This window comes from Hippoglossus hippoglossus, chromosome 5 (genome assembly GCF_009819705.1).
Source record: "Hippoglossus hippoglossus isolate fHipHip1 chromosome 5, fHipHip1.pri, whole genome shotgun sequence".
NCBI classification, from domain to species: domain Eukaryota; kingdom Metazoa; phylum Chordata; class Actinopteri; order Pleuronectiformes; family Pleuronectidae; genus Hippoglossus; species Hippoglossus hippoglossus.
The window spans coordinates 27749260-27893438 of record NC_047155.1 but is presented as its reverse complement, the minus strand read 5'-3'; the positions used below and the strand labels follow the sequence as shown (position 1 = coordinate 27893438).

The 144179-nt window shown below is 40.9% G+C and overlaps 6 protein-coding genes across 20 annotated transcripts; 4 read left to right on the top strand and 2 right to left on the bottom strand.

Annotated features, from left to right (window-relative positions):
* Window positions 1-8706: 8706 nt before the first annotated feature.
* LOC117760933 (endothelin-3) lies at window positions 8707-20079 on the bottom strand. Its single transcript, XM_034584360.1, has 4 exons — window positions 19816-20079; window positions 18577-18820; window positions 10496-10657; window positions 8707-10009 (listed from the first exon to the last, which is right to left on the bottom strand). Exons 1-4 carry the CDS (start codon window positions 19883-19885, stop codon window positions 9916-9918), a joined length of 570 nt encoding a protein of 189 aa, XP_034440251.1. The 5' UTR covers window positions 19886-20079; the 3' UTR covers window positions 8707-9915.
* A 14454-nt stretch (window positions 20080-34533) lies between these two features.
* znf831 (zinc finger protein 831) lies at window positions 34534-50009 on the bottom strand. Of its 6 annotated transcripts, none has more exons than XM_034584320.1 (6): window positions 49852-50008; window positions 49306-49481; window positions 44887-47792; window positions 43517-44856; window positions 41826-42109; window positions 34534-35582 (listed from the first exon to the last, which is right to left on the bottom strand). In XM_034584320.1, the coding sequence occupies exons 3-6, from the start codon at window positions 47742-47744 to the stop codon at window positions 34701-34703; spliced, it is 5364 nt and encodes a 1787-aa protein (XP_034440211.1). In that variant the 5' UTR covers window positions 47745-47792; window positions 49306-49481; window positions 49852-50008; the 3' UTR covers window positions 34534-34700. The 6 variants fall into 6 exon arrangements, with proteins under 6 accessions (XP_034440211.1, XP_034440209.1, XP_034440208.1 ...); XM_034584322.1 differs by adding an exon at window positions 41204-41310 and having other exon boundaries at window positions 35480-35582; window positions 43517-47792; window positions 49852-50009; XM_034584318.1 differs by having other exon boundaries at window positions 43517-47792; window positions 49306-49663.
* cstf1 (cleavage stimulation factor, 3' pre-RNA, subunit 1) lies at window positions 48904-59789 on the top strand. Of its 5 annotated transcripts, none has more exons than XM_034584352.1 (6): window positions 48904-48923; window positions 53440-53658; window positions 54578-54855; window positions 54941-55138; window positions 55373-55763; window positions 57981-59771. In XM_034584352.1, the coding sequence occupies exons 2-6, from the start codon at window positions 53490-53492 to the stop codon at window positions 58238-58240; spliced, it is 1296 nt and encodes a 431-aa protein (XP_034440243.1). In that variant the 5' UTR covers window positions 48904-48923; window positions 53440-53489; the 3' UTR covers window positions 58241-59771. The 5 variants fall into 5 exon arrangements, with proteins under 5 accessions (XP_034440243.1, XP_034440239.1, XP_034440241.1 ...); XM_034584348.1 differs by lacking the exon at window positions 48904-48923 and adding an exon at window positions 52990-53084 and having other exon boundaries at window positions 57981-59789; XM_034584350.1 differs by lacking the exon at window positions 48904-48923 and adding an exon at window positions 53019-53084 and having other exon boundaries at window positions 53443-53658.
* An 817-nt stretch (window positions 59790-60606) lies between these two features.
* Window positions 60607-73628, top strand: cass4 (Cas scaffold protein family member 4). Of its 2 annotated transcripts, XM_034584337.1 has the most exons (7): window positions 60607-60735; window positions 68476-68889; window positions 69545-69628; window positions 69746-69862; window positions 70931-72244; window positions 72342-72425; window positions 72619-73628. In XM_034584337.1, the coding sequence occupies exons 1-7, from the start codon at window positions 60733-60735 to the stop codon at window positions 73033-73035; spliced, it is 2433 nt and encodes an 810-aa protein (XP_034440228.1). In that variant the 5' UTR covers window positions 60607-60732; the 3' UTR covers window positions 73036-73628. The 2 variants fall into 2 exon arrangements, with proteins under 2 accessions (XP_034440228.1, XP_034440229.1); XM_034584338.1 differs by lacking the exon at window positions 60607-60735 and having other exon boundaries at window positions 68753-68889; window positions 69763-69862.
* Window positions 73629-84223: 10595 nt separating this feature from the next.
* LOC117760917 (constitutive coactivator of PPAR-gamma-like protein 1 homolog) lies at window positions 84224-109623 on the top strand. Of its 2 annotated transcripts, none has more exons than XM_034584335.1 (17): window positions 84224-84984; window positions 86716-86962; window positions 87049-87131; window positions 93211-93339; window positions 95026-95116; window positions 97395-97483; window positions 97584-97834; window positions 98297-98390; window positions 98489-98710; window positions 98875-99046; window positions 100020-100269; window positions 100447-100561; window positions 101227-101436; window positions 104176-104359; window positions 104888-105026; window positions 105123-105219; window positions 107998-109623. In XM_034584335.1, exons 1-17 carry the CDS (start codon window positions 84511-84513, stop codon window positions 108307-108309), a joined length of 3159 nt encoding a protein of 1052 aa, XP_034440226.1. In that variant the 5' UTR covers window positions 84224-84510; the 3' UTR covers window positions 108310-109623. The 2 variants fall into 2 exon arrangements, with proteins under 2 accessions (XP_034440226.1, XP_034440225.1); XM_034584334.1 differs by having other exon boundaries at window positions 104176-104374.
* Window positions 109624-111392: 1769 nt separating this feature from the next.
* Window positions 111393-142134, top strand: phf2 (PHD finger protein 2). 4 transcript variants are annotated; one of them, XM_034584333.1, is made up of 22 exons: window positions 111393-111881; window positions 125454-125539; window positions 125689-125803; window positions 126223-126383; window positions 127857-127998; window positions 128119-128305; window positions 128539-128701; window positions 129095-129182; window positions 129487-129593; window positions 131427-131518; window positions 131620-131709; window positions 132544-132888; window positions 133109-133225; window positions 134844-134959; window positions 135177-135355; window positions 135679-135746; window positions 136843-137009; window positions 137915-138234; window positions 138960-139055; window positions 139142-139251; window positions 139333-139648; window positions 140742-142134. In XM_034584333.1, the coding sequence occupies exons 1-22, from the start codon at window positions 111784-111786 to the stop codon at window positions 140843-140845; spliced, it is 3267 nt and encodes a 1088-aa protein (XP_034440224.1). In that variant the 5' UTR covers window positions 111393-111783; the 3' UTR covers window positions 140846-142134. The 4 variants fall into 4 exon arrangements, with proteins under 4 accessions (XP_034440224.1, XP_034440222.1, XP_034440223.1 ...); XM_034584331.1 differs by having other exon boundaries at window positions 111397-111881; window positions 125454-125527; window positions 140737-142134; XM_034584332.1 differs by having other exon boundaries at window positions 111397-111881; window positions 137936-138234; window positions 140737-142134.
* Window positions 142135-144179: the final 2045 nt, after the last annotated feature.

Sequence of the window (144179 nt, the reverse complement as noted above, 5' to 3'; positions counted from 1 at the left end):
CGAGCTAAACACTCATCAAAATCACGACTGTTTGCTGTCCTGGCTCCTAAATGGTGGAATGAGCTCCCCATGGACATCAGGACATCAGAAAGTTTACACATCTTCCACCGCAAACTAAAAACACACCTCTTCCGACTATACCTTGAATAAAAAATTTTAAACTAACAATTTAGTAGCACTTAAATGGCACTTACTTATAGCACTTTGTAGTTTTGCTTTTTTGAAGAAACTGTACTTTCTCGATTCTTGTTGTTCTGGGTTTGTACCCTCATGGTTGAATGCACTTATTGTAAGTCGCTTTGGATAAAAGTGTCAGCTAAATGAAATGTAATAATGTAATGTAAGTACAAAAGAGACAGAAGAATGTGAATGATTTTTTGCCATATCAGGTGCAAGAACAAAAATGTATTTTTGAACCTAAGGAGAACTTTTTAAAGGAAGAGGGAGTCAAAGCTGATAAATGTTTGCTGCAGTTTTCAGTTAAAATTCAGAAAGGTCTAAGCAAATGTCCAGAGCATCATAATTTCTAGCATTATGGTTTAATTCAAAGGCTCATTGGAATTCACAGATGTGATTGGCCGAGTGGCATCACGCGAGATGCATTTGGTCCAGGAATCCCACACATTCAGGAGATACTTCATGGTTTTGGTGGAAGCACATGACTCAACACAGTGGACCAAGCAAAAGGTTTGCAGCCTTTAGGAGTCAATGTGGACAGACATTCATTTGTTCTCCCAAAAACACCCTCACCTTTCCTAGAAGACATCCTAGAATGTGTAATGCACAACACGTGCATTCGACACATAGCCCATGTTTCAGTCCACAGCAGAACATGCACACAGCATGCTGAGGCTTTGGGTCAAGCACAAATATCAGCAGGACTGTGGAATGTTTGAAAAGGATTCTCAGCTGAAGGCTACACGATTGAGGGTAAAGAAATATCTGTAGTATGGGCGCAAAAAGCAAACTCCCCTACCAACGTTAAACACCTGCGTCAACTTTCTAAGCTAATACAGTAGTTATATGCAAGATTTCTCACATCATGTCAAATGCCTGTATGATTTACTCCTGTAGTCGAACTTTTGGTCAGCTAGAGAAGGACAGCCTCCAAGACACTAAAGACATCTTGCTCTGATCCAGATCCGCACAAAAATGTAATGGGTTCTTTCCTGACCAATACCGCACCTTTCCAACAAGTTTTCATGAGAAAAAGTTTCATTGTTTTGCGTGATCTTGCTTACAAACAAACCAAGAAACAAACGGACAGGGTTCAAAACATAACCTCCTTGGCGGGGCTAAAAAAACACAGAAGTGGGCTGTTAACCACGTCGGTAATAGTATATAGTGATATTAAGAAGGGCAGGACTTTCATGGCCTCTTCCTCTGGCTGTAACGTCCACAAAATCATTGTATGCCTCCATGGCCTTTATGTCTTCATATGTGTTGAAATCTCAAGGTCGCTTTAAAAGCATAAGTAGAACGCCAGCAGTCCTGCAGCTTGGGTTGGTTGTGATTAGGAGCATCCTAGCAGCACACATCAGGCTGAATTAAAAAAAAAGAGGCTAACTGAGAAAAAGAACCAACAACTGAACTACCTATATGCAGGTAAGCAAGCAATGGCAGCTTGTTGTCAATTGAGAGCTGATTTATTCAGAGCTTAGTTGAATCAAACCCTCCTGTTTTTAGAACCACTTAACGTAACGTATGCTGAGACTTGACAGCAATTTACAGTGTGGTTACACTTGTCTGGTTATTGCTTATCATGCGGCTAAGACACACTCAGACAGCCATCCTCCACTCATCTCCCTCATCTCAATCCCCCTCCACTTAAAATGTGTCTATTTTTTTTCAGGAACATACAGTTGAATGTTTGAGCTTTTTCACTATTATCTAACTACAACCAGTTTAATATTTAATAATTCAGAATCTCATTGGCTTTAAGGAAAACAACATGTTAGACACAAGTTAGGTGTAGGATATATTTGATGATAGTTTCTTACTCGAAGGTCAAGTGGCCTTCGTGCCCCTAAAGTCACAGAATTCCATGCCTGATCACAACAACCCTGTCACAGTGTGTCCTGTATGAGCACAGCTTCCTGTCTTGCACACCTGTGAGTCTGAATTCCTGTATTACATCAAAGTAAAACAGCAGGAGTTACTGCAGGACTCTTCCATTACCCAATTACATTGTTTTCCCCCTGAAAAAGTCTGAAAACAGAGCAGGGAGGATGGTCATCAACATGGAGTTCATGGAGTTTAAAAGCTATGCAACTGTGACATGAATGGCAGAGACTGCAAGTGGAAACCCAAACCAGAAACATGTACTTAAATTGTACAAACTGTGCTTCCTGAGTAGAACAAAACTGGGGTGAAATAGATTAGTATAGACTAGAACAGGTTTGACGGCCTGTTCGGCCCTGTTAGGGTTTTGTTGCAAAAAGACATTGTGTTTTTTATAACTCAAGTTAGTAAAAAAAGTTTGATGAGAAAGGATGTAACTTTTATATACTATCATTTAAAAATTATAAAAAATAAGCTCAAGAGTGGCAGCAAAAAACGAAAAAAGTATATGATTACATCCAAAACCAAAGACTGCAGCAAAATCCAAAACTAAAAACCTTATGATCAAAAGGGTTCAGTTCTTTTACCATGTCAAAGGGTCCATGTGAAGCATATGTCATATTATAGGTTGTGTGTGTATTGGGAAGATTAGATACATATCCTGTTCTACCAAAAGAAATTGAGCAGCCCAGTCCATCAAAGAGAGATAATATGTTGATGTTAAGGGTTGAGTAGCATTTATTATTTGATTAAATTGACCAGGAATTTAGTATAGGTACCCAACTGGACTTTTTCCAGTACTTGTAATGGAAAAAATTGTAAAATGTAATTTCACCTCCCGCAGTTGAGCGCGATTTGATAAAACAGGTACAGTAGGTGGCGCTATGCACCTTAAAGTTGTTTGCGATCTGCCAGTAAACCGAGAGACGTTGACTGCAGGTGTGCCGCTAATGTTAGCTGCAGCTGCTGCAGGGGGACTTGGCTTTCAGGCTTCCAAATAAACTACAGTGTTTAGGTTTCAGCTCTATTTTATATTTTACCGGGGGTCTCATCAAGTTTTGCCACGGCCAGGTTTTCATTTCACATTCCAAATACTGCAGACAGTGTAGTCTCCGTCACCTTCTGGAAAGTGCGACCACACTTGAGAACGCTTTCGGCTCACCATTGCCTCCAATTACCAACACTGATGCACACCTTCCCTGAAATGTAGTGTTGCTTGCTACAGATGCAGTTGCGCACAATTATAAATTAGTGGGCCACATGCGGATGTTCTCCATAGATTCTTCTTGCCCTCTCGTGTTTGATGTCATGTAATGCCTTGTCAATTGAGGAACTAGCACTGTGGTAAAACAAGCATATATGAAGATAAGGAATACGCCATACAGATACTAAACCAAATATCAGATGAGGAAGAAGATTATTTGGCTCATAGATTGAATTGCCAAACCCATCCTGTCATATCTAAAACTCTTTAACATAACAGAAGAAACTGGAGAATTAAGTGTTCACTGCACTCATCATAACTCATCTGTAAGTCGCAAGGCATTTTAACCATGGAGAAACCCCCTGGTGTCCCAGACAAGGACATTCCACAGGAAAAACAGAAGAGCCAAAAATGTTCCACTTATCTGAGTCATAAATCAGTCCGATCTCCATGCAAATATATGACAAGTGACTTCCACTTAACAAGTATATCATTATCTCTGTCCGTCACATCCTTCACAAATAATCTTCACTTCAGAACATGCCATACAGTTTCCATACATGTTTTCTTCTGTCTTGTGAGCCGAAACAAATTCTTCTGCTGGAAAAAACATACAAATCCACTTTAAAATACAAACACGTACGTTCATCTCAGTAAGTATTTAAATTATAGGAGAACCAATCATTTTACAGAAAATCATGAATTGTCATTACAATATTATCATAAGGTTGATTTACAGCTACAAATTTGGGAATTAATTTTGGAAAACCCTAAATGAAGCACATAAAAATCACTGATCAGTGCAGGTAATGTTAAAAACAGCCAATCTCATGTGTTATTGCACAGGGAATCTTACAATGCAAAAAAAAAAAAAAAAAAAAAGGTTTTCAATGAAATCATTCCTAAAGGCCGTTCAAAAGACTGAGACTCATATAGGTTTTATAAGCACTGCTCCTGAGACTGCTGGTGTTGCTTGAACATCATGTACAGAATAGAAAGACATGTTTAACCTTCCTACCTCACAAATCCATTTTCTTGCATGTTTGTTAGTTGGTACTTAGGTGGTGGCCATGATCAACTAGTGGGGTGCATGGCAAAAGTAAATTGAGTGTTACTACTGCTTAGGACTGCTATAGACATTAACAAACTGTGGAACCTCTTGAGAACCTGCTGAAAAGATAACAAAAACATTACTCTAGATCTTGTAGAAAAAATAACTCATGTCCAAAAGAGAAGTAAATCCCACAAGCACAGCTCACTAGAGAGGAAGTAGAAGTGACATATCCAGGACCCAAACTGTTGGCTGTAAGAGATGTTTGAGTTTGATTGATTTTCCGTTAGCTCCAAACGTCATATATCCACATGCTGTTTCTGGCCTGCTTTGGCTTGTGTTGCATTGTGATGTAATTGTGATGTGAATTGTTGTCACATGTACAGCACAGCTCCCAGCTTCTTTCTTTCACTGCAGCCATTATACAGACTCTTTATTACTCACATGCTTATGTAAATCAGTTCAGACTGTGGTCACATGGCCACTCATCAGTTACATGTCAGATTATTCTGAGGGTGTTTTTCTTGAACTTCACTCCGTGCTAGTCTGTGTCACACTGAGACAGCTCAAACCTTTGGCACTGAATGTCAGCAAATGCTTTTGGCACATGCAGATGTAGGAAACAATGAGGTGGCCTGTGTGGATATATTCATCCCATACCCCCTCTTTTCCTCTGGTTTATATTTAGTTTTAAGGGATGCAATTTGCTTGGAAACATACTCTGGTTATTATATCATACGTTTTCTTTTTTATTTAGAAGGACAAACTAAAAGGCAGACGTTCCTCTCTGAATTGGGATCAAATGCAGCTGCACTGTTCCTTCAAAGTTAGAAATAGAGAGTTGTATGACAGAACATCTGGCTTTTCACATTTAAGGCTTTTAGTTATTGTTTTAAAAAGATGCTACCATGCAGGGCAAAGCAGTTCAGACGGTACCTGAACTCTCGGTGGTAGCAGAGAGAAAGGTCAGAGTGGGGCCATGACAAAGCCTTGGGTAGGAAAGGATTAGACTGTAGACTTGACTTTGTGTCTTCTGTGAGTCCAGATGTGACATTTGGTTCAGCTGCACATGCAACACAGTTCATCAAGCATGTCTGGTTCAGAAATCAAAACCAATGTGAACAGTTAAGTCTTTAATAGTTTTCTGTCAAAACATCCTTGTGATGGGGCAGTTGCAATACTTTCAGTTTGATGAATACAAAAGAACTTGCCAAAGGGATAAGAATTGAAACTATAGCTGATGGTTTCCATTTCTTGGCATGCCCCGACATCACTGATCTGGTAAATCATAGAATCCTTGTTCATGTTCTTACACATACAACACCATGTGTTATCCAGGTGGGGCATTTTGTCCCTTAACTTTGATCGTGTGCCAATCACCAATCACTCTCATTATAGATATTTCCTCTATGGCCAAAAACCTATGCAGTAATGGATGGTGGAGGACCATCATACTGTACACATGTATCTGCAAAGGCTCAGCATCCGTTAGGGCAGGATACCAATGAATAGCATCCACATCAAGGAGGTCTCCAGAACAACCACAGTTTGCATACAGTGTAAACCTAACGAAATTATATTTAGGACGGATTGTAGAAGCTACCCTGACCTAACGTGACTACAAGGATTAAGATTCTATTTCCAATGCAACTTTGTTTGCAGTTTTACTGAAGAGCATGTGTGTTTTTTCCAGCACATTCCTTATAACAAACAATCCCATTTTCATTATGCCTTCAAACGCGAGACTCGTAGAAAATGAAAAAATAATGAAAAAGCTCAAGAATGCTCAACTTGATTCGATTTAATCCACGACTGACTCAAGCATTTTCCCAGGTGTCTTAACATACTATCTGGGTTAAGACGGTTCTGAGTGGATACCAATATCAGGAACAACCACAACGAATAGTATTTTTTTTTATAGTCACATAATATAATTCATCATTGTTATTTAAACATTTCTGGTCTAACTTTACAACCCCTTGTGGGTAAAGTGGGTATTTGAGAGTTTACATGGGACAATCTTGAATCAGTTCCGTTGGCAGCTTTTCCTGAACGATCACCAACAGAAAATGAGAATTAAGTGCCTGAAGTTTCCTCAGGGCACAATGATCTGCCATGCTGAACTGAAACAGCAAACCTGAGATCAACCTTCCTGCCAGACAGAACGTCAGGACAATTCTGTCATGGATTATGTTAATTGACAATGTTTCTACCAATTGGGTTGGGCAACTAAACATTGGTGTGTGTTTCAGAGATTGTTTCTCCTGTCTGAAAATTGTGGCATTCCCCTCCCTCTAGGCTTAACCTGGATACAGCCCCTGCCCCGACAATTCTAGCTCTATTCCGTCGCTTGGGGGTCATAGATTATTATATTTAACATATTGGAGCATTGCTAGAAAACTGCTAGTAAGGGGGCCTTACCAAAAACCTGTTGAAGAAGACCTAGATCAAGAAGGTGACAGGACCCAAAAGATGAGAAGCGTCTGTGTTTCAATAGATCAAAATGATCTACTTAGTTTTATTGAGCAATGAAGCAAATACAAAGTCATAAAATATATGAAAGATTAAATATCAATGTAAGTGAAGCACAGAAAATAAAATAAAATAGATAATTCCTTGCTAAAACAAGATGTGATTCTTGCTTAAATCCTCTTAGCTATTCTCCCTCAGATTCTTCAGTCCTCTGCATAAACTTCCTCTGAGATTTACCTCAGATCCTCGCTCTCAGGGTTACATCTCCTTTATAATGCTGGAACTGAGAGGAGGGCTTCACTATTCCTTTCTTATCACCAACCCATACATGGTATATATTTGAACAATCTCAGCAGTTGATTGGTTTAGACCCAAAATGTTCTGTGGCTATATGAATCATGCATTCAGTGAACCTGACGGTGGATGATACAGAGAGGTTCATTACATCCTTAGTACATGTGATCCTGCATAAACAAAATCCAGATTTTTTTTCTGAGAGCTTACCCAGACCTCTGTTCTGAGAACAGGGCGGATGGAAAGTACTGTTCTTCTCACCACTGATAACCTATATCTGCGAGCAGTATATTAACAACAGACTTCAAAAGTACATAACACATATGCAACAACTTAAATAAAACTCTAAAATGTCCCTTGAGTTTATGGATGTCCTTCCCTTCCTTACTTTGAAGCCTCTCTTGTGGAAGGAGCATTGGTAGAATGCACTCTTGACCTTTGCTCTCTCCTAACATGGGACACTGACGCCTTCTTGACATTACAACGTGCTACACAACCAGGCTACATCACCACTACGTTTTCATTTGAAAATGGTGTTTTCAAACTAAAACGATCCCTGTCCACATTTTGGCTCCATATAAGATATAATCCCCGTTCATACTAACACGCCTGAAAATACATATCATGTGGCCACCCACAAACACTGGGCATGCACATCCCAGTGTAAACAGGAAGGAATGCGCTTCCTGCTGGACGCAGTAATTGTCGCAAATTGCTCAAATAACAGCTCCTCTGCTGCATGGGGCCACTAGCCTTTTCAAATTTCTCAGATTAGGTGGCTCCAAGTTATGAGGACACCAGGCTTATCCGTAGAGTTGATGTGTCTCTAAATGAAAATGTAGAAGTGTGGCTGTAGCCCCAGTCACATCGCCCAAAACTCTACACGTAACATTTTCTTATGATTTGAGGGAAAAAAGCCCAACATTAACTGATTTACTGGGGCTGCAAACTCTTCTTTACTCCCTTCATAAAGCCACAATTGCTACTGAGCAATGCCAAAGACGGTACATACGATCGTAATTCCTTGGGACACTCTGCAGTTTGAATCAAGATGATAAACTTCTCCAGATTGCTACAATCCTGGTAGCCCCAGAGCAGTGGTATAAATCTGCCTTAAGTGCTCACAATATACAATACAATACAATAAACTGTTGTGTGATGATTTCAAGCCAACAGTTTGAATGCAGTGCATACAAGTATACAGTATATAGTTTTAAATTTGTACAGCATAAAGACATGGATGCATTAGTGTTATCCTGCATATCTACATATTGTGTGTCACGTTATAAGAGTGGTGTTAACACATGCTGGCATCATTCAGGACAAATAGAGGCTATAGCTACAGACAGGTGACAAAGCAATGGCAAAACCCACTTTGAGTGTGATAGTTACGTTGGGCGCATACTGGGGAAATGAACATCATTCTTCCAAAAGATATTCCCTCATTTTGTGTTTTGATGATGGTGGTGGATAGAGATATCTGTGAAACGTTAGTCGAAAATCTCACAGGGCCACATCATTCCGTAACCCCTAGTTATTGCTATCATATTTCTCCACTCATTTTTCAGGTTTTTCTATTTTGGTCTGTCACAAGTGTGTGGCCAAATTCATTGTCTCATGATATTAATTATGTGTGAATGTAAAAGGAACCGGGTTTGAACTTTAAATACTCTTAAATAAGTAAGGGCAGAGGATGTCACACATTGTTAAAGCCCTATGAAACAAATTGTGATTTGTGAATATGGGCTATACCAATAAAATTTGATTGATTGAATAAATCCAGAAGTCGGACAAAGTCTTTCAAATATCCTTGTCCTTCCTTTTTTCTGAGACTGAAGGTGAATCACATGTGGCTCTTTTTCTGGGGAAGTCTTCATCAGTCAGAATTGCTCAACTTCCAACAACCCACGCTCTGTAGCCTGAGGTTTTCATTCTTAACGTCTTTCTTGCTCAGTTGGTTGATTCAAAAATTGATTGATGTCCAATCATTGAAAGACAGAAGATAAATAAGATGAAACCATTAATGGACAGCAAGGTGCACTATTTTTTACTTGACTGGGTTCTTTACCACAGAGGACTGGTGATTAGCATGATCACGTATATAATTTGATATACAATATCTTATTATACACCTTTATTGTACAAAAATAAAATTCATAGTCTATTTATACTTAAACACATATATATACGCAAGCCTTCACAAGATTCAGCTTAATTGAGTAAATACTGTAAAATGAGTTTTGAGTATTTTTGCATCCAGTTCGTTTACCTCCTAAAATCTCATGGAAAAGTAAAACCAGTTCACCCAAATGCTGCTGATGATATAGCTCCATTCACGATGGAGCCACCTTATAACCAAAATAATATACAATCAAATGTAATTTATTTTTAAAATAATGCTGATTTACTGGGGGTGACAGCACGCTGACACAGACAGGCAGGCTAAATGTTTGCCCTGTGGAGTAAACAGTTTTGTAAAATGTGTTTTGTGTGATGTTGTAACAACACCAGCTGATATGGTGGAGTCACATGTCAGCAGCTCTTGAAGTTGCCTCGACATCCGCGTGGCACAAACATGTGTGAGCAACACGCTCTTCCAAAGTCTTTTTACTGCCGACACAAACTGGCCATGTAAACCCTCCTCAGTTGTGACAGGACAATGGAAACCATCATCCGCACCAGCCAAACAGACAGAGGCAGAGAGAGCTGTCTGTTAGCATCCCTGCTCACTTCCAGTTTTTGTGCGAGCAGCTCTTGCGGCTATTCATCCATCAGTCTGACGACGAGTCACTGAGCGCACTTCAAACACATGTCCGTCTGCAGAAAGTCCGCTTCAAATGCTGTTCGTTCGTTTCATAGTTGGGCCACTGCGCAGAGCTGCTCTCCTCTTGTGTATTTTGAGTTCTTCTAGGAGTTGTCTCCGCTGCCTGAAACAAATAGAAATAAACATATTATAATGTAATATAATATAATAGGATGCACCTATGGCCACATCTGATCAGGTGAGGCTCAATTAGCCATCATTCACAACAAGTTAGAGGTTAAGTGTGTAGAATTTAGTGACATCTAGTGGTGAAAGTGCATCTTGCAGCTGAATAACCCTCACCCTCCCCTTCCAAACATGAAAGAGAAACTGTGGTAGCCTTAAGTTGTCCTAAAAACTCAAAAGGTGTTTAGTTTGTCCAGTTTGAACTACTGTAAAAAACATGGCAGCCTCCGTAGAGAGGACCCGCTCCTGATGTAAATATTTAAATATAAAGCATTTTAATATAAAGGGCTGATTCTAGGGTAAAGAAAACAACAATTTGAACAACTGCGCTGAATTAGAACACATCTCACTCAAAAGTTATTTCACATACTCCTGGGAATTGTTTGTAAAGATTGCATTTGTTCTTTTCCTGTGGCACAGTTACCTGTTCATGCAGAAGCTGCTGCAGTCAGAGTCGTTCCGCCGTGCACACACGCAGCGCTGGGCCTCCGCGTCCCTCCTCCTCCTCCTCTGCTTCTCAGTGCCAGCGGAGCGTCTCATACGCAGTGAACCCTGGTAACTGGACATACCATACAGGACAGTGTGCCTACAAAAAGACACATTCACAGGTGCTGAGCGATCATTAGACTTCTAGGTTTTGTTAGCACACCTGAACTAATGAAATCTGTAGTCTAATGCAATCCAAATCAATAAGACTGTGGCTCACAAATAGCTTCTTTATTCCCCTCTCGTTGAAAAAGATTTAAAACACATTTTAAAAGGCTGTGCCTAGTGCTGGACTGAATTATACTGAGGGGTGTTTCTAGTTTTTGGACCTAAACCATTTGGATACAAGATGGTTAAAGACCACCAGCTTTTAAGAAACACATTTCAGTGTAATGGAGTCCAGTGAAACACCATCAAAGGCTGCAGCCTCAAAAATAACCATAGTTAACCTCTGTGAAAAGTCCAAGCCAATTGAACACGATGATTAACTAAAGAACTGCAATAGGCCGTAAACATACAACATAGTAAACTGATAAGTCTGCTTATCTCAACGTCAATACATGAGAGGATATAAACCAAGCAAATCAACACCCCCAAGGTCACTTTGGCAGATGACAGGAAATGTTAAAGTACATTTGAAGGCTCTTTTTGTTTGTGTGTGAACAGTCCAGTATATTTCAGTATTGCTGTCTTTAAATAAAAATTAAAAAATCAATCATGAAAGTGTAAGAGAATAGTGAACAAGGATGTGCTCCAGACCATAAAAATACTAAGGCCATGCTTTATAAAAACAACGTTTAACAGATCAGCTGCATGGAACTGACATCTCTTTGCACCTCTCCTTTTGCACCAGGCACATTTCGCCGGATGTGAAACCCCAAACCACACGGCATCTCAGGGTCAGGAAAAAGATAGAGGCACTACACAAACAGTAAAATGTGTTGATTCAACTCTTAAATGCCCATGAGGGTTGATCCTGCCAGACTCCCATGTTCTCACCTTATACATGTGCGCACATGCTATTTTTTTAACCAAACTGTTTAATGGGGCATTCCAACATCGACTCATTACAATTTAACTACACAACCTGGTTACATTTTGCGGCTTAGTGGCTCAGGAGGAGCTTTGTAAAATCTTAGAACATTGGTGGTATCACCACAGAAAAATGTGGTTGAGGTCTACTTTATGAATCTCTTGGTTATCATCAACCTCCTTATGCAACAACGCAGGTGATGGAGGTGAGGCTGCAGGCCATCGAAATCGAAAGTGACCATCGAAGCTATTTTTTTAAATGTTATCTATCTTTCACATTGATTTAAAGTTACTTGTAGTAAAGCCTGAGCCACACTGGATGAATGTGCATCACTGAACGTCTTGCATCTCATTTCAGTGCCCATGTGATCAGGATAGAGCTGCCAGGGTAAAGAATTTAACTCTGTGTGGAATAATTAGTGCATAAAAGTAACTGATATAATAAATTTTAAAGTATTTTATAACTTTTCGTATCAGCATTCAGACTAACTTTTGCACCAGTACATAATTTAGTTGCACCCAAAAGTTTTCACTGCGTCTTTAGGCACCGCAGTAATACACCTAGTATTTATTTTCTTGAAAGTTCCCATATGGATCGGTAATTTCTTAACTTCTCATTCGATTTGTTCGAATATCGATTCAGTGTTCAATAACTTTGCCTGGACATGAAAGAAATTATCAGAGAACGAAAGCTGTAAACTGAACAAGGAAACCTTTGTGCATTCTTAAAAGTATTAAGGTAGGTCCCTTCACAATAATCAATGTCAAATTTTCAATGTGTGTAAATATGTGTCTCATAAACTCTCCAGCGAATCAAACAAACACAAAGTAAACTTCAGTACTGTTTAGGTCTTAATAACTTGGCCAGCCTGTGAGTGTGAGGGTAAGCTCTGCAGAGATGAGATGAGGAAGCGACACGACTCGATCAAATACAGACACACCAGCTAAATGTTTGGCAAACCAGTGCATCACTCTGGACCCCTGTGGTAATAGAGTAGTATTGCAGTAATAATATTGTAATAATAATGCAATAACAATTTGGAAACCGCTGCTCTAGAGGGTCGAGGTTTTGCCTATTTCCCCACATGCCGTTCACAGCGAAAAAGACAAAGACAAAATGATCTTTCATCACAATTTCAATGTCTATATCTGTCGAATATATCACAAACAAATAGTTGAAACACTTCCTATACCCGTTTCAAAGTAAAAGCACTTCTGTTGATTAAATCCATTAATTTGTTTTAACAAGGTCATTATTGTTACAGCAGGACCAGAAGATGCACAGCTTCATACCGCACAGTCCTAGTATTTTGTTGCGTATATAGCTGTACTTTTATTGTAGAAAAAATACAGTGATCATAACAGAAACCTCAGGTAGCAGACATGCTCCCTTTGTGAACAACAAGATGCATCAGATCAGAAAGGTGACGCACACTCTCCCAGTGTGTTATCTGCACTGACCATTTCAAATCCTTCTCTAAAATCCTTCTTGAAGGTGGGGGCAGCATATTTAAAAGCTTTTTATCCAAGTTCTGTTTTAATGTTGGGGGACCAACATTCTTAGAATATTGTGAGAGGCATGTGTGAACGCAAAGGTCCAAGTGAGCGCCTCCACAGTTTCCTGCCCTCCTGGTATAAAATCTTTATAAATCCAGGAGAAGTCGATGTGTGAACACAGGAGGGGATCCCCCGCTTCACTGCCAGCGAGTGGGGGGGGGGGGGGGGGGGGGGGGGGGTTGATGATGCTTCTAACACGCGACAGATGCAAAAATACAAAAAGAAAACAAGAGAGGGATGTCAAGAGAGTTTGAGGCAATAAGAGGCGACACCGGTGTCTGTAAGTTGTCAAGAAACTCAGGTGATCTCCGGAGCGAAGTTAATAAGTTACTTCCTGCGTCTGCCTGCTGCACCTTTTGCCTGAATAATGTGGAGGATTTGTTGCTGTTGTGAAATCCTCGCTGCAGAAAACCCTCAAGCTGTTATTTTGCATGTGTGAAAGGCAAGTCCATAGTCAATTCTCCAGATTTTACGTGCAGGTCATGTCAACGACTATTGTTTCCACATGCAGCAGGCAGGTGTTTTCTAATGCTGCAGAGCTGAAAGAGTTTATATTGGAATCAAATCCAACAGGTCGACACAAACACAAATCTAAATGAACGCTACTGTTGCTTTGTGTCTGTTGTGTTTTAACAGTCTATAGTTTGCTAACATGCCATATTATCTCCATTATGCTCGCAGGCATCTTCTTTATTCACTTTGTTGGCACATCCCCATGTTTTTTTCATTACTGCTGCCAACTGTCAATCGGTGGATGTGAAAATAGTGTAGGGTTTCCCAGTAAGCTTGTGCAGGTACATGCAAAGTAGGTTTCCCGGTAAGCTTGTGCAGATGCGTGTAAAGTATATTTAAGAGGGACATACACACGCACTAAAAAACTGCTTCCGAGACCGAAATACACACGTGCACAGGGTTACGTTAAGGACTTGAGATGCTTTAAATCTGTTCCAGCTCCACTTCGTGACTAACAGTAGTTTGGTAAGAAGGATCAGGATTCATTTAATAAAATCTTTTAAAGAACAGCTTTAACCCTACAATAACCTGTCTCCTATGAGAAGAAGTTTATTTTCCTGTTGCGGTTGTTCCCTGAACTACTCGTATATCTTCTTCATTGAAATGACTCATCTTAAATAGACAGTGCTTCACAAGGCTCAATGCCAATTTCATCCAGGTTTAGGTTTTAAATTTCTTCCAACTTTGCCAAAGATGTTTCAAGATACATATTTCTGTAAGTGAGGAGATGAGACGAGGTAAGACGTTTGCGGAGAGCCCACATCACAAAGATCACCCCACAACACCAGTTACATGTTGGAATGCTGTTTTGTTCATTCTGCATGTGATTTAAAAGACTAAAATTTATAGTTTCAGTTATTTCTCATGATTTCACAGCTTGTCTGAGCCAAAAAATAAATTAAAACCACGGACCTGCCCCGAAATTAACACCAGTTACCTGATTTAATATTGTGGATGACAGGCATATGTCCGAAGTGAAAACCTGAAAGCACTTACTACTTACCGTGCACCGAGGGTGTTGAACACAGCGAAAACTGAACCTGTTTCAATTCATTGTCTTCTAGAGCAGCATCAATCACATTTGGGAATTTTTGATCACCAGCTGCTGAAACGCTTCACATCTGAGAACATGTCCGCATCTGAACCTGATGATTGATCGTCACGTTGTAACTTAGGATGGAGGTTAGAACTGTTTCTGACATGACTTCTGTCAGAGGAAATCAGCGTGAAGCAGCGGCTAGGAAGGTGACAAACCCCCATAGCTTTCATGATTTCTTACTGCAAGGATTTTCCACATAGTAGCAGTATTAAAAAATGGGTGCAAGTCGAATTAGTTCAAATCTAATCACATTTTATTTTGACATAAAACACCCTGTAATATTTCCTGTGTTTTTATTATATCTGAAAAGTGTTGAAGGGCTGTTTTTGCACAGATCGGTTTCGTTTTAAAGAAGCATGAAAACCTAAGAAGTCAAAAGGTCGACTTCGGTAACAGCTGCAGCTTGGAAGCACTCCGCTGACACGGATTAAACCCAAGGCAATTAATTTCAGTCACACTAAATAATTTCACCTTTTCACACACATGATCCCATGAGAACTGTCAATCACGACAGCTGTTCTCCGAGTTTGTGTCCCCTTGAAATACAAGCTTCTGTCTGACTGACTGTCGAGATTATTTAGCCACATATTATTATTCTGTGACAAATGATTGTGAGGAGTTTTTTGTTATTGTATGACTTTAGGGACTATCTGGAAAACAAAAAGTTTCCATCTCCAAAGTCAAACTATCTTAGTTCTATAGAGTTGTGAATCAATCCCCCTTTAAATGCACACAAGAGGTTCAGAGGTGACTGCAGCTCAAATGTGAGAGAGGACACAGAACTGAAGATGAGAAAATGTCATGCAACATTGGGCTAATGAGAAAGGCTCCAGATATGAGAGCTGTCGCTTTTTCAAAAGTTCACATGCCGTGCAGCTTCTTGGAATGAATGCACCTCAAGGAAACTTAAAGCAATGGCTCCTACTTCAAGCTGACCTCACCACTGGATGAAAACATGTAGCACCTTGACACTTAACCCGCAAAGTTCGTTTGTATGAAAATTAATCGAAAATAATAAATTCAGCTTTACGATAAATGAAGACACTTTCTTAAAGCAAATTATGCTTTGTGTTCCTTGAGAGTCGTAGTTTTTTTCACATTTTGCAAAACAGAATCTTTGTCTTTTTTCAACTGTTCCCAATGAGGAGAGAGTGTGACGGCTGAAGGAAAAAGAATGCTGCACCCAGCGTCTTTTTTCAGAACTCAGGCTTTTTTTCCGCGGCTGCTCTAAATGCTTCTGGTGGAAAATCCCTGCACGTTTCAGAAATCCACAACTTCACTGTAGCTGCGTTTTAGATAATTAAGACTCGTCAAGGTAGGAACTGTTTCTGTTTGTCCCGAGCAGCATAAAATGTCACACGTAACAGCACACATAGCTGTGTAGTCAACACAACATGACAAAACAAGACAACAACACAATTCTTTGGGCTGTGGCTCAGACTTAGTGGCGGCAAGCTCATCAATACGAAGTACGAGGCCAAGCGTCCTCTGGCTGGTGCTCATGGTGAACAAAACAATGTCAAATAGTGATGGACAGCAAAGGGGCCAGTTGGCCTATTAAACAACAGGGATATGTTGTCAAGATCTTGTTGTCATAGGAACAAAACTCACACTCAGCACTTTTTTGTTGAGGCGCTGTGATGAAGCGTTCCCCCCACGCCCTGCCAGTGCTTTTCTGCCAGAGAGAAACACTGTGGACACACGCCCACAGTGAGATCTTAGGATTACAAGGTTCTACCTTTTCTTAAAAAAATAAAACATTTACAATTTTGAAAGGATAATTTGTGTCTGTCATTTTCATATATAACATACACTTTTGCAGTTAGTTATTTGAATTGCAAAAACTCAATATCTGAAATCTGCTTCGAAGGCAGAACCATGATCCCAAATGATATTTTTGAAAATGAAGCTTCAATCCTAAAGGAAAATAATAAATTCTGAGCCCATGTGGTAACAAAAATGTTGATACCAATCACTAATGTAACTTGAAATAGAAATAGTTAATATGGAATTATATTTAAGAAATTATATCACATAATGGACAAGGTCCACTATGTACATTTCACAAAGAAATGTACTGATTTGACTTCAGTCTATGCAGGCGCTCCCAAACAAGACAGACCATTAACATATCTGCAAAACATTAGCACACCGAACGACTTCAGAGGAAAGACCTTCCGGCTGCAGCTTGATTCGCTCCACACATTATAAATCCTCGCCTACAAAAGGAAGATAAATCTAGAAGGCAGTATGCAGCCAATTTTAAAACTTCATCTGTTAGGTGTTACTGCAGAAAAACAGGGCCTCTCACAGTGCAACAGCTTTGATCTCATTGCACTGATTCCTGCTGGACAAATATTTTAATCTGTATGAGTTGTTAAACAGCGATTCCACGCCAAGACGTGTCTCCTGTGCCAGAAACATATTTGAATGATTTAAATTAATTGATTTGCACTCAATTTCTAAATTTTTCAAATGAAGTTCTGAATGTGCTTGTAGAAAAGATTCGCTGCACTGCTCTGTGCAGGCTGAAAACTTTAGCTCTCTGCACCTCTCTCAAAAGCTTTTTAACCAAAGAACTGATAAAAGATGGAAGATCTCATGTCGCCCCACCTCCCGACTCACTGCCATGCCCCAATCCAACATTTTCTCACATATTCCTGTCTGAGAAAAAGGCACACCAAATTAAACCAGAGCCGCCCTGAAGCCCATTGTTTGGACTCAATAAACCAGTAGAATTAACTGCACTTATCTTCCCCATGCTGCAGACAGTTGGTGTCAGCTTATTCGGATGATTATCTTACAGTGTTGTCTTTTTCATGCCAGATACCAACACATTAGTTTCCCGTCTGGTACCAGTCAAATGTAATATTTTGAGGTTTTTACATTTGCTGATTGGGAAGCTGATTCGATATAAAAGCACAGGAAGACAAAAAAGAATGCTGAACAAGTGAATGACAGATGAAGGAAAATAGTGGTGTTGGCAAGTCGAACCCTCTATTTTTCTATAAGATATGAGCTTTGGTAAAATATTATGAAGAGCCATTGCTGTTATCTTGTTTCAATTTAAAACTGGCCGCAACAGGAATTGTGTGGATTTGTGTAGATTTCAGTCTATTCTATCTGAATTTCAAAGCCTCAATAACAACCAGGTGGACCCCTCCCTGCTGCCTGTTGGCCACTGTCAGAAATCCTCCGTGGAATTAAAATACCTGAGAGCTCAGGGTCTAAACCACCTCAGATTACATCAGGTTTTCACAGTTCACAAAGCCACAGGAAATACTGACATATGAGAAAACGCCTGGTGTGTTTGGCTGCTCACTTTGCAACAAATCCTTTCATGAATTAATAAATGAAGAGAATCTCCTTCGCACTTTGTTTTCTACATAACTCACATGTTTTTGTCTCCTGCAGTACACCTGTACTAATGTGATTATCGCTCCAGCACACACAACATGCAACTAAGAGTCTCAGCAGGAAGGTCTGTCTTAAGACTAAGAGTAGAGACTACAGTGAACTAATGAGCGCTTATGACGAGACACTACACCGATTAGCCATTAAAACTGTTAACTGCTTTTAATGTTGGGGAATTTATGGTGTGTATGTTGACTTGGTCAAAGAAAACAAGTGAAACCACAAAAGTTTGAATCTTGTGGCAGGACTGATACTGAGGTAGGTACATATGTAATAGACATGATGCCGTGTCGCAAAGTATGTCACTATATACTCATCAGCAGCACAAACACATTCTAAGTCTCTGTGGGCTCATCAAAGTAGCCATTTAAAAAGTGAAGACGTTTGGAGAGAAGGACTCTTACTCTGGCGTGTTGATCCAGATGATGTCTAGGTGGCAGTAATACACACACTCCTTGTCTTTGTAGGTGTAACACGTGCATCTCTTCGCCCGTTTCCTGGGCCTGGGTGGCTCACAGGCAGGGCACGGATTCACCTCACTGGGAGAGGGAACACTGGCGAGGTCGTCCACACCACCGGGCACAAGCTCGTCCAGCTTGGCTGGCTCCACCTCCTTCCTCTGGCTCACATCGTTGCTCGAAGAAGAACCTGCAGGGGCACAGCAATGGGTTGTGCACAAGCTTTTCAAGTTATGACCAAATTAGATTACTTGAAATCAATAAACAATAATAATAATAACAATAATAATTATTATTATTATTATTGTCTACAATTATTATTTTAAACATTGTTAATGTTATTGTATGCTATTATTATTATTATTGTCTTCGGTATTAATATTGTTACTTTAATAATAGTAATAATTATTATTAGTAGTATTATTGGTGTTATTGTTATTATCATTATTATAATAAGTATTACTACTTTTGCTATAACAATAGTAATAATTATTAATAGTAGTATTATTGGTGTTATTGTTATTATCATTATTATAATAAGTATTAATACTTTTGCTATAACAATAGTAATAATTATTAATAGTAGTATTATTGGTGTTATTGTTATTATCATTATTATAATTGGTATTAATACTGTTACTATAATAATAATAATAACTTTCAATAGATAAACTTAAAAAATACTTGATTATTACAGGTAATCTTAAGTCTGTGAATGTAAATTCAGCACTGTCTGCGATTAAAGTAAAATGTATTAGTTCTCGAGTTGAATGACAATTAATTATCCGCCGCAATTTTAAGTATGGATTCATTATTTTTTGTAATTTGAACACGTCACAACTACACAACAATCATCAATTATTACAAATTGCTGGATAAATAAATGAAGTCAATATAAATTAAAATGCCAATAATAGTAATTTGCAGCACAAATCCTTATAATTTCATTTTCTATAATGTTTTGAATATGTAAGAGTGATTTTGCAGTGTCCTGCTGCAATGTGTTAACATATAGAAATGCAATGACAGTTTTCATTGCACAATGCTCACATTTTTTTCAGTGAGTCATAAAATCTGTGTGGCATCATAAATTGCACAAGTTGTCTATGTCAGAGCATTATTTATCTTTGAATGCCTCCTCAGTAAAAAAGACCACCCACTAGTTTAACAGTAGCTGCTACTCACCGTTTGCCAGAGATGCTGTAACCACGATAAGAAACAAAACTCCCACATCAACTGATGAAACATTAGCCATCACACACAAAGCATGAGAAATCAAAAATGTAGAAAAAAAAAAATGAAATTCACAAACAGGAGCGATAAAACCTCCTAAAGTCCAAAGTGTCTTCTTCAGTTGATCTCAGTGCCGTGAAAGTCCCGATGGAGACGTCACATGTGTGATTCCACTGATACCTGCTGACAGGCTGCACTGTTGCCACTCAGCTTTTTCTCCCCTCACTCCAACTCTGCTTCATTATAAACTGAGCTCAGTGACAAGTCAACTGTAATATACAGCATGCTTCCTGCTGCACCGTTCAAAGTAAAAGTCCTACCATCGAGGGACTAGGGAGGACTTTAGAATGTAGACTTACTTGAGATATTCATTTTTATCATGTTGGCCCCCAAATCCCTCTATATTTTTTAAGCTATTATGTAGGTAAAATGTAAAAACTGCCCTTTTTTGTTTAAGTTTAGTTCATTTATTTGTTAGAAAAATCAACTGGTACAAAACAACCCTCTCTGTTAAACTGAGTCCAACATTACATGTCTGCTTATAAAACTTTTGTAAACCTGAGATTACAGAATGATAAACCATTTATAATTTGGTTAGTCGTATGGAAATGGTTGTTCACTACTTTGATTGCCTTGTTAGGTTCATGTATGTGAAACGCGATCATCTCTCAGAGCAATTTTCACGTTTTCCTCATTCTTCTTTTATTTTGAAAGGGAAACCCTCCCACTTCTACTTTTTCTCAGCTTCTGTGTCTGTGCTTTGGATTTGAGGCTGCTGAACCTGCAGAGCACCTCCCGCTGGATGCAGTGGCTCAGTGATGCCAGAGGGCTGAGGACAGCGACGCTTATACGATGCAGTCAATGACAGTGGTTCCTGGGCTGTGGTTCAGGGATCTGCAGGGGGCACACAGGAGAGACGCCTGTAGGGTTCACACCAAAATGACAAACAGGCCAGCATCATTTCTCTCATTTGAAGTTAGCAGATCAAAAGGTCTTCAGAGGGCAGTCTATGGCTGGACCTGGAGGATTTGTTGTTTAGTTTTTTTAATTAATAAACAAGTGATTGCAAGGTTAGTTTACCAACCAAGGCAGCGCACGCAACTGTCGATGAGGAGCCAAAAGGTCTCAGGTTCACTGCGTAATTAACCCTGACTCAGACGTGGGTTTCACCCCTGTCCATTTGTTTGTATGTTAGTTGGTTAATGTAAACACTACTGAACAGATTTCCACGGAAAAAAACACATTTATAACACATCTTCATTGTGATATTTTCCCCCATTTCCCGGGGAATAATTTAAGGATCTTGAGGAAAGAAATCAAGCATATTAAAACGACCAATATCTATGAGTGTGCCGAATTTGGTGCATATCCAAATAAAGTTCTAGTGAATTTAATGTGGTTTCATGAGGGGACTGGGGGGGTATACATCATACTGAGTGAACCTTCTCGTTTGTAACAAAGCAAATTTTTGCATTTTCATGGTACCACATTATTCACAATACAATCCCGAGGTTCAACAGCAGGTCCTAGTGTTATCTGGTTAAGAAGAAAACTAAAGTCTTTGTTCGAGCTTTCGTCTGCTTTTCATTGTCCTAATGAGCAGATGGTGTTTGCTCAGTTGTCATGGCGATGGCTCACCTTCACTTCAGTAATGTACTATTAATTGTAAAAACATTTTTCTATTGCAGTTGATATTCTTCTTAATGTTCCTGTACAATTTTGTGTTTAAAACAAAAAAAAAAACGTTTTTAATTGTGCGTATATACTGGTTAGTTTGTGGCTCCAGCAAAAGGAGGTTTCTGCGTGTCTGCTGTGTGTTCTATAATGGACGTCTCCTTGAATATGACATTAAGCATTAAAACATACAGAAGACAGAAGAATGGGGAACATTAGGGCCCACATTTTTGCTCCAAGGCCCCATAATGCCTTAATCAAGTCATCTGGTATACAGTACATGTAGTAGAGCACAAGGTCCACAGGAAGCTCAGCAAACCATACTGTTATGTAATGAAGACAGAAACTCTGACCTGAATATAGCTAAACAACTGGAGGGACACAATCAACAGACGGCTCTAACTGTTGACCTGTCAAATGATAGACATTAGAAATCAAATCAGTCTATCAAAAAGAATGTACTGTTTCATATGTTCACGAAAACCACATTGTGTAAATTACATATTCAGACACACACAAAGATGCCTCACAAAACAGTGCAGGAACAGAGGCAGGAATGTATTTGCATCTATTCAGGGAAACAAACCAAGAGGTTTATATTAAATGAGTTCTGAGTGTACGATCTACTAGATTGGAAGTGGCAGGACTGAGTAACTGTGGGGTTTAGTTTACAGGATGTAGCGCAGCTAGTGGAGCTGATTGTGGCACACCAGCAGGCAATCAGACACACTCACACAGCCGTGTCTCCGTGACTTCAGAGGACATTACTTTGACTTACATTGATTTCCTGGAGACTTACTCGAACATTTATTACCTGACTGACCCTAACTTGAATCCCTATTTAAACCTAAACCTGACCTTGAAACATGTCTTTCGTGGTTTACATTGTGGGGGGTTACTTTTTGTCCCCATAATGTGACAGTGACAGATTTAGGTCCCTACAACATGAGGTCCACACACAAACAGGTTTGCAAAGCTTCCTTATGAGGACCTGACATTGACTTCCATTCATTGTGGACAGCCTAACCCCAACCATATCCCTTAAACTATTTACCTAACACTAACCTTAACCCAACCACAACTACCTCTTATAACAACTCACATCTTACCTCTAACCTTAACACATGGAGTGGGCAGAGAGGCACTCAGGGATTGACATCAGGTTACAGAGGCCCCAAAGTGGAGAGAATGGTAAGATGATAAGTTATACAGTAACCACAGGAAACATTGGGCTGATGAAAAACAGGTGAAGTAGTGTAAGTGATTGTACCTGAACATCTTTCCATCGTTTGCTGCTTTCATTGTATTTTTATGACTGTGTCAGTCAGTTTATGTTTTAGGACCTTGTGAGTGAATTTTCTTTTGAAAGGGCTGAATAGATTTGACTCCAGAAGCCAACTGTTGCCCGACAAAGTTTACAGATAACTTTGGAGAAATATGTGACTGTGCAGGGCTGAACCACTGCCTCACCACTGCTGCCGAGGGCTTTTTTAGTGCAAGCTCCTCATCCGCCATGTTGTTAGATAATGCTGAGTGGTTCTTCAAATACAATATGACACTATGATAGAGACGTGTGATATAATTTCACAATCAGCATAGCTAGTAGACGATCATTCTGTTGGTTGGCGAACGTAGCGTGGATCCTTGTTGAGGTATATCCAGTGTTAATGTCACCAACACAGATTTGCTTAAAGTAGGCTGTGGATGTCTTCAAGATCAATTGTGATATGAAATCATGAGAACGCCAAGCCCAGGGAGGAAGAATGAACATTTCCTTTCAAGTGACAGAGATGACCTCCTGTGAGGTCAGAGGCAAACAAAGAGAATCAAATTCCCCCTTTCATTTAATGTATCAAACTCTTTAACGACTTCATTTGTTTTTGTCATTATTTAAAAAAGAAAAATCACTGAGGGAAAACTCAACAGCTTCATGTTCCAAGCCCAGGGTGAAATACTGTCAGTCTGTCTGTCTCTCAGTGTATGTGAATGATGTCCTAAATGAGAGTAATGAGAACCCAATTTGTTATTGTATTATATGTGTTGTTGTTTTTTCTGAAGAAGCAAGAAAAATATGTGGTTTAATTCTACTGATAGCTATAGCTCCTCTGCAGTAGATGACCTCACTTTGTAACTGTGCTTTGAATTACAGACTTGGAGCCTCAATGTAAACTTAATCGTCCAAACTGTCAGAAAGTTTCCAGCTGGCCCTCGGAAAATGTCACTGTGTGAAATCAAGTTTAGAGATGTTCAAACCAAACAGGTTATAACTGGACTCCCACAGTCATTTGTCATTAAGAGCTGCACCTTCATCAATGGTTGATTAGTAGATTTTATCTTGCATTTGTTTTTCTGCTTGCAGCTGCAGTCATACTCAGGAGCCAGGTGCTATTTTGACGGAAAATACACAAGCATAATGGAGTGCAGAGCTGTTTGGCTGGTAACGTGTTTCACAAGTTACCTTGAAAAGCACTGGAATGCATGGAATTCCACATAAATCCATAGGGACAATAATAATCTTATCAAAACACAGTATGGAACAGGCCAGGTCTTCCCACCACTTGTGCCTTGTTCTGTGGCTCTGTGACGTCATTAGTTAGAACCTGTGTGGTCTCGACCACAGCGATCCGGACAGGACCAGGTTATAGCCCAGAATAAGGTCCCATTTACAGCTGCTTTAGATACTGGGGCATACAGGGTATCATACCTCAAAATGAAACAGAGTTATACCAAGGCTCACACAGACTCACTGATTACTAATCATCATGGTATTTATCACAAGATTGGTCTTGCTTAGGTTTTGACATGATGGCTGTGTAAAGTGGAGATCCGGCAACTTTTTAAAATGAGTCATATGACTCACTGAATGAAACCCACTTTTCAAACCTCATCATCGAGCAGCGTAAATGCTCATGTGGAGGAGCATTCAAGTTCACAGGTGGCATGAGAGCAGAGAGCACTAAATGTTGATTTTCAAAAGTCAGAAGCTGCACACAAATGAGCAGTGTGTGTATTGTGAAGGGGATCACAGATGACAAAACCACAGAGGATTTCCCAACAATATAATTTAATGCCATAATAATTTCAATTTCAAAACCATCGTTATCTTAGCAAAGTTATTTTAATTTGTTGGCATTTAAAAAATAAAAAAAACGGTTTCCATGAAATTTTATCCGTGCAGCAATATATGCACCTACATCATTGTGACTCAGTTTCTACCATTGTCGTGACATTCACCAATGCTGATGTAATTATCCAACATGTTAGCTAAAATGTACACACTCTTCTGTTGGTTTTATAGGCAAGTCTGGCCTCACCACAGTCTGCAGTCTGCACTCTACTTTGTTTTCACAGATTGAGCAGATATTGTGTTTCCTAAAGGCCACTTAAAAAAGGAAAACCAAACAACAGTTCATTGTCAGGCTCGGACTGTGTTCATGTTGCATGCACGTACATCCTAATCATTTTTCAAAGGAAATTTATTTTTAAAAGTTAGATTTAACTTGTTCTGAATATCAAAATCTATTGAATCTAGTATTTTGAAATGTGTAAGGAAGTTAAGTTGAACAATTGACTCGGTCGCTTGATCCATTTTGTCATTATTCCCTCACATCATAGAATGAGAGAGCAGACTGATTTCAGCACCATATACACTAATTGGTTTCGTCCAGACTCTTGTGAATCAGATCCTGTCTTCATTCAACTAGGGATGAATAACATTTAAGTTATTTTATCCATCTTCATTCTGCAGAGCAGCAGTCAGTGCTTCGTCACTCTGAGGAATGAAGTTCCTGCAGCTGAGACATTAAGTCAGTCTGTGACTTCAGGCCACAATCAACAGCTATTAAATACATGACTGGACTGGGAATTTAATTCCAGGCAAGAAGCTTGAGATTTGTGTGAACTGAGTCAAAGTTGGTGTCAGAATTAGTGTCAGATAGTGGGCTCAATACTTTTAGTTCATTTTCTTTTTACAAAAAAACCTGCATGTGTCAAAATCACTTTTACAGACTGTCCAGGGGCTCACTGATGCCCCGATCCAGGTCTGGGAGGAGGTCCCCCAGGCCATACACACTACGGAGCCACATTTTGATCTGAAGATCAAAACCATGATTTGAAGATTCCCAAACCTCCTACACACACAGAGTGAGAGAGCGAAAAGGAGAAGGAGAGCTGGGTTCAGGCACAATTGATTATTATCAGCCCACAAACATGCACGACCAATGGAAAAATGTTTTAGTCACATCCTGATTGTATGAGGTGCCAATTCACCAAAGCAATGTGTGCTCGATGTTCTATACTTCGGCACACCAAGGTACTATCTGTTTAATTGTACATGCAACCTGAGCAATTAATCTGGAATGTGCAGGTATCGCAGCTGTGTACGTAACAGGTAGTGCTACGATGGTAATGCTTCGTCTAACAGGATTAACTAGTAAACGTTTAACTTGGCTTGTAGCCGTCGGTTCAACGAGGTATTTCCTGAACTTGAACTAAATTGTGGTGCTTCTCTTATATTTCCGCTGCCTCGGTCAAATAAAATAAGAACGGAAGAGTTTAATCCATTAGTTCTTTGTTAATTTGCTACTGCTAAAAGACGACAGCACTGTGGCAGAGTTTGGTTAATTACATTGTGTCAACCACATGAAATATCTGCTCTTATACAGGTAAAACAATACAAATATTCCTGACAGTGTGTTTGATAACAGATTGTAATTTATAATTAGCCCCTACCCTTTGTGGTGTTAATGTTAGCTTAAACAGTATAATTTTTCCCAGGCAGACATTTTGACATGTAGACAGCAGCAAAAGCATAAGTGTAATTAATACCACATGGCTCTGCTTCCATGTTGGCAGTGAGCTGCCATCATTATTTATTACACCTGTGATTATCCTGCAAAGAAAAATCCAAGTGTGGAAAAGGCCAACAGCAACGTGTGCCAATCCCCATTGATGCTGATAATAACAACTAACTGTTAAATAAGAGGCCTCTGTTTCTTCATTATAAGAATTTCACAAAGACATTTTTTTAAATGGAACAGTATTTCAGGTAGTTATGTTTCCGTCAGGACAAATGGACAAACCTTGTTAGTGTTAGCCTAGCTAGCTTTAAAACAGCATGCACCATTAAAACTGAGTTTATAATGCTTTAGATTTAACAATGCATTAAAGTACCGGTGTCATGCCAAATGGTTTGAGTTACTGTACCTCCAAATGTAGTTGTTCCCTTCAGATATGTGGCAGCTCGGTTTTCCGTCCTGTCACCTGTGCTCACATCATTTGTCACCAGGCTGCTGTTTTCACTGTTACCTGCCCAAACAACAGGTGACAACTTGATGCACTAGGGAACAAAGTGGAGCCTGTGGTTGCTACATGTTTTCTCAGGAGTTGGTGGATACCAAAACAGAGCTAAAAGGAAATGTTGGAAAGAAATGGACAGGAACCACATGAGTACTAACGTTGGTCAGTCGAAAGCACAGATGGAAAATAATACAATTAATGATGACTGAAATCCTATTAGCAGTTTCCGTTTCAGGTGGTGAATTTGTGCATGTTGACTCACTCTCACTTACTGGGATTAAAACAGAGCAATCATTGATGTTATTACTCAGGTGCCAGTCATTTTATCACTAACCACTGAGCTTTTCCTCCCATAACAAGTCAAAAGGATAGGTGTGGAAAAAAGCCCTAAAGGTAGCCTGGCTATTGTAATAATAATATGATTGAATTCACATACAGTAGTTTCTGGGCCAAAACATAAGCAGCAGCTGTCCTATCTTGGCCTCCCTCTATGCAGTGTTCAGGCCAGGCTTGTGACAGCTCTACATTTCACTTTTACATTCAGCATACAGTTAATTACACAGTGGGCCTGGTCAGACCGATGTGTCTTCTACTTAACAGCAATGCTGTGCTGTATGTTTGACTAGTAAACGATCCATTCCTTCACCTCTCTATCTGTTTATCCCATTCAGGGTGACAGCGGGCTGGAGCCTGTCACAGCACGCACTGAGCAAGAGGCAGTTGCCACCTTGGACAGATTGTCTGTCACAGGGGAACACATGTAGGGCAACTTCACACTCACACATACTGGAGTTTCCAGTTCAAAAGACTTGCCCGCCTTTTAAGTGTGGGAGGAAACTGAAGCACCAACTCACAGCTCCAATCCCTGACTGATCTTAAGGCAGTTACACTAACCACTGAGCCAGCATGCCACCCACTGAACAATTCAGATAGTAGACACAAGCTGTTGCAACATTTCTCATTTCCCATACTTTAGTCACTGGCTTTAAAATGTCTGTTATATCATAACAATTGATTGACAGGTGTTTTTGTCGCTTCTCTCCAGTGTCTTATCATCTTATCACACAGTGTTACCTCTGGAGTGTAGTGTACGCAGGAGTTCACTCTTTTGTTCGTGTGCCAGATTTAAACTAGAAATAGTTTGAGAGTCAAAGCCGACCCCGAGCTTGGTTGTATAACTATAGTCTAGACATAGTCTCAAATATAGTTTATGGTCAAACTATAATGACAGAGTACCTACAGTTACCTCATCTCAACATGAGGCTGGTCAGTCCTGTTTAGTCATGTAACTGTTTTGGCCAATGCCCAGAATGCTACCTCGTGCCTACCCATGGAGTATTAGAACATGTGTGAGCATGAGAAACAGAATGCTGACTGCAAAGTCATTAACATCAAAGGTTTTATGAATGTTACACATACAACCACTAATGGGATATTTCCTACCAACTGCTGGATTTTGGAAAGCAAGTTAACCTGAAGTCATGAAGGTTTAGATGATACGATAAAATGCCTAATAAATACATTTCCAAGTCATGTATTTAACATTACAGTGGAAACCGCTTATAGTGATCACATTTGTCGCAGCCTAAAATGACCACTATAAGCTATTGATTATTGTAACCGCATTGTGTAGCTTCTGTATGATAGTCCCGGAACTTGAGGGAAAGGTTATACACGCACACACACACTGTGACTCCGCTGCTCACTACTCTCTCTCTCTCTCTCTCTCTCTCTCTCTCTCTCTCTCTCTCTCTCTCTCTCTCTCTCTTAGACACAGACACTCACTCAGCTGATGTCTCTGACTCGCTACAGTTTAAACGTCAATTTGCTTGAAATGACAGCACAATATCAACACTGATCACCACATAATGATCAATACTTTTCTCTCCCCTCTCTCATGCGTGTGCTGACACTAACACACACACACACACACACACAGTATCATCAGTCACATTTGTTTACTCAGACTGGGTAAAAACAACTGAATTAGTAAACTTAGACAATGGATGGAGAGCTGGAGGAAATGGTTGGGTAGTGCGCAGTTTGAATGATATAGAGACACAGAGAGGAGCAGTAAATTACTGACACAGCCAGTAAAAACTGTAAAAAGTAACTTTTTACGGTCCAAACATGTATGAAAAGACCCAAAATGAACACTAGGACTACCTGATCACAATAACCAAATTATTTAAACACCATTTGTATAGGAACAATTCTGTCCCAAGCTTTTTGATCCATAAAGGCTATTCCCTAAATCCATGATCACTATAAGCGGTTTCCACTGTATTTGTTTTTTTAGAGTTTTTTTAGGTATTGAGAAAAAGTAAAAGAGAAATTATTCTGTTCACTTTATCTCTCGTGAGGAAATTAAATTTTTCATGAAAAAATTATTTCAAGTACATTTAGTGAACCTTTTAAATGATCCACACAAAGAAACAGCTGTTCCCAGTAAACATCTATAAAAAACGAAATTTCTAAATAAAATCTGAAAGTATTCTGAATATAAATAATACAATGTCTTATCTCTATACAAATTGCAACTGCTCCCAAAGAGGACCTAGACACCCCAGGTTCCATGTCTGTAAACCTTTTGTTTGGAATATTCACTAGTTAATAGGAACCTCAGGGTGGCTCATGTGTACACCTGACCCTGGAATGGGGGACAGGGTCAATAACGGCCTCACTGCTCATTTCTCCATGGGGTCCACTCGTTGGATAAAGCAGCCACAATGTATTCCTTTAAACCTTCAAATATTTCTACAAACTGAGCTGAATGTAATGTGCTGAGGCATGAAAATTTGTTATTGACACGCCAAGACAATTTTTAGTTTTCTTTGACTGAATGTGTACATGAAGACTTCTCAGCTCACAGGAGGTCTGATATACAGAGACGGGCATTCTGAGGGATGGAACTGATTAGAAAATAGCATAAAACCTCAGGAGAACAACTGCAATTGATTATTAGATACCACAAACGGAGACAATGCCATATTGTAGCTTACAAATGACTGATGCTTGTATTTTCATGCAGATTGCACATTGCATTGTTTTGCACATTTCCAGCTGTTTGACTCCAAACAACAATAACATTTTTAACACTTCACATTCCATGTTTACATGTTTGTGAGCATTTAGTCCGATGCTCACAAAATCAGTGGTTATGGGAAGTAGCTCAGGTATAAAACAAAAGGGCAAAAGTTGTCTTGTACAATAGGTATTGCTCACTTTTTAAAGAGGAGATGTCAAAAATACAGGACACAAGGAGTATGACACAACCAACAACAACCAGACATTTGTATTGACCTCAGAAATTCACAAAAATAAAGAAATCATAACAATCTATAGATAAAGTTTGGTATCATCAAGTGGAATGACACAGAAAACTGTATTGCACTCTAACTGAACCAAAGTAAATTCTTCAACATGCTTCTGGGTGAAGGACTTCAGGACTCAAAACCCAGACATGACAAGCAGGTGCAGTGAAAAGTATTATATCAGAATAACAGGTTACAGAGGCTCCACTCAACAGGTAGGCAGACAAACATTCAAAACTCAAAAGACTATAGGAACGGGGCTGGAACGGGAAACACTCGAGGACGGCAACCAATTTACGCCAAGAATGTTCAGGACCATAAGGGGAAAAAATCCTGATTCATCCACCTCCAAACGTCACACAACAGGGACTTGTGTTACTTTAGAACTTGACTCGACTCGACTTAGACTTGATATTTGTGATTTTGACTTGTTTTGTCTTTGAAACATAGTAGGGTGATTTCTAGTGCTATGTGGCCAACCTTCTCGAGAGGCTATTCCAAAATAAATATACTTTGGATTCAAGGATTTTGTTGATAGCAGGAAAAGGAGAACATGGTATTTAAGGTATGCGAACACAACAGCATCTGTCGTAATTTTGTGCTATTTCTAACAATTTTTTTTTATTTTAAGTCGATTAAAATCTTGCCTTACACAAAGTATTAAAATTTAGAATTAGCATTTCAGTCAAACCTTCCAAAAATATTTCATCTTGTTGTTGTGTATATATATATATATATATATATACATATATGTTGTGTATATATATATATATATATATATATACACAAGGGAATTAAAATATTTTATAATCCATAAATGTGTTACTTTTTCATTTCATAAGTTAAACTGTCATTTGGCTCAATAGGTCGCTCTCATTCTAAAGACATATTCAACAACTTAACCCGGAAATTAAACATCAAACTCAGTTTCTGCTACAGGATTATATATTCTCCATCAATCTGAAAAACTATTGTCCGGCCTACCTCCATGTCAGTCCTTGACTATGGAGATATTCTATACTGTCACACAGCTCTCCAGCAGTTAAACCCAGTGTATCACAGTGCATTAGGCTTCATCACAAATGACAAGTTCTGCACACATCATTGTTCTCTGTATCACTCGGTTGGATGGACTTCATTACAAACAAGAAGAGATAGTCAGCTCATTAAAGCTCCTAATTACCTAACCTCTCTTCTCTCATTTAAAACCAGCACATTCAGCACACGATCCATTAACTCCTTTCCTGATTGTGAATGTTTCTTGTTCTCAGGCTGCTCTTGGAAAAGAGATCTTGATTTCTCTGCAGCCACATTTAAGTATGTTTTCTTTTGTTAGAGTTTAGATTTCTGATTATTTGTGGACATTATTTTAGTAAAGAGTGCATATTTACTGAAGCAAGAAATTATAAATAATGCATTAGTGTTAAGTAAATGCTCTTTTAGGTTCAATTATTTTGTCTCATTTGTTATTATCCTTAAATTATTATATTTTATCAGATACAAAAAATAAAAACAACATATTATTGGCATTATTTATTGGATGTTAACCCTGCTCTCCAGACATCAGCATTGAAAAACCCTAACTGGTAGCTTTAGCAACCATTAAGTGGCTTTTGTATGTCAATTTATGACTCTATATCAGACTTAAAAGCCAAAAATACCATTAACATGATAGTCACATTGGGCTTTGTTCCATGTTATTCAGTTTATGTAGAGTGTGTTGATTACATTTCCAACACTCCTCGCCTGAACGCTTCAGTGATTTCTCTGTAGTTGAGAACGTGTCCCAGCAGAGCATCTCCCCTGTTGTGATGTTCATGTGTGAAAGGAAAACTCTGGAGTTCATTCCTGAAAATGGCTTTATATGTCTAACAGGTGGAGCACTTCTTTGGTTTTTATCGGCATAACCAGATTGAATCAACTGTACAAAAGAGGAAAGTTAGAAAAACCATTAGAAAATATATACATGTTTATTTGGTAAAAGGTTGAACACAATATTGGGAGAAAAGTTAACTGTTAAGTCCAAGGTGAATTATGTAAAGAAACATCCAATCACTGGACTAAAAACCTTGTCACACGTTGCACCACTAATGACAAGTGGGAGATAACATTAACGTGACAAGAAAACATACAGCTTATGTTAGTTCACTTGGATTCTGGGAAACTTCGGATGAATTCAAAAGCCTTGTTGCTCCGTTTTGCTCAGAAAGTCCACGATGAGCCATCATTAATTAGTTACCAAGTTTGTGATTACCTTGATTTCCATAGAAACAACAGGCAAAGGTTTTCAGACCCCTTGAGGCTAAAAAGAAAAGAAAATGAAAAGAAATAAAATATTGAATCTATAAGCCATCAGTAGCACATTTTTAGTTTTAAATGAACAGTAGAACCACACACAATCAGACCAGGGAAAGGGTTTAATATACCTCTTCTTTTGTTGACATAGTTGAAAACAAATTGTGACGAGAAATATATTTGAGATGATTTCATTTGCTTTGTCAGTTTTTCTTACACATACAATCTGTAGCAAGAGTGTAAAATTAGAAAATGAAAACAAAATAAGAAAAGACAATGTTTGTATTATAATATTAAAATAGCTTTACACAGTCATTGTAAACAGCTGTGATTTGTGTGCCCTTGGCTTTCTTCTAACATGTCAACAGGCCTGAACAGATTCACTGCACATAAACCTCATTCAGCACTATTACACACATACACCTGTCCAGTCGAAAAGGGTTTATGAACACTAATGGGTTGAGGACTGAGGATGAGCCATAGCTTTGGATTTATGTACAGAAATGTTCACATCCGCCCATTTCCTGTCCCGTGAGCTCCGGTGTCTTATCATAGCTGCTGACTCATCGCCAAATCCAGACTGAGAAAAGGGGTCATGCCTCTCCAGCCAATGTCTGAGTGATCTGATTGGCAGCAGAGATCACCCTAATGGGTATCTGGCTGCACGTGAACATAAATCACACACACAGGTGTTGTCGGGGAAGGTTAGAATAGTGTTACAGGCTGCAATTACTGAGAGAGAGTGAGTGTGGGAAGGCAGACACAATGAATGACAAATGTGTGTAAGCATGCGTGAGGCGAACAGAAGTCACGCAGTTTGGATGAAATAGCCGAAGGAGCTGCAGTTTTTGTGTCAACACTTGTGAGGCCAAGCAACAAAGACCTGATGTAAAACAGGAAGGAGCTCGCACACAGAAAAAAAATGGCAATCCTGAGTGATCCGATCACAAGTGTTCAGCGCTAAGTGCAGGTGTGAACGCACCCAAATGCACCGGATCTGATCCCTCAGGGAGGAGGTTTGGGACACGTACTTTTGGCTGTGTGAACGCATGTGTGTCCTGGGCCACATAGGAGATCTGATCACAAGTGGTCACAGAAGAGACATTCAGGATGCATTTTACTGTCAGGTGTGAACATACCTAACACTGACCACGAGAGATCAGGTCACTCAGGATGGATGTTAATACCGGATGTCTGAGATTTATCAGTTTGTATTATCATGAATCAACAAACAGTAAGTGCAGGACAAAAACTTTTGTGAAATGGGGGCATTCATTAAAGCTTGTCTATGACTAAACTTTTGCTCAGCTAGGTTATCTACTTTGGCAACATGTATGCTGCCAAACCAAGAGTTGTCTTCTTGGTGTGCTATTTAGATAACATGCTAAAACAATATATCATTTATATATTTCTAATTTATTTTCCATACGTGTCATACTTCCTATCGAGTCTGGTTACTTGTTGTAGGGCCTTTTTATTTGTCATAATCTACTGTATTAGTTATTTAATTGTCATTCTGAATTAAATTTGGTTTCTGTCAGAAATGATGCAGCGGTTTTGTGACTTGTTCACTGACGTCTGTGGCTGTTTTTGTCTTGTAGGAGCTGTTGTGACCTGAAATTTCAACTAGGAGGCTGACGTGAGTAGTTTTTCCTACTTCAGTTCACAAAACACTTTAGTCTCAGGGGTAAACAGCATTGCGGCTAAATCCAATACAATTGAAGTAAATTGGACCACTTCTTTAAAACGAAAAAAAAAAAACAACGGAAAAAATACATAAAAATCCTCCATACTGCTCCTGTGGTGTCATCCAAGTCTCCACAAGCCCCGACATTCAAATTTGACTCGAAATGAGGTCATTTACACACATTCAGGCTAAAAACACGATGTAAATGACGTCGCTTCAAGTCTAATTTAAATGGAGGGACTTACAGACACTTGGATGTCAGCACGAGAGCAGTATGGAGGCATGTTATGTGTTTTTTCTGTTGTTTTATTTCGTCTGAAGAAGTGGTCCCATTTACTTCAATAGTATTGGATTTGGCTGCAACACTGTCTACCCCTGAAACTCCAAAAGTGTTTTGTGGACTCAAACACTTCACCCATCCCTCCATCGGCATAGTGGTGAGCAGACAATGAGTGAATTTTTCATTTTTCGGTGAACTATCCCTTTAACGTAACCATTGATATCTCTGCCTCCACAGCAGATTTGCTTGTGAAACATATAAATCAACAGCAAATAAAAATTCAAATGCCCTAAAGCTCAATGATAAGCTTCCCTTCATCATCACTGCTGCTGGTGTCTTCTGAAAAGTCCTGGCAGCTCTGCACAGGCTTCACTCCAGCAGTCAGGCTCTCGGCTGACCCTTGAAGCTGTGCAGCCAAGAAAAAAGACTGGTATTTGTTGGTCGTGTCAGTTCTCCCAGAGTTACTGCTGTGTGTTATGTACTCATGTGGTGCTTGATCCTCGGTGTCCAGCTCAGGCTCTTGGTATGTGAAGGGCTTTAATCGGGCCCCAGCATTATAACCCAGCATATTGGTGTTTGACGTTTGAGTGTTTCCCGTCCATCCAGCTGAAGCTTGACTGACTTGGAGGGAATGAGAGACTTGGCAGTGGTGTGTGGCGCATGAGGTTTTGATATCCGTCGAGAGACCTGAGGTTTTGTTACTTCCTAATGTTACCTTAGTAGAATGGCTTACTGCTGTGCTGGTGTTACCTGCAGTGTTTCCTTGCTGAACAGATAGGGTCTGCTTTTCCTGGTGTGAAAATGTCGTTTGCTGAGTGACTTGTGAAAAAGCATTTTGTGTCTCTTTGAATTGGACCTGTGTTTTGATCGGTTTACTTGAATTTGACTCGCAAAAGGTCTGTGTTTGTTTGGTACGGGCGACGCTGCTTTCCCAGTGTTGTTGTGAGAAATAAAAGTTGTTCATTTCCAGTGGGGGCTGTGGAGAATTGAGAAGGCTAGTCTCACTGCCGCTGGCTGGTAAATTAAGGTTATTTGACGTGCTCAGAGCTTGCTGAGGCCTCTGTGGAGGATACTCAGACATTCCTGAGTACGTCTGGGAAAGATGCTGAAGATGCTCCTCAGATAGCCAAGAGTTTTTAAAGGAATCCACCTTCACCTCTGTGTCTTGTCCCTGTTAATAAAAGAAGAATATGAGAAGGAATATTACCATCACACACCACTATAATACAGTCATTGTCCTCTCAACTTTGAAATCATGTGAAAGCAATCCTTCCTCTTTGGCACATACTGTCAGCCGCCTGTAGTCCTGTTCTTGTTTTAATGGATTGCTGATGTTTTAAACATGAGCAAAAAGCAAATAAATCTTCATAATTGTGTGAGTGTGCGCAGCAGTCCACATGTAAGATGATATGTTTGTTTTACGCAGCTCCTTTAAATATACAGTTTTAAAGCCTCTACAACTTTTGATCTCATGGGAATATTCATTGTAATTCATGGTAATATTTTCACTTGCTCAACTAGTCGTGCTGACACAGCATAATGTTTTAGTTATTGGGCAATTACACTTGAATTTGTATATTTTAGTGCAGTGCCCCTTCTAAACCTGCCTGTTTGGAATGGTTTATTGTCTTTAGTGAGTCCTCCTCAAACAGTTGTACTATATACTCTTTGTATTGTTTGTGTGCTGGACGTTGTGTGCAGAGAAGTTTATAAACAGTCTATGATGCACAGTGAAGTTAGAAATCTTTGTGTTCATCCTAACTGGTTTATCTGCAGTGACGATTTTATATATATATATGCTATATATATATATATATATGTGCTATAAATGTCATTCAAACATTTAATTAGCTCTTTGAGACAGTGTTGCTATTTTGTGATATATAAAAGAGATTTTATATAAAGTTTTGAAAACCATAATTTGAGTGAAGTGTTTTCAGAAAAAAACTGCAATATCATGGTATTGACTTAACGTGTTGATTATACATAAAGATGTATAGCTACAAGCCCTTTCTCTCTCACAATTTATACTTCTAAGCCTTATTCACTGCCATTATTACAGTTAACAGTGCAGGGTGACTCATTCCTTGCCTTCCCTTTTCTTCACCCTAAAGATTTTTACATTTGGTTAGCAAGCAATACATGTTTATACTCCACTCTCACCAAAGCTGATTGTTCGAAAAAAATATATTGGGCCAAAGCTTTACAATTATTGTTGGGTCAAATTTCTCCTCAAGAAAATAACAATTTTCTCTTGGACGAGGTTCAATATCAGGGTCTTAAGAGTCTTCTGAGTTCAATCCCACCACTTTTCCAAACAAATCTGCCAAAAGTAAGCAACATTCTTCCTTGCACAGGGCAGTTTTGATATTTGCTACATTCTGATAAGCTGGTGGATTGGAAACAACCTCCATCTTCCACGAGACTGTGCGGCTCGCACAGATGTATGAAGTCTGTCCCTAAGTGTTTTCCAAGGGAGGAAACCTTTCCACTCAGACACATGTTTTTTAAATTTAATATATTTTCATACACAACAATAAATAACATGTTGCTCAAAGACATTGCTGCTTATATCTGTTCTTTTAAGTAATGCACTTTTAAGTTTCCCTTCCTTCAACTTTAACTTTAACATGTTGCAACTAACCTATAAATTATTACACTCAATTATATCTGCTAAAAGCTTTAGTTGAATGACTTAGCGTATGAAGTGATGGTTTGCACAGCAGTCTCATCATCACTTTTCTGTGGAAAACACTTTTCTGTCTTGACTCTGTGTATGGCTCAAAATAAGTATATTTCTCATGAAATATAATTTCTTGTGTGGTTTGACTCATCGTAGGGATCATGTATTAAAGATGCTGTAAGTGTTTCACAACAAAAAATAAAAAATCTGGCAATGGTGTTTCTCTTTTCTTGGTAAATTTCAAACAATTGTGTCTGAAACCTGCTGCAACACAACCTTCAAATCAATATGTTAATGTGATAATGATTTGTGGAAAGTTTTATCAGTGTTTAAGAACAATCAATACATTTTTAAAAATTCCTTGTGATTGGGGATCGTATAATATTCTTGATTTGTCTACACAGGCTTTTTAGGATTTTGATATCAATCTTGAAATTATTTACTGTGTGCACTGTGAAACCCTGTGGTGCTAAACCATGAAGCAAGATTCTGTGGTCTATTATTTACATTGATATGTCCTGGTTATGCAAACGTTTGATGGAAATGTACTGCCAGCAAGTGTGTTCAAAGATCACCACTCTGTTTTTAAGTGCCAAAGTAATGGACGTGTGGCTATACTGTATATGTCCAGCAGGGGATACTGTGCAAAGTGCATGTAAGACCATCAGCCATGGGACCCTTCCCACGGCACGCCGTGTGACTCTGTCCCAAATAAATCTTACTTCCATGCTTCTTCTGTGAAGTGTCAACTCTAAAACATTGTAAAGGTGGAGGATGTCATAAGGGTTTGTGAGTTTGTCAGGTAAAAGAAGAAGAAGGAGGAGGCCAGAGATCAGCAACAAACCTCCTATGCAGAACCCCACCAAACAGGTGAGGGGGTCCAGTAACTCCTTTGATTTTGAAAGGATTCCTATTGACTGGATCATTGGTGTCTTAGTAGCCAACTGCTGAAGCTAATCAAGAAATAGTGGTAATCAACAAGGAAACCTTTTTTTCATTTCTAGTTGATGTGTTGTATGTACTAGGGAAAATAAAATAAATCAAGGTCTGATATTTGTGTCTGAAGCAGCAGTCAGGTTCTTGCCATTTAAAGAACCATGCCCCTTAGTCAGTGCATGAATTTATGAGAACAAGTCAAACAAAGACACGCCCCTCTGAGAGGGGGGTTGGGATACGAGTGAGGCTGAATTCTTTGATGATTATGATGATTGCATCCTTCATTGGAATCCAAGGAGTCTTATTGCCAGTGGACAAGAATTTAGGAAATGAGTTGTCAGGCTTAACCAAGCTTTGATTTTGACATACCAGGATATTAATGTCTGTGCAAAGGTAGACCTGGTTGGCAGGTGGCAGCTGTGCTACTGTGTCCTGAATGCTTGAAGGGATAGTTCACTCAAAAATGAAAATTCACTCGTTATCTAATCACCACTTTTGGAGTTTCAGGGGTAAACAGTGTTGCAGCCAAATCCAATACAATTGAAGTAAATATTGTTGTTTTACTTTTGAAGAAGTTATCACCAGTTACTTCAATTGTTTTGGATTTGACTGCAACGCAGTTTACACCTGGAACTTCAAAACTGTTTTCTGGATCCAAACACTTCCCCCACCCCTCCATTGGCACAGTGGTGTCATTATGCCATATTTTTAATAGTTGGAAATTGGATTCCCCAGGGCAAGTGCCCTCAATTTCAATAATATGTGTAAACCTAAGTTTGACAATTTACTTACTGGGTGAGTCATTTTAGAGATCATAACCCCTTGTGGGGAAGCCAAGAAAACTATGTTGTGATTGAGGAACTCATATAGAAACACAAAGATTGTGCTAAGACCTATGATAGTGTGGTAGATAAAGCAAGCATGTAGATATCGATGTAAGAACCCTATTCAAGCAGAAGAGGATGCAAAAAGGAAATGTCAAAAGGCATTTTGTGGGACACTAGGTCCGGATACCTGTCAGTTAGATATGGTCCAGAATCCACAAAATGTCTGAACAGGTTGTCAAAACACGAATTTCATTTCTGAAACATGACTGTCAAGAAAAGAAATGCAGATGTGCGTGTCTAGATTTTTCAGTACATCACTTCAGATAAGTGAGGAAGTCTGAAAAAAAAAAAAAATGGAAATGACTATGAAGGAAACCACTAACAGTTCAAACATTTAGATAAAAGATATAAGAGATAATAGATATTTGAAACTTTATCTGTATATATATTCATATTCTATGAAAGGTAACTGAAAGAAAAAGGTAAATGATTTTTGAATTATTGCTTAAACTTTTTCTGAATTGGAAGAAGTACTGTTGATTCCAATTGCAGTTTTAGACCAGGATAGTAGGAAAGCTGTTGTCAATAAGGAAGCTCTAATAATAGTATTCTGGGATGGAAAAAAAAGCATGTGGCTCTATATGGAGGGAGGCACGCTTATATGCTTATAAAACTCCATGATGGTACAATGTTTTACGGTATAAAAGATTTCCTTAATCACAGGTCACATGAGGTGAAGGTTTTTTTTTTCTTCCTGAAACTATTGAAAGTGATGCAACACCCCAAGGCTCAGTGGTTAGTCTAGTCCTCTGAAAAGTCATGATAATTAAAATAATTGTTTCTTCCTGCGGACAGATAAGAGGGGATTTAGGATTTCCAGGTCTACAGGTATTCATTGGTTCAGTGTTAAAGTTGCTGCACTCAGTCTTTATTTAAAAATCCTTATCTCCAGGGACACTAGCATTATGATTTACAGTGTGCAATCTGCTGTAAATTCATTGGATAAAGCATCAGTTTGTCTGTCTGATTTTCAAGCCCCCTAACCCAGGACCCTTGAGTGCAGAACGTTCATAAATGCTGATTGCATGCACTGTAGTTGTTTTCATCTGGATGGGGACAATTATTTCAGTCCTTAGCACCTTAAGTCCATTACTTTGGCACTTAAAACAACGGAGGGGTGATCTTTGAACACCCTCTCTGGCAGTACATTTCCATCAAAAGTTTGCAGAAACACTGCGTTTTGTCACGTTTACCTCAGGGAGGAAGGAGTAGGCCTCCTGGAGCTCTTACGAACAGATTGACTGTCTTTTAGTCGTGACAGCTTACCATTAGCCCCCTGACAGGTGCTGTAAGACAGAACCACTAGGCCTTTAACCTATGACACTTGCCTATGACTCAAAGCATCTGTCTTTACAAAAACACATTGATTGACTGACAGACGTACTGAGCAAACAGTGTTGAATTCAGACATGTGGTGCAATGTTTTTACCAGAGACAGCTCAGAAAGGAGAAGCCTCACCACTGACACACCGCAGGTCCGGAGTCATTCACTCGTGAACGTGTGCATAGTAAATACTAGATCCATTTCTCACAAGCCACAAATCTTCTGAACATTCTGGCACCGAAACAGCATTTTGCAGACAGTTTGAGAGGTTCCTCTGTCTGAGTAACACTCTCTCGCCAGATCTGACCACATGGTTTTTTTTCTTCTCTCTGTAGGTTCTGGCCTGGTTTCACTGCAGTGCTGCCAACATCGTTTTCCAACCGGAAAAACAGAAAATTTAAAGAGGCTATGAATCAAAAAATTTAACTGAAATAAAACTTTCAGTTAAACTCTTTACAATACTATTGACTGAAAATGTATTCAAATGTTTTCGAGGGAAAAAAGATAATTATTATTAGACTGACATGATCCTGTACCGGGAAATTTGTATTGTATCCATTGTGATGAATTATTGTTTAATTTTGACATGGTCAAGCAATAACTCATCAAGTTTGGACAAGCAGTAGGCTGTAATACCGAAACAATGACCAGTGCACACAGGAAGTTTATACCATTTAGTGCCACTGACAGAGCTTGTGTCATTTATATACTGTATATATATATATACTTATCTGCAGTGGCATTAAGGGCATGGGCCCACAGATTACTGTACTATATTACTATATTCAGAGGTTATTGTTTTTTTTTAGAGATGATGAAGAGCATTAGCAGGCTATAACACTCTCCTACACACAACAACACACCAGAGGGCCTCTCATTGCAGAGCCACTAGCTCAGCTCAACCCAGGTATTCACACAGTGACTCTCTCATAGGACTTGACTGTCCTGACTGTCCATATTACCGGACCGTGGTCAGTCAGCCCACTGTGTCTCAATTCAGGGACTGCATCCTTCGGAGGACACTGTCTACCTGGCCCACGAAGAAGGTGGTCTTCATAGACTGCAAAGGCTGAAACGAAATGAGACAGTCTGGTCAACTGCAGCTTTCCGGGATCGCCGTCACAAGCTCAAGCTGAAGTTTGACACAACGAGAGAGTTTCAATGCCTTTTTAAATTTATACTGTTATCTGTTCTGTTGAGTTGAAGTGTGATACTCAAGCAGTGGACGTCTCATCGTTTGTCAGTGCCATTAGCTCTTTAAAAAAAAGTTTGTCACTGAAGTGCAGTGAATCTTGGGATAGAATTGGGCTGGGAACCATTTGATGGCCGCATTTGAAGGAGCCTTCGAAATGGGACAGTCTAATCTGGCTGCTGTGACGCAATCGGTCTTCAAATGCAGAAGTAAGACACAGCTGACATAGCCACACATTCTTGCAGTCATTGCTACCTTCCTCTTAATTTTCTTAATATGCTGGAAGAGAGGCAGTCAGCAGAATTCAAGTGCAATTACACTTTAACACTGAAAATGCCAGAAAAACAGACATGTCGAATAAACATGCAACCAGTGAAGAAGTTCAATCTCACCTCTAACTCTGTCATGTCTGGTAAAGCTGTGTATCTGCAGTTTGACTCTGTGTTGGCCAACTGTCCAGGGGCCGTGTCTGCCTTGATTCCTCCGTTCTTATCCTCCCTCATCACTCCTCCACCGCTCTGCCCATCTATTCCTTGGTGGGTTGTCTCTCCGGCCTCTTGGCTCAGTTTTGGCCTCCAGTCGGTGCAGTCTGACTGTCCAGGTACACCTACATGTCCCCATTTCTGTGGCTCCTTCTGGACTTCACATCCCACCAGGCAGTCTCCCTCCATAATCCCTAGGGGAATCAAAACAATTAAAAAGCAGTTGTTATCTTTGGGATGGTGAGTCCACAAACTTATATGTCAGTTTTAATTTGCCTGAAAACTAAAGCAGGGGAGAGTGGACTTTCGCTAAAGGTTTTCTAAAAGTGACTTCAACAATGCTGTCATGGTCGAGTAGCAACTAACCTGGCAGAACTAATGATAATCTGCTGATCAGATAATTCAGGAAATTTTACTTTACGGTGAGTGTGTCTGATCCCCAGTGTGAGTGACAAGTCTTTAAAGGACAACTAGAAACTGTTCATACCTGGTTGTTGGTTGAATTAAGTGGACAGACACATTGAGATCTGATATCTCCGACAATATTTAGAAGGGATTTTGGCCACATATGGCAACACACAGTCTCCCTCTCTCATGCCAGCGCCTTAGTTTGTTGTTTCAGTTTAGCCAGGAGGCAGTAGATGGATGTCTTTCAGTGGCAGTCTTTTTTTCCTGTGCTACCCAACATGACCTTTTTATCTCTGTTATTGTCTGTAATCCTCAGCTCCTTTAAATTACAGAGTGAACTGCTGTTTTGTGCCGTGATGGGGATCAAATTACATTTTCAAATGCTGCAGGACCTTTCTCTGTGAAGACTTAGGAGGCAGCTTGCATGTTATCATAATGAGGAAAATCAGGGTAAAATTTAATTAAGGCCACATGGATCTTCAAACTTCTTATTTTATTTCACCAAAGTGAGGTTTGAAGCAAAATGCCATTTAAATATTTTGTCTATGTTTTAACCCTGAGAATTTAAGTTCTGTGATTCTGTAATACTCAGAGGTCAAGATGAGGGCTTCACTCTACAAACCAGTTATCATTTACCACCATCTTGTGGTGGAATTGGGTTTCTGTCTTGAAATCTTTCTCTGATGGAAAGTTGTCAGTGAGAGCAACACTGCATTTAAGTGTACAAATAAACTGCATTCTCTTAAAATTAAGGGACTATGTGGAACTATATATGATAATCCACCACAATATAATCCACCTGGTTTCAATTCCCACTGAAACCAAAATTCTCCTCAACCTACACACACACACACACACACACACACACACACACATATATGTATATATAGACAAACGTTCACCTGCTAATATTGCCTCATCAGCACCTTAATCTTCTTTTTGTACTTTCTGGTTAGATGTAAAACTGCATTTTGTTGTACTTGTACTATTTGCAATGACAATAAAGTTGAATCTAATCTGAGGTGGGATCGCCTTCCCTAACGCTAGCCCCTTCACCCTCATTGGTATTATTTAGATTTAAATCTAAAATGTGTTAATACAGAGTCAAATCAATAACATTACACAATGGCATCTGTATCCTTCAGATCCTACACAATATGAATGATTTAAATGATTAAAATAGTAAAATATACCTGCAGTAGGGCTCTGAATACTTGTGAGCACAGCTGGGATGTCTTTGGTTCTTTCCACATGGATGTTAGAGGACTCTGAAGTAAACAGTTTTTGTGAGTGGGCTAAGCTGATTACATCCTGTGAATCACAGAGAGTCTTTTCCGGTAAAGTGACAGAAGTGTCTGAAGGTCCCACCCCGTCACAACCTGTGTTTTCATGTTTAGATGGATCCACAGTCTCTGATAATGCAGGATCTGAAGGTTTGCTGCAGCAGATGGATGCATGTGGGTTCAGCTTTCTTGGAGCTTTGCAATTATTGACAGAAAATGGAGACACTGACCCAGAGAGTTCATCAGCACTGGCCTTATCAAACCTAACATGCATAGAGCAGGGTGTTTCTCCACTTTCTAACCTGCTGCTTCTGTATGCAGAGGCTTCACACTTGGTTTTCATTATGCTTGCTTCACATGAAGCTCCTTGATTTTTAGGTTTTTGTTGTGTTTCTTTGCCCAGTAGTTCACTTTTTCTATTCTGATTTACTGAATTGGGAGAAAGACCAGAGAGTGTTTGCAAAACCAATCCACCTTGACTGACCCTGCTGCCCAGGAAAGGTTGCTCTTCAGGAAAGGAGTTCAGAGAAAGGGCACGTTCCTCCTCTGAAGTTTGGTTTCTTCCTGACCGTACAGCAGCAGTTGACATAACATCACTTGCAGAGCTCAGAGTCTCTGTGGCCGTGTTTACATGACTGCATTTGTGTGGGTGTAATGTCAAGCCTGGAGCTTCAGGGGGCTTAGATTCAGCTGATAGTGTAGCCTGTCTGGAATTTCTGTGTTCAGTCATGTGGGCAGTCAGTGGAGGTTTTATTCTCTCCACATTAAGTGTGGGTAAAGATTCATTTTGGTCCAACTCCTTTTGATACCCCTGCAGTCGATGGTCCGTTCCCTCATTGCTTCTTTCCATGGCTGCAGAGCTTTGAGCTTTGTTCTGGATCACTTCTGCGGCCTGTGCTTGCATGTCACGTCTCTGTGAGAGGCTGCTATCCTCATGACGCTCAATCTGTGGTTCAATGAGAGCTAGCTGCTCGTCGGATATGATCTGGAGGCAGATCTGGAGATCTGCTGTGTGAACATGAAACACATTCTGACCTGCTGGTTGCACCTGGTCAAACGGTACAATGTGACATGGTACTTTTGGGGTGTTTGGGCCAGTAAATGCTCTGTTTACAAAGTTCGACTGGTCTGTTTCAGGCAAGAACTGTAAGTGTGATAGAGGAAGGTTAGAGTTAAGTCGACACTGTGAGATAGTTGTAATAGAAGTAGCAGATGTCTGATTGTTTTCTGTGCTTATGGGGGGTATAGCAGGGAAGTTTGCAACCACAGGTGCAACAGGGGGGGGTAACTGCACAGGTGCAGATTTCGATGGCTGTATTGATGTGCTGCATAATCCTTCCTGGTAATCATGAAGACAGGCTGTGGTTATTGTGGTTGCTGCAAATTGCCTGTGCACCACAGGGAGACTAGATGTCATATTTTCATTGAATCTTGATGTTTCAGCTTGACAAAATGTTGCAGCTGTGCAAGGCAAGAAAAGCTGGGCTTGTTTGGAATTAAGAGCATTCGTCTTTTTGGAATCACCAGTTTGCATCAACGCTGACGTGACAGAATCACTTAATTTGATTTCAGGATAGGTGACTGAAGGTGAGGTTTGCTCAGTTTTAGAAGATGATGTAGGAGAGGTGAAGGTGCAGCCACCGGTTACTGTCGGTTTATCCACAACATGCAGTGAAGTATTTGAATCATGTTCCCCAGCGTTAGGCAACTTGAGCTGGTACTTGGGCAGGAAGCTGGTCTTGACAGCTGAGGGGATGGAAGTGACAGGCAGGGTGCTAACCGATTGTGCACTTGCATTGATTATGCATGGTGAGAAGAGAGCTCCTTTGAGTTGAGTGTGCTTTGGGGTTTTTTGGAGGTTGACATAACTGAAGTGTGCATCCTGCTGAAGTGCACTGCCACTCACAGAGGGAGGGGGGTAACTCAGTGTGTTTGGGGCGATCTCCATCTCAAGTTGGCGAATTGATTCATCATCCGTTCTCTGCTTTTTCCTATCAGAGGGAACATGGGCTCCACAGAGCTCAGAGATGGAATCACTGTGCTTTTCTTTAGGCCCAGCCCCTGTGCTGCTCATGCTGTCTGCTTGGTGGCTAACCAATGATCCAACTGAGGGTAATGGCAGTATTGACAAAGACAGGTTTCTCCGGATTGGAGTCTTGAGAGAGCTGCAAGGCGAATAAAGCTGGGTAGTTCTTACATTAACATCCACAGTAGAGCCGAGGGACGTCTTGGCAGGAGAGCAGCCTGGATGGCACACTGTTGCCCTGCTGCTTGGGATGTTTATCACTGAGCCTGTTGTGACTGTCTCCTTATGAACGGATGAAAGCCGTTTTTGTGGCGCCTGAAAAGCCTTGTGCTCTGTGTTCATACATTTCCTGCCTTTGACAACACTGTTATCACCATCTTTCTCTGTGTTGTAGAGCTTCTTAAATGTCCCGCCCCCGTACATGTACCACTTGTTGTAGGCAAACTTCTGAGCTTTCTTCCTCCGGAACTTTCTGTTGCTTGGCTCTCCGCAAATGTTCCCATCGCAGCTGAGACTGCCGGTGCTCGCCTCCTCCACAGATGAATTCATAAAGAGACCGTCTGTTGCGTGGTTGCAGTCTACGGCTGTCTGTCTGACCAGTGGCCGGTGGGTGGATGACTGTTGGTTCACAGGCTTTATGGCAAAACCTGCTGGGTTGATCTGGCCTGAGCTTCCCCTGCGAACCAGTGATTCATAATTGCTCTGATAGGAAGAGGTTGAGCTGCTCCTCTCAGGCTGCAGGGGTGTGACGCTGAAGGGGAGGGAGTTGCTGCGGGTTAAGAGGCCATGCTCCATGGTGGTTGACTGCTGAGTGGGCACAGAGCTGTACAGTCCAGGCTTCCTGTTTCTTTGCAACCCAACATTCGGAGTCCTACTGATCTTCATGTCAAAGTGAAAGGAGTCCTTGTAAGTGTATGGCAAAGGGAGGTCGATGCTACCCTGCTTTGAAAGAGCAGTCTTTCGAGGCCTTACATTCTCCAGCTGTTTGTCCTCTACAACAGCTGTATTCTCAGATATCAGCTTAGATATGCGCTCCTCCAGTGTCTTCTGCTCCTGCTCCCTTGCACCTTTGTCTGGTTCTGAAGACGTGTGTGTGTTTGTTGTTTCCTCAAGATGCTCTTTATTAGATTCAGTAAGAGAATCCAGACTGTGGTCGTGTAAAACACTACCAGGACTTGGGTAGTGGTCACTGCTCTCGCTGAAACCTGAGTCTGTGCTCTCGTGGTTCTGTGATGTTCCTCTGGATACCGAGCTCTCCCACTGCTTGGAGAACACAGTGGCCTTTTGTCTCTGAAGTGGGAGATGTCGACCAACAGTCGAAGGAGGTTGTTCATTTTCCATTCTCAGGTTCTCCTCTACTTTTCTTACCTTTGCACTTTCATTTGAATCTGTTTTATGTCTTGCAGGGGCCAAGTCTCTCTGCTCACAGACGGAGCCCTGTGTCGTTACAGAGAAGACCTCTGTAGTATTGGCTGGACAGGTAATCTCAGCAGCAGGTAGTGTGGCATCCTTCTCCATGCTGCCCGTCTCCTCACTGTGCTCATCCAGAGACAGACTGGAGGAATGAGTCTCTGTTGAGCTGGACATGCTGTCTAGGCTGCCCAGGCTGCTCTGCTCTGACTCGGATGAGAGGCGGGCATGAGCCTGAGTACGTTTATGTTTGTAGAGGTTGCTCTGAGTCTTAAAAGAAACTCCGCAAGTGGTGCAGGGGTAGGGCCGCTCCCCTGTGTGGCAGCGGAGATGTTTCTCCAGCACACTGGGCTTCATACAGTCCCGTCCGCAGTGAGGACACACATGCTTTCCTGCCGATTTGGGTCTGGCGGTAGGAGCAGCAGCTGCCGGACTCAACCCTGGCGAAGAATGCAGCCCACCGGCAATGTGGAGCGTCAGAAAGCGAAGGGTCTCCTTGGAGTAGAGCGGCGGCATGGTCAGATGGAGCGTGGCCGGTTCCCGTGCAGCAGCAGGAAGCTGTGGGAAAGGCTGCGCTGGTAGAGCAGGCACTGTGTGGATGTAAACAGCCGTCAGCGGGGCCTGGACATCCATCCTTTTCTCTGTCTGCGCTGCAGCTGAGCTGATGTGCACTGGAGCACATACTGGCTTGCCAGTCTCCATGGTAACACTGCTGCTGTCGTGATGTACCAGTGCCAGGTCTCTAATTACCTGTAAGATAAGAGTTTTCATTAGACCTCATCTTTGCTCAGATTCAGAACTGGTAGATCAGTGTATCTGAGCAGGGATGTTTGGCTTTAATTTTAAAAGGAGAAATTAGACTTAATTCCTGAAGAATATTTTGTTATTGCACCATTGGAACAGAGAAAAACAGATAATGAATGTGGAATGAATTAGGACAGATGGCCAATAAAGGAATTAATCCAGTCTGGTTTTTGCATGCTGATAAAATCCAGGGAGATGCATTTTTCCACAACAGCACGAAAACAAAAACACATCTAGATCTAAGTTATAATGGTGTGGTGAGTAATAATACCCATGGCTACCAAGCAAAAAGAAAAGTAGAATCAATTGAATCTCTGCTGATTCCTTTCTAGAGCAGGTGGTGTAGGGACACAACTCTGAGGATATGTTTTGTATGCAGGCAGTGGAGATAGATGAGACAAAAACATGAGAAATGTGAGGAGAGAAGCAGGGGGTGATGTAGGAGAGTGACTCACACCAGGAGAGGGCTGAGGGAGGGAGATCAGATACTCATATCAGAGGCTTTATCTTTCCAAATGAAACGTGTCTGCTGACATTAGCTCTTGCCTCTGTCACCAGTCTGCACCAATTACATGGCACAACTCTTGATTCACCGTAGCATGTAGCAGCTTTGTCTCGTGACAGATCATCATATTTATGCAGAATCAAAGCGGGAAGCCAACTACATGAAGAGATAAACAACCTTATCTTAGGGTGAGCAAATTTCATTTTCTGTTGCTATGATGCTGCCTCTACATGTATGATGAATTTGCATAATTCACCCACAAAGTCACCGATGGCACGGAGCATAATCTTTGTGAGCTGTACAGCATGAGCACGCCCACGTTAGACAGTGTTTGCGGTGCTGTTATACCCAGGAAAGTTTGCTCCTATTCAAGTTCAGTTCTCGATGAAAACGAGAAGAACCGTGTCAGAGCGTTTCAATCTTTTTTTTAACATTATTTACTCTGCAGATCTGCCCTCTTACTGTAATGTGCTTTCACTTCCCTATAGCTATGTAAATATGTCATGCTGGGACGCCATGGACCTGTAATGCAGAGCTTTGGGGACCTTTTCACCTACAAGCACTTCAAAATGGTGAGTCTTGTATTAAATGGGTTCAAAAACAATTTAAACTGCACGGAAATACATCCGCTTATTGTACAATAGCAAAATTGACGAGCATCAAAATGTTAATAAAAAAGAAGATATTTTAGATTTCTCAGATTTCTTGCAGCACTGCCTCAAATTAAAATCTCTGTCTTGTTTTATTTTATCTACTCTATTCAACTCATTTCCATTAGTTGCTCTGACTTTGTAAAGGGTGCCTTTGAAAAGAGGAAATAATCTGTTGCCATCACAAAGTGTTGTTAAGATTAACATTACAAGAAACCAGAACATGCTGTAACTAGGCCGAAAGTCAAGGGCAGATGTTTAGAAAAACTGAAACTTTCTCATAAAAGATATTAAAATCACTTACCGTCTTGCTTTTGACTTGAATTAGTTACAATTATCCAGCTTAGACAGTCTTGTACCTGAGCAGCCCCATCTTCGGAGTACCTGCTGTGTTTAATCTGTTCCGTCATCCAGGCCGTGCGGCTCTCTCCCATCTGATATTCTCACACAGCTCTTTTGACATGAACTGTCACAAGGAAGCTGAACAAATGCAAATGAGAGAAAAGATGCACTATGAAAGTGGTGAGGCAAAGAGGAGGAGAGTGAGGGAAGGAGAAGGGCTGGCTGGGTGGCTGAGGGGGGTGGTGGCTGTGAGACAAAGACTTCCGGAGGACAAGTTGAAAACACAGAGTGATCTGGAGGAGTGGAAGAGACCAGAGGCCCTGAGCACAGATGAAATGATTGAAGACACACACACACACACACACACACACACACACACACACACACACACACACACACACACACACACACACACACACACACACACACACACACACACACACACAGTGCTGTGCAGAAGTTAAAGTGGCTTTTGTTGGAGGAAGTGCAGTGACAGAGGCAGGCTTACCTTCAACAGTCACGTTGGATGAATTACTGACTTTACCATCAACAGTTTGAGCCAGTACCTGTCTTCTGGCTCACTTAAATACTCGCTCCCCCATCCACCTACTTCCTCCCACACACTGTATTTCATACACCCACATAGACAAGGGCGCAGCAAAGCCAATGTTGATGTGGCCGCCTGGCTGCATGTGCAATGCTCTCACTCTCTCATGCAGAGAACGAGAACTGTGAGTGGCTGGGGTGAATTTCCCAGCTCCAACCAGAGCCCCCATTGCATTCAGCGGGTGTACACCAGTTCACACTGCACATGCTTACACTCATACAGTTGCTTTTTTTGAAATTATAATGTCTCATTTCTATTCACAATATTGCTGCATTTACTGTTGCTGGATTTGATGAGAAAAACTACTGATTTCGTACACAGTATACATTCAGCCAATAAACATATGATCAGTTTCTCTTGAACAGTACAGTGAGATGTATTATTGACCATAAGATAAAACCCAATCCGACATTCATCTTTATAGTTTGATTCTGATTCTATTCTTATAGATCATTTCTATTATTTATAGAAAGACATACTTTTTACACACATATTTGTCCACATAGCCTGTGTAATGACAGTGCCAGCACCACCATAGTTAAGGCATCGTTCTGTGTCTGGAAAGCTGCAGATTATAAGATCATAATAACCTGAGACAGTTATCGAGGGGTTTCTCACATATTGCATGGGGCCTCAGAAGGCCTGTTACAGGGTGATTCCTAAAATACACATTGTGGGCGTAGGTACACCATTTGATATTTGATATGACACACATCTTGATCATGCACACACAATACTGATATAACATTATTTCATGAAATGGAAATTGTTTGCTAACATCTTGCGTTATCAACTTTAGATTCCCAGCAGATACCGAATAAGCTTTCATATGAAGTAGTAGCTCAGACCAATAATCACTTTTCTTTTAGTCTCCATCTGCTCCTGAGATAAATGTCTATAACGTAATTTTTTTCTTTTCTCTTAATTCTAGAGTGTATGGTGATACTAGGGCTTTCAGCCAATAAAAGACAAATAGGCGAAAGTCCCTCAACTGCTCCACAGTTACATGAATGATAATTTTAGTGGTTTTGTTGCTTCAAGCAAACATTTGAATGTTGCAATGGATCATAAAATATATAGTTAATAAAGCTGCTTTAACTCTTATCTGTGTTTTATTTTTCTAAACAAATGAATAGAACAACATAATCTTACCCTCAACACCACATGATGTAAGTGATGTTTCATAGCTCTACAGTCATTTTTGAACAATATGTCATCGTGTGGGATCGGCTGTGCAATTCTCAGATGACATCTGCTGAAAGAAAACAAATAGTTTTTATATCTTTTCACTGCTACAGACTCTTGCTGGTCTCCAAGGCAACTGCAGGCTGATCTGCTGAGAGCATGGTTAGTGTTGACATGGTAACGAGACACCTCCTACCATACATGTTTTTTTGTCTTTACATAGCTGCACTCCTGCAGGAGGGACACACACTTTCAGGCATATTCACATTTGTTAAGGCAGAGTCAGATTGAATGTTTGCAAATTGAAGCATGTGCGTAGTTAATGCCAGTTTGCACAAATGTCTTCACTGAAACAGTCAGCAATGTTGTTGTTAGATGATAGATATAAAGAAATATATTATTTGGATATTTATCCAAGTGGGTACAGCTGATTGATTGTCAGACACACTACACATTTGGAGTTCAGTGGTCACGTGTCTTAATACAATGCTAAAACATGCTAATTTCATCATTTTTTGAGGACTATGAAGTTCACTGCCTCTTCGCACTGCCATGGACAAAGTCATTCAATATGTCTAAGGACTGAAAGAGCCCAAGGGAAATATCCAGCTTACTTTATTAGAGTCTGGATGAGTATTTTTGCATGTTGGATGAAAAATGATAGATGTATTATTTGAGGAGGCTCATCTCCAAAGCAGGCTGAGCTACCATTATCCATCTGAATGTATTACACTTCATTTCCGTCTCTTTTTGGCCACAATTCAGGAAGTGACAACTGACTGTGTGGGTGGGTGTTGAATTGCTGGAGGCCTATAACCATTTACATGTTCCCTTTTACCTTTTAGTGGTTGAAGAACAGCGGTTTCTTGCCCCACTTTTGCCTTCAACACCAATACTAATCTCATCACTGCTACCTGCTGCCAAACACTGTGCCTTTACCCATCAGCCTAAATAACCATAAAGATTATTATTCTTATTTATTTTTCACGTTTAACACTGTCTTAGCTGCTAATGTCAGAGTGTAGCTTGGTTAAGGGTATTTTACAGTTTACAACTTCAAGCTGAGAGTTCTATTACTTTAACAGAGCAGAGATTAAAACCTGAGCAGAAGCTGAGTGTGTTTTCCTCTTCATGTCTTTGAGATGCTGTACTTGTGCACCCTCTGCTGGGTCATTAGTACTGGCCGCCATTACAGGGGTAAAATAAGCCTTGCTCACATTCATTTTATTAATACAAATTATTTATTATTCAACATCTGACTCACTCACAATTATGTCCCTCTTTTTCTTTTTTTATTGTGAAGCAGCCAAACCTCTCAGTTTAATACCCAGAGACAAGACGTATTTAGCATTTTGTTTGAAAAATATCAGCCTGATTAAACTATGAATCACCTATTGAATATTTCTTACAGATTTTTACTTGCACTAATTATAGGCTTTTATTAAGGCAATAGGTTTTGCATACACTAGGAAAGAAAGAAGATATTTTCCTTTGTTTCATTAAAAAATCAAGTATTACAAACTAAATTTGAAAGTCCTGTTAACCAAGAGAGAATAGAATTGTGTTCTGTTTTTATAACATGCAGCATCAGGCATTTCTTTTTCTATCTTAGTGAAAATATATTTTCACAAAGACGACAAAACTGATAGTGTTTCATGTGACAGGGTTTTTTGCCATTTCTTTCCTCTTATCGATACATTTTTCCATTTGCTTGTAGCTAAACATTATAAAGTATTCAATATATATATAATATTATTAGTATTGCACACTTATATTAACATGTAGAACGTTTAATAATAAATATGAATCCCTTTTATCACCTAGAATGAAAACCCTGTTCACCACGAGGGAGCCTCCTCTCTTAGCGTGGTGACGTCGGACGCACGTTACGTACAGCGGGACGCACGCTTTGGTTGAGTCCAGGAGCGCCATTGAATCCGAGAACAGAGGTAGATATGTTTCATGCTTTCATGTGAATACAGAAGAGTAACGTTCCTCCTCTGCGGGTAATTAGCTCATCGTGTTGTTTGTGCACAGCGAGCACACTGCGCCACTTCCGGGTTTCACCTGCGTCTAACTTAAGCTGTGTTAACTCCGTCTCAACTGTAGCAGCAGAGCTAGCGCTGTTAGCATCACTGCTAAGCAAAAGTTCCATTCATTCGCTGTACAGTCCGAGCTAAGTAGCTAACGGGGTGTGTTAGGAGCTTATGCTTGATGTGGTAGCAGCTAACTGTAGCTGACGCTGATAACGAATTAGCACTTATCACAAATAAGCGTCTGCATGGTTTGTGTGTTTTCTCGCAGCAGCTAAGTTGTCCGCACTGACGGTGTGGTCCTGGCCCCAGTGACCCAGCATGTATCGTCCCAAGCCGACCCTGAAGGACCGGCAGCACCTGTACAAGCTCATCATCAGCCAGCTCCTCTACGATGGCTACACCAGCATCGCCAACAGTCTCATCAGCGAGGTGAAGCCCCCGAGCGTCGTGTCGCCCTCTGAGCAGCTGATGCAGCTGGCGAAGACAGGTGAGAGGGCTCCTCCGGGGCTGAGGCTGCTGGTGGCCCTACGTCCAGGCTGGGCGACTAAACAACAACAACACACACTGCCATAGGAAGTTCATTCATAGCAATACATCAGAGGGGTTTAATCCTAACTGGAAAGCAGTGTATCATTAATAACATCATCCCATGTATAAACCTCTAATTATTTTCATTGTAACAACCAGTCTGACAGAGCTTTAACGTGATGGTTACAAAACTGCCCCTGGTCTCCCTCTCCTGTCTTCCCTCCCTCTTCTCTCCCCCTCTTTTTCACTCTCCTCTTCCCCATTTTCTCCGCTCCTCCCAACCACTTCTGCCAGAGGTTTCTTCCTCTTCATAAGGGACTTCTTTCTCCTCGCAGTCGCCCAAGTGTTTGCTCGTTGTGGGAACTGTTGGGTGTCTCTATAATCATGTCAAATCTTGACCTAACTACGTAAAGTGCCATCAGATATTGCATGTTGTGATTTGAACACTATACAAATACAATTGAAATGGAAAGAAAAAATCATTTCACATTTATCATAAGTGTTGGCATGGTAGTCACTGTAATCGTGTTGCACGGTGTTCAGACACATACAGATTACATAACTTGCCTGCTGCCGCTGTTTCATTTCTTTTAAAACTTAAAACCTATTTATTTAAAATAATATATATATTATTATATATATTTTTATATTATGAGAAGTTGAGTCTAGGTAATTAATGGGAAATACTGCAGATGACTTTAAGTGCAGCAGTAGAGTAAGGCCGCCGGCGCTGAAATCTTGTTGAATGTCCGCTGTGGTCACACCATTCCTAATCATGATAATTATCGATATCTAGAGTAATTTGATCATTGTTATCTTGATACATTTTTGGCCATATTGCCCAGCCCTACCCTAAGTGCTGTTGCAAACTCTTTCAGGGATGGAGAATGACGACAGTGCGGTTCAGTATGCCATCGGGCGCTCAGATACGGTGGCACCAGGAGTAGGCATCGATATGGAATTCGATGCTGACATGCAGTCAATGTCTCCAGAGGCATCAGAGTATGAGACCTGCTATGTAACATCTCATAAGGGTCCCTGCCGGGTCGCCACCTACAGCCGCGATGGCCAGCTGATTGCCACGGGCTCTGCTGACGCCTCCATCAAGATCCTGGATACCGAGCGCATGCTGGCCAAGAGTGCCATGCCCATTGAGGTGAGGCGGGTTGGAGAATCTGGGTGCACTGTCCTGAAGTCAGCAGGCTCACTCTCACTATTCCCTTTGTTTCTTTCTATGTCAGGTGATGATGAATGAGACAGCTCAGCAAAACATGGAGAATCACCCCGTGATTCGGACACTGTACGACCACGTTGATGAAGTCACCTGTCTCGCCTTCCATCCGAGTGAACAGATTCTGGCTTCCGGCTCCAGAGATTACACCCTCAAACTGTTTGACTACTCGAAGCCCTCAGCAAAAAGAGCGTTTAAATATATACAGGTCAGAATTTGTTTGCAGGATGTCTCAACTTTATCACTTGTCTTATGTTTGGCCAAATAAAACTGCTCTAATAAATATGATATGAAGATGCTTCATTGCATAGACGTTTCCTAAGCAAATGTAAACAAGGCTGAATTTGAGAACATTTAAATGTTTTAACTGGTAATCTAAAACTATTTATTTTGCTCGAATCATGTTCCAATCTAATCCTGTCCTCAATCTGTCTCGCTATAGGAAGCAGAAATGTTGCGCTCAATCTCCTTCCACCCATCAGGTGACTTCCTGCTGGTGGGAACGCAGCACCCCACCCTCCGCCTCTATGATGTCAACACCTTCCAGTGCTTTGTGTCCTGTAACCCGCTGGACCAGCACACAGACACCATCAGCGGTGTCAGCTACAACCCCTCGGCCAACAGCTACGTCAGCTGCAGCAAGGATGGGAGCATCAAGCTCTGGGATGGTGTCTCCAACCGCTGCGTGACCACCTTCGACAAGGCCCACGATGGCGCAGAGGTTTGCTCCGCCATCTTCTCCAAGAACTCCAAATACATCCTGTCCAGTGGCAAAGACTCCGTGGTGAAGCTGTGGGAGATCTCTGCAGGCCGGACGCTGGTCAAGTACACAGGTACAGATGACTTCTGTTTTACAATGTTACTGTTACAACCCTCACTCTTTTTTTTTTTTTGACACAGTGACGGATGGCATCTATCCGATGATTCAATGAATATGTGTTAAGATTCAATGAGTAAACAGTTCCTTTTTTATTAGTGAGTGATTCATGGCTGGTTTGATATGATTCAGTTTGGCTCAGCTTGATGTTCAATTAAACTTCAATTCAATACTTCTTTAATACTTTTTCATTTAAAGCTACTACGTTTTGAGAAAATTATTTAGACAAATATTTCCATATTTTTTCAGCCAAGAACTGAATACAGAATATAGAGACAATTTAACTGTCACAACAAAAGTAATACTATTATGGGCAGACAGAGTAACTTTTTGGGCAGTTAAAATGGGGATGAATAATCATCCTATAATCTTGTACACAGAGCAACTGGAAAATGCAAATTATAAATAGATCAGTTACTGTATTATAGATAATGAGCTATGATATGATACCAATCAACAATGTATTTGAAAAAGAAAACAAAAAAGTAGCTTGGAGCAGTCAGAATATATTATCTCTGCTCCCAATGCTATCCATACATGGGCTCACTGCTCGTGCCTTTAACAAGAAAAACACTATCTTGTTGTTTTAAAACAAAATGATGATAAGAAACTATTAGTCCCATGCAGGAAAATCATCATTGCAGCAAAAGAACCACGCTAACAGATATATAGTATAGATCCCTTATATCTGAAAACTAACCACATTGTGAGTATCTACTGTACACAAACTGAAAAATAACTGTAAAAATGGATACTGTGTATAAACACACACACACACACACAAATGGTAAATGTATAATGTTGAGACAATAATCACAATTGAGGAGACGTTGAAAAATGCAACTGAAGTCAAAAAACATTTAAAGGCAACAGAATCTGATGTGTCTTGTGTCTGCAGACTGTAGTATTGGCAGCACAGAGCTCAGCTATTCCACCTGTAGCACAGAAAACAGTGTCTGAAAACCTCTAAATATATAAGCCTGTTCATAACATGTTAGTAAAGAATCATTCAACATCATGCAACATATAAGCTGACCTTTCGATCTAAAAACCTTTGCTGAACCCCATTTTTTATCAGTTTCCTTTATACTGACCCGTCCTCACCAAACTGACATTCAGGGTTGATGCTCTGGATGTTCATTAACCTGTGTGGACAAAGGTAGAAAGCAGTGCCCCCTAGCCAGTTAGTGAAGAAGTGCTTCTATTTAGTAGCATCACCTGCCACTTATAACATATTATTAAACATCAGTCTGTAGAAGAATCAAACTAACAGATCAGAAAAGCTTAATATGGATAATTCAATAATAATAATAATTATTATTATTATTATAATAATAATAATAATAATAATAATAATTATTATTATTATTATTATTATTAGCTTCAGTATTTCAGTTTTCGTTAGAACATGGCAGTGCGGATGTGGTGCATTTTAAAGTTACCACAGGTTCCATTACACTGCATGTGTTATTTCCTGTAGGTACTTTTTACTGACACTGCTCTTGTCATGATGTATGACATAGCAGTGTTTCAGTGATGGAACAAAATACTCATGTTTTCTCTAGAAGCCACAGCTAATTTGGTTGTGGTGGGTTTGGGTTAAAGTACCTGGCCTCAGCTGTCCTGTACCTACTAAGCCTACCGGTTAATTACCCAAAAGATAACAGACTGTTTAACTCTCAGAAGCAGTTATCTAGTCATTGCGTAGTAATGAATCGACTTTTCTCTCTTGTATTCCAAAATGTGTGGTTTTCCACTCAATTATAACTATAGAGACACTCAAAGGTTAATCATGTACAACATAAATAGAAAGTATAAGGGAAATGGGTAGGGTAGTAAAGTTGCGGTTTTACTCAAAACCATTTAAGATGGAACTATGCAGGGCTTTAGGAATCCCTCAATGCTAATCACTGTCAGGAGACAGATGATGGATGAAGTTACAGATTTGATGATGGATGTTTTCCCCCTGGACCTGCAGTCAGCACCTGAGTTGTGGAAGACTGACAAATGAATGCTCTCACCTCATACCAGAGGCCGTGTTGTCAGATACCATCTCAGAAAACCATCAGTGCTATTTTAGAGAAGCTCTATCATGATCGCTGAGCTGTAATAAAAAGAAAAACCCTCCTTGTAGTGGTGAAGTGACGTGTTGTCTGTCTTTCTGCTGTTACAGGTGCAGGTTTGAGCGGACGTCAGATGCATCGCACGCAGGGCGTGTTCAACCACACGGAGGACTACGTGTTGCTGCCTGACGAGCGCACCATCAGCCTGTGCTGCTGGGACTCACGCACGGCTGAGAGGAAAAACCTGCTGTCTCTGGGACACAACAACATCGTGCGCTGCATCGTCCACTCGCCCACCAATCCCGGCTTCATGACCTGTAGCGATGACTTCAGGGCTCGTTTCTGGTACCGCCGCACCACCACAGACTGAGACTTCCATGTTTCCACGTTACTGATGTTCCTCCCCATTTCATACTCCCACCTGAACAGAGACCCGATCAGGATGTTGGACTCTTCTGCAGAATTCATAACAACTTTCTGTTGATCTGTGTCATCTTACATTTTGATTTCATTTGAAACTGCAGTGGAGTTTTGGCGACAGATCTTTATAAAACAGTTGTAATGTTCATCTGAAGTGATAGTCAGTTGCCTGGATGTGCACTATTGAGACAGTATTTGCTTTAATGAATTCTACACTAAAAAGAGCACGCCCACTTGATTTGATGAATCCATTTAGACTTTGGAATATAATTTTTAAGAATCTATTGGCATATTTCCTATTTTTATTAAAGAGTGTGACCTTTCATTTTGAGAGCATGTCTTATCAATGACATTTTGTATTGCTCTCACTCAAAACCACTCATTAGCACTCAAATATACCTTGCTTGTGTTTAGATTTCATGCACTCCAGCTTCAGCTCTTCTCCCCATGCTCATGTTTCTGCAGCATATGGAACGTCTGCTCCCAGATTCTTTTTCTGCTTTGATTATTTATTATAATTTTTTTGTGCAACCTGTCTGTCAAAATACCCATCCAGTAGAAGGCCAGGTGTAGTGATGACAATCGATGTTTGTTGGTGCTGTTCCCATAAAATACAGAGGGAAAGAAACAGGGCAGCATCTATTTTGATTTCATGGTTGGCAGCAGCAGTTTTCCCATATTGTAAAAACTTAAGCTTCTTGATTTTGCTACTCCTCACTGACCAGGGATCTGCTGGACTGGTAATTTGTCTTCAAGTACACTGATGGGAAGCCAGTGTTGTGATAAAGCTGTGGAGGGCGTGAGTGCATTAACTTGGTTAAACTTACTACCTGTACAGGACTCTCAATGACATAAAGCTAACACATCCATAATGAGGGTGAGACAATTTCACTCATCAACACTACACCCAGTATTCCATTGGTTGTGAAATTTTGACACATGAAAAATCAGAGAGCAGAGGAGAAATCTGAGATGTTTGAGCACACAGAAGCACGGTGAGCGTGAGTGGAGCTGGAGCTGGAGCGCAGGAAATCTAAGCACAAACGGTATATTTTGAGTGCGAGTGCAGGGTTTAGAGTGAAAGCATTACAAAAGCTAAATGTGAAATCAGTGCTCTCAAACTGTAAGACCACACTCACAGAGGAAAAAACCTCCATAAGAATCACAATGTACATTACCTGCTGATGTTTTTCCCTGTGACTGTAAGGCCAGCAGGAAGATGAAGAATGATTAGAACAAGAAATACCTGTTTCTGTGTCCGTATGGGGACCTGACTGTTTTAAGTCGAATTTGAGTGTGTAAAGAGAATGGAAACACCTTGTGAATGATGCACTGAGCTTTAGTCTGACTTCACTTTGTGGAAACTTCATGTGTAACCCACATATCTCAAACGTTTATGTCGTCATTTTGAACACAGAGCTGGGTTGTTATCTTTTCCACTTTTATACAATGTCCTTGATTTTTCTTTTTATTAAACTATTAAAACAAGAAGCCCCTTCTGTTAATTTGACGGTGAAGTTGCCCTGAGACGTCACACAACTAACTGCAGCTATGGTAATATCCTGTAGATATTTTAAGACCACAGTTGTTGCACAAAGAGAGGAACCTGCAGGGAGCAGTTTGTGTCTGAGAACTAAATTCATAAGCCAGTTCCACTCAGGACGGTTTTATTAAAATAAGTCCAAACTTACTGGATTTATTTATATATATATATACAAAAATATATATATACACACACAATCAATCAATCATTAGTTTAGTGACAAGTTAAAAAAGAATGTAAAACGTATCAAAGCTCCTGATTTTGCGTCCTCAGACTGAAAGTTCACCCTGACCCTGTCACCCCCTCTGCATTTCCCAACCCCCAACACGATTCTCCCAGACGCCACTGTCTGTGTCGCCCAGACAACAACGAGGACATCAACAAGAATTTCTAAATCAAACAAACTTCCACCTCCCTCCCCAACCTGCTTTATAAACCCGTCACTCATATGAAGGAATGTGTCAGAGTTAAAAGAAAAGAGGAAGCAAAGAAAAATTGTCACAGAAATCCCCTCAGTTAGTTGGAAAAGTAAAGAAGTTGGGTACTCATTTGCACATTTCTCCTTTACCAGAAAGATGAAGGAGTATGAGAAAAATGGAAATGGGGGGGGGGCAAAAAACATTGTTGGGGTGGGGCAGCTGCAGAGAAGGGGGGGTATCTCTGGCCAATGGGGCTGCAGAAAGCAGCTCAGTCAATGGCATGGACCCTGGTTTCCCCGCCCAGGGAGTAAAAGAGTCTGCCTCTCAGTGACAGCTCAGACAATATGAGAAACGCACAGAAGGAGTAAATCCCCAAGAGTTCTCACACACACTGCCGCTGGAGATGGCTCGTTGAAAACGGACCCTCTGTGGACGCACTCATTTCTCTGTGTGGAGACTAAAAAAAGCCGCTCAGCAAACATGGTGAGTGCTGCTGCCACTCCATCAGCTCAGACTTCAAACTTTCACCTCAAAATGCTGTTTTCATTTTATTTAGAATGAGTGATAATGCAGTTTTTGAATTTATACCTTGAGGTCTTTTGTATGTGCTCTGCTGTCGGCTGTTGCCCATGCAGAGGAATGTCCTTGTATAGACCACCTGCTTGGATTTCACTTTAACTTGCGGTGTCAGCTACCACCTATTTCTACACACAGCCTCTGTGACCCGCTCTACTGTAGGCTGTAACCTGAGAGGCCTGATCCTGACACAGAGCTGAGAGGGAAACTTTATGAGCCTCATTAACACAAAAGCCTTCAGAAGTGAATTTAACATCTCAGTCTGCTCAGAAACAAATAATTGAGACATTAGTGGTGAGTTTCACTTCTTAAATGTTGCAATTTGCAAGTGTGTCTTCAATATTTTGGTTTCCTACATTTTAAAAAGATTCTGACGTTAAAACACGGCTGAGGAAAATGCCTTCGTGTTTGTTTCGAATCTTTAATACCTAGTGCACATCTGTTGCATTGCTCCATGTGTACCTTTGGTTTGACTCTGCTCTGGCTCCTGCACTCTCCTGTTGCAATCTCCCTCCAGCTGGACAGCTCTGTAACCTCAGCTCACTAACCAGGCTGGATGCTGCAAAAATGCTCTGGAATTTTGAGTTGGTACAACTTAACGCTTCTGCAACTAAATCTGTTTTGCAGCTTGACCAAGACATTAACAGTGGGATGCATGTGCACCATTTCACCTTTGTAAGTCAGTGTTGGTCACAGGACTCCCACAGTAACTAAATGGGAATACACTGGCAGCCAGCAGCAGCAGATGGGGGAAGCATTAGAGTTATCTCTCAGAGTGGGGCCTACCAGACCAGTCAATATTTGGTTTGGGGGTCTTTGCATAAATGTGGTAAATGTAAAAGCGAAGCCTAATCTTCCCAGGACCTGTCTGTAGAGGGAGAGGGAGAGGAAAAGGAAATGCATCATCCTGACATTTTTCCATACAAACAACTCAGTGAGCTCATCCTATTCAATGCTTCTTTAAGGGTAAAAAAACGAGTTATTTGGTTGATGACTAACAGTCAGATTAAGCAATCTCACTTCTGCTCTATAAGGTTATTCCCTAAAGGAATTTATCTCATAGAGCTATTTTGGGATTCCTCGTGTGCTGTTGATGTGTCTGTTTTTGTCATCTGAGAGCAGGAGTCAGACAGTCATGAGGCCATAGGCAGCAGGAGGCTGGCATGGAGAAGTGGCAGCATCCTCTTCAAATCCCACTACAGGAAACTGGGGGGGGGGGGGTCAGTCCGTGTCATTAGTCATTGACTGTTGAGGGTTATTATTTTTCGTCACACAGGAGAGGCCATCATAGTTCATGATGTCAGCAAAAATCATTTGAAGAGACTAAAGAGAGTACGAAAACAGAAATTAGAGTCCGTGGCAGTACATCTGAGACATGGATCAAATTGTAAGTCATTGATCGATGAAAAAATAGATATTATGAAAAAATAATGGCTTGCAGCAGCTGTAGGACTTCCCACAACCATTATTGTGAATTCTCATTTAGAAGATTAAGATGTTTGGTTTGTTTGGAAGTTTAGCTGAAAAGCAGGCCTGTATTTTAAATCTGCAGCTCTATTCAATATATAATTTTATATTGATTCATTTACAATGTAATGTGTTGCTCATAGCAACAAAGCCACCGAGAATTATCAGCCAGCGCCAACAGTTTCCCCCGAGCGCAGAGGAGCATTTTAATGTCTTTCAGCTCATTGGTTTTCTACGACCTGCCACTTTAATGTTTCGTTCTCACCACTCTCATCATGTGTCATGGAGGCCTATGCATTTCCTTCCTGTAAAAGCATCTGAGAAGTTTGCATATTGTGAGGGCTACAGTTTCGGTCCTTCAACAATAGTTTGACAGACTTAAAAAAAAATACCTTTCATCATCAGCAATTGCTAATTACTCTGGAAGTGGCTTGGGTGTCATCATGTGCATTTGCATTATCAACACTAAAGCAAAACAAATTGTATTAAAAAACTGCATAGGCTCAGTTCGAATAATCCATCCAACAGCCCACAGTATTAAAAAAAGTGTAAAATAAAGCATATGTTGGGTTGAGATACATGGGCTATAAGCCTTGAGCAGCAGGTCCCTGGTTGGACTTCCAGCCGGCTGGACCATTTACTGTGTCCTATTTCAATTTCATCACGTCTGTCTTTTAAAGGCAAAAATGGTAACAATTAAATCTATTCAGGTTTATCTAAAGAAAAAGAGTAGTTTGTCTTCAAATGTTTTTTGCAGCACCTTTAAATCACGTGCTGAATAAAAATGCAATTCATTTTTGTACAGTCAAAGAAAGTGTAAATAAAATCGTATCATTAGTCAAAACTTCTTTCTCAATCTTAACCCTAACCCTAACCTCTCGACTTATAAATATACTCTATTAAAGTGTAACAGCCACAAGTTAAGCCATGGAGTGACCCCATAGAGCATATACACACACACTGACAAAAGGCAGAGGACAAGATTGAGGAAGTGCGAGTATAAATAAAGTGTGAGCAGTCAGATAAGTTTGTACCGCAGAGCAGTGAGCCTGTTATCTACTGCTCCTCATATTGTCCCTCAACCACACTCACTGTTACACCTCTGGGAAACAAACTGTCAGTGACTATTACTGTAATTAAAATCTGTTAGTTGTATAAGATATAACTATTGCTCACAGACAAATATAATCAGACATCCAAATGAAGCTGAATAAGCTGTTTGTTTCATTTACAATCTTCATATAGCTGCACCACCAATCTTGTCTCCTACACTGTTGTATTTGCCATCTGCAGTAGAAGTACAACAAGGAGAGAAGAGCCCGAAAATGACTTAGTAATACCAGTTTCCCTTGTAAGGAGCTATGGTTGGTGAGAACAAGTTACTAGTATACAAAAAGACAGTAATAGGACTCATTGTACAGAGGGTATATGTATTTCCATTTTCTTTGACACCTGTGAGATAGATGCCATGGGTTCTCGGCATCCTAATCCAGTGGTTTTATTACCTAAACCTAATCCAGTGGTTTCATTACTTAAACCTAATCCAGTGGTTTTATTACCTAAACCTAATCCAGTAGTTTTGTAGCCTAAACCTAATCCATTGGTTTTGTAGCCTAAACCTAATCTTGTAGCTTTGAAGCCTAAATTTAATCTTGTAGTTGTGTAGCCTAAACCTAATCTTATAGTTTTGTAGCATAAACCTAATCATTTAGTTTTGTAGCCTAAACCTAGTCATGTAGTTTTGTAGCCTAAACCTAATCCAGTGGTTTTGTAGCCTAAACCCAATCTTGTAGTTTTGTAGCCTAAACCTAATCTCCTAGTTTTGTAGCCTAAACCTAATCATGTAGTTTTGTAGCCTAAACCTTACCAATCCAATTGTGAAAAATGAAAGTAATAATGCAGATGAAAAGGTCTCCTGGGTGGTAGTTTGACCCAGTAATCTCCCACAACTTCCTCTGTAAATTCTATGTAGCTCATTGAAATACCTCAACTTGCAAAAACACATGGCTGCAAACAGTGTACCAATGAAGCTACAATAAGCTACTGGTCATACTAGACATAGTGAGGGTGCATCCTGTTGCTTATGAATTCAACCTTTCATTTTAAATAGGAATATTTTGTGGGTTGTTGTTGCAAAGGTTTCATTGACTTGCTTTAAAGGTCAACCCCTGTCTTTCAAGTGAGAAATCCAACAGATGTCTTGCACTTGTGGGTCCTCAGAACGCATCATGTCTTACCTGTCATCATACTTATCACCTATGCCCCATATATTCAGTTGCACAGCCAATTCAATTACTTTAACACATAAAAGAGTGAGGTAGTCAGTCAATCCAATCTTGAGCCTTTTTTGTTTAGTTAGTAATGAAATATATGAAGTCTTCTCACTGTTTCCATTGCCTTACATTGCTGTGCTGTTTATGTGGAATGTTGATTGGCCACTAAAGGGTCCTTGGAGGTTCTCATCAGTTGTGTGTTTGTGTTTGAGATTTTGACATAGTTCTCACCAGTTCCAATACAGGAAATTCCAAGGCAGCTCCAGTGAGTCAGTGTCACTGCCACAGAGCCTGAATCAGTCTCCACAGCCTCTTTTTGAATTTATTTATTTTGGACAGAAGGTTGACAAAGGTAATTTTCCATGGCGCACATCTGAGGATCGTTTTCAGATGATAAAATTGATCGACCAGGAACGAATTCCCAACATGTGGACACTGGAATACCAAATGTCTCGTTCAGTGTTTTTCCCTCTGTTTGTCTGTCCCTATCTCTCCTCCTTGTCTCCCCTGCTGCCCCCGTCTTTGTATCTAAGAAATTGTGGGAAAGTCTAATAAGTAATATTTATGGGCAGACTTCCTGTCCAAATTAAAAATATAAAAATAGATTATCTCAATATGTGCTCTTACTCGTCTTGAACACCCTGCTGCCACTGCTCTGTAAAAAAAGATTTGTCTCAACTTTATTGAAGTTTTAGTCCAGTGTGCTGGACCTGGCATGTGTGTGAATGTTTAATGGATGAGGTGCTGACCTGACCCCAGGCTCATGACCTGGCTGTCGAGGGGCAAAAGGTCTTAGTGAACCAAGAGGGTTTTATTCCCACACTGAGAACTGCTTCCTTGTGTTCCAGTGGTTCTCTGGGACTTGACACTCGATAGATTATCTCTACAGGTAATCTTTCTGCTTATATGGGGAAAATAGTGCAATTATCGAAACTACATCACTCTTTTAAAAAATAGAGATATTTAATCCATAGCACAGTCATGAAATACCTGATGAATGCCTGTCTATGGCTGCAGTATAGTTAGATGAAATATATCGTGTAGAAATGAACATCTACAATCATCAGTTTGAATAGAAATGCACTGAGACTCTGTAGCTTTTAATATATATATATATTATACAAGAGAATAGGTGAGTGCATCACTTCTTGGATTATCTAACAATTCCTTCCAACAGAAAAGTACATGTCTGTTTGAATGCCCCCCCCCCCCCCTTCAGAGTGTATGAACATGTAACAATGTGTGTCACATGTGTCAAAAAGGCATCACATACTATTAACACAATCAACACAAAATAATCTGCCTCTTTCAGTAAATATGTGTCATGAAAGCAACACATCCCAAGTAGCTGAATTGGCCTAATGATGCTCAGTGGCGGAACAGAAGCTCCTGTCCCGGAGTTTTAAAAGCATTTCTTGCGCTGCGTGTGCCGGGCCGATGTTAATTTGTGAACAGGATGGAGCGGAGAGACGGGAGAGGCAGGGCGGAGACAGCTGTGCAGTTAAAGTCCTGCAGGCCAGCTGTCAGAGGGGCTGATCAGCACAAGCAGGCGTGTGCAGGAATCCAAAAGAGTCACAGCTGAATCTGACTCGGTTACTGTACTTGGTGATCAACACAGGGACACGAGTGAATACAGTGCGAGGTGAGGCAGGGGGAAGCTTCTCAGGAAAAGCAACTTTAATTCCGACAGTTAAGTTTGTGGGTTCAACTTTGGTTAAAGCAAAGGACATTTATACATCTAATTTGGTCACATTTAAGTGGAACCAATAATCAGGTCACACACTATGTGGTTTAAATGGCATCTGTGGCCCATTGCAAGTACAGGCACTGAAACTCTGCAGGCTTTTTACACGCACATCTTCATGTGACAAAGTCTGTGGTGACAATCGTGAAACCAGTCAGTTGCTAATGTCATCTTAGGATAGTGCTCGGTGAGGATTCAAAGGAGAAAGCACCACAACATAAATCTGGGTGGTGTGTTCGCTGACTGTCATCTGAGCCTGTGTATTTTGCCTGCATGTCTGTAGCATGACCCAGAGGATTAGGCAGGGAGTTTGTTGAGGCTTGCCGTGTGTGTGTGTGTGTCGGGGGGAGTAAGGTCTGCGTCAGTCAGTGGTGTGCTCCACAGGCCTGCATCCCAACAGGTGCTGAGCATTTTGGGGATCTGATGGTGAATGGTCTCTTTGTTGCAGAGCTTTCACCCTCTGAGACAAGGCAGAGCTCCCTCAACAACACACACACACACTCATAGGCTTATCAGCTGTGGGTCGTGTGTGTTTGGTTTCTGTCTGACTGCGTCCCTGCTGTGTTCCTTTGGTTGGGTGTATAAATATGTCACAAGACACTTCCAAAAGTATGTGGACCCCTCGACATTTCATCGATATGCGATTTAGCAGCAACATCGATATGTTGCTACAACAGTATCACTGTATTTATCATTTTTGCAACATAGTGAAATCATTTCTATGAAACACTGCTCTCCAAAAATGTCCCTGGTCAGTTATTATATTCAGTGTACACATACACATACTGTATGTGTATGTTACAATATGTATGACTGAACAAAAAAAGGCATTACATACACTATTAGCACAATCTCATGCTTCCTGCCTGTTTTGAATGATCTGTTCTCTTGGTCTGTGTTGATGCTCCAGAGCTACTTCAGAGTCCTTTAGTGAGTCCTCCTCAAACAGTTCTACAATATACTGACACTTTATATTGTTTGTGTGCAGAGCTTTTTATATACAGTCCCTGGTGCAGAGTGAAGTTAGAAAACTTTGTGTTTATATAGTTACTGTTTTTCTTAAAATTAAACAGAATTTGCTTTATTACTGTTCATGTGTGTTGCTTATATATAAGTTTAAATGATTTACTGAGCTGCTGTTACTTTTTCTTACATTGCATGTTGGCTATATCAGCACTGCTGTTGTTTATCCAAGGACGTTGAAGTAGACATGTTCATGTCGGTCAACACACTGAGGGTGCACGGCCAACGCCCTCACTGACTGCTGCAGAGCGCTAGTCACCTGTTTATTCAATTGTTATCTACACTGAACATATTGCTTGCTCTAAATAACACCAGATTTGACACTGCACTTCCTCAGGCCACTAAGAATACACATGCCAAATGTGAAGCCGATAAGATGAACAATTTCCAAGATATGCATTCCACATACAGACATTTGTGGAATTAGGTGGATAACAGATATGTAAAATGTTACTTGTTCCCCTGTCAGTGAATCAATCAGACTTCTGCTGTTGAAATGTATGTTTAAAGTGAATGTAGTTTTTTTTTTTTTTTTAACTAGAGACAGAGACAGGAAATGTTTGAGAGAGAGACAAAGGTATAGGATGCGACACAGGTCCCACAAGCAGTAAATCAACACATGGTTCATTATCATTTTTCTACTGCAGGGTAAATGGTATGTGGAGTGAAAAAAGGTTTCATTTAAACAAGTCAACGTATTTATGGAGTGATGAGAGAGGATGCTCGCAAGCCTGCAAGAGGAAGCTTTGAAGAAGCACAAATAGGAAGTGAGAATAAAGAGCAAAAAAAAAGGATTTCATTCAAAACATCAACTTTATTTTGTTTCACGGTCACTATAACAATTGTTGCATGTGCATCAACGACTTGAATAAATTCTGACTTTGTAGTGTTTCCTTGTGAATATGACGAAGACTCAGACGTGTAACATGTTGCAACATTGTGCAAGAGGATATAATGTCATTGGAGATGCGTCAACAAAAAAAAAAAAAAACATATTTAGAAATGCAGTTCAGGGTTCTGGAGAATAGACTGTATCACATCAAGTATCTTACTTTGAGGTGTAAAAGTGACACACAGTATCTCACTACACCTATTTTACTTCCTTATCTTTATTTCCCTCTTCACTGTTCTCTCTTTCAGAACAAACTGGCCAAAGCTCTGTATGACAACACTGCAGAGTGTGCAGATGAACTGGCCTTCAGAAAAGGTGACATAGTCGTGGTGGTGGATCAACACGTTGCCGGCACCAGTGGATGGTGGATGTGCTCTCTGTATGGACGTCATGGTCTGGCCCCTGCAAACAGACTGCAGCTCCTACCACAGACTGAAACCAGCACAGGCCCCTCACGCCATGTCACAGAAAAACCCAAATCAAGTGATGCTAAAACTGATGTCAGCGTGCAAAATATCTACCAGATCCCGGTTGTCCCTCGACCCTCCAGCAGCCCATCTTATGTACACATGGACATGATATACAAGGTCCCATCCACTCCTTCATCGTCTTCGAATCTGTCAGCACTTAAGCACAGCTCAGAGGGACCCAAAGGAGACAAGGTACAAAATGTTTTTTCTACAAACACAAGTCTCTGTTTATGAAAAAAGTGTCGATGTTAGTCAATCTATTGCTCCAAGGTCAGAGTTGGTTCTTTTCTTGGGAAGTGTTCACTCTCATGATTAGAGAGGTAGACTGTTACAGAAATGCAATGCTGTGAAACCCCTGCTGGCAAAAGAGCTTACAGATGGGGACCAGGGGCCTCTCCATGGGGACAGGCATGCAGCACCAGGGTCTTTATGGGCCTGTAAAAAACAAACAGACACAGACTTCAGACACTTTTAACTGCAAACAGCAGCCCATGCCACCAGAGACCCCAGCAAGACCGAAATGTCTGTACGGGTGACTATGTGGCAGAATGGGGAGAAACTCACCCAGATGTTCACCATTTCCTCTCCTGCTGCAGGGGAGCCCTCTTCCCTTCTGCAGGAGCCACCTAATATTCAATGAGCAGCATGGTTTCTATTAGAGAGCTGTTTTAATTGGCAGAGTGCATGCATAATGGGGTTCTCTGGCACTCTCAGCAGGCTTCAGACCAAACACTGTCCCCATAAACACATTGATGCAGAGGTCAGTGAGGTAGATGCTGCTTTGATCAAAGCAGTGCAAGTGTGGCCAGTCAATCCCAATCTCACAGTCTGTCTGCTTTGTCCACAGCATTCTGGCTTCAATACTGTGTCCAGTCCAAGAGGGGAGGTTTACGATGTCCCGAACCAAGCAAGACGAGCTTCTACCATCACTGTGAGCTCCTGAAAATATACACAACAGAAAGGAAGAAATGAAAGACTATTTGTAGATGTACTTGAGTTGGGTAACGGTCTGATATGTTCACTGATTTCTGTGATGTTCTGTTTTCAGGCATCAACAACACCAAGACATATGTCTCGAAAACACTCGCTGATTCCGACTCCAGAGCTGGGACAGAGATTTGACTCTTCCGAGAATTTCAGGTGTAACAGTCCAGGAGACGCTTATGTAAGTTTTTAAAGGGATTAATGAAACAAGGAACCTGCCATTTTCTGACTAAATGCAGCGTTTTCCTTTTATATTGTTTTAATTTGATTTATTATTCTGTATTCCGTTGTGTTAAAGGTCCAGTATGCTTGAAACTAACTAATGTGTCTCCAGCACTCAGACCCCAAGTCATTATCATTGTGCTTTAAACTGAAGAAAAGAGAAGTTAAGTGTAAAAAGAAAAGTTTTAGGCCACATTTACATGCATATGTTATAAGTAGATCATGAGCCATCGCTCGGCCTGTCGACAGCTGGACCGATTAATAAAGGAAGCCTATCTGTTCGGCCGTGCATGAGGCAGACACCTGAAAAAACAAATCTAAAACTCCTTTTCTGTTGCCTTTTGTAATGCACACAAAGCATTGCCTGACCATGTAAAAACACAGAAGTGTTTAAACCTGTTCCATTAGTCCACTATTGAAGGTGGGGTGAAGAGCCTGCCATCATAAGCCTGTTTTACACAGCCTGGCATTCTGCAGGAAGGAATGCTGAGCCTTAATTCCTCCTTGGCGTTTTGTATAAAATGTAAACATGGAATGGGGTCATTGTTGTCTCACCCTGTCTTCGGCAGAGTTAGTCACAGAGCTGGATTGATGTTTGAAAGGGAGCGCCGGCATGGTGGGACAGACACTGATGCTGTTGTGTTACGCGCTACACCTTTGATTCGAGACACCGGCAGGTTATCATAAGCAAAGGCAGCATAACAAGGGTTCTAATAGAAGCAATATAGAGGGATGTCTGTATAAAATGGGCTGTAGCTTCCTCCTGTCTGCATCACACTACCTTTCTAATATCGTTTCAAGAACTCTGTCTTTGCTTTGTACTGTCGCTACAATGAATCTTACAAATGGAGATAGCAATTCATGCTTCTGGACAGTCTCTTCTTGAAGGCATTCGTAGTGTACTCAGGGAAAAGTCGTGTGAAGATCAAAAAAGAAAATGTGCTCGAGAGAGAAAAATTGCTGCTTAATTCCTGAAGTACCTTTTACCCTGCGTAACTGATTTTGACAACCTTGTTATTGTGCACAGGTGTATGCAGTTCCACCACCACCACCTCAAGACCCCAACTATGACATCCCTGTTCCCTCAACCACAGAAGAGCAACAGAAAATGATTGGATTCAACACCCTTCCAAAGCTCTGCAAGCCTGAGTGGATCTATGATGTACCAGTTGGTCCTGAGAACCCAAGCCAACCCCAAAGCTCCTATGACACCATGCCCTGCAAAGGTGTTTGTAGGCAGCTCTATGACACTCTTCCAGCACCTGCTTGGCCCACGCAAAGAGGCAGTCCAACTCCCTCAGTTTACGATATACCAAGACCCAGTTCTCTTGATATCTCGACTTCACCCAAAGTTGTGCCAGTCCTTCCAATTTATGACAAGCCCCCAACTCAGACACTAACAGAGGAGTCATTATATGCTGTACCACCCAAAGAGGAACGCTTCAACCAAGTTCTAAGTGACCCCCCCTTTGATCATATACCCCTAGAGTGCAGAGGTGACTCAAGCAATGCTCATGAACTCATTAAGGTACGCCTGCAGCGTATGAGGAACTTTCTGGCTTGTACATCTTTCCACGCCCTTCCAGGAAGTGGGGAGTCACTGGTGCAGGATGACAGTGAAAAAGGTCGAATCTTACATCTCTCAGCAGCAGACAGTCAAAGAATCAGCACAGCCTCCAGCTCTTCCACCAGCTCCTGTGACTCTCTGGCTCTGAGCTCTTCCTCTCCAGAACCCTTGCGAGAGGTCACACTCAGCCAGGACGAAGCCTGCCGCAGAGTTCTTGACCTGCAGGAGTCCATTATCAGGGCCGTGCCCCAGCTTATGGACTTTGTCAGCAGTCACTGGAGGAGCAAAGAACATCTTCAGAAACATCTGAAGGAGATCAAAGAAGCCGCAGAGGGGATTGCCAGTTCTCTGACCTGCTTCCTGAACTTTGCCCTGGACGTTAAGGGTAATGCCCGTCGTTTGACTGATACCAACCTTCAGACAAGGCTTTATAAACAGCTGTCCATCATAGAGGACTCAGGTGTGATCTTACAACAAACAGTGAGTGCTCTGAACATGGCTGGCTGGCCCCTCAACACACTGTGCCAGGACCCGGGTCAGGTCCAAACACCTGACCAATTGGATCGCTTTGTCATGGTGGCACGTACGATTCCAGAGGATGTCAAGCGCCTGGTGTCCATCATCATTGCCAATGGCAAGCTTCTGTTCAGAGCTTCCCAGAAAGATTCAGAGCCTCTCAACACCACAGGTCAACCAGAGACAAAGAAAAGTCCTAACAGAGATGAACAGGGAGTAAACGTATTGGAGGATGACAATGACTATGTGGAGCTACAGGTAAATGCTTTTAATCCTTTCTATGGTAACTGATTAAACTTCTAACTAAGAAAAACCAAAGAATACTTCATACTGTAATGTTTTTGCTTTTCCCCAGACTAAGAATGAATATGAAAAGCTGCAAAATAAAATCCAGAGAGATCCTAAAGAAAATGTCACACCAGTCACTAACAGGATAAAGGTCAGTATCTCCTATCAACACAAAACATTTGTTCTTACTCAAAGAGCATGACCAACACCAAGACAACCTTTGCCGCTTAGAAATTTCTAAACGTCTTTCCATACATAATATATCTACCCCTGATTTAAGACTTTCCTTGTAGTAAGCAGAAGACTTGATATGTTGTCCTTTGCTCCTTTTCTCCACTACTCAGGCTGACAACAAGCGTAATTCCTCTGAGTCCAGCGCTGGCACAGAAGAACATCAATCACCCTCCCTGTCAGAGCACTGTCGGCTTTACTTTGGCGCACTCCATAAGGCCATCAATGGATTTGTTGGTAGCCTTCAGGATGGCCAGCCCCCAGAGAAATTCATCTCACATAGCAAACTGGTGATCATGGTGGGCCAGAGACTGGTGGACACTCTGTGTAGGGAGGCTCAACGTGGAGGGTCCAGCCAGAGCCTCCTGTGTAAGAGCAACCACCTGTGTGCTCTCCTGAAGCAGCTGGCTGTGGCCACAAAGAAGGCGGCGCTGCACTTCCCAGAAAAGCAAGCTCTGCAAGAGGCTCAAGAGTTTGCAAAGGAACTGGCCCAAAGAGCGCAGCACTTTCGGATATCGCTTGACCTCTGAGAGCGCACATATCAAGGATACCTGGATATACCATGACCTGGATGACTAAGAATCTCCACAGACACATATGAAGCTTATTGATTCCTACAGTAAAACACATTGGTTTATTCATCTGTTATCTAGCTATCTATTTTTTTTCTCATTCATTTTATATTCAATTGTTATGATGCTTCACTCGCCAAATGTTGTTATCATGATGGATGCTGGTGCAGGTTAAAAATGTTAATGATGTTATAAAAAGTGTCTGGTACAAACTGAAGAATTCAAATATGGAGCTGTATATACTAAAATAAAAGAATATTGTATTCAAGCCTATTTTAAAATGCAATTTAAATATGAATAGAATTTGTTTTGTATAATTTACAAAAATGTTATATTATTTGAACGTTGTTTGTTATATTGATACTTTAGTACTACCTTTAATTACTTTTTAGCGCAACAGGCATAGTCTCCAGGGTAGCAGTTTGATAGAGTCTATGTTTTGTGAATATCTTTGTAAATATTCTAAAAGATATGTTATGCATTCCCAAACTTTTCATGGACAAAAGACAGAGAACAGCACTGTTGGATTTTATTGATAATAAAATTAAAAACTGAAACATGTTGGTTTGTTAATTTCTCTAAGAAGCATACATTAAAAATATAATTTAAACAATATTTCTAAATATGATACTTGAAATCATATTCATAACCTCCCTCCTAAACTTAAAAAAAGTAAAATCTTTACATTCAAAACAAAAATATCAGAAGTATTTGCATTATATTAGTTACAAAAGTTTGACCCATCCGTTTGAAGTGAAGCAGACGTATTAATTGGCATCTGAGCGTGAACAAATATTTTCCTCCAATCTCCAATGGACATTTTGTCATTAAGATCCAAGGCTTCCAGGCACAACTCAGAGGTTTTGCAAGAACCAGATGTAAGATAGTCATAAATTATTGATATTAAATCTCGATCCAATGATGAAACTCTGGGGCTTTGTAGTGATTTATTTTGTACAGAGTGAAAAGAAATTTGTATTTGCATTTTTTTTTAAAGTGGACTATTTGTCTTTGCCTAGTACACCTCGCCCCAGGTTAAATTAGTGTGATGGAAATTCATCTTGAGATTTGAAATAATGAAATTCTCAGACTGGAGTTGCCTTTGAGTCTTTATAATAGTAAGCTCTGCAGAGGTTACACAACAAGCACGGGTGCTCAAAATGGAACTGGCCGCAAGTTCACAAAAGCCAGAACTTATACAAAGAGACGTTTCATAATATGAAAAAAGACATGAGATCATCTGTGTCTGTCCGTCCGCTGTAGCAGTTAGAAGAAAAACATCACCAAATAAGGGCATGCACCCTGTTGATCAAGGTCATAGCAGTGAGACACCACCAAGTAAGGGTTCCATCCTGTCAGGTAGACAGTATCACAGCAGTGAGACACCTGGTCAGGGGGATTTCCAATACCTTAGACACTGGTCAGTTGAATTTTCCACTACACTTCCCCCTTTGATCATCAATAAAAATATGATCACTAACGAAAAATAATCAATAAACACCATAAAAAAAAACATCAATAACAAACATCAATCTTAGAAGAATATCAACGAGTCTTCAACCCCCTCACTTTGCGTACATACAGGGTCACATCCACCATGGAGAGGTTCTAGAACATCAATGCATGGTGGGGAGAAAAAAAGTTCTTTTCCTGTAATTGAGCAAGCATTTAAAATGAAAATGGAAGGAAATCAGGTCAAACAACATCATCATCTCATTAACCATTATCAAAATTTAACATACTGTATTGATTGGCAAAAGTAACTCATATTAAAATGTAATAAAACGTTAAATGTCAACATACAGTATATCTAAGGTTGAAAATATCCAGTAAAAACTTTTTTAATTCTTGCTTGGAAGTAAAATTGATTCAGTATGTACAAAGTTGATAAAGTAACTCACATCAACCTTAAAAATTCACAGAGATTCAAATTAAAGCATCATAAAATATGAAGTTGAAAGGATAATTGCAGTAGCTGTTTTTGTCTAGTGAAATCACTAAGAAACACATAAGCATGATGGGGGGAGAAAATAACATAAAAAACCTAAAATTGAGTATCGTCATCAGAACCATCTGTGCTGTCAGTGTCCAGGTAGGGAGGGATGGGGAATAAGTTACGGATCAAGGGGACCTGAATCACTTCTCTTGTGTCCAGTCAAATTTGCATGTGCTGGATGGTTCTGAGAGGACACCGTAGGAAAAGACAGTTCGTTAGATCATCAGAGACTTTTACAGGAGTGCGTCTAGACAGAATAATGTGCAAAACAATAATAGAGGAGATCATGAGTAACACGTATAGCGAGCCTCTCAGGCCACACAACCCTGGATGTCGAAATGGATGCCATGGCCTGTCCATGGTCTCAGTTGTCAGGCAGATTTCTTCTGTGTTGTGGCAGAACGCTCGTGTGGTTAATCATACAACACTCTCGGTGCTTCTCAACCTGTGGAAGTATCAGTGTGTGTGCTTTGAGTTGAAGGTGTCAGCTGTTCAGATGGAGCTGGTACTCATTTGCAGTGGCTGGCGTGGATCCAGGTGGCTCTTTCAGCAACTTTCACTGCTGTGTGGGTTGTGAGCAGTACCTGGTAGGGCCCTTGCCACCTGTTTCCTGATGTCTGAAAGAGAAGAAGTCAGGTTAGAGCAATAGGACAACATATCATGATCACACAAGTCTGTGGATGGAAGCGGAGAAGATGGAGGATCCACACCAACGTGGGGAGGAGTTGCAAAAAGAATCTCATAAGGTGAAAGATCTGGTTCGTTTTCTCATCCTCATGTACATCAGCACCAGAGGCAGGATTTTTGTCCATGCGAGACCTGTGTCTTCACAGCATTTTGCAAGTTTAGTTTTGAGTGTGTCGTTCTCTCGTTCCACAGTTCCACCACCGGCTGGATGATATGCACAGTGTGTTCGCACATCCATAGTTAGATGAGAACCGAGTTGTTTGACAGCTTCGTTTACGAAGTGTCTGCCGTTGTCACTGGAAATTCTGCTAGGAATTCCCCATCGTGGAATAATGTCTCTTAACAATGCAAAATGACAGACAGAAGATCTGTGATGAGACCGTGGTGTGCTATCTTTTTACCAGAAGATGTGAGGAAGTTTCTGTGTTGCCAAAGGGCGCCAAAATCATGAGTTACACCGAACGCATATCTGGAGTCAGTGTAGACTGTGAGTGTTTTACCAGTAGCCAATTTGCATGCTTCCGTGAGTGCGATGAGCTCTGCTGCCTGGGCTGAGAGGTGATGAGAAAGAGAACTCGAGAGGAGAACTTCGTTATCTGAACAAACAGAAAAAACAACACAGTTAGTACCAGAGACAGGGTCACGTGAGGCGGACCCATCGACATACAGAATCAAGTCAGAGTTAGAAAGAGGTTCGTCAGAGAGGTCAGGTCGTGGGGAACACTGGACTTGAAGTTCAGCCACACAGTTGTGTTCTTCCCCGTCATCCGGAAGCGGAAGAAGCGTGGCTGGGTTCAAAGTTGAACAGCGTTTCACTGTGATGTTGGGCATGTCAAGAAGAACAGTGTGATACCTCAACCAGCGAGCAGCAGAGAGATGTGAGGTCTTCTATTCTGTAAGAATGAGAGACACAGCATGAGGAACAAGGTCAAGTCAGAGTAACCTACTATGTCTCATGAGGCAAGGACGGCTTTTTTCACAGGCGGCCACTGCACGCAAACAACGTGGAAGGCCAGCTGCCACCGGATCAAGTTCGGCGGAGAAGTAGGCGACAGGGCGATATTTGTCACCATGAGACTGAAGGAAGACGGAAGTCATGCAACGGTCTCTCTCATCCACAGCCTGAACAAAAGGTTTGTCAGGGTTAGGGAGAGCAAGAGTGGGAGATTGCTGCAGCGTCTTCTTCAGTGTGACAAATGCCTTGTCTGCCTCTGGAGTCCAAACGACACGTTCGTGAGGAGTGAGTGATTTGCCATGGTACAGAGCACCTAAAGGGGCTTCAAGAAGAGCAAAGTCAGGAATGAACGTTCTACGATGAATGACATGAGTTGTTTCTTTGTCAAGGGTTTAGGCATGTTAACAATAGCTTCTACTCTCTTATCAGACAGGGATCTTTGGTGACGACATGACCCAGAAACGTGACAGTTTGTTGAACAAACTAATTTGCTGAGGCTGACTTTATGGCCCTCACGAGCCAGATATCTCAGCAAAGCGATCGTATTTGTTTCACATTGCTCCTGTGTGGGACTGGCAACTAGTAGATCATCAACATACTGCAAGAGAGCTGAACCCGGAGTGAGGATGAGGGGTTCAAGACTGTTCCTGAGAGCCTGATTGTATAATGATGGAGACTCACAGTAGCCTTGACATAGGCGTGTGAACGTGTAGGCCTTGTTTTCAAAATTAAAAGCAAACCAGTACTGGCTGTCCCTGTGGACAGGAACACTAACAAAAAAGCATTGGATAAGTCTACAACCGAAAACCACGCTGCATTAGACGGAATTTGGGAAAGCAGCGTGTATGGGTCGGGAACAATATGCGATCGAGCAATTACAGCATCATTCACAGCCTTCAGATCCTGCACAAACTGCCACTCAATAGGTTGACCTTTGTCTCTGATCTTCTTAACTGGGAACAGTGGAGTGCGGACCGCTGAATCAGGGCAGGGGACAATTACACCAGCCTGCAAAAATGATTCAAAAACAGGACGTATCCCCTCCACTGCATTCTGTCTGAGTGGATATTGTTGTTTACATGGCCTATAATCAGATTTTGGAGTGATTTTGCCCACATTATATTTGTCCTTTGCCCACAGTGTTTCAGGCAGATCTGAAAGTAAAGAAGAAAACATCAGAGGGGCTGGACAACATTGCATAAGAATGAAGGTGATTTTCAGTCACAACAAATGAGCGTGTGGCTGGAGAACAGAAGGTTGGAGACATTTTTAGATCAAATGCACTCAGACTGGGTGAATACATTACATCAGGCGTGGTTGTGGGTTGCCAATCAACGGCAGCCTGGCATGATCTGACCAATGGGCCTAAGCCTTGCCACTGGTCATCATGGGACTTGGAGAGCGAGATGTGAGGGCTGGAATTCGAGACGCGAAACAGTGCCATCTGTTGGTCAGTGAGTGAGACAGCAGCTGCACTTCTGGAACCAGACCAAAAAATATTGGACACTTTCAGAGAATCATCAGGAAAAGGCAAAAACAGAGATTCATAAACGTGATCTGCTGTGTCTGTCACATGTGAAGTGCAGTGCAATGAATCAGTGTGCATAAAATCAGAAAAAAGGGGTGTCGAGAGAGTGTGACCTGGAGAGCAGATCAGTGGAGGCATTTATAGGAAGTTGCCACTGATATACAAGCAGCTGCTCATGTGTGGTCTGTGACATTGTGAAGAAGAATTGTGCGTAACTGTCACTCCATCAGGGGAGGATACTAAATTGAGGCCTAACACCATCATCAAATCTCTTTCTAATAGATTAATTGGGCAACAGGGAGACAGCGGAAAATCATGTTCAAACCTTATGGGATGTTTGTCAAACCGAGCGGCGCATTTGAGAGGTTTTGTGAAATTTTCTTTTACAGTGGCACCGCTGGCACCTTGAGAGAATATAAAGCGACCACTCATCTCAGGAGATGTGGGCAAATCTGACATCCTAACCACAGAATAACCTGCACCAGAGTCGACCATGAAATTAAGTTTGTGACCGTTAACACACAGTTCGAGTTGAGGCATTTTCTTTAATTGTACTTAACATAAGAACCACAAAGTTGTGTTTGCTCTGGTGTGTGTGTGTGTGCAGTTAGTTTAGCAAGCGATTTCTTCATTGCAGTGGCATGTATGTATCTGTGTTTCACTTCCCTTTCTCTGATCCTCGGCGGGTAGATTGGTCGTCTCCCCCCCGTCTGCCTCCTCCTCACTTTCTGTAGTTCAGTCGGCAGTGAAAGTTCTTGTCTCCCCCTCCTCTCGCTGCTGGGGGCAGTCCCTTGCCCAGTGTCCTTTTTGTCTGCAGAAGAAACACTCATCTATGGGAATTTTGGGTCGTTGAGAAAAGCCTCGCCCACGTCCTTGCCCACGTCCGCGACCACGCCCCTCTCTTCCTGGTTCAGTGAAGTTGGCTCTGCTATCAGCGTTATCTTGTCTGTGTGGCCTTGACAGGGCAGACACAGCCTGCATCATGGTTAGCTGTGCTTTCTGGAGTTGTTGATTCTTTTTCTGCTGAATTTTGTCTTTGGTTTCTTTGTGTTGACGTTCAGCATGTTCAGAATGACATCTGACCTCTGTCAAGCGAGCATCCTCAAGCCTGATGCAGGTGTGGCCTGCGTCTGCCCGTAGTGGGGGGAGCAGACCATTCAGGAAGGCCTGTTTCAGATGTGTTTCATAAGCCCCTGGCTCGTTGCCAAGGTTGTCAGGTATGGGGATGCCTCTGTGTTGATTAAACAGGACGGTCAGACGTGTGAGGAAATCTCCGACGGTTTCGCCTGGTTGTTGTCTGCACCCCGTTATTTTGGACATGTCAATTTTATTGGGGAAGGCGGTCCTCAGGGCGTTGAGGAGTGTGTTGAGAGTGTTGACGTATGCTGCATTAAACGCATCATCCCAGTCTGGTGAAGTCAGACGGAGGTCTCCCCCACAGTGCGGACATATCTTTGCAAAGTCAGTGGGGCCTAAAGATGAGGAAGAGGTGGCGTCATCATTCAGTCCTCCCACTGCCCCGTCTCCATAGACTGGGAGAGCGGTGGGTGGAGTCTGAGATGGGCCTGATCGTTGATTGGTGGAGTCTGGTCTCTGCACATCATATGGAGGAGGGTTTTGTCGTAGGTGAGGAGGAAGGCAGGCGTTGAGGTGAGGACTGCCACACCCTGTAATGGAGAATACAGAGATCTATATGATTTCTTTTCAACTTTCTCAGTTTCCTTCTTATCAACCTTAGCCATCTGTTTAAATGTTTGTTTTCTGTCCCTACACTCTGCCTCTTTTTCCCACATTTCAAGACACTTTCTTATTATCTTCTGTCTTTCCACATTGCGACCTTGATTTTATTTATTTATTTTTTCTATTTTTTCCTTTTTTTTTTTTTTAATTCTTCCTCTTTCTCGAGGAGTTTCTCTCTTAAAAGTTAAATTTTTTTTCGACACTGAATGACCCGTTATGAGGAAAAGCAAAGTCTCTGGACCATACTGGAAGAAATGTCACACTTTCCCCTCCGTATCTTGCAACCATAGCGTCCACAATTGGACCTTCTGGGTTTTGAAGTCCCTGACTTCCCTTGTTACCCATCTTTATCAATTAAGTGTATGAAATTGTGCACGTCTACAATTTCCCTTGAACACTCAATTTAAGACGTGGACGTCTCCACGAATCCTTGTTTCTCTTTGCGGCAAAAAACAGGAAAAAAAGCCTTCAACAAGGTTGATTGCCACGAGGACTGGTCAGATTAACATTAATAATCCACAATAATCCAGAGAGAATGACTAATACACCCGTTCCAAATAAAACCCTTTAAATGTATTATTTCTTATGTTTGATTTCGTATTTGAGAAATCATCTAAACAGTCATGAAAATCAGAATTTCAACATCTCACCAGATATAAGATGACCAAAGAGAGGTCTTTGGATCCCTGTGAAGAAGGTCCGGAACCCCAGTTATTTCGGCCCTCTCTTCTCTTCAATGTTGGAGGTAGAGGCAGAAGATTTTCTCTCCTGGGTGATCAGCCACCGAAGACTTCTCGGGTCCAGACGATCTTTCAAGGGATCCTGTTCGTGACGCCAAGTTTGTGATGGAAATTCATCTTGAGATTTGAAATAATGAAATTCTCAGACTGGAGTTGCCTTTGAGTCTTTATAATAGTAAGCTCTGCAGAGGTTACACAACAAGCACGGGTGCTCAAAATGGAACTGGCCGCAAGTTCACAAAAGCCAGAACTTATACAAAGAGACGTTTCATAATATGAAAAAAGACATGAGATCATCTGTGTCTGTCCGTCCGCTGTAGCAGTTAGAAGAAAAACATCACCAAATAAGGGCATGCACCCTGTTGATCAAGGTCATAGCAGTGAGACACCACCAAATAAGGGTTCCATCCTGTCAGGTAGACAGTATCACAGCAGTGAGACACCTGGTCAGGGGGATTTCCAATACCTTAGACACTGGTCAGTTGAATTTTCCACTACATTAGGACTATGCACTTTATGAGCACAATATAATCCAAATTAATTCAAATCAGAATGAAAGAATATTCTTGACCTTGAAAAAACTGAAAAGCAATCCCCTCTCAAAATCCAGTTACTACCTTCCTCTTTAGCTTTGAGTAGTATCAGATGGTCTTCATCAATATCACTCCAACAGATAACAGAAAGTCAAGTTGGACACAGTAAAGTCTGCAGCTCCTGGACAGTTGCTCACTTTGGATGCTAATTCAAGATGACGGTTGACTCAGTTTGTCAGTTTCAATTCACACTTTTTCTTTTTATAGAAAGCCTGCATCACAAGATGGGGGTGTCCAGCTGGATGCGTTCACCAGAAGGTTTTAACACAAAGATTCTTTATAATAGGAAATTTGGAACTATGAAGCAGATTTCTCAGCATGTGCTGCTACCCATTGTTTTATAAAATCCAGTAAATTCCTCGACTTTGTAAAAGTGTAACAATCGATTGCTGGGGTTTTACTGCTTCTCTTCTACAGGGAAGTCAGAGGTCAGTGTCATTACAGAACCCTGCATTGCTGCAAACAGCTTCATTGTTAGGTCATCTTTTACCACCCACTGTTCTGTTCATGGGATGACAGCATCTGTGTATGTAAAGTTCACATCCACACTGCAGTACATTTAGATTATGTGAATGTGAATATGTGAAGCCACATGCTCACCCTTTCTTCTGAGGAGGTGTATTCTTATTTGCCACCTACCCATGTCCTTTTACTCAACTTCCTACTGCAACTCTTTTTTTATTTACATATCTATATATAATACAACATTTTGAAAGTAAAATGAGTACAACTAAAAATAAATGTCATTACCCATACATAGTCTAACAGTGTAATAAATGCTTGAAAATATGTTCCCACATTTGCTGCAGTTTAGGCAGACCCCCCAAAAACGGTTGTATTAGAGCATACTTTTCTTCTTTTTTTTTTTATCTAAAAAAGAAAATATGCGACTGTCAGATAAAGTTCTATTAATTATAATTTTTCTATTTTCACCCTCTAATGAAAAATCCTTATTTCACACCGTGGCCTTTGGGCATAGATTGTTTTTTGACAAAAACCTTCAGGTGGGTCTTTTGCCGCACCTTGAGACCAGGTCCTGTCCTGAAGTTGGGCCATGTTTCAAAAATGTGCATATTAATGATTTTGTGTCAATTAAATCATCACAAAATAAAAACAAAAAATAGTGCACAGAGTAGGGGAGGAACAACAGTTCAATTTTTTTCCCCAAAGGGAGAACACAGCTTGGTCTGACCACAAAAGAACCCTGATTGTTTTTACCTTGAGATAGTGACATGATTATACAAAGCTACACAAATATGTAGTAAGAGAATCACACAAAGCAAACATCAGTCATTCTATATGTGAGTATGTGAGTGCACAAAGCAGGACCCAGCTAAAGAGACTGACTCCTAGGTTTCTAAATGCTGAACTATTAATGAAAATAAAATCTGCAGAGGAACAAACAAACAAATCAACATATTAATAAATCAATCAATAAATGAACCAGAACTTCTGTGTGACTGCTGCTCACACATTCAGTTCTTATAGTTGCATGCTGCCCTCTAGCCGAACTGAATTGACATTGCTGCATTCACATGTTTTTTTTCTGCCTCTTCATTTAAGACTATTCTGATCTGATCTACACAGAACATTGGGACATTACTTGATAGATGATTGGATGAAAAAAATATGTGCATACTTTCACATTTGGTCATGTTATTTAACAATGTATATATAATTTGATAATTCTATAGGTATAAATTCCAAACTCCAAAAGTTCTGGGCTGAAATATTAGAAGGAGAAAATCCAGGGGACCAACAGGCCAAAGAGAGGACTCATGTGATACCACACTGCAGTGGTACTTGTTGCTGTGGTTAGGCAGCCCTCATTATCACTCCTTGGCATAGTGAAAGTGTCTTTTTTAAATCTGTTGTTAACGGTGACATTACTCTTGTGTTATACTCTTTTACTGCATCAGATGGGGAAGCTGCAACTTGCTCATTGGTTGGTTGAGTCTGAAGGTAAAACTGTGAGTCCACTTTGACCTCAGCACAACAAAAAAGTAACAAAAAGAGATTTTAGCTTGTCAAGATGGGTCACGTCTCGCCTTTTAAAGCCCTGGTTCAGATTACCATATGTTTCATAAGCTAAAGCAGTGTCAGTCCATTGCGAAAATAAGGAGAGTGAACGGGTTACAGACAAGAAGTTTTCTGTCGTTTTCTCCCCCGTGAAGTGAACTCTTGCAGGGATTTATCCCAAGAGTAACACACAAATGTATCAAAAATATACAAATGTTATTGATTAGAAATGTATTTTAAAAGTCAACTGACACTTATAAAGGCTGCATACAACGTTTTAAGTTGAGAACTTTGCATTCGGTACTCTCTCATTTATACAGATTATTTTTTTAATGGCCCAATATAAAGTTGATTCAACAAGTCTTTAAAAAGTCTCCACTTAATGTAATTCATTTATGTACTATATAATTTCTTATAAACACTTCATAAACAATGTGAATATAGTCTATAGATAGATGGATAGATGGGTGGATGGATAGATGGATAGATGGATAGATGGATAGATGGGTGGATGGGTGGATGGATAGATGGATGGATGGATGGATGGATGGATGGATGGATGGATGGATGGATGATAGATAGATAGATGGATAGATGGTTGGATAGATTGCTAGATACATGGATAGATAGATGGATATATGGATAGATGAATAGATGAATAGATGGATGGATAGATGAAAAGATGGATGTATAGATGGAGATATGTATATATATATATATATATATATATATATATATATATAGAAATATTTCTCTCAATCTCGAAGTTTTGTCTTTAACAAATGAAATGTATCAAACGCGGAAGTAAAGAGTAAGGCACTCTCTTGCTTCCCTTTGCGTGTCTCTGTACGTGCCTGTGCGTCCTCGCGTCACGTGCTGCCGCCTCCCCGCCCCTCTCGCCCCGGTCAGACTCTCACACCCTCATGGCTCCGTGAGAGGACACATGGCGGCGCGCAGCCATGACCCAACAACCACCCACCACAGACTGACGATGCTCAAATAGCAGCCTCGGTTCTTTTATTTGGAAAATACCCCCCACTCCTGCGGTACCCTCAGCAGCAGCCAGCCGCCTGTCAGCGCCTGTCAGCGGCCGAGGCACCGCCGCCTGCACCGGCTTCATTTTACTGCTAGTTCAGTTTTTTACAGTTTAAGTTTCCACTCCAGCTCAGCTCATCATGGGTGTTCACGGCTTCCTCGAGTACATAGAAAAGCACTGCCCCAGCGCCGTGGTGCCGGTGGAGCTCCAGAAGCTGGCCCGGGGGAGTATGGTCGGAGGTGGCCGGCAGAGACCCCCTCAGAGCCCGCTGCGACTGCTGGTGGACGCCGAGAACTGCCTCCACCGGCTCTACGGGGGCTTCTACACCGACTGGGTGAGCGGGGGCCAGTGGAACCACATGCTGGGCTACCTGGCCGCCCTCTCCAAGGCCTGCTTCAGCGGCAACATTGAGCTCCTGGTGTGCTTCAATGGCGCCCTGGAGAAAGGCCGCCTTCACGAGTGGGTCAAGCGGCAGGTGAACGAGAGACAGACCGCCCAGCAGATCATCAGCCACGTCCAGAACAAGGGCACCCCTCCGCCCAAAGTCTGGTTCCTCCCTCCCGTGTGCATGGCCCACTGCATCCGACTGGCGCTCCTCAGGTTCCGCGTCGGAGTGAGTGAATGCTCGGCCTGGTGCTGCCTGTTGAGCGGTGCACTGCCAGCGTTAGCAGGCTCTGTGGTTAGCCTGCTAGCCTGCCCACCATGACACCACTGCCAACTTCACCCATGGCATCAATCTGCTGCCACACTCGGGGCTGGCAGTGGTGTCAGCGACCTGCTCTAGTACCATAGGCCTTCTGATCTCGTGACCTTACGTGTGTGAGGATGCATGTGACGAACACTACAACAGTTTCTGATCGTTCCATTCATTTGATTTAAAAGGCCACATATTGAGTTGGTCTGATCCAGTTGTGCAAAGACAACAGACTCTCACCTGCGGGTCTTAGAGGCCACAGACAGAAACTGGCTGCTGACACCAGAACACACACACACACACACACACATTATTACTAGAGGGGGCTTGATTGAAAATATGTGGATAATTGATAATCATGCAGTATTTCACTCTGTCTGTCACATTTGATGTTGACAACAAATGAAGACATCACACGTAGCTCTGAGAAATCATGACTGTCATTTTCTCATCATTTATAGACCAAAACAAGTATGGAAGAAAACTTACCATGTAATGACAGTGTTTGTTAGCTGTAGCCTCAAATATTACCTGAGCAGAAATGTACTAATATTTTAGTGATGCAAAAACACAACACATCTCATTTTGCGCGTCGTTCTTTCTGTAGCTTGCAGCAGAGCGGAGCCGTTATCATACTTGAAATGATTTACTGCGTTATAGTTTGTTTTACATTTCTTTATTCTTGCAATTTGTATGTATAAATTAAGGCTGTGCTCTATTGCTGCTGGACTCGCCACTAAGTGGGTTGGCTATTGGGCAGATGTCGCGTCCACAAATGGAAACTGATCCACATTAAATACAGTTAGTGTGTCAAATTTGATCTAAACCTTTTTTTTTCTTTCTGCCAGTTAAATGCATTAGCTCGTGTTCGGCTGTTCACCTGTCGTGTTACACAGTGAAGGAGGATGGAGTTTGAATAATGACTCTTTGGATTGTCAGAGTTGAGGTGTCAGGACAGATAAAGTTAGATAGGTGCATCCATAGCACTGATGTGAACCTGATGCTATCCTGATCAGAGCCTGACCAATATGGATTTTTTTTGGGGGGGGGGGGCTGATGCCGATATTGATATTGTTAGAGTTAAACAATTCTAATACCAACATATTGACTCAGCTATATTTAAAAAATTGTATTGCAATGATTATCATTATCAAACCATTATGACAAAGAAATGTAATTGAGGCTTGATATGTTACAGTTTAACCATAAATGTTTTTATAAATAACCAATACATAGAAAGAGAAATACAACCAGATATATAGAAGTTGCATTAAAAAAAATAAACAGTTTCAGGTAAAATCTGAACATAAATGCACATACTATCAGCCAATTGACAAATCGATCTGGCTCTCGTTGTGATGACGCTGTGAGTGGTGACTTCTATTTCCTGCTCTCAGCATTCAAATGATGATTCTATTTTTAGTTCTTTTGTCACAGACTCTGGATAACATTTTAAATATGAAGCCTGTTATTTGTTTGTGTAGCTTTCAGCTCTGTAGAGTTTAACACACTTAGAGCTGCTCCTTCAAACCTGCACCTGCTTTGCTTTGTCTTCCTTCAGTCGAGTGCCTGACTCAACATGTCTGTGTTAGAGGTTTCTTTTGAGGCTGTCCCCGCTCAGGCCTAATTCTTATCTCGACCCCTCCTCAGGTTGTCCAGAGCATGGACGACCACCACCTGGAAGTGATAACCTTATGCAAGGAGAACGGCTTCCACGGCCTGGTCGCCCACGACTCCGATTACGCCCTGTGCAACGTGCCACACTACTTCAGCGCCCACGCCCTCAAGCTGAGCCGCAACGGAAAAAGCCTCACGACCAACCAGTACCTGATGCACGAAGTGGCGCGGCAGCTCGAGCTCAACCCGAGTCATTTTGTCATTTTCGCGTCACTCCTAGGTCAGCACGACTCTGCCGCTCACAGATTGGGCTGATGATGGTTCAGAAGAGGCCGACTAAAAGGTGTGCTTGATGGTGTTTTACAGGAAACCACATACTGCCTGATGAAGACTTGGCTGCCTTTCACTGGAGCTTACTTGGTCCAGAGCATCCATTAGCATCTTTGAAGGTAAACTATGTTCTCTCTCTTATGTCTTACAGTCCAGTATAATAATAATAATAATAATAATAATAATAAGAGTGGGGAGAGGTGAAGCTTGGTAATGAATGACTGGAACTGTGGTTCAGCACATTGACCTGTTGTGACCGGTCAGTGAATTGTTCCTCCAGTGGAACTAAGTAGTCGAGGCATTTTTCAGAAAGTCACCGCTCTCACTCGCATGTTGAGATGCCGTTGAGTTGCATGATGGGAAATATAGGATTTGGGGATTTTGGAAGTAATAAAGATATCTAGGCCTCGGCTGCTTCAGTGTTGTGTATATTTAATCGTCTATTGGGAGTTAGACGCAGTGCAAGGATAATGTTGCACTACTACCACAGCACATTTGCATCAGCACATCAGAATAGTAAGGATGACCCTTCCCCTTCCTGTCTGTGACTATCATCCCCTGACCTGTTCCTGCTGAAGATGGACACATTTCTTATTAAACACCTGACAAACTAAAGCAGTGGTCTCTTTAGTTTTCAACAAATGTGATTCAGAACTGGAGGGTTCCCTAGTTTTTGGAGAGGGGATGTATTTTAGCTTTTTAATATGCATTTGGTGTTCTAGTGAGGACAGTACAAGTGTGTTTTAGGAGCAACATACATCAGGCTTTAGGCAGCCACACATACTATACAGTTTGATTCAGGTATCTCTAAATTCAGGCACATAACATTAGCCATTTTCAGAAATCAACTCCAGAAAATGTCCGCACAAGTGAGTCTAGACTTTCTTGTAATCTCTCTTTTTTAATATACTTTTAATTTTTGCATCCATCACACCTTTGTAACGTTAACACAACTCACTTGCAGTAAATCTCATGCTGTGTTTCACATCAACTCATATGGACATTATTCAGAGTTCTGACTGGGGGGCTGGCAGGAGAATGTCCGAAGATTATCTGGAGTTCAGCTATGGATGTACGTGGCCATTTCCAAATGAGCCCTGCCTACTTGACACAGGGCAAAGAGATAAACATAAATGCACAATAGCACAAAATGTGTGTATATGATGGACCCCACACTTCAAAGTATGGCTGGGTGATATGACTTCAAATCAATATCACAATTATTTCAAACCTCAACCTCCATTACTATTTAACGATTATTTTATTATTTTCTGTGTTTTTGTGTCTTTGTCCCTGTCGTGCCTCAAACAAACTGACGATCATATTTATTTAGTCAATCGATGTCAGATCATCACTGTAATCCTGATGTTCTGGCTGTGCGTCTCACGTTACGTCTCGTGTTGTGTGTGAACTGCGTGCGCGCAAAATGTTGGACTTTTTTTCAATGTATTTAATTACGTGTCTCCTAAACTTTAGAGCAAATCTAACAAACACAAAGTAAACTTCAAGTCCTGTAGCCTACGTGTCCTCATAACTTCTGATTAATGTTGGTGTTTATTGTTATTAGTGTAATGTGAGTGCAGGTCAGCGGGGTAGTGAGGACATGGGGAGTGAGGACATGCAGCAGGGTGATAAAGCAGGAAACGTAGGGGAAACCCGACAGTTTGTGAATACACGCATTGGGGAGTTTTAACCGAATTAACTGACATGAGCAAAATGAGGTCGGTTAGATGTTATAAATGTCCGTTTGGATACCTTTTTGGTTAATTGCCCAGCCTTACTTCATAGTAACAAGCTCGAATGGCTTTTAAAGGCCTGCAACTGTAAAAATCTGATTTTAACCAAAACAGCCTGCTCATAGTTACATCAATGAAGAAGCCTTGTCTGGGCAGGAACATGTTATTGCTGTCATACATAATTTAAAGGAACTTATTTCTTATTTTTTATTTTTTTTGTAAACTCCTGCTGAGCTTTGCCTTGATGACCAGAGGTGGACCAGCTCATACGTGGCTGTTTTATTGATTCCACAACTGGATGACGGTGACATTACCTGTCACCGTCATCCAGTTCACAGTGTGTTTGGGAACACTGCTGCTTGATAATGAATGCTTTTGAAAAAATGACTAGTTTGACAAATTGATGTGGAACTGTTGGTAGATCTTTCTGGAATATGAGGTTGAATATTCACACCACCGAATTAACCGAAGATGTAAATGAGTAGAAGACTGAGCTCCACCACCAGCTGCCACCAAGCTGGATCTATCAGTTTGGCTGGATATGAATGGATGGTACAGCTTTATTGGATTGGTGGATTGGTGAAGGGTCGAGTAAGACAGTTGCATGACAACAGTGCCAGACAGTTTGAGGGCACACTGTGTGACTGGTTCAGCTGCTAGTTTGCGATGAGCTGTGATTAAACCGAAAGCCATCTGGTTCACATGTTGACCACACACACACACACAACTACACAACCCAAATGTCTTGACTGGTGTCTGAACCTCTCTGTTTGCTCTTTTCGTTATTCCGGCTACAGCCAGTGGCCGTAGGCATTATGTTTTCGGGTTGTCCGTCCGTCCGTCCATCCATCCGTTCCTCCCATTCCCATGAGTGGGATATTTTAAGAATGCCTTTAGGGAATTTCTTAAAATTTGGCACAAATATTCACTTGGACTCAAGGATGAACTGATTAGATTTCGGTGGTCAAAGTCACAGTGGCCTCAAAGTATGTTTTTCTTGAACGTGACACCTTAAGATCAGCTTGAGGGAATGTCTTCAAATTTTGTACAAACTTTCACTTGGACTCAAGGATGAACTGATTAGATTTTGGTGCCTGGAGGTCAAAGGTCAAGGTCAGAGTGGCCTCATAAAACCTGTTTTTGGCCTCTTGAATGTGATATCTCAAGACTGGTTGAGGGAATTTCTTCAGCTTTTGATCAGTTGTCACTTGGGCTAAGAGTTTCTCATAAAGTGAATAATAGAAGAATTATCTACATGGAAACTGTGCGGACACCACTAGGCAATGCATTACATATTATTATTCTGTGGTGTATATTCTTCTTATTCTCCTGCAAATTTTATCGTACATACACGAGACATACAAAAAACCTGCGGAATTACGTTGAATGGTGTCTTTTCTAAGAATTCCATGAAACGGTTCGCTCAAAGATCGCAATAAAACGACGAATGGGACTTAAGGTCAGACATGATTTTTAGATCCAAAAGTAGGAAAAAAATATTCCTTCGCAGACATGTTACTCTGAAATCTCTCAGCTATTTTTCTGGCTGTAACAATTTATCAAGAAATTATTTTCACAAACCTCTCCATTTGGTCTAATGTTAATTTTGGAGGAAATTTCTGGATGGAGGAAATCCCTGAAACTTTTCTAACTCGCTCCCACGGTCCCATTTCTTAACTCTCACCAATAAAAAGATAGGACTTATACTTTTTGAGTAAGAAGCAGTTGTTTGAGGATTGCGCTAGAGTGTAGCACTTTCTCTTCCCCATTTGGTCTAATGTTAATTTTAGGACATTTTCTGAAGGAGAAGTACTTTTCTAACTCGCTCCCACGGTCCCATTTTTTGACTTTAACCAATAAAACAGATCTGATTGTTCGGCAAAGTCTTGTGATTCTCACGGTGTTCATATTTTACAGATAGGAGTTATAGATTTCGAATGAGAGCGTTTTGTTTGAGGGTTGCTCCCGAGCTCTGATCTCTCTTTTTCTCTCACACTGGTGCGGTAGTTAGTGAGATACACACGCTGAGGAGGGGGGCCTAAGGGGGAAAGGGGGACAGTGGGATTTTTTATAATAACGACTTCACAGGTTTTGATCAACACTGTATGTAGTGCAGTGGGTAGATCAGTTGGACAGTGAGTCAGAGGTGGTGAGTTCAAGTCCAGGTGAGGGCAGAACTTTAATACTGCTTTTTTTTTTTTCTTTCAGAGGGGGACTTTTGAACTCTTTAAATAAACAACTTTCAAAGATTTTGAACAATAATGTGATTGGATCAGTGGGTTGAGACGCTGACTCAGTGATCCACTGGTCGTGAGTTCAAAACCAACTGAAGCAATTCATATATTTTTGCTTATATGATGTCCAGTTACCCTCAAACTTCAATATTGACTCATCGTTACAGCGCCACCTACTGATCAGTGTGAAAATGAAGTGTGAGCAATCGGTCCCAAATTACTCACACTTCATCAAAGCCCCGGCCTGAACAGATCTATTAGTGTGAATGCAGTGATAGTGATAGTGCCACCTAATGATCAAGTCTGTCCCTCTCTCTTGAACCAGCCAGTCTGTGTTATTAACATGCAGCTTTAAAAAGAGTCTCTCTGGAGCCGGCAGAAAGTACTAGGCACCCATTCGAAATTTCTCGTCAGGAGGAATTTTCTAGTTGCTCTTGTCACTGCCCCATTATTGTTTTTTTTAATTAATTATCTAAAAATGAGCAGATCAAATTAAAGGCAGGGATGATAATTTGTTTCTGAAACACGTTTTGTCTTATTTGTTGAAATCCTCTTCACATCCCAATAGCCTTCAATAAATAAAGTTTTCTGGAACTAAAAAAAGAAATAGCAGGTGTCTGTGACCCTCACAGGATATTAATAAATGCAACAAATCGTTTCATTTAGGCCGATTAAAACAATTGCCTGGCGTACCTGTCTGTCACTTACTGACCTGCCTTTGCTCTTAAGTCGGAGTCTTCAGCCAGTGAGACATACACGACTGAAACAGAGACACAGCGAGCGAGTCATAGACAAGTCAGCTTCTGGCAGTTAGTCAAAGCACTTTCATGTGTTGTTGCGGAGTAGCTTTGACGAGAGGGCCAATAAGGGGGGTGGGATGTACCGGTTGCATATTTTCAAAGTGAAGCCTGCTGTTGCCTGCTTTTCCAGTATTACCAACCCCAGCTTTATTACATATTTACATCACATACAAATCTCCACAACGAAAAGTGATCTTTGACCAGATAAACACGACAAGTATCATCAACTGAAACGTCACTTTACTTCAGTCTGTTGTCAATAAACAATGTCCAAACTGTCCCTGTGACAAAAGTGTCCGTGTGGGAAAGGCACAGAACACAGAGTTGCTCTAAATGGTTGGTCTAGAACCTTGCATGGAGTGGTTGAATGAAAGGCAACATTGTAAAACCATCTGGATAAAAATAGAAAATGCAGCCATTGACCATTTCTTACCAAAACACTGAGTTGCACATTGGGAAGTGCAGTTCTTATTGTCCCTGGTTTTGACAGAAAACGCTCATTCATTTTCCCTACAGACTTCATGAGATGAAACACAGACCAACATGATTCATTCATATAAAAGGTCAACAACTGCAGAAGAGAAAGCTTTACAGTACAAGTCGCATTCACCCATTCACACACATTCACAACTCGCATTTAGACAACACACACATAGTCATTCATACAACACAGCCCTTTTTTTCTACCACACCATTCATACACTGTTGGCACAACCGTCAGGGGGAGTTCAGGGTTCAGCATCTTGTCCAAGTGTACTTTGGACAGACTGGAGGAGCTGGGGATCGAACCACCCACATTCTGGTTCGTGGACGACCCTCTACTTCTGAGCCACAGCTGCCCCAATTTCTATAATACACCACCACTCTGATTCATTTCTCACTGGCTTCTTTGCCAGGGCTGCAGTGGCTGAGGGCAGCTCATGGTGTCACAGTATTTAGACCCAACTTCCAAAAGCTCTACCAGCCTGTTGAGAGGCTGGGGAATGTGTGACGGAGGTGGTAGGTCGATTAAACTGTCTAATGAGTTACAAATGCATGGTGAAAACAAAGGGCGGAACATATCGAAGGACAATCATTCAAATGGATTTAATTTGATTACTATGTTGATCAGCGTTACAAATATTTTCTCACCATCGAATCAGCATTGAGACAAGTGATCACAACTGAACTGCACTGGAGATTTACAGCTTTTAATGTGTACATGTATATGATGAACCAGTGTGTGTGTTGGGCCCAAACTCCTGTTAAAATACTGTAACAGGACCTTCCTGTACACACTGATGTACAATTCAAGCTATATGTACAGACCTGCTGTTTGTAATCTCAGAATCCCCAGATTTACTGTAAGATATAAAGAGGTTCTTACAACTGTAAACTCAAACATGATTGGCTGACCTGTTGTGACCGCCATGTGTGGTCGATCCTCAGGTGCGTGCCCACCAGCTTGTGCTCCCGCCCTGTGATGTAGTAATCAAGGCTGTGGCCGACTACGTCCGCAATATCCCGGACATCACTGACCTGGAGGCCATCGCTAAAGACATCTTCAAACTTTCACAGGTAGGAGAAGTGGTAGATGTGCCAGGAGGACGCTGGCTCTTTTGAAAAACAGTTTTCTACACTGGAGGTGATGGGTGTGATGCAGAAAGATTTGATCATGTACTTAGAATCAAATACAGTGGGAAGTCCTGAATGGCTGTTTATTGCCGTGGTCTCAAATTTGTATTTAAATCCATGAGCAGTTTTCTTTTGTCAAAATACAAAATATAGATCCAGCCAAAATGTTATCTCAATAAAACAAATGTCATATCAGTCTGTTGATAATTATTACAGTAAAATATCAACTCATTATTTCCTTCAACTCTTAAGACAGATTTTTCCTCATGAATGAAATTTGACACAACCACAGTCAAATGTGGTTTTAACTTTTTTAACGTTTGGACAGAAAATGACCAACCCTTGTTAAACAATGACACATCAAAGATCAGAGGGAGAACCTTTAAAACTATTATCTGTTCCGTAACTCTCTGTGCTTGTGTAATACATATTGATGAATATATACAGAACTTTTTTGTATTGCTATTGAAGGAAATTACAATTAGTTCTATTACAGAAATTGTCCTTCAAATTGGAATGAACTAAATTAATAACAGTTTTGTAGCACGAAATTATTCAGCAGACTAAAGCCTGACTAAACAAAATATTCAATGATCTTTTTGAAAAGCAGCAGTTACAGTTGTGACTTCAGGAGTTAGCGTGAAGCCAGTGTTCTACAGCAGGTGCTCCTATGTCAACATGATTATTGTACATCAACATTACTGTTGTAGTCAACCGGAGCAGAGTGAGCTTTCCAATTAATCAAATCGTTGCTTGCTTGGTCTTAATTATAGGACATATAACTTCTAGAACATTTATTTACATTTCTAGAAAATATTTGACTGAAACTGAATTAGGGCACTTTTAATTCCCATCTGCTGCCAAGTTTTTTAAATTCACATTGTTTGGAAAAGCAAACATGTTGACCTGGGCAGCACAAAGAACTGCTATAGATACAAACATGTGCACTTCAAAGCTGAAGTGGGAGTTATGACCCATAACAAAGCTGGAGGCCAAATCATTTTCATAAGGATTCAGTTTGGGACCAAATAGAAATGCAACAGTCACACCAGCTGCGAAACTGAATAAATTATTTTTAATTGCTATTTATGTTTAACAGTATGATCTTATTTACTCATTTTGGTTGCAACAGCAAAACCTTTACATTGTCACTGTCATAATTACACAATTGCATTTTGTGAAGTGAACGTAGAATATAGGTCATAAATGTGCTGCTCTGAAAAGAGAAAATAAATAAATAATGTGGACTAAAAACACTGTTTAGTGTTAATTTACACCGGTGCCAACATTTCTTCTTCTCATTAGAATTTTGTAATAAACGAACATTGCTGTAATATGTTTTTCCCTCAGTGAAAATACAAGCATCCTAAATAACAACACACTGCGGATATGGAAATATGTTGTTGCTCTGGGCGAGAGAGATGTCAGTTGAACATACTGTCATTCTGAATGTGCTGCGCTATTTAAAAGACATGAATCTGGCAACCATTAATTTTCAGCGAACAGGAAATCTGGCTGCATGTTTCACATTATACCATTTACCAAATTACATTATCCAGTTAAACCAAAAATCTTTTCTTTCCTCTGCTTGTGTACAGTGTGTGATTACTTGATGTCTTTTCTTTTCAGTCGTGCACTGATGACAAAGTCATCCGCTTCAAGAAGGCAGTGGAGTACTACTCAATGGCCAGCAAAGCGCCTCATTTCCCTCCACAGTTTGGTGGGTTTATAAATGATCTCTTCTCTTTGTATCAGGTGCTCCAGTATTATTCAGTACACTTACAGTGTTGTCCTCCAAATTGTTTACAGAGCTACACACGTAAGCAAATTTACTACACAATGAGGTGTAGAAGTTTTGCCATTTTATTAAACACGGGTAATTAATAAAGATACAACAATTTGAAACTGAGACCATGACATGAATGTCCACAATCTTGTTTTGTGATAGAGGATGATGGACCTGTGATTTTAAGGTGGGTATACCTGTATATAGTAAATATTACACATCACACCTATTTTATTGTCCTTTGACTACATGTATCATGTGACTATTAATCATCACTGAGTGCCCCCCTCCGAGGAAACACAAACAAAGAGCGAATCCGAACTGCGGATTTAGAGAATATTTACAACTGTAGTTATTAAAGTACTACACAAAGCTGCACTTATTCACCATTAACTAGCTGGTTATTAGCAGCATATTGGTTCTTCATTAGTTATTAAAAATACATTATTTATGTTAATAAGTCAATTGTTATTTTGCATAGCCATATTCTACATCCGCTAAAGTTTTTCCTCAGTTACATCCTTTGACTGTTGACAGTAAGTAAGGAGGTTGTTTGTGAATTCCAGTCTTGCTTTTCTCAATGTGGGCCTTACTAGGTAGTAACCACAAGAATAACAACACGTAATGAAGTCTTTCTACCTGAGAACATGTTCCATATTCTGTGTAAACGTTATTTTCATGAGCTGTGCCATGATGTTCTTGTTGTATTCACAGTGTGAAGTGTTTACCCGTCTTAAAAAAACACATTATCTGCAGTGAGGCGAGTAACTGAGAAATGACTGATATTAAATCCTTTTCCTCTGCCTTCTTTGCTAAAAAGTAGTCATTTTAATTAGTTAGAAATGAGAGATAACAAGTGGACGGCTCTAAGTTCAGGTGTGATCACATCAAATACACATTAAGGACACATTTGAGTTTTGATCACTCAAGACGCATGTGGCCACATTTTTATGTGAACGCAAATGTGTCCTGTGCTACATTGATGACCGCCTACTCAGCTGACGTCCTCTGAAAGGTTTTCTACACTTCTCAATGTTTCACTGATATTAAATCATTTGTGGCCACTCCTACAATATTAACACTGACCACTACATATAGATTTTTTTTTTTCTATTTCAAATAATTGAAATTTTATTTCATTGTAGGTCTCTCTCACAGGCCCTCCTGTTCTCTCCCTTCTGCTCACACATTTCATATTGACATCATTTCATGTTCATCAGGTGTGATCTGATGAACTTGTCACCCTAGAGACAGATGTTAACACCATGTCTGAACAGGATCTGTGTCCCTAGAACATAGTTAGTTCACCAGCTGTTTTCTAACTGTGTCTGCTGCTGAGCAGGAAGTGCGCAGTGGATTTGTACATTGTTTAATTCTTTGAAACAAAACAGAGCAGTGACAGTGAACTAGAACAGTATATCAAGGGACGAGGCAGCTCAACTGAGCTGAAACTATTGTAGACATGCACTGAACTCCACGTTATCGCTTGAAATTATCCAGAAGGACTGTATCTTCTGAGTTTTTCCAGCCAGCCCCCTAGTAAAAACTACTAAAGCAAAACTAATGTCAGCCAATGTGAGAACATAGCTGGAGATTCACTGCAAGCCAGTGGGCATGTTGATGACGTGTCTAACATGCAACAGATGCAAAACTTATTAAAACAAAATACAAATATCTCGGGATGAAAAAGAGGAGCCACACACGTAGAAGAAACAGACTAACTTGGAAACAATTTTCTGCGTCTTGTGCAGACATTTTTATTTCTGAAAGTGCTCTAGTCAAGGTGAGGGGTGCTGCTCTAGTCAAGGTGAGGGGTGCTGCTCTAGTCAAGGTGAGGGGAGCTGCTCTAGTCAAGGTGAGGGGAGCTGCTCTAGTCAAGGTGAGAGGAGCTGCTCTAGTCAAGGTGAGAGGAGCTGCTCTAGTCAAGGTGAGGGGAGCTGCTCTAGTCAAGGTGAGGGGAGCTGCAGATCCAGGTGATAATTATCTGTATGTTCCCTTGCCCCAGGGATATCTTTCACATTGTCACATTATTTTCACGTTGTCAGTTAATATGCATTGTAATTATAGATTTAACTAATTAGTATATAACACCTCCACACTTCCATGTTCCCACAAACAAATACTGACATGAGCTGTGTGTTATCTGTGGCTCTGTGCAGCAGCTCCAGCCTTTATCAAGTCTATATACTGAAGCTTCGTATGTCTTTTACAGTCACACCAAAACTCATGGGAGTGCCTGCTGCAGTGCCATCTCCCAAAATGCTCAACATTCCGCAGGCGCCGCTGCCTGTAAAACCTGGGGTAAGGCTTTCGAGGAGACTGACGCACCAGTGAAAGTACTGCAGGTGGCTCGTCTTCACCAGACACCACATGTTCATGTTTCCCTCTCTGTCATCTTCAGGTCCAGCACTCGTACCCGGAGCCTCTGGTGGAGCGCAGCCTGGCTCTGGACACGTTGAACAAAGGCCTCCCAGAGCAGAACAGCTTCAGCCACATTCCTCCTGAAGGGAAGCACACACCACTGTATGAGAGGTCTTCTCCCATCACCCGGGGCCAGTCCGGGAGCCCCAACCACACAGAGGCTGCTTTCTTTAATGCCTCCTCCACTTCCTCCTCCTCGGAGAACGATGAGAGCTCAGGCTCAACTGCCAAGTGAGTCCAGCACAAACCAGCTCTCTCTCTGTGTGACTGTCCTCTTTCCAGGAGAAGGTAGTGTGACAAGGGACTTTCCCACTGGGATCTCCCAACAACAGCCAGACATCAGCCATTGACTTCGTAACATCCTTTAATTTCACAGAAATTCGGAATAAACTTGACTAAATTCATCAATCAACATAAATTGTCCAACACAGAACCTTTTCTGGTAGCGTGTCTCTGCTCTGTCTCCGTGTCCTCTCCAGTCTCTTCTCTATGTGTCAGTGTCCTTCAAGTGTTTCTTTCTCATGTGGCAGCTCTCTGCTGCCTTTATATCCAGGGAAGTCATCAGCCAACAGCTATAGTTTTGAATGTCCTCTACATACCAGCATTTTCCGTAATGATAAACCACCTGTCAGATGTTCAACAGTTCATCTTTTAACTGCTACATGATTCACGTGTATGTTGTTTTATATTTAGTCATGTAAGCGACCATAAGGGAGGTTGGGAGAAGAATGGACATCCTCCTCACTCTGAGAACACAAGAGACGGACAACTGGGAGACCAAACAAAGGTGAGTGGAACATCAGAAACACATCGGACCCCCTGATAACACCTGGTAACTATCTCACCAGTTAACTATACTTAAACTTGTGTCTCCTCTGTCCTCAGACTGACCTCTGTGTGACCTCTGCTGTGAGCCCCGGGTTGAAGGCTGCAGGTCTCCACAGCCTGAATGCCCAGATCCCCTCTCTGCTCTCCATGCCCACTAGGAACCACATGGATATAACCATCCCACCTCTCCCTGATGTGACCCCCGAGGTTCTGAGGGTGGCCGAGCACAGACACAAGAAGGGTCTGATGTTCCCTTACATCTACCATGTTCTCACCAAGGTTAGGAGGTCTGGGCCATCAAGACTGAATGGACAGAAATTCACGTGTCTATTCAGATCTGATGCAATACATATACACACCATATTTGTGTGTGGAGTCTGAAGTGTGTGTAGTCAGTCGTCTGTGTCATTGTGCAGCATTAAGGTAACTGTGTGTCTTTGCAGGGAGAGATTAAGCTGTCTGTCACCATTGAAGATGAAGCTAACAAAGACCTGCCTACAGCAGTGCAGCTGTTTCGTCCTGTTCGTCAATATGTTTACGGAGTGCTCTTCAGCCTGGCAGAGACCAGGAAGAAGGCAGAGAGACTCGCCATGAGGAATAATTGCCTCCCTGAATGTGAGTGCGACAGTGGTTCTTACCTTCTTGATTACTTTATTCAGTAAAAAATGGAATCTGTTAGGTTGTAGATACAATTATACATGGATAAAATGGCCATTCGTGCCCATCAATCCATACTCTGTACGTTAAGAAATCTTTCCACATTTAACAAAAATCAAAGACTGATAAAAGGAAGCTGACCTTAAATTCAGTACTTTGTAGGAGCCCTTCTTCTTGGGTAAATCTCTACAAGCTTTGTGCATCTGCGCACAGCTCTCTCTCCCCAGTTACTCAGTTTGGCTGGACGACCAAGTCTAGGAAGAGTCCTGGTTCCAAACTTTCTCCAAATTAATAAACATTAAGGCCATTGAGCTCAAATGCTCAAAACCTTAAAAAAATGGTTTGATATCCATAAACGATCGATGTCTCACCACAGTTTTATGACAGAGGATTACAGAATTTCTTGGAAGTAGTGGTTTGGTATTATTTCTGACATGTAGTTTGAATTGTGGGACCTTATATGCACAGAAACTATGTCCTTAGCTATGTCCATTCAATTCAGTTCGCCACAGGTGGACTCAAGTCAGATAACTCTTAAGGGTAATTAAAGAAAATAGGATGCTCCTGACTACAATGTGGAGCCAGAGAACAGCGGCTAAATACTAAATGACAACTTTATCCATTTAAAATCAAATCTACAACACAATAAAGAGAGCCTCAAGTGAAGAGGTTTGAATTCTTTCTGAGGTCTCGGTGTACTGTTTACTGACATAGATTTAACTGCAGTCAGCTAATATCTGTTAGTTGACCTGTTACGCCGATTTATCAGTCTAGCTCTCTCTGACGTGCAGCAGAGTCACTGATGAGCTCTCATCTATCTATCTGAGGATAGATAGACTGATTTATATTTATTTTAGTCCTTGGTCAATTGTAACCGTGAATACGACACTGATATCTTTAAATCTTCAAATCCCTTCGTTTCCTCCCTCAGATACACATGTGATGGTCAAAGAGTGGGCTGCCTACAAAGGCAAGTCTCCCCACACTCCAGAGCTGGTGGAGGCGCTGCCCTTCAGGGAGTGGACCTGTCCCAACCTGAAGAAGCTGTGGTTGGGGAAGGCCGTGGAGGACAAGAACCGCAGGATGAGGGCGTTCCTGGCCTGCTTCCGCTCCGACACTCCAGCTATGCTAAACCCTGCCAACATCCCCACACCCCTCTTGGTGCTCTGTTGTGTGCTACGGTTAGTAGGCTGCTAATATCCAGAACCAGGTGTGGTCTTACACACAGATACAGTATGTCAATTTCACTGTCGATGTAAGGAGGGAGACCAGTGTGAAGGAGAGTGAGGATTTATTGAGACGGTGCTGATCAGTTCCTGTTATTTGTAACACTGTTAACCTTCTGTGTTTTGCTTCAGGTTTATGTTACATTGGCCAGGAGTAAGAATTTTGCGTCGTAACGAACTTGACGCTTTCCTAGCCCAAGCACTTTCTCCTAAACTTTATGAGCCTGACCAGCTGCAGGAACTGAAGGTGATTTTGTAGTGTTCATGATATGGGGAGTGTCTGAGAAACACGCACACATCATGAATGGCCGGTTGTCAATCACTCTCGAGCGTTGCATGTACTTTCCTGCTCAGAGAGCCGGGGACTGACGAGTGAATTGGTTGGTGTCTCCTGTTGGACTTCATGTTGTATGTGATTCTCTCACACTCCTCATATTCTGCAGGCAAAGCAACATGCTTGTGTGAAACCCTGTTTGGTTACAAGCATGTTGTTCCATAGCTTTGCTCTGAGACATGTATTTGTAGAGCTTTTGAGGCGTGCTCATGTCCCGTGTGGATGGTTTATCAACTCCATGCCTCACACAGAGTTGTAAAGAAGTTGGAGCTCTATTTGCATTCGGCCTTTGTTAGTCTAAACCATCCACACCCGCTGTGTGCTTGTGTTCTGTCTGTGTGTAGCTCTGTCAGAACATGTAGGTTGTGTCTGCTGGCTTTCTGTGTTTGCTGGATCTGGTCGTCCAATGATGTGTTTTTGGCAGCTGGGAGTGAATGGGCTGCTTACGCTTGCTCTGTGCTTTGCTTCGCTGTTGATTAATCTGAATGCTCTTGGTGTTGGGGGGGTCCAATAGAGGGACATACTCTCTTTTCATTTTAGCAAAAGTTTTAAAACGTGTTGGTTTTCCCCCCCCACAGATCGACCACCTGGACCCTCGAGGAGTCCAGCTGGCCGCTCTGTTCTTGAGCGGCGTGGAAATGGCTCTGTTTGCCAACGACGCGTGCGGACAGCCTATTCCCTGGGAGCACTGCTGTCCGTGGATGTACTTTGACGGCAAACTGCTGCAGAGTAAACTCATCAGGGCCAACAGGGAGAAGGCCCAGCTCATTGACCTCTGTGATGGTCAGGTAGCTTGACCACACTACCCACAAGTCAGCAAAACATGCTTCCACTTCAGGCCTCGGTGTGATTCACTTTAGCTGAACAACCTCTAAATGCAAAACCGTTTGGAACATGTTCTGAATGGACATGGGTTGTAGGCCTTCCATCATAGTATGGGGTTTTTCCCATCTTTATTCAAGAGCATGGTCTTTCAGTTTGAGAGCAGGATTCATTGATTTCATGTTCAGATGCTTTCACTCCATACCCTACACTCTAGGCTAGGCAATATGACATAACATAAATATCACGATTATTTCAAACATTTACCTCCATTACGATTAATGGATGACTATATTTTTCCTCTTCTCTTTTCTAATGAATCGCATGCAGAACTGATCTTTATAAAAACCTGCTCCATGAAGGTGTTGTTGTCTTTCTTAGTATAGCAAGGGATATACATATAATAAATGAAATTAACCACCTGTACCACAGCCTGAACATAGGGCGGGAAAATTTAATGTTGTCACCCCTGCAGCTGACAGCTTCTATTGGTTGGGGAATTTTAACAGATTGTTGCACAAAAAACTCCAAGAGCAGAAGAAAAAATCAGAGAGCAGACGTTTGAGCTCAAGCAGGGTACATGCGAGATTCCGGTGTTTTGAGTGAAAGCATTACAATATACGAATGTGAAATCAATGCTCTCAAATTGAAAGACAAAAAAATAAACAGTCATAACCTCTTCCTGGCTGCATCTGGTAACCTCCTGTGTGTCATTTAGATGAATCCTATAAATGGAGATAATAGTGCACACATTCAGACTGCTGCTCCTCAGAGGTGTTCATGTTGCACAGAAGCGATGGAAACAGTTTTGTGAATATTAGCGGGATGGGAGAACTGGAGAGTGATTCAAACTTCTGCACATCTGGTCAGTTGCTGCATGAAGCAAGCTCCACTCTCAGATTTTCTGCTTTTTTGTTTTCTATCATCGGTTTTTGGGCTGTTAGTCTGTTCGGAAAACTTTCTTTGACTGAGAGCTTGTGATTGGAATTATTTTTTTCAATATTTTTCTAAAATACAAGATTAAACTATGTAGCTATAGGCTCCAAATGTATCTACAATTAAAATGCTTATTCCTTAATATGCATTACCATGATGAGCTGCCAAATGTGATAGTGATCACTGTTGACAAATATTAGTTATATAATATTGAAACTTAGCAGGGTTCACTGGACTACTTAGATGCTGTGGTGGTTGTGAGGTTGTTGAGGTTAAGTTGGTTGAGGAGTGTGGGCTCTGTGCATTGTGAACATCTGACTGACTTACTGTCGTGAGTCGAGTCCCCTCTGAATCAGTGTCACTACCCAAACACTTTAGGGGCTGATTATCTTTGAAAGACTCACTGTAGATGGACGTGAAAACACTTTTAACACTATTAAAACGATAAGGCTACAAACATCCCATAATGCACTGTAGTTAGACTGGTACTCTCTCCATTTAAAAATAGTATATGTTGTAATGAATGACCACAAAATTATGTCGTCTAGATATTTAAACTTAAGAAGTTAGAATAATGTCTTGTATTAAAGCCAACAGTTTCCTTTCTCTCCAGAGCGGTGGAGAACTCTGTAGTTGTGGTTAACGTTCATTCAGTTAAGATGCTGCAGTTCAGTGAAATCAGTGGATCAGTAACAAGCTGATCAGAAAACTGCTGTTACTGTGCTGGAACGTGATTTTGTCCATCACCTTCAGTGGAAGCGCAGCAGCTTGAGCTAATGTAGCAGTCTGTTAAATAACACTCTGATATTGATCAGAGACATCATAGCTGCAGATGTGAGAGGCTGATAACTGCACTCACTTAACTGGGAAGAATTTTTATGATTTTAATCAATATTAGAAAAGTGAATTACATCCAAGCCTCATCAAAGCAAGTAAGCACAAGTGGTATTCAGAAATAAAAGACCACAGACAACTGTGCGGGCTTTTCTTTTTCAGAATGGGTGAAAACATGCGCTTAAAGCTGCACTAAGTAAAATATTTAAGTGAATGTACTTAAAGTTGATGATGCATCGACACTGTAGGCCTCTCAAAACGAGGGTAGCATTAAACATGAGCGACCCACTGAACTGCGATGAAAGTAGAGGTGATGGCAGCACGAGACAGATGCTCCCTCCGACCTCAGCTCTGCTGCCGTCTAGCAAGACAGACACGAGCACGTCACTGCTGAGCTACGACCAAGACGCCAACATGGACTTTCTCTGACTGTGTGGGGTTCGCTTGATTTAGATCGCATCAGACATTAGAATGTGACTTTTTAAGTGCAATAAAGGAGTGTGGTGTGGAGCAACTGAACTGACACTACATATGCAGGGTGTGAGTGTAATGAAGAAAACGATGATAATGAGTGTTTCTGAAAACAAACAATGTATACTGTATAGTTAAGAAATACCATGGAGTGATGAACCAATTTATATACAGATGACACCACCAGCCCCCTAGGAGTGGAATCATTGGTTAAAAGCGCCAACTTTAAAGGTCCAGAGTGTAAGATTTAGGTGAAAGGGATCTGTTGGCAGAAATTTAATATAAAATAATCTTATGTTTTCACTAGTGTCTAATCATCCAAATTGTACAAATTTTAGTTTTCTTTAACCTAGAATAGGCCTTTTTTATTTTTTTTTAAAGGGATACAGGTTATGATGTGAAAGTTTGTTGAACGGGAGGCAGGTGTTTTGCGGTGGTTGTGATCCGTTTTTTTCTTTCCTCAGTCTGAGCTGGTTTCCAAGGTGGAGAGGATGCGTCAGAGTATCTTGGAAGGTCTCAGCTTCACTCGTCCACCTCACCCTCCTGTCTTTCCCCCGCCGCCACCACCAAATCCTCACGGGATGCCTTTCTACGCCCCCAGCGGTTCCTTCTACCCCCCACCCGCTGTGATGCCTCCTCAGGGAAGAGGTAGGGGGATGCCTGGTGAGTACAGCCACAAACAGTAAGACGCCATGTAGTTTTGTATTCGGTCCTAAAAGGGTTGATCCTGAAGTTATTTCACGTATTGGTCATTTTTCTAAGATTTAAAGTAAATCATATTCCCGCTTCAACCCAACTTTGCTTATCATTAGCCGTTTTCAGGCATGACCTCCGAGTTTGCCTTTCACAAATGCACAACACAGCAGGAGGTTCTCTGCACAGACACGTTCACAACAGCAACAAATCCTCGGCATTATTCAGGCAAGAGGAGCAGCCGGGTGCAGCAGACAGAGGCAGGAAGCAAGATTTAACTCTGCTGCAGAGATTATGTGCATTTGTTTACAACACCCCGACACCATCGTCTGCTCTTATCACCACAAACTCTCTTGACATCTTCGTTTGTGTCTTCTACGTGTATGACACCGCTTTTTCACCGGGAAATATTTGTTTTCTTCTTGTTTTTAAATGTTTGCGTCTGTCTGCTATTCAGTAACTTGCTTTTCCTTTTCTAATGAGGCCTTCAAGGAATCTCGTCTCAGGGTGGGAAGCTGGAGATCGCTGGTACTGTTGTGGGTCAGTGGGCCGGAAGTCGACGCGGCAGAGGAAGAGGAGGCTTCCCTATTCAGGTGGTGTCTGTTGGGGGAGCAAACAGAGGGTAAGCGCAGAAGGGAGTTAAGATGCCTCATGTATTTTTGCAAATTATCATTAATTGTAAACTACGTCGATTCTTTCATCCGTCTGTCTTTTGTAGTCGTCTGCGAGGTGTGATTTCCACACCTGTCATAAGGGCATTTGGTCGAGGAGGCAGGTACCACACTCAAGCCTTACAGAGTCATGGAGCGTACCTGGTAAGTCAGTGATGTATCATTATTCACACACACACACAAGAGTACAGCTGCTTTCAGACATGCACTGACCTCCGGATAATCTCTGGGCATTCTCTGGAGGGGCTGTATGTGAGAACACAAATGTCGGAGTGAGAGCCTCTAGACTTTCTCCTGAGTTTCTCTGGCTGGCCCCCTAGTATAAACTCCAAAGAATCTGAATGAGCTTATGTGTGAACACAGCAGAGCAGTTTTCAGACATGACCTCCGGGTAAAATCCGGAGAATTTGCTACGGAGTTAACCCAGAGTCTCCTTTTCACACATGCACAACACAGCAGGAGGTTCTCTGCACAGACACATTCACATCAGCAACAAATCCTCTGTGTTATTCAGGCGAGGGATGGAGCCGCCGGGTGCAGCAGACAGAGGCAGGAAGTGACTATTAACTCTGCTGCTGCGGTCACGTGAATCCGTTTTTTATAGCGCCCCGACACCGTCGTCAGTTCTTATCACCACAAACTCTCTTGACATCTTCGTCTGTGTCTTCTGTGTGTGTCACCACTTTTTCCACAGTCCTTCCACTGCAGCTCATAAAGGAAGCTCAAAGTGACTCTTTATATAATAGTAAAATGACAGAAGAGCTCTGGATTTCGTTGCCTATTACTCATTGAACGTGCAAGTCCCAACTGTCATTACCTTGACATCAAAACTAACAGGGTCAAAGTACGGGAGTGAAAATACAAATTTTAAAGTGTGAAATTGATATTCATAACTGCATGGATGAACTAGAAGAGTATTCAGTATAGCTCATACCTCTGCCAAGGCCCTTAAATTCAAGCAAGCTGCACCTAATTGCACACATACATTGATATCATTCCTCTAAATATACCAATTTTTCTTTTGTATATAGTATTTCTGTTTGAAATTGTTAAAAATGTAAAATGTCCTTTCTGAAATTTTAAAGAAAGTGAATAAAAATCCTGCATTTGCCCCTTTGTCTGGATCAGCCAAAATTGAATCGGTTCTTTCTCTGCCCATGTCCCATCCTTCCACCAAGTTTCATGGAAATCCCTTTTGTAGTTTTGTGACATACCAGCAAACAAACTAACGGGGAAAAAACAAAATCTCCTGGTGGAAATAAATGTCAATGTCCGGTGAAATGCTGAATATACAGAATGGAAGTTCCAACAAAAACTGATCCACTGTATGAGGGGATTCACCATGAGAAAGGAATCAAGCATCCCATACTCTCACTATGGTTCTTCATAGGATTCTTCAAGAAGTCAATAGCAAAAATAAATGTAGATGTAGTGACCATAGAACAAGTCATATACTTAACCCCTGTTATTGAGCAGTACCACTTTTCCCTGTTATGCACCAGGGATCTAATGTTACTCAAGCATTGCAGCTCTTTCTGCTGTACAACAGTCATTCAGTGTACAACCACCGATGTTTGAGTGGCATGCAAACCATCCCAGATTAAAGTAGAAATAATACAGATTCCATGTGGGAAAGTGGCTTCTAAAACAATTCAAGACATTTGTAACATGTTAGTCAAGTGATGCTGTAAGTGTTGTATTTATGCTTCAGGGTTTGTTTGAAATGCTCATGGAAGTGTCCACAAAAGAAAGGAACCATCCTCTGAAAAGAAGGAATGTGCTCGGCATTTCTAATACCAATTAAATTGTGGCATATTTTGAAGTTCTTTTTAATGTGGGTCAAAATGAATAAATAAAATAAAACATTAGGCTCTACCGACTATGATTATCCAATGCAAAGTTCATGGGTATCTGAGTTTTGGCTTTGTGGAGGAAATCTTCTGAATCTTATGCAAATGGTGAATGTTTAATTCAGATTTCATGGTAGTCTCACCAGTAGTCTGGAGTTAATGTGTCTGGACCAAATGCAGCAGGAGATTCTCCGCTCACACGCATCCATAACACCGAAATCTCAGGAGAGTTCGAGTGCAGAGTCGAGATGTAATGTCTAAATTACGCTACTGAGATCATGTGTTTTGTTTACACCACATCTACACCAGCATCAGCCCTAATCACCAAAAACTCTTTAACCTCATCTTTCCAAGTTGGCATGACACCTCTTTTAGTCTTCTCATCCTGATTCATCCTTATTATTTTAGATTCTATTTTGTGTCCGTCCAGAAACATCATCTTCACACCCACTTTCCTCAGAGGAATCTACTGCTTTCTCACATGGGCTCATTCAGACATTTGGAGTTTTTACCAGGGGAGTGGCAGGAAGAACTCTGGAGAGCCTCTGACTTGCACATTTACACTCTCACATACCGTCCCTCCAGATAATTTCAGGAGAATATCTGGATGTCTGAAGGCAGCTATAGTGATGGGCCTGGGCACCATACGGAAGGTCAAATAAATATTACTGAAAACCTGGAAGAACAGCCTCTACTATCTGTTTTTCAGTAACGAAGGATAATCCTGCCAGTTGTTAAGCTTCACCATATGTGATTCACAAAGATCAAAACACTGTTTCGCTTTTCACAATTTAATTACAGTGCAACAACAAAGTACACAACCATTGTGTGGGCTTTCAGCATGTGATGTGTGGGAACTAAAGAGCCTCTCAGCAGGTCTTTGTGCTGTTTAAACCCCCTTTATTTTACCCTTAATTGACTTCTACTTCTTACTCTCTAGTCTTTCTGTTTAACCAGAACTGTCAGCCCATGTCTGTGTTTTGGTTCCGGGTCTAACATGATGTTTCACAGTCACTGCTGCTGTGTAACTGCATCATTTTTAACATCCTTTATTGTCTGACATCTGTACCAGAGTAAGTCTGCTTATAAGCCGCCTCATACATCCGGACACGATGCAGTGAAGGAGAAGAAGGATCCCAAGCCGGAGGAGAAGGCATCCTCCCCTGCACCGTGCGACGGCTCAGCCACGGAGAACGGTACAGACAAAGAGCAGGAGCAGCTGAATGGAGATAAAGAGGATTGCAGGGCTCTCATCGTCGAAAGTGCCTTTAGCAATGACTCCAAGACGTGCAATACTAATCCTCACTTAAATGCACTAAATGTAGATGGAGGCTGCCATAGAGATGAGGGTCTGGAGGCCGCCGTCTCAAAAAGAGAAGTGTAAGCCTATTTTTCTAGAGAGGGTGATGGATGAAAGATGGAGCAGCGTTAGGAATACCTGATAATTTGAAAAGCCTACAGTCAAATGTACACGTTTCCTCTCAAAGAACAGAGATGAATTTCAGATCCCTCTCAGTAAACACACAATATATGACACACTGCAAAGTGAAGGAGTCCCTGGTGACATCCCAGCGTCACCATCGTTTCTACATGTTTAAGAGAATTACACTTTTCCTTTTCTTTTAATACTAAAAGCTTTAAGAAGCTTTGATTTGGGACGATTTTTGTTCTTATAGGTTAATAATCTACCAGTACTTGGCACCATGTACTCGTGACAGTACAGTTTAATCAGTTTTGTGTTGTCATGATAACTGCACGTTGAAAACTACACGTAGAAACAGAAAAGCAAAATGCAACATGTCCCCCTTTGGTCAACCACTTTTGTGTTTGATTCCCACTGAAGCAGCAGCTCTGTGCGGTTTCCGCCACTTAGCTGTAACGTTTCGAAAAACCGCTCAAAAATCTGATGCAAAAGATCTCTTCACACCCTGATAGGTTTCCTCACACGCGGAGCTGTAGCAGCACCGCTTCAACACAAACCTTCTGCATGGTTCACACATCAAAGAGGTGTGTAGTTATTATGCATGTCGTCCTTTTTCTTCCATCTTTACAAGCACCGTGCCCATTTGCAAATTGAAAAAACGACTAATACCACTGATATCCCATAAATGATGTTAACTGTTAGTAACAGATTTGTTCTGACCTTGTTTATTTCCCCTGTGATATTGACCTCTGTTGCATTAAGTTAAAAAACAAAAAAACAATGTTATGTAGCTACTTTGAACTAGTGTATTCATACTGTATTGTTCTCTGTTGCTGTTCTGCATTAGTCAAATAACTAAGAAAAAATTTATTCATAGCTTGGATCAAAATCAACCCTTTTGTAGCTCAAAGCAACGTACTCGACCTTCTAATGAAAACTTTAGCCATCAGCCAGTAATTGACTTTAGTGTTGTTTTTACCCTCACACCACCTCTACACCAGGATCATCATTTATCATGTCCACTTAATTCTCCTAAAGCTTCTCATTGTCCATTAGTGATCAGAGAAATGGTGTACTGTACCCCCCCTCCCACAGTCCCTCTGCAAGAGCTGAATAGGTTACCTTCTATGTGAGCTGATCACAGTTTCTTCCTAACTCATGGATTGTGAAAGAATAAACTGCTGTTGGGTTTGATTGACAGTTGGATCATGGGGATGGTGTATTTGAAGGCAACTTAGCTACAGTGCTTAATAAAACTATATTCTTTTAGTACAAGCTGTTGTTTGTTTGACTTATTTATTGCTCATCATACTGAAGCAGAAGGAACACATTGATCTTTATACTTCTTCCTGCTCACTGACTCATTTTTACCTTTCTAATGCAGGACAGTGAGCAAATCTGCTCCCAATATTAACATCTGATCTTAAAATACACACAAATGAAGATGTAAAAATACACCAAGGTCAACATTTAATTCCTATGATTTTATTATATATTTTTCAGACTAATAAAAATGTTCTACAAAATGTAGCTCATACTGTTTTGTTGGGAGCCTTTCAACTGATTGACAGTCTTCTTTAGTGGGTGGAGTTTGATCTGTTGGGTCGTGGTAGCCAGGGATGACATCACAAAGGTCCCTGACATCACTTGGCAACAGCTCCATCTCTATGATGACTGAATAAACTTGATCTGCTGATGAAGTCCATGTGACCATTAAAGCTTACAGAGGCCAATAAAGTGTTTCAATTCATAATACAAATCTATAACACACGTATTCAGCTTATATAGTAGTGCGTAAGTAACGATATATGCAACATCCAACCAAAAAACATGTCATTTATACTAAGGGAAAAATTGTTTACAACTTAAAGATGTTAATTGTAGGTAAAAGTAATTAATAAAATAATAATAAAGTCATGTTTCTAGTAAATATGCAAGTATACTGTACACCATGGTAATCAGGCACATTATCAAACTATTTTATGACATGAATTATTGTTAAGTTATATATCACACAGTGATTGGTCTCTGATAAAGCAGTTCACCATTCAATAAAAGATCATAATAAATAATAAAACTTGACTTTGACCTGCAGCATCATTATGAGCTATGACCTATGATCAATACATAAATATTAGACTTCTGTGCAACTGTTGGCTGATGGTTCTTTAAACCCAGCTCATACTTCAATATTTAGTTTTGTTAATATTTCTAGGGCAGTTTTTGAGAGCTAGACCAATTTTACGCTTTTTTTTCAATTTATGAATTGACAGTCAAATTATTTTTATAATATGCTTGTGCCTCTAAGTAAATGCAGCAATTAGTTTTTTATAATTAATCTCTAGTTCTTAATAAACTCCAAATCATGTTTGCAACCTTTCATTGATTAAAATGACCTCAAAGTGTTTTAATAATCACTTTCAATACTCAACTTATGTGAACAGGCTTTCAACCTTTAATGCATTAATGTTTTTATCTTTAGTGGATCTTTCTTTTAAATGAAAAGCACAATACAAATAATAGTTATTCTTCATTATAATTTAACTATAAGTAAGTAAAATATAAAATAAAATATTTAAAATGAGCTATATTTGCTGTATGATTTGTCTCAGGGTCAACATTTCAAAGCCTTCGTCTCTCGGGCCAATGCTATATATGGGTGGAGAATAATCCATGTACTAAAATGTATTGTTCTTCTTTGTGTTGCATTTATTTATTTTAACTTAATCTAATAGCCTCATCCTCAGAATCTATTAACGCTAATGTATAGCATCAGATGTAAAAATCGACCTGAAAAGCCGGCCCCGAGGTAAAATGTGTAAAATAATTTAATTTAACATTAAAAAAATTCATTATAAATAAATGATTATATTGTTTTTATCGCGCGGATCCGAGATGAAGTAATAAGTAAACGGTCCTTCTGTATTCTCAACATGTGACATCTTCCTTTGTATTGCTGTCAATGCGCAGCTTTCTGCCTCCGAATGGAAGCGCTTAATGCTGATTGATCCCCGGACGTTCATTCATCTGATTTGAGCTCTGCCGATTAACCTGCTCCCTGACGTAACTTTCACGTTGCTTATTTATTTATTTTCTCATTTCGCAGCGACATCGACGCTTCGCTCCGGCTGCTGACATGACGGTGGCGCGCGGGCACCAGGGGGCACGCACACTGTAATAACAACAATAATAGTGATAATAATAATGATGCGTTTCGGGAAAGCTTCGCCACGACGGGGCTCCATCGTTCCCAGCGCTCCGCACGATCGCGAACACGGCCGCGGCGTGGTGGAGATGTGCGTGTAGCCGCATGTGTCCGGCGGGACTGCCCCTGGCTTTTTTTTCTGGGGAAGATCATACTGGATCATATTGTTTGCAGGACGCGGTTCCTCCCGCAGCCCCCCAAGTCTATCCCGACGTAGCTGTGAATTGAACATGGCGACTGTACCAGTGTATTGCGTCTGCAGATTGCCCTACGACGTGACCCAGTTTATGATCGAGTGCGACGCCTGCAAGGACTGGTTCCACGGCAGGTAAGGGCCCACTTTGTCCGCCGTGCCGTGTTGTGTGTTTCTGGCGCTTTGCATTTGTGGAAAACAAACAAAAATGGCGAGCTGCTCGGTGCATTTGACAGCTTTGTGGCTCCGAGGCGCCCGTCTGCATCTGAGGACAGGCCGCTCGGAGAAGAAGAAGGCGGAGTTTGGTGTAGCCGAGCAGGGTTGTGACATTTTATCGCAAATAACACAAAGTAAATGAATGTTATACGATAAATACGGGGGTTAATGGAGATATTTCGGTGCGGGCTGGGTGTATTGATCACGCTTGATGTGTTTTCAACCTCCCCGCTTCGCCCCGGACTGAACCGCCGTACCGAGCGGAGGCAGCGGGGGAAGCCTCGGCTCCACTCGCCGTGTGTTCGCCTCCGTCTCCCCGGCTTCTCTCAGGCGGACACTACGCCTGTTATTACACATTAATGCTGCCATATTGAAACCTCTCCCCGGGCTTTCGCCGGCTCCACAGACGGAGCGCGGCTGGAAATCACGACCGGAGAGAGGGCAGCTCAGCCCCGCTCAGCCTTCCTGGCAGCAGGCGGCAGCAGCGATGGCTGACAATAGCCCGTGCTGGATGTCTTCTCTCGGCTGTAGCGGGGAAATGGACTCGATGTGTGACACCCAGCGAGCTGGTTCATGCGTGTGGGGGCTTCTGTGTGGTTTCAGTGGGATTAGACGTGTCGTACAGCGGCGGATCATCGCTGTCCTCGCCGCGGAACATACGCTGCACAAATCCCTGTGCTCATCATGTCTCCTTTCCCTCCTGCCGCTGCTCGCCTTGTTACACAACCCCGTCCCCGCTCCCGTCCTTTCTCTCGGCTCGCTTCAGGCCGTTCGGCCGCTCTCCGGGAGTCTGCGAGGGGAGCGGGTCGTTTGTTAACCGTGTTTCTTTGGGCGAACGAGCCTTTAGAGCCATGGACAGTATTTACGCGCCTGAACGTTAACCCTTTACTGCTCCCCTGGCTGCCTCTGCCAGCATGGAGCTCTGCAACCCGTCTGCAACACACCATGTCGTGGACTTAAACACTGGACATCAGCCTCTGACCTCCAGACTACCACCCACACGACCACTGAGTCATGTTTAGGATAGTAAAGCATCATGTTTAAATACTCTTCACATGTTTGCCTAACAACCAGATCAGTGGCCGGACCATATCAGAAATACAGTTACAATGCTTCCTAAATGTCTTTTGTTGAAAAGGAGAATCTGTATCTTGCAAACATAATGTGTAATAACCAGTGTCCGTACCAGTTTATGACTAAACCCTGCCACATATCTCAAAACCATGATTTCCACTAATTACTGGACCAAGTGTTAAGATACGTGTGACTTCAATCAATCGTATTTGTTAGCCTATATACACACATCTGCGACATCCTCTGCCCTTGACCCTCAATAAGAGTGAGGAAAACTAACCCAAAAAAACTTTTAACAGGGAAAAAACAACATGTAGAGACCTCCGAGAGTCACATGTGAGGGGTCCCTCTCCCAGGGTGGACGGAAGTGCAGTAGATGTCACATGTAACAGAGCACATCAACAAAATATTATTTACAACCTTCACGGAGAAGCGTATCAAACTATTTATACAAAAGTAATGACAATAGTAATGCTAGTGGTATTGCCAGTAGTAGTAGTATATGTGAGTAGTCGTATTGTACATCTAAGCAATCTAGTTGTAATAATAATCCACCACGATCACGATCCCCCATGTGGCCGCAGTGTCAGATTCAGTCCGATATGGAGCGGATGAATTACAATATTATAACAGCTGTGCAATTTCAGAGTGAAACGTCCAAATTACAGTTTAATGTGCCGACATTACATGGTGTGGATCTGTGGTAACTCATCGCCGAGGTACATTTATGTGATGCGTAGAATTTGTCCTGTGTGTCACCACCATAATTGTATGATAGGTGCTGTCACCGGGTGATGTGGCCGAGTGGCCGAGTGGCAGCAGGCACAAAATGAAACGCAGTGAACCAGGAAACACAGGGGATCTCTCAGCTGAGCCATCCTCACACATCTAAATAGTGTGTTTCTGATGAGGACCAGAGTCAGTGTTTACCTTGTAGGTGGCAAGGGGGAGCAGTTTATTGTGTGCCGTTATCTGACATGTACACGTTTGGGTGGCGAAAAGGAAGTAATTACCTGTAATTACATTGTCAAACTAAAACTACAGTAGTACATGTGGTGTGGGAATATGATTACACTAGTTGTAAGAAGATGTAGTAACGACAGGAAGAGCACACACATGTAGCAGTAACAATGTAGTAGACATGTTGATTTCATTCGAAGAAAAGCTATATGTTTATTTGCAGTCACATAGTCAGATGAGAAGACTGGGGTCAGTTTCTCTGCATCAGTACAGAGTTGTGTTCAGCTCAGCTTCACAAACAACCCACAGCAGGAAGCACAGAGGAGCCCACCTCCAGTCAAACTGAAAAACGACATTTTTCTGCTGTTTTTACATTCGTCTTTGTCCACGTTTGAGTCACATCTGGGTTCAGAGGAGGTTCCTCTAAGATGCCGCATGCATTTATTGTGCCCAGCTGTTGTTGATCAGGAAATAGTTCCAACGCCAACTGCTCCAAAAACCACAGTGTCTGGTTTTTACTGTACATTTCTGTTTCCCATGTTAAATGAGCGAGGCCCAATGTTCTCATGAGGGCGTTATGGAATGGTTGGAATTCTAAAACTGCATTTTTAAAAACATCATAGCATTAAATGAATGTGTTTATTGTGAAAAGGGTCACTCATGAGGACAAACCCAGAGGGTTATTCTCTCACTCTGCAGCCTCACTCAGCTTCTTATGCTCTTTTTTTACTTAGGTTACTGCAGAGTTCAGTCTCATGGCTCCCATCGATCTTTTTTTACAAAAGCAGTTAGCAGCTGTTTTTAGCAAACATGCTCTGCTGTACCCACTCTGTGCAGTTTGCATCAAACATATTGTATCTTATAAGAACTGGGTCTTATAATATTCAAACAGACAAAACCAAGCCTAAAGAATATTGAGTATCAGACCTACCATTAGAGTCAAACTGATAAATTGAGCAACTGATTTTATCTGCCAGTGTTTGCTCAGATATATTAATATTGGCAAATATGTCAGCTGCTAAGAAACTGCAGGAAAATCATGTTTAGAAAATCGAAATCTCTGTTACATAGTGACAGTTTTTTTCGAACTATAATTTTTGCCTTACTTATTGGCATAGATTTGTCAGTATTCATTTTCAGGAGAGATCCATGTGTAAAAGTTTAATCTGTTAATATAAAATACCTTAAACAATTCCCAAAATAATTTTGTATACATATTTTTTAATGATTCCCAATTTAAAAATGAAAAGCATTAAAGGTGCGATGCATACTGTACATGCGCTGTATATGCCTCAGTCTCGCAATGCTAATGTTTTTTATATTTATAATGATGCCTTTTCATAATGATGTCATGGAATAGCAATATGACATCATTGTCCTATGATATGGTAATGACGTAATTGTCTGCCTTGTTTGTGCCTTTTCTGTGACCCGGTTCAGATAGTCGGTAATCGGATGGGGACTAATTTTCTGATCAGTTTGTTTGCATAGACATCTTGCACCATGTTTTTGTTGACTTTAACCTTTGACCTTTGACTGATCAGCTTCAAAACGTCATCATCTGTAGATATTCTCTCAAGTAATATTCACACCAAGTTTGGTGAAAACCCATCTGTGCATTGTTTAGTCATTTTGTACACACACACACACACACAGCAAACTTACGTACAGTACCATGAAACACCACAGTGACAAGATATAGCTTTATATTCAATACACATTCAGTTACCATCAGTGGCATCAAGCTCTCAGCTCTGTTAATAACTAATGCAAATTTATATTCTTTACTCCTTAACGCATTTTGTAGGTAACGTCATTATATCATTTTACACTCTTCTTTCATAATGTTATTATTACATGGCAGTTCAAATTCTGAACTGACTGGAGTGGCTCCTTTTTGCCAGTCACTGCAGCGAGCTCAGTTCCTGCACAATCTGTATATGAATGTTATTATTTACCATTATTGTGCAGACTTACACACATATTGAACCAGTGAACACTACTGCAGTGGAGAGGGTCAGTCACACCTTTGATGATGTCAGTACTTGTAACTTTATTAACTCTGCCAAGGAATTGATGTCAGTGTTTGTTGGCTTGTTTGGATTACTCAAAAACTACTGAACCAATTTCCATGGAATTGTGTGGAGGGGTGGTGCATGACCTTCTAGGGAAAACACATTCAATTTTGGAGTGGATCCAGATAAATGGGTGGATCCAGGATCTTTTTCACTTCTCTAACATGGCAGGATAGTGTGTTAGCCTTGGCTGAGGTATGCGCTCTCCGAGCACCCTTCTGGTATCACAATGTAACAATTATCCATTAGTTTTTAATGTGACTAAACACCTCCATGCAAGTACCTGATAATTACTTTACATAATTTCTGACTATATAGCAAATCCTTTCACCTCCACTATAACACACCTGACACGTCACAAACCACCTTCAAACCCAGCTGTCTTTAAATGGCTGTAGTTTTTTCCAAATAGATAATCAGTCATAAGAGTTAAAGAAGGTCTAACCCCCTAATATATAATTAATCTTATTTAAAAAAATGTACCTGTCCTACAGCAGTCTGCTCTCTGTTAGACAGCTTTCACTATCATAGGGAATAATTTGTGCTATCATTTGTGTAAATTGTGTTAGTAACGTAAATACACTCCTGGAATTCTTTAGCTACAGACCATAATCTAAGTCTAGTATCTCCTGCAGCTCCTTCACAACAAAAGCCTTCCAGTGGTTCACTTGGGAAAGGAACTTCCGGGGAGGCTGGGTGTGCGGAGGTTAGACATTGAGACGTCACCGCAGCTCTGCTAGCACAGAATAGAGGAGCTGATCCACAAACAGTGGCTGAATGCAGGACCAGTCATTCCTTATAACTTGTTCATAATCAAAAATGTATTCACATTATTTACACTATACAACAAAACTGAGTTCACCTTTGTAAAGTATCACTAAAATGTTAAATGACTGAAAATTGTACTTTCCTCCAATAATCATAGGCCTATTTTTATAAGTTGAAGTGCTTTTTTGATTTGATTTGTTGTATTTAATTAATTCTTTGTATAGTTAAAAAAACAGGTTCCTACCTTGACAATACAGGCCCTGAATCTAAAGTACAACCTCAATAGAGCAAACCTGAGCACACCTTTAATGTCTCTTGATGCATAACTGTATCAACAAGGTTATAAAACAACAGCTTTGGCCTGGGTTGTGTCTCATGCATCACGGCTCCACACTGTGAGGAACTGAGCTTGACCAAGTAAGAAACCAGACTGGGAGGCAGTTCATTAAGCTGGAGAGGATAGGAAAGCATCGGTAGATTACTGAACATGAGCTGAAGCACAGCCGTGGTAAGATGTACAGGAAGAGTCATACTATCAATAACAGAAGGCACAGTGGCTCGCCCTTGACAAATGACGCTATACACAATTCACTATTAAAGCAACCTTGGATAGAAAAACAGACGGATAAGTGCTTCTGATTTGGCAGAAGGATTATCTGTAGAAATTGTTGTTTCAGTGACTGATCAGGGAGTGAGAAGGACATCGCATGAAGTCAGACTCTATGGACGCCGTCCAAGAAAAAAGTCATTGCTAAAAATAAATGGCAGAAATTAGAAGACTAAATTTTGCCAAAGAAATGAAAAGAAACCTGATTAATATTGGCACCATATTCTTTGGTCAGAAGATATTAAAATAAATGTATTTGGATCAGATGGGGTCCAGCCTGTTTTTTTGTGGACCAGGCCAGGACCACCACAGTGACTGCAGGGCTGACATGTGAGATGACATTTACAGACTATGGACATAAGTTTGTTTCCAAATACTGAAAGAGAAAATGACTCCCAGTCTTAAGAAGTTTGGCAGGAGAGAATTTTCCAACAAGGCAATCATCCAAACATATAGCAAAAATCACACAACAGTTTGTAAAGAAGAAAAATAATGACCTGGATGAGTACACCCCTGGACTTGAATCCAATAGAAAACCCCTCCAATAAAGACAGAACAACTCTCCACGGATGAGTGGTATCATCCATCAGTCCAGGAAGAACCAATATAAAGATGGACCTGAACATTTTTTAAAAAACATTAGAATTGAATCTCACCAATAACGGGTGTAGTAACTTCTTGTGATTGTTTTTTTTTTCATCATAGTTTGATTCGTCCAAATATTTATGTTATTCAAACCAATTGGCGTCATTCTTCTCCTGCTTTTTGTTCAATGGAATAGATATGTATTTACGCACCATGAGTGTGCTCAGTTTTGTTAAGTACTGTAACAGCACTCTGCTCAAGGAGACCTAAAGTGTGACTTTACGTACAATTTCTTCTGTCTTTCAAGGCTACTATGCAAAGTTTAACTCATTTTTTATGTTTTTAAATTGTACGTCCCTATTGCATACAAAAGTTGCCAGTTGTTTTACAACTCCACGCATTTAGAAAAAAATCCTCAAAAACATAAAAATTCGGAAATACTGCAATAACATGCTTTTGTATCCTATAAAGAAGGTTCTCAGTTCCTGTAATTAGTTCCTCATGCAATTTAAACAACTTGTGTCTGTGATATTCAGATTTAACTGATCAATAATAGAATATAATATAAAAAAAGTGAAATTTATTATGTATAATATCAGTTATGTACCATTTACTGTAGTTCACATGAAATTCAAAGCCTAACAATTGTAAATCAGTTTAATTTCAGTTGTCCATGTTAGCTTTGATAGCCCAGGTATCACTATTGTAATACTAAGCCCCAGTCTTGTGTGCAGCGCAACTGGCTGTGCTATCATCCATAAATGTCTTTCTATCCACACAGTCAGTCAGACCTCATAGTTTCAGCTGCAGTGGTCCAGTTGCAGGTGGCTTGTTATGTCGATCTCTCTCTCTAGTTAGAACTTCTCTTTCACTCTAGTCTGTGTACCTGAGAGCAACTTAGTGCAAGTGCATGCGCACCCCCACCACCGCCAGAATGAAAGAAATGTGTCAGCAGATGTAACATGCTCCACCTTAGCCATATTGGACATCACATGACCCAGTGACCGAAGAGCTGAGTATTGAGGATTTAACTAATAGTATTGATCCTAACCTTGTATTGAGTAATGGATGTTTGTTTTTTTATCATCAAAATCAAATGACATACCTGACATCCCTGATTGATTTCATGTTCAGACCATAGCTTGTTCCATGTCAGCTAGTGTTTGTATGTTAGTTTGCATTAGTTTGCATAGCAGTTGATCTGGTGTGACTCAAATAAAAGCTTCTTTCACTTATTTTTAATATATTGCTCGCTAATGAATGAACCAGCTAATTGCTAGCACTAATAGCTGACTCCCGAGATTATTCATTTGAAACAAAAACTCCTTCATGGCTTCATTCACTACGAAATGAAGTAAAACATAACTAAACGGATCTGCAACCAGGACACTTATCTTTTTAAGTATTTTATTTTATGTTAAGTGCTTTAAGTAAGCACTTAGCTAACACTAGCAATCAACCTCCAAAATGGCACTTAGAGAACCCCATGGTACTTCAAGGTGTAAGATACTTTGTGTAGAAGGTTATGTGACTGACAGAGGATACTGTGGCACTGGTGGGCTGAAGCTGTGCTGCCTTTAAATGGAGTGGACATATGAACACCCCCCCTCTGTATTTACCACCTCATGTCTTGGTATTTTCTGAAAGCTCAGAGTTTCCGAGTTGTTATGTGTTTGTTGACATTTTCAGAAATGCCAGAAGCTATAATATGGATGTTCTTTCTTCCTCAGGTGGTTAGTTTATGTGTTGAAATTTTTGTCGTATTGAGTTTTTCTTTGTAATTTTATAATACATCTGAAGAAAATGGTGATTTTCCTAAGGCCTCATCTTTTCCCTCTGTTATGCCTTTCCTGCATTATGCTACTCGCCTGCCAGGTACATTGTTATCCTGTGTGGCTTCTGGATGGCCACAGTAATTGTAATATTAGCGTCCATGTTGCCGTTGCCTAGCAGCGGTGTTGTCATGACTCCACGTACACATTTTCCCATGTCGTAACCATGACGTCATGAGTTCCATTTGAAGGCAACATTCGGTTGAACTGTGCTAACTGTGGGGTGTGGATTCAATTCATGAGCTAAACCCAGCAACAAAACAAGATTCTGTGATAGATGCGGCTGTGATACAGAAATGAAAAACTGCTAATGTAATGCTAATGTAACATATAGCTTTCAAAAACTAATCTTAAATGTTTGCATGAGCACTAGAGCAACTTAAAGACTTCAGTGAGCCCTGGTTTTCATTTTGTAATACGTTTTACTTTTATAATTTTGTCATGAGGATTATATTTGAGCTATAGAAATCGAATGTCTATCAATGTAAAACCTGAACAGGGGTTGTCCAACGTCTTTTAGCCTTGTTTTCCATTTGCTGTGAAAAGTAGCAAGTTATTACCAAATTAAATGTCAAGCGTATGTGTAGCTTTTCTAATAATGACGTTGTTTTGGTACAAGTAGCTAAGTTAGCCAGGCTGGCACAAACTAGCCAACCCTTGCCTTCAGCTGCCTACCAACCACATCTAAATCTGATGTGGTGTGGCTATCACTACACTGTCCAAATAATATCCAAAACATTTTTATCAGCTATGAGCATCCATTTTATTGTATTATAAATGCTTGTATTTTGTATACAGTGTACATGCGGGACACAGGATTATGTTAATGTATTTGATGACCTCACTAATCCAGAGATGCAGAATGCGGTTGTAGTTTTGAAGTGATATAATCCTCTCTAATCCAAAACATTTTCAGTTTTTTACCTCTTGGGTTTACATCGTTTTAACAGTATTTCTTAAATGCTTTAATCCAAAGCAAGAACTGAGTGAGATGATCTGTATCGTATTGTCCCTATTTTGTACTGGATTTGGCATTTTTGATTCATTAGAGATGCAGCAATGACACGATGGACAGAGCAAAGGGGAACAATAATGAAGGTGTCATAGACTGAGTTTGTATCATTGGTGTCGACATTATGCAAATCCCAGGCTGGTCTAAATGCTTTTTCAGAAGCCGTAGCAGAAACCCTGCTACTGCTATTATTATTATTATTGCTATTATTAGTTTGGTTTTTATTATTTTATTTTGACTTAAATTATGTTCAGCTCAAAGGTTCTGTCTTTCTATTAGTGAAATGACACAGAGATAAACCAGATTTGTCACACACACATTTACATATATATGTCAGAAACACAACAATTAACTTTGAACATTTCATGAGGTAGTTCTGTTTCAGGACAAATTAAAGACATTAAGGGCATCCATCAGTTTTTGGAAGTGGTGGTACCACTTTCTTCTTTGCAGCCGTGGCTACAGCAGTGGAATGCCAATTTGTATGCCTCCGCACCGCCGACAGCCAGTGGCCAGAGGCTTTATGTTTTCGGGTTGTCTGTCTGTCCGTCCGTCCCATTCTCGTGAACATCATATCTCAGAAATGCCTTGAGGGAATATCTTCTAATTTGGTATAAATATTCACTTGGACTCAAAGATGAACTGATTCGATTTTGATGGTCAAAAGTTAAAGGTCAAGGTCGCAGTGACCTCACAAAGCCTTGTGAAGGTGATATCTAAGGAACACTGTCAAGGAATCACATTTGGCACAAACATTCACTTTGTCTTAAGGATTAAATGAATTGATTTTGGTTGCCAACAGTCAAAGGTCAAGGTCATGGTGGTCTCACAAAGTACGTTTTTCTTAAGTGTGATATCTTAAGATCAGTTTGAGGGATGGTCTTCGAATTTGGTACAAAGTTTTACTTGGACTAAAATATAAGCTGATTACATTTTGGGGATCCAGGGTCAAGGTCACTGTGACCTCACAAAGCTCATATTTTGCCTTGTAAATGCGATATCTCAAGACTTTCTTTGAGTGCAAGTGAAATCAGATCAAAAGTTCAAGAAATTCCCTCAAGCAAAGTGATTGTATTTCAGTGGTTGGCAGAGGCATACAACCGCTGCGCGGTAATTGTAGTTTTCCATGGGCTTATGCGATTGTGCCATGTTCTGGTTTGGAAATGTGGCTTGAGAAGTAACCTGCTCGTTATAGCAGTTGCGTAACTATATGAGATTCCCTCAGCATTCTTAATTTCTCTTTGGACCACTAATTGGACAGATGTTATACTATGCTATTAAATACATTCCTCATCATCAGGTGCATCAGGTACATCGTCATTTAATTGGCAGAGTTGCTGTCATCTAAACCCTCCAATATCAGGAAAGTGCTGATTTGCGTTACCCAGGTTCTGTGCCAGCATGTTTCTGTGACATCATTGTGTCTGTCTCTATTCATAATAACTATGGGACTACTGTGCCACCATCAGGTCCAACTGGAAATTACAAAATTACCTGTTAAAACTTGTATGCAATATCCCATTAAAATAAATTAAGACTCCTGCAAACAGCAGGTCAGTAGCAGCAAAAACATTAGAACAACTTAGAAAAGTAGTTTGTGGAACCCCCCACAGTTGAAGGCTTAAAATGAAAATAATATTTTATAAAAATGTAATCAACATTTTGTTATTTAGACAGAGGCAGTTTAATACTCTGAATCTTCAGTGAGACCAGAATGACCTGACAGCTCCCAAACGTGAGGCGTACAAATCTGAATTGCCCCCTGGTGGCTGGCTGCACATAATCATCGCAATCGCCATGTTAGGAGATGGTACAAGGGCCAAACTAAAAGGTCAATGTACACGCCAAATTCTCTTCCCAAAGATCGTCTCTGTCATTATAACATTGATGTATGTTCAAGTTTCTTAGAAGTTTGGCTTCGATGGCCTCTGCCAGGGAGATTGTGTTTTTGTCTGTGTTTTGCTAGTTTGTTAGTTACATGGATTATGCAAAACTACTTGAAAACCAATTTCCATGAAATTTTGTGAAGGGGGTGGGACATACCAAAGGAAAACACCATTGAATTTTGGAGGGGATACATTGATGGATCACAGATTTTTTTCCACTTTCTTTGCAGTATTTCCCACAAAAGTAATTCAAGCTATGTCAGTAGCTGTACAGTAATTATTTAATGCTATTAAAACAGGGTGAAATGATTGGCAGCTCGATACAACGTCTTCACTCCCGTTCACTGCTGTGCAGACTCTAGCTCCTCATGACATCAGCAGTGCAAGAGGACATCACCACTATACGAGATATGTTAGCATCACTTTTGAACAGTGAGAGAAAGTGGAGCTATGTCGTCCATCTTTATTTACAGTCACTATGCCAGATGCTTAGTACTCTGTCATAGCCACTGTAATAACATTGAACAAAACTACCATTTTTTTATTTGAAATCAACACTACAGTAGAAACCTAAAATAATTTTGCATAGTATTTGTAAACATTAGTTAAAAACCAAAAATGTAAGTGCATTTATTCCACTGAGTGGTATCTCCAAAAAGTTTGTCCAACTGTCATCCAACCCACTGTTTCATATGTTCTTGAAAGCAGAACATGTAAAATAACATTAGAAAACCAAAGAGTGTTCTTGAATAAACAACCATAACAAGAAATCACTGAATAATGTAGGGAAGGATTTTGGATTGAGCAGCATAAATTCACTCTGTACTGGCCTCCTACCTCTCAGTAATATTATCTTAAACACTCATAAACATAAATTAAAGATTGTACTTTAGATTACCTAGGTTTCATTAAGTGCATTTGCTCTTTAAAAACGTTAACATAAAAACGTAACAGTTCATGTTGTATGATACGTTGTCAGTCTTTGTAGAGGAGCAGTCATTTCTCTTGTGCCCCACACAGGAAGGTAAATGGTCACAGTCAGTTTCTGAACCGTTCAAGGTCGACGCTGCTCTGCAGCTCATTAGGTGATGACAGATTCAGATGTAGTTCAGACCTGGTCCAGGTTTAAAAATAAATCCTGTTCTCATAAAATCAATTTTGAAATCAACCAAAGCAGAGAAGGTATAGTCGAGGTAACCTGATCCCATGTTGTGCGTTTTAGCTTATCAGCAGCCTGGAGTCAAGGGGAAATGTTTATATAAATCTCAAACTGAAGTGAACACACTGCCAGACTGACTGCATTAAAGACATTCTTGAGCAAGAGTGTCTGAACATCTGAGTTTGCTTGCACAATTTTAGTTTAGGAGTTCTCCTCCAAGCCACCAAGTTAAGGATGTCATAAACAGGCTGTTCCACCACGTCTGCACAGCCACCTAATCCACTGCCTTCACTGAAAGTGAGCAGGCCTTGTAGTGAAGCCGTGGAGTTCCCAGGGGAAAAAGGAAAGCATTCTGGGAAACTCCCAGCTCAATGAGTTTGGGAGCAGCGGCGCCAAATGGGAGGAATTTGCTTGCATAAGACACAGTGACCGCTGCTGCTTGAAATAGTGGGAGTACGTGTTTCACTGTTATCAAACCAGACAAATGCATCGGCTTCAATCGTCTGGGCATCTTTTCATCTTCTTATCACTTGTCTACAATGGTGATGGCTTATTTTCATCACTGCTGAGGATTTGATTACAAATTTCCACCCAATGATATTACAGTCATAAATTTATACTTTCTCCTCACTCTAGTTTTAGCTTATATCGCTCACTCAATTACCGTTTTTATTTGTGAGACTTTTAATTTGATAATTAAACACAAGTTACTAAAGTATCTTGGGAAGTAAACAGCAGTAAAAGTCTTCTTTTAATTATTCTCATTTCGTGAGTAAATGATGAAATATAGAAATGATTATTGCATCAAAGACAAACTGCCACAGTGATTTACAATACTCATATACAGAGTGTAGACTGATATTTATAGCCCCCTAGTCTGATGTAAGTGTTGTACTGTCCTCGCCTGTCCTGCCTCTCTGTCCTGCATTGGACTGGACTGTATGTGAGACTCGTCGTCCTCTCACTGTCTTTCACTTTAAACCAGGAGTCATTGTAAAGGACCATTCCACTGTTTTTTCATGGTTCATCTTCCGCAGTTGCTCCAGGCAAATTACTGTTTTAGATTTTAAATGTGTCTGTGCTTCCAGACAGCGGGTACTACAGCACACTAACTATCAGTCAAGGGATTTCGTTTTTTGAGTCCGAGTTTCTGTTTCAGTTTGAAGAAATCAACTTTGGCCTCTAGAAATTGAACTGGGTGTTTGTTAAGTTTTAATTTTAAAATGTTACATTTTTACATTGACCAAATGATTAACTGATAAAATGGGTTAGGGTTAGGGTTAGGTTTAGAAGAAAATAATTGTCCTCTTAAATCAGCAGTTAGTTGCAGTACTGCTGTCAAAGGAATGAACATAAATAAGAGCAGACGTGATCTCACAGACACTGATTCTGAATGTTTCAAGGTTCCGTCAAGTTGACTTAATCGGTACAGCGGGAAAAGAAAGAAAGAAAAACTGTTAGTACATACTATGAACATGGGTCCTTTAAGGTCACATTAACTTAACAGTAAAATGTATTCTTTTCTTGTTTCAGCTGTGTTGGAGTGGATGAAGATGACGCTCCCGATATTGACATATATCACTGCCCAAACTGCGAGAAGACTGATGGTAAATCCACATGTAAGTGGCAACCTTCAGGCGGAGTCACTAAATGTCATGTCCTTAGCAGCTGATATGACTATTTCCCTCTTCAGATTTATATTCAATCATTTGCCGTATTATTTTCTTGTGTAATACACTTTCTTTCTTCTTTTTTCTCTGCTCTTCAGTGAAAAAGAAAAAGAACTGGAGCAAACATGACACGGGGCAAAGCACAGATATCAAGGCTGTTCAGAATGGCAGTCAGGTTTTCATCAAGGAGCTTCGCAGTCGGACATTTCCAAGGTAAAGACATTTTAGACAGATTTGATTTTTTCCTCACCTCCTCATGGAACTGTACACCTCATCACCAAAAACTGTGGTGTTTACTTGAAATAGTCAAGTAAGCAAAAGGATATTAGGATTAAATTAAATAAAAATACAGTAAAATAAAATGATTCCTCACAATGATTATCCCTCTTGACATTTTATTCATATTATGTAAATATTCTCCTCTTGTCTTTTACTAATAACCCCAAAAGGGGGCACTGTCTCACAACTTTTAAGATATCTGCACTCTAGTGCAGATATCTGTACTCAGATAGTTTCACATGTTGTTGACATAGTTTTCACATCTCATTGAATGTCTTCAAAGTCAGTTGAACCCTCCATCACACATCTGTCATGTTGCTCTCTGCTTCATGCTGCTTGTTTGTGGTTTGCAGTGCTGAGGATGTGGTGGTGAAACTGAGCGGCAGTCAGCTCAACATGGATTACCTGGAGGAGAACGGCTTCAACGAACCAATCCTGGTTCAGAAGAAAGATGGTCTGGGCATATCCATGCCCGCTCCCACCTTCTACATCAGTGATGTGGAGAACTATGTTGGTAAGGAGCTCCCTGACTGTAACTACTGCCACTGCTGCTGACAGTCCCTCTGATACTGTCTGTTAATACCACTAGTACTGCTGCTACTACCTCTATAACTACTGCTACTAGTTTTACTACTAAAACTACTCCCACTGCTGCTGATAGTTCATCTGATACTCTCTGTTACTACCAGTACTTCTTGTGCTACTTCAAGAGCTGTTACTACAGCTTCCACACTTCTGCACCTATAACAGTACTTGTACAACTGTTCCTACTAATTGAGGTACAATTGTTGAAACCCACGTCACTACTGCAGTTAACACTTAAGTTATACTACTGAACTTACTACTCCTATTACAACCACAGTTAATACTACTACTAATTTGTATTACCATTGCTACTAGTTTTAATATTATAATTATTACCACTGCTGCTACTACTATCAGTGCTGCTGTTGTTATTGTTGTTGCAACTATCTCTTCAACTACACCCAACTATTACTATATCAGTGCAGTAATTACTATTGCTGCCATTACTGTGCAAGCATGTCAAAAGACCAGCTGTAGTATTCACTCATCTAATAGATAGAACAAACTACTGTTTCCACGACTAACAATACTACTATTACTATAACTACTACTGTAATTAATGTTACTATACCAATAATAATTTCATATATAATATATAATAGTAGCAGTGCTAGTGCTACTGTTTGTCTTGTACTACAGTATTAGTACTACTAGCAACCTCCCATTTTAATACTTTCACTAACGCTTTTGTTGCTGTAACTGTAAATTTTACTGGTGTTAGTGGTTTGATTTAGGATGACTAATGATACCTCTAATATCACTGGAAAAAAATATGACTGTTATTTCCACTGAACCAATAGTGTTAAATGCAGTAGTAATATTACCCTTGTATCACTACAATAACCTGTACGACTTTCACTACCACTCCAGCAAGGTTGAAATGTAACTAAGTACATTTGCCTATGGAATTATAGTTAAGTACGAATATGAGGTATTTTATTTGAGTATTTCCCTTTATTATCACTTTATACATCTTTTCTCAGGGAAATGTCCTTTTCAACACACATTTGTGTAACTGACAGCTGTAGTTACTATTTACCTTTCAAATTAAGATTTTATACATAAAATATATTATGTGTTGTAACAAGTACTAAACCAACTTGCCATTAAAATTAGTGAGGGAACAATAATATAGTAAGATGCAAACAATAATAATATCCACCCTCACGAATCACAAGACCAATGTACCATTTTGCTTTTCAGTAGGGGGCGCTGCTGTTCTTTATTCCCCTTGTTTCCTGGTGCTCAGTGATGAGATCACTTGTTAGATTTCAACAGTCCACTGCAACAGACATGTTTTGTTGAACACTTTCCAGTCTAAAGAAAGTGTAAAGCCTGTTGGTGGTTAGTTTTTCTGCATCTTGTCTTATTGTGTCGTCTGTGTCCCCTGTTATCATCTCAGGTCCCGACGTTGGCGTGGACGTCGTTGACGTCCCCAAACAGACGGACAGCAAGATGAAGCTCAAAGAGTTTGTCGACTATTACTATAGCACAAACAGAAAGAAAGTGTTAAACGTCATCAACTTGGAGTTCTCGGACGCAAGGTACATACTGTGTCTCTGTGTGTCTGACGGTCACGTTTCTAAAATGAAATCTGGCTGGTGAAGGGGCCAAAGTCTGGAACACTCCTGGTGATGATTTCTCTCTCTGTTTTCCTGGGACAGGATGAACAGTATAGTGGAGAGTCCACAGATTGTGCGACGGTTGTCTTGGGTAGAAAACTACTGGCCTGACGATGCTCTGCTTGGGAAGCCAAAAGTCACCAAATACTGTCTGATCTGTGTCAAAGACAGCTACACAGACTTCCACATCGAGTGTGGCGGCGCCTCAGTCTGGTACCATATCCTCAAGGTCTGTCACACTTTTGCTTAGAACAGGATGTTGCAATAAAACCTGTGTATCACACAGTCAGTGTCATCTGCCTCTAATATGATGAGAACAGTGTTTACACTGCACTGATTTCCTTCTATTCTGAACGGATTCTTAGGAGGCCGTCAAGAGACAATGTGGAAGACATTATGTCTCTCACATGATTATGATGATGGAGATGATGCCAGAAAATCTGATTGCATTTGTGTTTTCAGGGGGAGAAGATCTTCTTCCTCATCAAGCCCATGTCTGCCAACCTGTCTCTGTACGAGCGCTGGAGATCATCGTCCAATCACAGCGAAATGTTCTTCGCTGACCAAGTGGACAAGTGTTACAAATGCACTCTGAAGCAAGGCCAGACTCTGTTCATCCCGTCAGGTCAGTGTGTGTGTGTGTGTGTGTGTGTGTGTGTGTGTGTGTGTGTGTGTGTGTGTGTGTGTGTGTGTGTGTGTGTGTGTGTGTGTGTGTGTGTGTGTGTGTGTGTGTGTGTGTGTGTGTGTGTGTGTGTGTGTGTCTGTTTGCCTTCATCAAATAACTTGGGGTTTTGTACTTCTGCTTGGGAAAAATGATTCAAAAAAATCAGTCAAGACATGAATGAAATACATTTTCTTACTCTTTAAACAGCAAATGAATACCTGACAAATCCAAGTACTTCATTACAGAGATGCAAAGTCATAAAAATACTTGATTGCTATAAATAACAGGTAATAATAGAATATTTTAATTACATATACTGACTTTTCTCTTTTATGATATATGACGTCACCTCAGGTTGGATCATTGCAATACTGACCCCAGTCGACTGCCTGGCGTTCTCTGGACACTTTGTCCACAACCTGAGTGTGGAGATGCAGATGAGGTTTGTTCACGGATTCATCACACACACATTCATTCTTTGTGCTGTGTTGTTGTTGTTGTGTTTGGTAACTGGCTTGTTGTTGTTTTCATGACCATGTCCTACTTTTGAGGGATTTAATGTGACTCTAAGGTCTTGGCTGATCTGACTCAGTAGTTTCCATCATTTTTAGCTCCAAATAGTCTGTGTGTGTTTATGAACTCTCCACGTTTGGAATTAACCTTGAGAATTACATAGTGTGATGCAATAAACTTGTTGTTAATACATGACAGTGTTTAGCTGAGCATTCTTGGTTTATTCTCCTCAGAGCGTATGAAATTGAGAAGCGGCTCAACGTCAAAACTCTCAACCCCTTCCCCAACTTTGAGACGGCGTGCTGGTATGTCGGACGACATCTCCTGGAGCGATTCAAAGGTGAACTCTTAAATCACTTTCATGTATTTATAGACCCAGCCTGCGCTCTCACGTGCAGTATTCTCGTGTAAACTTGCATCCCTGTTCAACTGGCCATCTCTCCAGAAGAATGCACGAAAGAGGAGAATATACAAACACTGTCAGAAATGTCTTTTTTCCAAGCGGCACAGGCATAACGCTGCAGGTCTGCAGCACAGATGAGGAGCTGGATGCTCTAATATTATTTCAGTCATTAAATCGGTGAATCGCTGAGTTCACAGATGATTAGCTTCAAAAGATTTGGCCCAGCTAGAATCATTTGCTCCATTACAAGCCTGTGTTTAAACTCTGCTCAGCTGGCCTGGGCCAATTGTTTATGTTTCCACCATTTTCTATGTGTGTGTGTGCGTGTGTGTGCCTGTTGTGTGCTGTGCAGACTATTTCTAACCCACCAGGCTTTGCCATTAATATACCATTATTCTTTTTAACTTCATGGTCAGAGCAGGAAAGTGACTCAGTTCTCTGCTGCTGATATTTTGTCCTAATAATTTCCTATTTTATCCTAGACATACTTCCTTTCAAAAGACTTCTCAGATATCTTTTACCATTACATTAAAGAGTAAATCCACATTAAGACTTGGTTTGCTAAAGTGATGCGTTGAAGTTGAAGCATCTCAATCCAGACTTGCCAAAGGTTAGAACTAATTGTTATAGATGCAGTGTGGAGGTATTACCTAGAATATCACTAACGCTAATTCAATGAGTTTGTTTTTAGTTTTAAAGGACCAAATCAGTGAGACAGCAATAGCTCTTTGTAGATGTATCAGTATCTGCTCATGTCAACTAGAAAATAACAAAATATCACAGTGCATATGTTTGAGGTCACTTAGAAACACGAATGCCAGTTCAATTATTTTCCACTGATGTATTTTTATTAACAAGTCTTTACCTTGGTGAGCTCACACTGCAGCAGCTCACAACAATAAAGAAGAATAAAACAAATAGACTGTAAAAGATGATCTAAACACAGCTGGTTCGCTAAGTCAAATATACATTAAAAACACACAATACCACGAACAAATACAAACTAAACTGAAAAACAAAATGTATGTTACATATGCAGGATACTCACCTGACCAAAACTTTGGCTGTTTTTATATACAGTATATATTTTTCCAGGTAACAAATTAATTTGATCTACATTATATTTTCATACACTGTTAATATTCTATTTAAAGGTCATATTCAAAGACTTCTGAAACAAACCTATGGTGCTGCAAGTACACATGGGAAATGAAGTTCATTCATATAAAGATACTGTAAATTTGACCAAACATAAATTGAAACTTATCAGGAACTGTAGAAAAAATAAAATGAATCAAACACACTTTCAGAATAGTTTTCCTGTGATGAGAGTAAATGTTCTTTGTAGTAAACAGGATTAAACACAGTAGCTGTGTATAGAATTTACTGTATAGTCATTTGACTGTGCTTTATTAAATTATACTGGTCACAGCTAAAACTGAAAAGGAACTTTTTGTTATAAATCGTTTGAGATTGTGGCTGACGCCCTGAGAGAGCAGGATGATGTTGATGTTGTTCCTCGACGACTCAAACTCGCCACTCCGCTGTTTTGGGACTGAGCTCTGGTTTGTCTAAACACACAGTCACACTGTTGACAGAGTTCTTCTCCTGTTCACTGACGAGAGCAATAATCATCTGTTCGCTTACATCCTGTAAATCTCAGCTGTGCGCCATAGTTTGACTTTCTTTTTTAAGTTAATGGCCTCGACTTCTCAAGTTTTAAAGGTCACAGTCGATTCAATGATAACATCTGTGTTTCTTCTCCCGTAGGTTTACATAAAGCAAATAAACAACCAGCTCCATATCTGATACATGGTGCCAAAATCATCAATGGAGCTTTCAGAGCTTGGACAAAGAAACAGGTACAGATTTACCCAAGAGGATTTACTGTACAGTAAGTGTCAGTAGTTTGTGTCTGATGTTGTTACAGGATTGACGGTGTGGTCTGTTTACCTCCTGACAGGCGCTCTTAGAACATGAAGATGAGCTTCCAGAGAACATGAAACCATCCCAGCTCATAAAGGATCTTGCCAAAGAGATCAGACTGTCAGAGGTATTTTCAATTGATTTAAGTTTAAATACAATATGATCAATTAATCAGTCTCTATGTGTTTCACCAGGTAGTTTTACATTTTGGTGGCAGTGAGAGATGAAGGTTTACATTTTTACAAGCGATATATTAGAGTCTTCGTTACTGGAGGTCAGATTTAATGAGACCATTCAGAGGATAATCTGTAATGATCTGGTGATCTCTCCTTCTTTACCTTATTCATGGTTTGGACAAACCTTTTCCTTTTTTGGATACTGCAATGCCACTCTTGGGCCCAAAAGTCACATTTGCACTTAATATTGCATGATATAATGAGAGTGAAATTTACAAGAACATTCATGATCTCTATAGGATGAGCCCTTTTTATTTTGAAGACACTTAACCTTCCTCTACTGCCCCCCACAGACTTTAACTTAGATTTTTAATATTTGAATTTGCAAAGTCAATTGATGGCCTTGGCTCTGTTCAGTGGGAAGAGAGGAGGTGTTAAGGTGAATTACTTCCTTTGCTGCTGATTTGAACTTAAGAGACTCACTTTGAAACAGGTACTTCTGAAAATAAAATAAAATATAATACAAATCCTGTATTGTAGTTTGCTTGTTAGTTAGTCATTGCAGACTCATGGCTTTTCCAACATCTTACTATTGTGATTGGGATTTTGCTAGGGTTGAAGCTTTGCAGCATGTGGCTCAGCCCTATACTTGATCATCAACTTTTTACTATTTATTTTAATTCTTTTTACTTCATATTCAATACATCTTCAGTCGTCAGGGTGACATTTTATTACTGATTGCAAAATGATATTGGCCTTTCTCCATTCCCCGCCTCCACTTGTAGAATGCAACAAAAGCCATTAAGAGTGAGCCCGCCATTAAGGTGCCAGTGGAGGAGCCGCCATCCACCCACTCTGAGCCTGAGGAGCCTGTGTCGCCGGCACATGTCCCCTCACCCAGCAGAGAGAAGGCTAGAAAGAAGGCTTCCAAACCTCCCAAGCCTCCCAAACCCCCAAAGACACCCAAGGCGCCCAAACCTCCGAAGGTGCCGAAGGTCAAGGAAGGAGGAAAGAAGAAAGCGAAGAAGGCAAAAGAGCCGTCGCCGCCTCCGAAACCCTCCAGCTTCGCAGCTCTCGAGTCCCATGCAAAGGATATATTGAGTAAAATGGACCAGCCGAAAAAGATGAAGGTGAGCAGTTGGTAATGTTAGCATAAAGTAAAACTGTTGTTTTGTTGTGAAATTATGTTTTTTATCCTTTTTTAAATTAATAGGATTAGATTTTTTGGTATCTTTTCGAGCAGAAAGTCAAATCTAACCATACTTGTCCACAGAAAGTAACTCACAGTGACTCTTAAATATGTTTTCTGTTAATAATCGTGTGCCTCTTCAAATATTTCCATTTTCTCAGGCTGTTAAAAATGTCCTGAGTATGTCAGAGAAGGAAATATCGAAGCAGAACAACGTGGAGAAGTTTGAAATCAGAGAGCAGAATAAAAACAAGACTGAAGCAAAATGGAAGTATAAGGTAAGATCGTTTCAGCCGTCATCATTCAAAACTAATGGCTGCCTGTTACAGGCCAAAGTAAATAGTATTACAATCTGTTAAAAGTTAAAACAAAGTGAACGTTTGTTGTCATTTAGGGAAAAAATGTTTGTAGCACTTTTGAAGGTTACAAGCTGAGCGGCTGAAGAGAAAAGAAAAAAGAAGTGTGATTGTCCAAAAGAGATTTGCACACTTCACTTCAAAGCAATCAGCGGAAATAATGATGCGGCCTTAGTCGCACATTGTAGGTCTGCAGCTCATCACAGCTGCTCCAGAGACCTTCACCGGCCCAGAGTTTATAGAAGGAAACTACATTATTACCGTATCCACCACCACATACGCACTCATCTTTTACTTACCAACATGGGGCGGCTTTTTCAGAGGTAAAGTGTAATTTTGTCAAGAGGAAGACATTAAAGTGCTTTAGTTTAGTGGAAAATTCAATGTCAAACTTGTGCTGAATGTTTGTAGTCCCTCCAAGGATCCCCGTCCCACTGCTCCGTCACATCAGGCCAAACACTTGCAGATGGAGCAGAGACGCTGTTAGATGTTTACCAAGGTCACTGTGGACCTCATCTTCACTCATTATCACAGCTCCTCTGTGTACAGTGTGCATGTTAGTGTCAGGTTATAACATGAATGAGACAATATGACATCTCAGTTTCACGTTACACACGTGTTGTCATGTGCCTTTAATTTAGGAGACAAAATTGCTAAGGAGTGAATATTTGAAAATGTATATTCTTGGATTTCACTTAATTGCAGTTTATGGCAGCTGTTTGCCATTTGTCTTGGTTCAGTTTAAACTCAGTCACAAAATGATCCATGGAGATAAACATCATGATGATTTCAGGATTTTAAACACTAATGTTTTCATTATCAAGGAATGACTCCCTGCTACTTTCTACAGAACAGTTTTGTGTTACTCACGTATGGCACTTAAGATGTGACGCTACTTGTTTGAGTAGTAATTAAAGTACACTTCAGTCAAAGTGGAAATGGGCTAAAACCTCCTATTAAATTTTTTTTATAAATATGTAACCGAGCTTTAATAAAGATGGATGAATGAAAATGTATTAAAAGACTAGCCTGTATTAGTTTAATTAATTAATCCATTTATTTCATTTAGTCATTTGCTATTTGCTGCAGCAGCAGATTGACATTAACGTGATTTCACCTCATTAAAGACAAATAACCGACCCAGAGCAATATAAGCATTAATCGGAAGTTTGACTAATAGAAGTTCAATATTCTCTGTGCTTTTAGCTCAGATTTTGGTCTCCACCAATGCTTGAGAAAAATTAAGTAGCTACAGGCTCCTCTCTGTTCAGCAGCTAGTCGCTAATGAGGTGTGCAGCCGGTTGAAAGATTTATGATGGGATTGGTTTGTTGACTGAAAAGACAAAACAATGAGCTAAAAGACGCTGAACCGCTCTGCAGGGCTGAAGGCAGCTGGATGACAGTTCTCTGTACATTTTCAAAGTGTGATCTTTTTCACCTAAAATGTCAACACTAATCTATTTGTTCTAAGTTACAGTTGCTGATCACTGTCTGTCATATAACATCATGTCCTAAACTTGTTTCCTTTTGAACTTTACAGAACAGTAAACCTGACTCCCTGCTGAAAATGGAGGAGGAGTGCAAATTCGACAGAACACCACTGTCAAGCAATAAAGACAAATTCAGCTTTACTGTGTCTCACAAGAAAATGCTTGGGTATGTATGGAATAGCTGTGATTGCCACATAAATGTTTCATAAAAGGTCTTTTGAGGGAAGAGCATGTCAACCTTCTCATGTGGCATATTACGGTGATTACAGAGCTATGTGGCTATCAGCACCATGTCCATTAGAGCTAATTCAAGGACTTCTCGCTGCCAGTTGCCTGGCTGAGCCTCACATCACCCCTTTATTGTCCTGTGGTTTCCTCTCCAGCTCCAAGACGCTGAAACCTCAGACCAACTCAAGTGTTTTTGGTTCATTACAAAACCTAAAAGAGGACAAAAGCAAGCCAGTGAGAGACGAGTATGAGTACGTCTCAGATGAGGGAGAGCTGAAGATTGATGAATTCCCCATCAGACGGAAAAAGAACACCGTTAAGAGAGATCTTTCCTGTGAGTATTTTTGGACTTATTGGAAACTGTTGGGTTTCAGTTGATTTGGACAATCAACTATCAAACCTCAACACTTCTAGAGTCTCAGTTGACACAGCATTGAGTATTGTAAAGTGTGAAAATTGGCATTGAATTCTGAATTACATTATTACTTTTGGTTACTTACACTGCTTTCAGACATATACTGAACTCTGAATAACCTCCGGACATTCTTTGGAGGGGCTGTATGTGACAACGCAAATAATATGATGATTATTGATCGTTTCAGATTAACAGCCTGTGTTTGCACTGCTGCACAATTAAAGAATTCTTGTATTTCCCAGTTCTGTCAGATATCAGAGAGCCCATTCAGGCAGCCAAAAAACCAAAGTTGCAACCCTTGGTGACTAAGGTACGTCTCAAATGTGACTAATGTTCTACACATTAACCAAACGTTGTGCCTTTCCTCTTAAGTAGCTGATGTTTCACCAGTTTGTGATGTCATTATACACTTTGTACAGAGTGCTGTAACTTGTACCTACAGTATCATTTACACTGAAACTTTATAAGAATGCAAACCATATCCTAACCTTGATTTTCCCTGAGCTTCCTCTCCACTTCCAACCAAGCAGAAGTCTCATAATTAATGTCAGCATCATCCAGGTCTGTGTTATCAATCAAGAAAAACAGGAAACTGTCCCAGTGGATCCACATCCTCAGAGGTGGCAGAAACACCAGATTTACTTTGTGTCACTTAGTTTGTGGGAATTTCCTTTCAAGTTACTTTAGGAATATGTTCAAAGCAAATACTGTATAATAAAGATGGACTACATGACCCCCCAAAAGGGAAATCAAAACATCTGAATCTCCCCCTGCTGGCTGGCTGCAGTATACGCCATAAACCAAGCCCCCTCCATATAAGCACATGGTCCAAACTATAAAGATCAAAGTCCACACCAAATAAACTGGCACTGTATTATAATTAATTTTGTTTACATGTGTCAAAATGTGCATATGAATAAAAAAAAAATACAGAGCTCATTTTTACAGTGCCCCCTAGTGGGTTATTCTGGCAGAAATCCCTAATAAACTAGAATGTCACTCAGTATAGTGCATACCTCTGCCAAGGCCCAAGAGTTCCCTTAACTTCAGTCAAGCTGCACCAAATTTCACATAGTTATAGTGAATCTCACAATGTTTAAGAATGGGTTATTTCCTGACTCATACCTGATGCCTCCATCAAGTTTCATCACTCACGTAGTTTTTGTGTAATGTTGCCTACAAACAAACAAACAACCAACCAACAAACTAATGAACTAGGGTGTAAACATAGCCTCTAAACTAAACTAGAAATGAATGGTTAAGACTCAGGAAACAAAACAGCTCCAATAAAATATCTCCTATAAATCACATTCAAAACAAGAAGTGTCCTGCAGAATGTCCGAGCCTTAAACGGTTTCTTTGTCTCTCATGTCTGTTTCCACTCTGTCCACTCTCTCCAAAATCAGAGCGCCGACTCTTCGGATGAGGAGACTCTGCACATAGACACAGAGACCAAGCCTGAGGTCAAAGGTCGCAACTCTAAGGTCAAGAAAAAGGCCGGCAGCGCCGCTGGGATTCTTGACCTGCTGCAGGCGAGCAAGCAAGTGGGAGGGATTGACTACAGCACCAACAGGTAGACTGACTTCTCCTCGCGTCATTACTTTCTACTTTTTCACTCCATTTCCTTCAACACCAATGAAACGTTCACGTCTAAACACACTCGGGTTGCAGCACATGCACGGTCTTACACGGTCTGTAAATGGCTCCCAGTGGACCATTCTCCCCTGCGTAAATGAAATGTAGGTCTTACTCCACTTAATGGGGTGACACGCTGACAAACTAACGGCCCAGTCAGCGCCCATATAAGTGGATGAAAAAGCTAAATTTTATAACTTTGCTCAGAGCTGAAAAATCAACTAGTGACTGGGGCAACAATTTACACAGAATCTGTCAGCAGTTAGTGTTAAGTCAATGTTTGTTTCATCCCGTGTTAATCTATCAAGCGCTGCGTGGCTCCAGGCTCTTCCTTTTCGCCTTTTGTTGTTTGCTGTTTTGTTCAGCCCTTGATGGTCTGTTTCCACTGCACTGAAAGCTACAAATGAGCCAAACGTCGACTGAAATATGTTAATTTCTCAAATCATTTTAAATCTTTGAAGAGGAAACTTTGTGAAAGCATGGAACGCAGCCCACCTTCAGCTCGTTGTGGGAGTTTGATGGTCACTCCGCTCACTGCTGCAGCTAATAACCCTAATAGGTGTGGGAAATTATTTTCATTGCTGCTTCTAAAAGCAATCGCACGTCTGTGGAGAATATTTAGATTTGACAGTTTTATTTTGCTTTTCCAGATTCTGTGAGGTTTTTTTTAAACATTTTGCAGATGTCAAACGATAATGATGCTTAATAGCACGACTGGTGACATTGACATGGACTTCAAAGCCGACTTCAATTTATTTTCTCAGTCGCTCTTCTCCTCTTCCTGCATGTTGACCGCTGTGTAATGGCTGCGTTGTTGTGTATTTCTTATTGACGTACTTACAGTCAGCCACCTGCATCTCCCAGCACACAGGAGGCCATTCAGGGCATGCTGTCCATGGCCAACCTGTCGTCTTCAGACAGCTTGCAGCAGCCGTGGAGCAACAGCCAGTCCAAAAACAATAGCCAGTCGAAGAGCAACTCACACAGCGCGCAGGCTGGCAAGAAGGCCGGCGGAGGGGCCGGCGCCGGCGGAGGCAGCAACAGCAGCAAGCGGCCCACCAAACGGCTCCCCAAGAAACCCAGGAAAAGCAGCAGCATTGAGAGTCTGGATTACGATGACGACCAGGATCACATGGACGCGTGTTTCAAGGACTCAGATTATGGTGAGACTAATTTCTCTTGTTCCTGTGCCATTTGATTTAGTTATTTTGTAAGCAATGAATGAGAAAATAATGATCTGCCATGATTCTCAGTGCTGCATAACAGGTGCTGTTAAAAACTGTTTGACCCCAGTGGATCAACATGTGGCTCTTTAACTCTAGATGTGGCCTTTTCATTTGAACGTTTCATTAGGACTGGATGATAGGGTTTATGTTTATTTTTCATGCATTCTTTCCAATGCCTCCCTTTCGTGTTGCTCCAATTTGTGAAAAAAAGCCCAGATCCTCTTTAATAAGCCATTAACACGCATTATCAATTGTTATTTTACATCCTTTTTCAACTTCTAATTATGGTCTAATTAGTTTTTCATAGCACGAACGTTCTCTTCTGAAATCCTCAGTCCTGCGTGAAGCGTTTCTCACATGCTGGCTCTCGTTTCTTCTTTTGTAAACAGGTCATTTTTTATCTTGATCATCCAATTATCAGTTATTAAAGATCTAGATTGTGATGGTTGTGCTGAGCAGGAAGCATTCAGCAGCTGTCTCACAGCTGTCCTGCAACTTCCACCATTCTAGTTGGTTGGGAAGCAGAGACAAGGTTGGGAAGCAGAGACAAGTACACAAATTCGTTCCTCTGTTCATTATATATGACAATACTTGTCCAGTATATTATATTCTCTTTGACAACGAAGCACATGTTAGTAATCTTTTACAACTTGTGATTGTAGTTTACCCCTCGTTGGAGTCCGAAGAGGATAACCCTGTTTTCAAATCGAGATCGAAAAAACGGAAAAGCAGTGATGACACGCCATACAGCCCGACAGGTAAATACAAACATATTATTGAAGGATGTCCACTGTACATTTTATGGATTAAGTGAGGTTTAACCTGTATATCAATCTGATCGCAGCCCGTGTAGGACCCTCAGTTCCCCGACAAGAGAGGCCGGCAAGAGAAGGAGCCCGAGTGGCGTCCATAGAGACGGGGCTGGCCGCAGCCGCAGCAAAGCTTTCTCATCAGGTTTGTTAATGAACAATACTTTTACACAATACTAATAAGTATTCATGAAAGTGGTGCTCAAAAAACTATATGTGTCAACAGGAGGAGCAACAAAAAACCAAGAAGAAGAAGAAAAGCACCAAAAAGAAGGCAATAGTAATTGAGGAGCCCCCAAAAATCTCTCAGGACAGTAGCTCGCCGGAGCACAATCTGGACTCCCAAGATGGCAGCCTGACAGACCACGAGTTCAACACTGGAACGGTCAAGTCGCCGGGGGTGCCGCAGCCCATGGCTCCTGGGGTCTTCCTCAGTCAGAGGCGACCGTCCATGTCTTCTCCCAACAACAGCACCAACTCCACGAGCACCAACAGCAGCAGCACGGCGAAGGGGGATCGTGTGGGGTCAGCAGATGCCAAAGGTGGGCTGTAATGAGGGATCCTTATTCACCATGTTACAGAGTCATGTCTAAAGCTCCTGTGTGTAGGTTTTTTTAGCCACGCTAGCAGCATGACGCATAAAATGTCAATCAGGCAAGAGTTTACTCTCGCAGATTGTAAAGTAGTTCTGACTGAATCTATGTGCAAACAGATAAAGGGCTGAAAGTAGCTGAAAAGGATGCAAATACAACGCTGAATGGTATATTCTGGTTCCACAACAGTTTTCAGCTATATCCTCAATTTAGCACGTTGACCATGAACATTCCATCCATATACCAGGTTTTGTAGTTGTAGTTATCATCAAACATCTTTCCAGGAAACTGTCTGAGTTAATATTCTTATGAGGAAATGGTCTATAAACTGGAGATGGATGACCTCTGACCTCCTCAAATAAGTAAATGAAGCTGCTTTCAGACATGAACTGAACTCCAGAGAATCTCTGGAGGGGCTGCATGAGAGAATACAAAAGTCCGAGTTAGAAGTGAGAGGCTGCGGACTTTCTCCAGAGTTTCTCCTGCCAGCTCGTGGTAAAAACTCTGGAGAGTGTCCGAATGCCTGAATGAACCCATGTGAGAACACATTAGGAGATCCTGCGCAGGATTAACCACAAGCGAGTGGGCGTGTTGGTGACGTTTATAACACGCGATGGGTGCAAAAATTAAAACAAAAAGAATAAAAATATCTCAGGATGAAAACGACTCCAGCTACTGATGCTCTTTAAAGGAATACCAAATAGTCCACGAAAAACGATGGACCACTGCTGGCAACAAATAGGAATTACAATATATATTGCTGTGATAGTGTTTTAGCTTAAAGGCACCCGGTGGGGTTTTGCCCACTGGTGGTGCTATAGAGCGTGTTTATGAGTGGGTCCAATAGGAGGAGAGAGGAACGATACACACGTTCCTGCTACTAAGAAGCAACATATCAATGCTCCAGCATTAAGGGGAAGAAGACGACTCCTAGCTAGCAAACATGGATGAAAACAAAGTATATCTTGTGTTATTAGCGCTCACACTGTAGCTGGACACCCTGTCTTACCTCCTGTCTCCTCTTGTTCTTTTTACAGCGAAGCGGCTAAAGAAAGGCATGGCAACAGCCAAACAAAGACTTGGAAAGATTTTAAAGATCCATCGAAATGGAAAGCTCCTCCTGTAGTATGCAGCGGACTGTTGTAGGACTGGGAACTCATGAGCTGGGTCCCATCCCAACCTCACTCCCTGTTCACTGATTAAAGCCAACAATGGAAAAAAACAATAACTGCAACAAGATGGGAGAAGAAGAAAATCATGCATTTTTCAATTTCTAAGAAGAACATCACTCAAATAGGTTTTTGCCTCTACTTATACTTTATAACTTTCAGATATTAAAGTGTACAGAACCTACTATAAATATTTTTTAAGAGAACATGTCATTTTACTACAGCTGTTAGTTTATCAGGGGTTGCTAAAACATGAAGTAGAAGTACATTGCAGTCATTCCAAGATTTTTGAAAGTATCCCTTGCATGTATTCAGTTGCATGTGTGCTTTGGCCAGGGTCTGGGGATTTTACTTGTTAATTCCTTCTGTATGGATGCAGCTTATCATTGCAACACTGATGATGGATGGATCGGCCTCTCCCAGGAGCGCAGATTCCCCGTGTGTTGCTGCCGAGCACGGTTTTGATTGGAGTCAACTCGAGCATTTATCCCTTTATGTTAACACTGACGTTTGCAGAGCACTATCAGCCCTGATATTTATTTATTCGTGTCGTAGATAGGAAATGAGAGTTCACGGAACAACTGTAAAGCACAAAGTGAATCACGAGTAGCGCTGTGCACCAGGAGGCGGCGGCGGCGGTGGCGGCGTCCGGATGTTTCCTGCAGTTAAACATAGGAAAGCGTACGACTAAATGGCCATGGAGGCCTGCTGAGGATATGTGTGTTGGACATGAGAAGCATAGGACTGCTCACCACGTGGGACCTGTAGCTAATGATAAGCCTCATCCATGTCAGGTCTGCAGTTGCATGGGGATACTTTCTCTCTTCTTTTGCTTTCGCAGGCAGCACCAACAACTTAGGCTCCTCTCTGCATTTATACGGCTTCACACAGTACAGTATATAGAATGTAGCTTGTACATAGCCTTTTAAATTACTACTTTTTGTATCTTTTCTCCTTAAGGCTTAATCCTACATTTTTACCGGTTTTGCTAATTATGAATAAATGAATACAAATATATATATATGGATATACATTATAGTCCTAATATTTGAACTTTTATTTTGTTTTTTGCTTTTTCTTTTAATAGCAGAGATTCATTTTTAACTTTGTTTCCCCCCTCCCCCCTTAGATTGAAAGGTGTTGCCTGGAAAACAACTGAAGAAATAATACATTTTATTGTCATATGGCCTTACATACACAAAGCTAATTGTATTGTTATTCTGTTTGAACAAGACACGAAGCTTTGAGGAAAAATGATATAAAAAGGAAAAAAAATACTTAAAGTTTCTATGACCAGCCTCTTGTTCGAGTTCTAGTATCCTGAAGGGTTTCGGAATTATTTTACTAGCACCTTGTGAAGTGTTTATGTGTCAGTGATGTAATTTATTAATGTTTGTAGCTTTTTTATACTTGTACAATTCTTAAGAGTTACTTGTGAAATTTCCCTCAGCAGAAAATTTGAGTTTTTCTTTTTTCCTTTTTGTTTTGGATGTGTGTGTGTGTGTGTGTGTGTGTGTGTGTGTGTGTGTGTGTGCGCGTGTGCGTGTGCGTGCGTGTGTGTGTGTTTGGGGGCATCGCAGACATTTTACACACCAGAAACTTCATTAGCAAACTTTTTTTCCCATCCCCATCCCATCTTCGCTCAGTGTCGATGTTATCATGATGCCATGGTAACCATTTCCAATGTGACATGTTATTATTGTTAATATTCTAGGTCCGAGCAGACGCGTCCTCGCCTCCGTCACGCCGTTTCATTTGGGTCAGGACATCTTTAAACCTGGTTTAATGTGCTGCACTCTATAGCAGCAGTGTTTTAGTCACAGATGTAAACCACAAGTCCACTCCTCACACATGAGATTCGCTCCGATCAAACTCTGCCAGTGGGACATATTTTCAGGTTTTTATTTGTACAATTTGTGTGTTGCGTTGTTGTGGTTTATTTTTTTATGTCCGACCTATTAAATGCATCCACTGTGCCAGGACAGTGAATGATACCTGTTGTAGCTGTCTTCCCTCACTGTTATTTACAGTACTAGTAAGTATTTACAATCCTTTTTGACCTGAATCTATATTTTTCTGTATTTAGACAATTCTGTTTGAGATCATGGCTCACTTTTTTAAGACATAGAGAAATGGCAAACTCCGAGGAGCAAACATATTGTTGTTGAATGATATGATTGTCCGCCTTGTTTACTTTTGCAATACAGTTACTGTGGAAAACCTCCTTTGTAATGTGTTCCTCTCCCACTTGCAATGTGACGGCTTCTGTGGTGTCGACTAAAAATGTTTTTCCTGCTTCACATTGTCATATTTCCAGTTGCATCATACCCTGCACCAGTGCACACTGATCACACACTGATCCGGCTCCCTTGTTTTTTTTCAGGCCGAGCTTCAGCCCCTGGTCTCGGTTCGGGATCTTGTCTCCCAAAGCTGTAGCAGCTACTTTAGCCAAGTCATTAATTAAAACCAAGCCAAAGTCAACACCATTAAAACTGTATTAACGTGAAAGTGCTCTCCAGTAGTCGGACTCTTTTTTTTATTCAGGGACTTTCACTGTCCTGAGCAGGTGTTGCAAAGTTTAAATATCATGTAGCTACACAGAAATCCGTACAGGATCTACCAGTTCAAAACAAGTCATAGAAATAAAAACCCATTTTCACATTAACATCTTTACAAGATTTGATTGTGTTCTTAAGTCTGTGGCAGCCAGTATTATTATTATAAGTCTACGCCACTAGATGGAGTCATAAAGTGTATGTGCATGTTTTTAAATACACATAATGCAGTGCTGTTGGAGTAGAGGGAAAATGCAGGATGCAGTGTTGAGCTGAATTTCTAGACTTTTTTCAAAGGATTTTAAGATACGATTTGAATACACATTCTGATGCTGTCTATTCTATCTGATATTATTAAATTTTTCCAGCTGTATTATTATAACTAGAGAAAAGAAAGGGAAACTAGTTTGGGGGAAAGAACGAGATCAACACATTATTATTTACAGGACGTTTCAAATCAGCGTCTCCAACAAAAACAAGTCTCACTCTGTGCAATTAAAGCCTGATTACATCAACTGATAAATGATGTGATGCCTTCATACATTCTGCTCCACTGTGTCAATCCAGGCCTAATAACACATCTGGACACAATTGATTTCACACAAGAATAAAACGTGAGCAGTGGTCTTCATGGGAACTTGCATTTCCTCCTGCACCAGTCTTTTATTTAATTTCTCAATCAGATGTGTGAGTGTGTGAATGAGATCCGGGTGGTGGTGGTGGTGGTTGGGCGTGGGCGTGGGCGTGGGCGTGGGT

What these genes read in the sequence shown, in the direction of transcription:
- LOC117760933 (XM_034584360.1), bottom strand. Translation starts at nt 19,885, where the DNA reads ATGGCTAATGTTTCATCAGTTGATGTGGGAGTTTTGTTTCTTATCGTG. An exon ending in TACAGCATCTCTGGCAAACG is followed by an intron (nt 18,821 to 19,815) that starts GTGAGTAGCAGC and finishes GTGCCCCTGCAG; the next exon opens with GTTCTTCTTCGAGCAACGAT. An exon ending in ATCTGGATCAACACGCCAGA is followed by an intron (nt 10,658 to 18,576) that starts GTAAGAGTCCTT and finishes GTCTTTTTGTAG; the next exon opens with GCACACTGTCCTGTATGGTA.
- cstf1 (XM_034584348.1), top strand. Translation starts at nt 53,490, where the DNA reads ATGTATCGTCCCAAGCCGACCCTGAAGGACCGGCAGCACCTGTACAAG. An exon ending in AGAGTGCCATGCCCATTGAG is followed by an intron (nt 54,856 to 54,940) that starts GTGAGGCGGGTT and finishes TTTCTATGTCAG; the next exon opens with GTGATGATGAATGAGACAGC. An exon ending in GACGCTGGTCAAGTACACAG is followed by an intron (nt 55,764 to 57,980) that starts GTACAGATGACT and finishes CTGCTGTTACAG; the next exon opens with GTGCAGGTTTGAGCGGACGT.
- znf831 (XM_034584318.1), bottom strand. Translation starts at nt 47,744, where the DNA reads ATGGAGACTGGCAAGCCAGTATGTGCTCCAGTGCACATCAGCTCAGCT. An exon ending in TATTCAGAGCCCTACTGCAG is followed by an intron (nt 42,110 to 43,516) that starts GTATATTTTACT and finishes TGATTCCCCTAG; the next exon opens with GGATTATGGAGGGAGACTGC. An exon ending in CAGACATGACAGAGTTAGAG is followed by an intron (nt 35,583 to 41,825) that starts GTGAGATTGAAC and finishes TTTTATTAACAG; the next exon opens with GGACAAGACACAGAGGTGAA.
- phf2 (XM_034584333.1), top strand. Translation starts at nt 111,784, where the DNA reads ATGGCGACTGTACCAGTGTATTGCGTCTGCAGATTGCCCTACGACGTG. An exon ending in AGTGTGGAGATGCAGATGAG is followed by an intron (nt 129,183 to 129,486) that starts GTTTGTTCACGG and finishes TATTCTCCTCAG; the next exon opens with AGCGTATGAAATTGAGAAGC. An exon ending in TTTCAAGGACTCAGATTATG is followed by an intron (nt 138,235 to 138,959) that starts GTGAGACTAATT and finishes TTGTGATTGTAG; the next exon opens with TTTACCCCTCGTTGGAGTCC.
- LOC117760917 (XM_034584334.1), top strand. Translation starts at nt 84,511, where the DNA reads ATGGGTGTTCACGGCTTCCTCGAGTACATAGAAAAGCACTGCCCCAGC. An exon ending in GAATAATTGCCTCCCTGAAT is followed by an intron (nt 99,047 to 100,019) that starts GTGAGTGCGACA and finishes TTCCTCCCTCAG; the next exon opens with ATACACATGTGATGGTCAAA. An exon ending in AGAGTCATGGAGCGTACCTG is followed by an intron (nt 105,220 to 107,997) that starts GTAAGTCAGTGA and finishes CATCTGTACCAG; the next exon opens with AGTAAGTCTGCTTATAAGCC.
- cass4 (XM_034584337.1), top strand. An exon ending in AGGGACCCAAAGGAGACAAG is followed by an intron (nt 68,890 to 69,544) that starts GTACAAAATGTT and finishes CTTTGTCCACAG; the next exon opens with CATTCTGGCTTCAATACTGT. An exon ending in CAGTCACTAACAGGATAAAG is followed by an intron (nt 72,426 to 72,618) that starts GTCAGTATCTCC and finishes TCCACTACTCAG; the next exon opens with GCTGACAACAAGCGTAATTC.